Genomic DNA, 141926 nt, shown 5'->3' with positions numbered 1-141926 from the left:
ATATTTGGAATGTATCATCAAAGGACTACACATAGTTCTGGCTAAATTAACTTGAGCTTTGTGTTTAAACTTAAATGTCAGCTTGTATTTCTAACCATGTTTATGTCAGGGTTGCACCTTCCATGCTTGTTTGTTTACCATTCTTCTTCTTCCTTGTCTTATGGGAGTCAGGTGGCTGAGCGATTAGGGAGTCGGGCTAGTAATCTGAAGGTTACCGGTTCGATTCCCGGCTGTACCAAATGATGTTGTGTCCTTGGGCAAGGCACTTCATCCTGCTTGCCTCAGGGGGAATGTCCCTGTACTTACTGTAAGTCGCTCTGGATAAGAGCGTAATGTAAATGTCTTATGAGGCGGATTTGCCAGGATTTTTCTAGCGCTTCCGGGCTTCCACTGGTAACCCTGGTGTTTCACGTCACAACGCTGTGAATTGTAGGCAATTTCCCTCGGCAAGGTCTGCAAAAATGCGGACTTACGAAAAGGGTGCATAAAGCCCTCAAAATGGCTGCGAGAGAGTTGCCAAAACTTGACGATTTGACATGGTGTGACAGCCCTAAGCCCTCACAGACTTAGTGAGAACGCATCTCAAAGTCCATGAGTCTGTGATGGTGGACATTGAGATTGGGCCCGTGTCTCAGTCCCAGGTCCCAGTCACATGGTCATCTTTCGCAGGGACCAGTGGCACCGCCAAGGCACAATTGCTGGCCCCCCCTCCAAAGTCACATATTATTTTTGTTTTTTTGTATTACTCAAAATGTTAACTGTATCAGTACACAGTACATTAGATAGTTAGTAACATTAATTGTAAATATGAAGTATGTCAGTATGTGACTTAACTCTCAGATTGTCATAGTTTTCAACTAGCCTATACTACAACAGCATAATAGAAATCCTGAAATTCAGTCATGGCCAGGGGCGTTGCTAGATCCTTTTTACTGGGGCACAAAATCAACGCAGTTTAACCGAAAACACAAACTGATGCAAGTTCTTCTGTGCTTGCACACATAAGTCCAGGTCGGATTCTGCAAGCAAATTAGAATTGAAGTAGGCTAAGAAAACATCACAAAACTAAAGACAATTTCTCAGTAATTGGCCAACCGATCATCTTATTTTGACTCAAACATAATAACAACATGAGTCCACTGTTATATTAGTAGATATAACAGTGGACATACATGAAGCTCAAAAAACTGTATTTGAGCTCAAGTTATTGCGAAAAATATTGGCATGCGCTTGCATTAACTATTGATGTCCCTACCAAATCTGATAACAAACTTGCGTCCCTGAACTGTACGTATAATGAGTAGGGGCCTGTGCCCCAGTAGAGTTTTATGTCTAGCAACGCGCCTGGTTATGGCTTTTGATTTTGGTGTGCCACCCCAAGATTTTAAAATCGGCTTGTTGTTTAATCTACTCTAATTCTTAGCTTTGCCAATCATCTAGACACCCTACCATCATACAGACAAATTCTGATTATGGTTATGGCATCATGTTGGTTTTCAGTTTATTGGCATTGCTCCAGTACCTGAGTTGGTTGAAGTGATGGAATGAATGTAATCAAAATGTATTGTTAAATTATTTTCACATATTTACTTTCAGATAATTTTGTCATTGCAAAGTTTAACCCTAACATTTTGGACAGTTGTATGAAATGTATGACAGTGAAAGGAACCTTGTTTCACTGTATCTGGACCTGTAAACATGTTTAAGAATTTTGGAAGGGCATAATTGAGATAATTTCCTGCATCATTCAGAAATTAATTCCTGTATGCCCAGTAATCTGTATCCTTGGCCTTATTCCGGAAGCATTATCTCTTAGAACACATGAAAACAAATTGGTCAACCTCTGCCTACTACACGCAAAACGTCTTATTGCTAGACACTGGAAAAGTGTTTGTTGTCCATCTGTAACCCTATGGGTTAAAGGACTATCTGCATGTATAGCGATTGAACGGCTTACATATGCCATTAAACGCAAAAGCCATATTTTCCATAAAATATGGGATTCATTCATTACATTTTTGGAATCAAGACCTAGTAACCTATGTCCTTAAAGGTCACAATAACAAGTGAGACTGTACCCTCTTGTATGATTTTTTGTTGTTTGTGTTTTCTGTTTGTTTTAGTGTTGTCTCGTTACTTTTATTATAAACCAGTATTATTATTATTACTGTTATTGTTTTGTTTTTATTATTATTATAAACATTTTCATCAACAGATGGCTCAAAGTTTTTGGGTGGATTATTGGGACATGGGCCGGGCTGTGTTTCAAAGTCCCGGGCCGTTTTTCAGTCCCAGTCCAGACATGGCAAGAAGCATACCTTTTTTATGTACTTGAATACATTTGTTGAAAGAATGTTGGTTGTTTAAAATCAATAAAAAATAAGGATAGAAAAAAAAATAGGCAGTGAATTTTGTCATTGCAAATCATCATTTCAATACCTCCCTTATACCTGCATGCTAGACACACAAGAAATATCGGTGTAACAGACGTGGTCTTGCAAGCTCCGTCAGAGGTATCGGGCAAATCGTCCCGCACTGGGTTCGAATTTACCACCTCTGGCTTCCCAAGCGCCACCACTACCAACTACGCCAACGTAAAGCTAGCTATTCGTTGATGCGGGTGGCCTGTTACATACCTGAGGAGTGAGTTTCACCGATACACATTGGCTACATCGGCAAGACGGAAACACTGTTATTGTGGATGGAAGGAAGCAGGCAGTTAGTAACAGGGGCCAGGGGGCACTGAGGCAGGGAACAGTGACTCGTTTAGGGTGACAGTTACTGAACTTTCCCCCAAAGCTCTGCTATGGGGAGGCAAGAACAGATGCCAGAGTCATAGATGCTGTCCTGTGGAGTTATAATTTAAAGATGTTATTTGTTGCAGAATGTGTCTTGTCCCCCCCCCCCCACCCCACTACCAACTCCTAGCCCCCCATACCCCCACCCACCTACCCCAAACCCTCACCCCAGTTCCCAGCCCACTCTCTGTGTTCCTCTCCCAGCGGTTCTGCAGCAGTCCTGATTAAATAATTACGGCAGTGATGTGTTCTGCCTGCAGCATACACGCTCAACATGACACATTAAATTGCCTCTTGTTGACAGAGCCTGCAGAATAATAAATTGTGATGCTTTTGTCTCTGGGGCTACACTCTCTCTCTCTCCTCTCCTCTGTCCTAAGTTCACAGCACCTCCTCGTCTTCCAGTACCTGACAAGATATCCCCATTTTGCCTCTCCTCTCTCACAGTGGGCCTCATTTACTAACAATGGCGCAGTTTACGCTGCGTCTGTTTTTGCGAGTTTGGTTATAGCGCCCGCTATGCTTCCTCATTTTGCGTAGTATTTATCAAACCTGACACCCATCAGGCAATCAGCGCATACTCCCCCCTCAAGCGTAATTTGCGCGCCTCTAAAAGAACAATGGGCTCGGATATTTCTATCATGGATCTTCCTACGGGAAAAAGAAAGCGCAAGCTTAAATGTAGTGACGTGCATGAAGTAACAGCAAACCTGAACATATTACAGGGCAGAACATTTACATTTACATGTATTCATTTAGCAGAAGATTTTATCCAAAGCGACTTCCAAGAGAGAGCTTTACAAAAGTGCATAGGTCAATGATCATAAACAACGAGATAGCCCCAAAAACATTGCGGGTAACCAAAACATGAAGCATACGAACATGATGAACATCCACACCCTCGGAAAAAAATTGACCTATGTCTTCGACTTGCTCGGATCACTGCTGCCATTGAATAAGGTACGTACATTTGTACACACAGGAATATGCGCTCCTGGTTAAGACCTGCTTTTAAGAGGCGGAGAATTTCCCCCGCATAATAGAGGCGCACTCTTACTGGCAGTCTTTGTAAATTCCGCGGAATATATAATTAGGCGCACTTTACGCCTATCCTCCCACCTTTTTGGGTGGAACTCCCACTTTCCCCACGACCCTCCCACCTTCCCCATGACCCTCCCACGAACGCATGTTGAAAGCGCAACTTGCCTGTTCTCCCTCATGTGGCAGGCAATCTGCGATTTCACCCAAGTGCGCCCTGTTTGTAAATAGCCCGCATCGTTAAGTCAGTCTTTGCGAACAATTAACGCCTGGAAACAGGCGCAAACGGCTTCATAAATGAGGCCCAGAATGTCTCCTGTCTCTATTCCTCAAACTCCATTAGTTCCCAGTGACCGACCTATCATAGCTCCTAGTAACAGACCTGTCCTCCACTCTCTCTCTCCCTACATTTCCTGTCACTGTCACTGTATCTGTCCCATTAAAGCAGAAATGCCCTAATCATCATCTTTCCCCAAAAAAATTGTAAAACAAACTGACACTTTAATCCTCAACAAAAAATATGACAGTTTGAAACCCAGTTTTTCTACCCAGTATGTGACAGGTCAATTGGTGCCCATGTGTCTGTCAGTGCTGTTCTTCCAATATTGGGCTTGTCATTATCATTGTTATTATCATTGTCATATCATTGAAACAGCCCTTGCAGAGGAAAACGATATTCAAATTTCAGACATATCATTTAGCAACCATGACTGACAAGCATGGTATATAACAAAAACTAGTCAAACCAACACATCTAATTAATGGAGTTGTTAGGCAACATGATCACCTAAGTGTTTTTAAGCGGACAGCCATGGCAACAAATGTCACTTCTTATTCAACAAGATGTCTGCCTATGTTCCACTGTGAAACACATTGCCAGGATTAATAAAACCAATTTGCAAGGAGATGATTGTGTTTCCATCTTGCATTTGATAACAAGCCTGCACTGATGAGCATAGGCTTCCACTTATTAGGCGGTGTAAAGCACAATCTGGCAACCTCATTACACTGTCCACACGTCTATAATGAGAGTAGGTTACTCTGCATCCTGCCATAAGAACAGACAAGAAGTACAAACTTCATGGCTACAGTGTTGCTGTTTCAGTCTCTGTAGGAGCTGTCCTTCCTCTCTCTGCAGCTCGTTGCCTCGGGAAACGAGAGAGACAGAGGTGAGAGAGTGACTGAGAAAGACAAAGAGACAGGGAGACTGATAAGACAGAGAGAGAGAGAATGAGAAAGAGAGAATGAACTAGAGAGACTGATAAGAGAATGAGATAGACAGAGAATGAGACAGAAAAACAGTGTTCGACAAAGACAGGTAGAGAGAAGTGGGCGAGAGAGAGAGAGAGAGAGAGAGAGAGAGAGAGAGAGAGAGAGAGAGAGAGAGAGAGAGAGAGAGAGAGAGAGAGAGAGAGAGAGAGAGATAGAGAGACAGGTGAGGAGGTCAGAGGGGGTTGCCACTAGCTGGGTGTAAGTCTACTGTCTATTGACCAAGGTGGTGCATGTCCAGTGTTGGAGCCACATGTAAATATCAAGGCGACATTCCGGGTTGGTTGGCATCAGGATCAACCCCCACGGCGGAACCTGAAGCCAAACATCTCACCATGAACACCTTTCACACCACAATATATGTTAGGGGTCCTCAACATGCTGCAGCACTTCTATCCCCCTTCAAGACCCACCAGGAGAGAATGAGTAAATAATACATAACAAACCCTGGTGCTATTTATTCATGGCACAAGTATGAAATGTAAACGTTTTCTTCCCACGTCTTCTTTGTTAATTGTTTGCGCAAGAAAATAAACGTCCAGCATAAAGTTCATGTGTCCAGTGGCAGACAAGATTGTCCAATGGTCGATAGATTTGTTGCATTTTGAGCATCTAAGGATATTATTCCTTAGTTATTACAGGTCCAATCATTAGGTAGGTGGAAGGTATGGAAGAGAAGATGAACAGCTTCTTTCTTTCCTTCTCCCCCCTCTTTTCCTACCTAATGAAATCCAAGGTCTGTTGACCACAGCCTCAGGGGAATATAGGAGAGTTTAAGAGGAGAAAAGCACATTTTCACCAAGAGGAGAAACTCTAATATGTATTTGGCAACACGTCAAATGTTTGTACCTTATCTTGTGGCTGCCTGTCTGTTTAGACCTGTCACTTCCCCTTCCAGGTCTACCCCTTTTTACCCGCTCATAATGGACGGTAATAATATAACTGAAATTTGGGCTTTTCTCACGTCTACACTGTGAGCAGGGTCCTGCCTGCTATGGAGGTAAAATTAGGCTAATTTGCATTATGCTTTGAGGAGAAGTGAGAGTGCTTTCAAAGAGCTCCGTTTATATTGTCATTGGATTTAAAAGGAATAAATCACGTCTATATTTAACTCCATCATGATTCTTACTGTTTAATTTGCCTTCTCTTCCTCTCCCTCTCCCTCCATCTTTATATATTTCTCTATCTCTCGGTTAAAATAGTTTATGAGAGACAATAACCTGGAAAGTGAACATAAGGGATTCCTTTCTCTCTGTTGACTGTTGACTTTCTGTCATATTTGCTGAAAAACGTAACATCCTGATAGCAACTAATAAAACGTTTTGACAGCAAAATCCAATAAAAAAAAAATTCAGTCGACTATAATAAACATGACCATTGATGATCATGATCATTTATTTCGGACTGAACTTAATGATTTAACGGCATTCAGACCGAATGCAATGACTGGGCGGCTACTTGTCTGTCCAGGCAGCACGTTCATGTGTTTTGGAGGCGTGGCTTTGAAGCGAAGGGGTGGGATATTTTGGTTTGGATCCTTTCGCCTATTCTCTATTTACATTTGAATATGTTTGCATTCCTCAGCAACTCTAAGCCATGTCTGCATAGAATATCTATACTGATACTACACATTCCATCACAGCAGAGCACAGCACATCCCAATGTTCTCGGCTGAGTTAGGAATTGCAAGCAGCGGATGTCAAACAATGAGTTCTTCAGTAAACTACCAAAACAATAATTCCATGCTGGGGTAAAATAACATTAAGTCACTTTGGGCTGAATCTGGCAAACGGACTGAAATCGTCAGGCAAAAAAAAAACAGGTGTGGGATCGGAAACTAACAATACAAGGGAAGACAGGACTGACACAGGAGATTAGCAAAACAATCTGGTAACGAACAGAGGACCTGAGAGGATTTAAATAGATTAGAAACAGGTGATAACAATGAACAGTAGCGAGAGAGGGAGAGGGGGAAAGCAGTCCAGTCCCCAACACAGCACACTGAGCACAGCACTGCATGACAAACGTTGTTTAGCTTTGTACATGAGCTTAGCTACCTCTGAACATTCTCACAGCATGTCAGAAAACTATGCATCTTCTCGAAACTATTTAGTAAAACCTGGACAGTGTCTGTGTCTGGTTTTTCTACCTGCTGCCAGGGCAGTTCTCCTGCAGACTCAAAATGAGCCAGAGAAATATCCTGATAAGACAGTGGTCAGTGGTCAGCATCTAAATCGATACTCTCTGAAGAAGTGCATCAAAGACATGAGATAAACAAACATCATCCAGTCTTCACAGAGACTGATTTGTCTCAATGAGACAAATCAGTCTCATTGAGACAACGTCACTTTGTAATGTCTTTGTCTTTCATTTCCAACCCAGGTAACAACTGTTGTTTTGGACATATCTCATCTCTAGCATACATTAATGCAGTAGAAACAGCCAGCCCATTACTGCTCAGAAATATTTTTAAATATGATACATCAATATTACCGTTCAAGGCCAAGCCTGGCCTTGAAATAAAAATGTGAGCTAAGATGTTAAAAATTGAAGCCAGGTGATGGACTCGATGTGTGTATTACGTATATGAGTAAGGACCACAGACAAAAACAGAGACAGCGTGTGAGACAACCCTTGTTAAAATCTCCCAGTAACGCAGGGAATTCTCGTTAGCCTTTTCTCAAACCGCCTGGAAGCTATTTCCTCTTGGTAATCCACCTCTAATTAGGAATCATTGTAGTCAATTATCCACATCCACATTCATCCTTGTCAAGAGATAGGTAGCCAGCCAGGACCTAGCACTCTCTATGATGCTTATTATCATCCAGTCTGCTTGCTGCTCAAAGTCATTTTCTAGGTTTGAGACAAGCTTGTTCTCCAGTCAGACTACTGAGGGGAACTGGATGATTGGCCATGCAGTACAGATTATCAAAGCAGACCTGTCCTGGGCTGGGTTCAGAAGTAAGTATAGGATAGCCAGTGCTGTGAGTGTAAGTGAGCGCGTGTGCACACCTATGCACGAGCGTGTTTGCACACTGCGTGTGTGTGTGTAGGTCCCATCGACGAACACCAGTTACACAGTTTCCTCTCTTCCCCAGCACAGCTGTGCCGCTGCTGTGTGCTTCCCTGCAGCCGAGCCCAAACGTCAAATAACACAGCATCCAAAAATAAACCTGTGCCAGTGGGATTACAATCAAGATGTGCATCTTCCCAGGTCACATCACCGTAGTACAGGTCTCTTACCAGCTGCTCCATCACATATTACAAAACAAGATGCTCACACACTGTCTAGAGACACATACGATAGCTAACACTTCCGTGGCAGTCTGGTGAGTGTTATTTCCCATGTCGCCCCACTGGAGCAGTGATGACCTGAGTTAGGGGCTTGTGGTTATTGCATTAGCTCTGGCGGAGCTGTGAGGGGTTGGTGGCCTCCGTGACTGCGGATGTCACAGGAGTCCCAGTCATTATCCGTCAGAGTGTGCAGATTAATTGGCCCTGCTCGTTCGGCCACCGCGTAACGACAGGTCGCCCGGGTTGGCGGTAGCAAGGAGGGGACAGAGACCGGGAAAGGCATCAACTTCACTCACACACTGACATCTGCACTGCACAGCAGTGCAGATGTCAGGCCACAGCTGGAAGTCTTGCTCGGTTCAGAAATGCTGAACTAGCCTTCCTTCCTACCCGTGGACAAGGCCATGCTAGCGCTCCCCACCCAGCTTCAGAGGCTGCCAGCACACAGCACTCTCCTCCCAGAGACATAATATATATTTATGGAAGACAAATTAGGGAGGAGGCCAGCATAAAGGGCCGTGAGGTGATCTGTTATGTTGGCTGCCAGGTCCCTCCAATCCCATTACGCAAACAGTCCTCTGACTGGCTACCTGGTGGTATGTGTCTCAGTGGAGACAGCCCCCTGTACCCCCCCACCCCCCACCACCACCACCACCAACCCCCCGCTTCCAAATATCACACACATGAATGCCCATTTATTTCAGAAGGCTTGTGGTGCAAAGTTTTAATTACAGAAGGAAAGTCGAGTCGACAGAACGAGTGTGTGATAAATCCCTCCATGGTTATAACCTTACATGCCACAGGATATGTTAGCGCTACAGACTCCAGAGCCCTTCTGCTGTCAAAATATCTCAGTTGGATTATTGGGATTTTACTTTGGGAGAGAATAAAGCAGATAGCAGTGGATATACAGTTAGGTCCATAAATATTTGGACATTGACACAATTTTCATCATGGCTCTGTATACCACCACAATGGATTTGAAATGAAACAATCAAGATGTGCTTTAAGTGCAGACTTTCAGCTTTAATTTCAGGGTATTTACATCCAAATCAGGTGAACGGTGTAGGACTTACAACACATTTTATATGTGGCCCCCCCCCTTTTTAAGGGACCAAAAATAATTGGACAAACTAACATAATCATAAATCTAATTGTCACTTTTAATACTTGGTTGCAAATCCTTTGCAGTCAATGACAGCCTGAAGTCTAGAACCCATAGACATCACCAGACGCTGGGTTTCGTCCCTGGTGATGCTCTGCCAGGCCTCTACTGCAACTGTCTTCAGTTCCTGCTTGTTCTTGGGGCATTTTCCCTTCAGTTTTGTCTTTAGCAAGTGAAATGCATGCTCAATTGGATTTAGGTCAGGTGATTGACTTGGCCATTGCAGAACATTCCACTTCTTTGCCTTAAAAAACTCTTTGGTTGCTTTCGCAGTATGCTTCGGGTCATTGTCCATCTGCATTGTGAAGCGCCGTCCTATGAGTTCTGAAGCATTTGGCTGAATCTGAGCAGATAATATTGCCAGAAACACTTCAGAATTCATCCTACTGCTTTTGTCAGCAGTCACATCATCGATAAATACAAGGGAACCAGTTCCATTGGCAGCCATACATGCCCACGCCATAACACTACCTCCACCATGCTTCACTGATGAGGTGGTATGCTTTGGATCATGAGCAGTTCTTTCCCTTCTCCATACTCTTCTCTTCCCATCATTCTGGTACAAGTTGATCTCGGTCTCATCTGTCCATAGGATGTTGTTCCAGAACTGTACAGGGTCTTTTAGATGTTTTTTGGGAAACTCTAATCTGGTCTTCCTGTTTTTGAGACTCACCAATGGTTTACATCTTGTGGTGAACCCTCTGTATTTACTCTGGTGAAGTCTTCTCTTAATTTTTGACTTTGACACAGATACGCCTACCTCCTGGAGAGTGTTCTTGATCTGGCCAACTGTTGTGAAGGGGTTTTTCTTCACCAGGGAAAGAATTCTTCTGTCATCCACCACAGTTGTTTTCCGTGGTCTTCCGGGTCTTTTGGTGTTGCTGAGCTCACAAGTGCGTTCTTTCTTTTTAAGAATGTACCAAACAGTTGATTTGGCCACACCTAATGTTTTTGCTATCTCTCTGATAGGTTTGTTTTGATTTTTCAGCCTAACGATGGCTTGCTTCACTGATGGTGACAGCTCTTTGGACTTCATATTGAGAGTTGACAGCAACAGATTCCAAACACAAATACCATACTTGAAATGAACTCTAGACCTTTTATCTGCTCCTTGTCAATGAAATAACGAACTCCCATGAGGGAATAACATACACCTGGCCATGGAACAGCTGAGCAGCCAATTGTCCAATTACTTTTGGTCCCTTAAAAAGGGGGGGGCCACATATAAAATGTATTGTAATTCCTACACCGTTCACCTGATTTGGATGTAAATACCCTGAAATTAAAGCTGAAAGTCTGCACTTAAAGCACATCTTGATTGTTTCATTTCAAATCCATTGTGGTGGTATACAGAGCCAAAATGATGAAAATTGTGTCAATGTCCAAATATTTATGGACCTAACTGTAGCCGGAGAGAACATTTTCATCCAATAAAACTCCAACATGCCCATTAGAACTGTGAGTCCCCTAAAAGCACAAGCCTTTCATTCACATTTACATTTTACATTTACATTTATTCATTTAGCAGACGCTTTTATCCAAAGCGACTTCCAAGAGAGAGCTTTACAAAGTGCATAGGTCACTGATCATAACAACGAGATAGCCACAAAACATTGCGAGTAGCCAAAACATGAAGCACACATTGTGAACAACCAAAATAAGTGCCAAAGGGAAGAACCATAAGAGCATGTAGTTAAACAAGTTACAATTAAACAACATGAACTGCTATAAGTGCAAGTGTACCTGTGAAAAAAAAAAAAAAAGCAAGCAACAATAATAAAACAATATATCACAGCGAGTACAAAAATTTAAGTCAGTTACCACTAACCACAAGAGCAACAAGTCTCTAAGCAAGAGTCATTGTGATCCTTGAGGAAACTAACATCGGGTCAAGCGAACCATTCCTAAGTACCGTTGTACTCCCGGAACAAGTGCGTCTTGAGCCTTTTCTTGAAGGTGGAGAGACAGTCAGTGTCTCTGATGGAAGTGGGGAGTTGATTCCACCACTGGGGGGCCAGACAGGAGAAGAGCTTGTGTTGGGACCGGGCGGTCTTGAGCGGTGGGACCACCAGGCGGTTGTCTGAAGAAGACCGTAGGTGACGGGTGGGGGTGTAGGGCTGCAGGAGAGACTTGATGTAGACGGGTGCAGTCCCGTTCACTGCTCGGAAGGTCAATACCAGGGTCTTGAATCTGATACGGGCCATGATAGGTAGCCAGTGGAAAGAGATGAGGAGCGGGGTAACATGGGAGCGTCTGGGTAGATTGTAGACCAGGCGGGCCGCTGCGTTCTGAATCCTCTGAAGAGGGCGGGTTGCACATGCTGGGAGACCAGCGAGCAGCGAGTTGCAATAGTCCAACTTGGAGAGGACAAGTGCTTGGACTAGCAGCTGGGTGGAGTGCTCAGACAGGTATCTCCTGATCTTCCGGATTAGCCAGTGGAGAGAGATGAGGAGCGGGGTAACATGGGAGCGTCTGGGTAGATTGTAGACCAGGCGGGCCGCTGCGTTCTGAATCCTCTGAAGAGGGCGGGTTGCACATGCTGGGAGACCAGCGAGCAGCGAGTTGCAATAGTCCAACTTGGAGAGGACAAGTGCTTGGACTAGCAGCTGGGTGGAGTGCTCAGACAGGTATCTCCTGATCTTCCGGATGTTGTAGAGGGTGAATCTACACGACCGGGAGACCGCAGCAATGTGGGCCGTGAGGGAGAGCTCGTCGTCCATGGTAACCCCAAGGTTCCTGGCAGAGGATGAAGGGGTCACCGTCGCAGATCACAGGGTGATTGAGAGATCGTGGGAGATGGAGGGTTTAGCCGGGATGATGAGAAGTTCTGTTTTGGCGAGGTTCAGCTGGAGGTGGTGCTCGGTCATCCAGGCGGAGATGTCTGTGAGGCAGGCCTCAATCCTAGCTGAGATCCCCGGATCTGTCGGGGGGAACGACAGGTACAGCTGCGTGTCGTCAGCGTAGCAGTGGTAGGAGAAGCCATGGGAGGTGATGATTGGTCCAAGTGAGGTGGTGTACAGAGAGAAGAGGAGGGGTCCAAGGACGGAGCCCTGTGGGACACCAGTGGAGAGCTGGCGAGGGCCTGACAGTTTGCCTCCCCAGGAAACCTGGTAGGATCTTCCCGACAGGTAGGATGAGATCCACTGGAGTGCAGTGCCAGTGATGCCCATCTCAGAAAGTCTGGTGAGCAGGATCTGGTGGTTAACCGTATCAAACGCTGCAGAAAGGTCCAGCAGAATGATGACAGATGACCTGGAAGCCGCTCTGGCAGACTGGAGGGCAGTGGTGACTGAAAGGAGGGCAGTCTCTGTGGAGTGGCCAGTCTTGAAGCCCGATTGGTTGGGGTCAAGCAGGTTGTTCTGAGAGAGAAAGTTAGACAGTTGGTTAGATACAGCACGTTCAATTGTTTTTGAAAGGAAGGGTAACAGTGATACCGGTCTGTAGTTCTGGAGAACGGCAGGGTTAAGGGAGGGTTTTTTGAGTAGAGGGGTAACTCTAGCCTGTTTGAAGGCAGAGGGGAAGGTGCCAGAGGTAAGAGAGGAGTTTAGGACATGGAGAAGAAAAGTTATGATGGAGGGGGAGATGGTTTGAAAGAGAGGGGAGGGTATAGGATCAAGGGGACAGGAGGTGGGGCGATGAGAGAGAATGAGGTCAGAGATCTCTGCCTCAGACAGGGGAGAAAAAGAGTTTAGACATTTAGTCGGGTCAGTCATGGAGGGTGAGAGGGTAGGACAGGTGGGCTTAGGGAACCGACTGCTAATGTCGGCGACTTTTTTCTCAAAGAAGGAGGAGAAGTCGTCTGCTGTCAGGGTGGAGGGAGGGGGTGGGGGAGGTGGGTTAAGAAGCGTGGAGAAGGTAGAAAAAAGTTTGTGGGGGTTTGAAGCAGAGTTAATTTTGTTCAGAAAGTAGAGGGTTTTAGCACCAGTTATGTGAGAAGAGAAGGATTTGAGGAGGGAGTGATACTTATCAAGGTCCGGACCGCCTTTGGACTTGCGCCATCTCCTCTCAGCTGCCCGAAGGGTGGACCGTTCTTCACGGATAACATCCGTAAGCCACGGGCAGGAGGGAGAAGATCGTGCAGGCCTGGTTTACAGGGGACAGAGAGAGTCAAGTGATGCAGTTAAAGTGGTTAACAAGGTGTCAGTGGCAGTGTTAGTGGGGTGGGACGAGAACTCGTCAATGGGGGGGAGGGAGGATGTTACAATAGAGGAGAAATGGGAGGGGGATAGGGAGCGGAGGTTGGCCGGAAAGTTACAAGGGGAGGGGAGGTAGAAGGAGTTGGAGGGAGAGAGATAGAGAATTGGATAAAGTAGTGATCAGAAATATGCAGTGGGGTTACAGAGGTTAAGTCAGTGATACAGTTACGTGTCAGGATGAGGTCTAGCTGTTTGCCTGCTTTGTGGGTCGCCGGTGTGCTCAGCAACGTCAGGTCGAAGGAGGTCAGGAGAGACAAGAAGTCGACGGCCTGAGTTCCTTGGAGGTGGATGTTGAAGTCCCCAAGGACTATCAGGGGGGTTCCATCATCCGGGAGGACGCTGAGGAGCATGTCCAGCTCCTCCACAAAGTCGGCTAGCGGGCCTGGTGGGCGATAAAGAACAATTAAGCATGCTTTGATAGGATCAGTTAGCATCGCACAATGGTGTTCAAATGATTTGGCAGTAACAGGGAGTGGTGTGGATGTGTATTTAATATGTGGGGAAAGAAGCAACCCTGTCCCACCCCCCGCCCGGTTGAGCGGGGTGAGTGAGTGAAGGAGTGGTTGACGGAGAGAGCAGCTGGAGTTGCAGTGTTCTCAGGGCGGATCCATGTCTCTGTCAGCGCAAGGGCATGAAGAGAAGCATGAGATGCAAACGCTGGGATGAAGTCTGCCTTGTTCACAGCAGACTGGCAGTTCCAGAGCCCTATAGAAAGAGAGAGGGCAGGTGGAGAAGATCTGGATAGGTAGTGAAGGTTAGAAGTTTACCGTATATACTTTGTGATATATCTACGTCTACGGGTAGTGTAGTGAACGGGAATGCTGAAGAAACACATGCTAGCTATGAATATGTTCTAGGTGGATTAGAATACAAATAGGGTGATACTTGTCAGAAGAGGTGATCCACCACGTCGGCCATTCTCGGTGGACTCCCGCAGGTAGACTCCCTGTCTTTGTTCGACCGAGTCTTCGTGCGCCGAGGCTGCCAGACGAGGCTGCCTCTGCAGTGCTAATCGCCTAAATATGCTAAAGGCGCAGCTGACAATGGCCCTAATTATGTAAACAAAGCCAGGGTCTCACTCGGCGGCAAGTACCCTGAAACTCGATCTCTAGCTAGCTACCTATTGACCAATTTAGCTGCTATACCCTTACCCTCTGTCCTAGAGGCAACGTTTTAGCAAAAACACAAATGAATGAAACAAACTCTGGTTACTTACAGTCAGATGGCAGTCACGAAGTACACTCAGTAAGACACTATTAGCTCTGAGCTCTTAGATCTTCCACATTCACATCTCACACAGAGTGCTGAAGAGAGACATGGGCTCACACTAATCATCGCAGGTCACTCAAGTGATGGATAGTGGCAGTTAATTACAACTGCATTGACCCAAGGCCCACGGTCCTTAATAACCCTAAGAAAAGTCAATGCAATTGACCCAAGGTCTAGAGGCTTTCGTGAGTGGAGCCAGTGATGGAGAGCACAGCATCTTCCAACGGTACTTAACACACAGACATGGACCTGCAACACTTGACCTGGTGGAGGGGTGTTGTGGCAATGTGTGTGAATGTTTGTGTGTGGGTGTGTGTGTGGTGCAGGTAGAGACTGTCAGTGGCTCTCCAGATGAGTGCAGGGGTTGTGGTAGGATTGTGAGATCAGCAGATGCTGAAGTGCTCTGTGATTGAGCAATTCTTCATCCTAGTCAACACACCGGACCTTAGTGATGTGCATTTTTCCCAGAAGATCCTCAGAGACAAGACAGCCGAGCTTTTAGGAGGATGGGCAATTCCATGAACCCCCTCTTGTCATTATGCACAATGTTTGCCAAGGTGCAGGAGATGACAAGATTTGAATTCTGATTTGGTTATGTGCTCGGCTGGCCAGGGAAGCTACAAAGGCTGCTAGAAAAAATATTGGAACGTAATAGAGAGACATAAAAAGGGAGAGAGAGAGAGAGAGAGAGAACGAGAGAAAGAGAGCAAAAGACCAAAAGAGACAGGGACAGAAAAAATGAGGGGCGAGAGAGAAAGAGAGCGAGAGATGAGAGCGAGAGATGAGGAGAGAGATGGAGATGTGTAAAAAATGTTTGAGTTTCTGCACAGCTGACACGAGGCCGGCCATCCATCTGCATCCATCAGCCTTGGCCATCCATCATCCACTTAGCTGCTGCCAGTCAAGCAGCCTGAGCGTATGACCCTCACCCCTCCGACTGGACCCTCCCACTTACCTCGGTAATGGACTCCCCCTGTCTCCCCCTCCAGGAGCCATCAGCGCTGTTGGTGGGTGATCAGGTTGGAGGGGGAAAGGTGGGGTGAGTGGGGGAGGTTGTGTGTGTAGGTGTGTGTGTGTGGGTGGGGGGTGCATGTGTGGGTGTGTGTGGAGGGTGGGGATGTCTCTGTGTGTGTTTGTTTGTGTGTGTTTGTGTGTGGGGGTGTATGTGTAGGGTGTGGATGTGTGTGTGTGTGGGGGGGGGGTGTGTGGGTGGGAGGGAGGGTGAACGAGCGTGAGGTATTAGAGCCAGGATGAGGCCGATTAGCTGGACACAGCAAGCAGATAGGGTCAGTCCTGAGAGACATCCCTGCCTCTTGAGGAGAGGTATGATCTGGGACTTGATGGGTGAACATCGGGGTTGTGGCAGATGGCTGTCTTTTCTTGCTGAGCGTTTGTGGGTCAGTGTATCAGCACCATTGCTGACTACATGTTTGTTTGCTGTTTTGGAAGGCGATTTCGAGTATAATAACCAACATGGGTATATGTAGCTTCAACATCTGGATGGAATGCCAGTCAGAACACATACACTACTGAGGTCATAACATAAAATTGTACACAATTCGTAACACAAAACAATTATAGACATGACTCACAACAAAACAACCAAACAGAACAGAGCTCAGGGAGCAGGGTCTGTATGTGTTAACACCTTGACAAAATCCCATTCTCAATTATTTTTGTATTTTTTTTAAACAATTTAAACGTAGACAATACACGCCTGATCTTTAAGGAAACCCTTGCGTTCTCCAACATCATTCAGAAACCAGAGGGACGCTCTGATAGGCCGTCGTCTGGAAACTCTGGAAGTGTTCCTGACAGCTAAGGTGAATGAATAACTCTGCTGACACCATCCAGTCAGGCCGGGGCATGGCAGGAGCGACCGCGGCAGCCAGAGAAATGATGAGAGATTGAGTGATTGCTTTCACAAGCAGCCGGCTCAAATGTTGAGAGGATGGGCCTCAGTATTCACATATTAATAACCAGACCGTGGCAATATAAGCGCTGATAAGAAGTCAGGGTGGAAATAAGGATAGGGAGTTACGAGACGGCGAGTCAAAAGATGGAGAGAGAGAAAGCGCAAATATAGGAGGTGTGTTTCTTAGCCTGAATCTGGCTACTATAAGATATTTATAGGCATACAGAGTGTATTGGACCCAACATGTATTGGACGTAAATTGGATGTAAAGGTAGCAATGCCAAGCATATGATTAAGCCACATGCTCCAATCATTGCATAGCTCAAGACAGGCTCTCAACAGCAAGGTTCCAACACCCTGCTACACTGATGAGAAGACCTTATTCACATTCAGCCCTGCATTCAAAAATCAGTTGATTGGATTGTGTGCATTCAGCTAAAAGTACCTTTGAAAGGTGCATGGAAATTTTTCCAGTGCCATTCCGCATCTCTCCAACATGCTGGAGATTTTCATTGTGTCAGGTTGGGTTAGCTATGAAGAAAGAGAGAAAGTCAGGCAGTATATACACTGCAATGAAATGAGCGTAAGAGAAGCCCCCCTCTGGTATGCCAGTGGAAAACAAACTTGTCGCGAAGGGAAGGAGATGCTGGCTGTGAGAGAAAAAAAAGAGATGAATATTAAAAAGAGTTGACAGAGTAAAGTATGACTGTCTCCCCCTCTAGTCTCTTATTATGAACTGGAAAAGAATGATTGACACAATTAAACCAGATAGCAAAGACTGGTAAAGATGAATTAATATTTCCTTTCCTCAACTGAACGCTTCAATTAATTATTGGGGGCATAATGAGAGAAACAGAGCCTAATTATCAATATTTGTCTTTTAATTGTAGCGAAGCCCCACTTGCCACTGTCAAATTCGCATTCAGAAAATGTTTTGATAGACAACCATTCATTGAGATTCAAAGCAGGTCCAAGCATAAGTTTAAGCATATGTTTACATGAAGCTGTATTGGCAGAGATCACTATACCGCAATGCATCTTGTCAGTACAGTCAGGGGCTGTGTTTGCATTACTCTTTGGTAAATGGATCCCCTATTGATAGGTGAGGCAGTGTGGGGACTGCGGACAGACTTAACTGTAACGGAAATGCCTAATGGATTTCCATCTGTTTGGTCATGCTCCTGCCACCAGCTTAGACCACAGTCACACATCTGGAGGTAAAGGACTTCAACATATTCCTGTACGGTCCCTGCAAAGACTTTGATCCTCCACAGCTGGGTAATGTGCATGTCTCTCCAGAAACACACAGGGAATCGCACATAATCTCACAAACGTTTCTGCTAACATGTTGTTGAATTGTATTACGGGATTAATGGCATATGAAAGTCAACAAGTCATTGAGCCACAGAAAAATAATCTAATAAAATAACATAAAATAAAAAATTATTTTTATTTATTATATTTTTATAGCCCTTTTTACACACAAGCATGTCACAGAGGGCTTCACATATGCCCATAGAACTGCCCCTCAACTAACCTGAACCCTCAAGGAAGACAAGGAAAAACTCCTAGAAAAACTCACTAGAGGAGAAAAAATGGAAGAAACCTTGGGAGGAGCAATTCAGTGAGGGATCCCCTCCTCCAGAGACGGTCTAAAAAGAAAACTGCATGAATTATACATTGCACGTTGATTGGTCAAATCACTTTTGATAATTGGAGTAAAAAAGAGTAGGCTACTAGCTAAATTGAGACAACTTTCAAAGAGAGAGTTCTGTGAGGCACAGATAATATACATGTAGAATACAGGTATAACCCCCTTCAAAAGTCGTGTTTTATGTCTGAATAACCCCTTCTCTGTTTAGAAAGGTATTGGTAGACATGACTCATTTGTTGTTGTTTCCAAGCATGAAATCTCATGACAGATACCGATCCCATACTGTATTATACACAGCCTAATCTGATTGCAGAGCAATTCTGACCATTCTGGTTAGGAAAGCCAGTATGAGTAACCATGTTGGTTTAATCTATACCTGTCATTCAGAATCACCATTCCTGGATGACAAACAACCCCCTGGTTGACTTCTTCCTTGTGGCTGGCATGACACAGAACACACAGATTGTACACCATATTGCCACGATATAGCAAAGGCCACAAAGTCAAGAAGCAACCAAAGACCTTCAGTCAATTTTATTTCAATTTCTCCATACGCCATTACCACTATCTCTGTCACTTTCTGTCTCCCCCCTCCTCACTCCTTCATCTCCCCTGTGTAACCTTGTTTTTCTGCGGCCTTCTCCCATTTGAATTCTCCCAAAATGTCATGTCACAGCCAGTCTTCCCCATCAAGCAGCTCTAACAGATTTGCAGTGAGGATCCGGAGGGACGTGGCAGAGAGGCATACAGAGATGGTTACTCTCCCAATCTAAAGAACGCCTCTCTCAATTCAAATCCTTCTATATTTTGGCCTTTTAACACTGCCTCACAGGTAACTTTGCTTCATGGAAATAATTTCTATGAGAGAAAACTTCCAAACAATACTCATGTCCTGTTTGGATTAAACTCGAGAGAGAGAGAGAGAGAGAGAGAGAGAGAGAGAGAGAGAGAGAGAGAGAGAGAGAGAGAGAGAGAGAGAGAGAGAGAGAGAGAGAGAGAGAGAGAGAGAGAGAGAGAGAGAGAGAGAGAGAGAGAGAGAGAGAGAGAGAGAGAGAGAGAGAGAGAGAGAGAGAGAGAGAGAGAGAGAGAGAGAGAGAGAGAGAGAGAGAGAGAGAGAGAGAGAGAGAGAGAGAGAGAGAGAGAGAGAGAGAGAGAGAGAGACTAAAGCATATTTTTTTGTTGTGGCTGAGACACCAGCTCACAAATTCACCTGTTCCACCAAGTCTCCCTTTATGTATCTTTCTTTTCGCAACCTCCCTCTCGTCATTTCTCTCCCACAGACTTTCTAACAAAACCCTCTGAATCCTAGCAGCCCCCCCAAATAACAATGCCTGCCACAAAATCGACAAAACTGCCCTCCCTTGAGCCAACCCCATGTCTGCAGCCTGGAGCGAGTCTCTAAAATGGAGGTAGAGTATACGTTTTATACTTTGTCACAAGATTTATGCCTGATCAGGGGACAATAAACCAGATTAAATCAATATTTCAGAGTTCTGTAAATCATTTGTATTTATATATCCACCCTAAGGTTATTCTTAAGGTTATTGCACCCAAGTGTGAGATTGACTCACAGTATACTGTACTGTTTATCTAGGGGTAAACTGACATTAGGCTTCCTCTATCAACCATCCATGGCCAACAACACCCCCCTTACAGAATAATGAATAGTACCCCATAGATCAATGGCGTTTCGTGATCAGAAACATTTTTTTTTTACTTTGGGCATATAAGGATTTAGTAGTTTAACTGTTGCTGTTGTCTCTGTACTCTGGATGTCTTTGTACTCTGGATGTCTTTGTAAGTGGGGCCTGGCCATCCCAAAATTATACATGCTAATGTACTTAATGTAAATAATATAATTATACAGTTTGCACTGACCCCACACCAAACAATCCTCGCTCGTTCTAACATTGCAAACATTGATGATGTTTACAGTGTGGTCGATGGCTAACAGAACACAGGAGCAAAGAGATGGCGGACACAGATATATGGTTCGTGTAATAATCAATGGCTCTTTTTTTATCTCCTATCAAAGAACAACACCACAAATCAAAACAAGAGCGTGAATTCTAATATGCCAGTGGTCCTGTTGGAGATAAATGGCTCTGTTTGTAGCCCCTGATCTTTCTCATGTGACTGTGTGTGTGTGTGTGTGTGTGTGTGTGTGTGTGTGTGTGTCTGTGTTTTCTTTATGGATTCAATAACCATATTTCACTGAACAATTCTCCTGCTGATACGTTAGCTACATTATACATCACTACAGGGGAGGGGAAACTATTTTCATGGAAGCTCAAGAAAAAAGGCATGTTTAAATAGGCACATGCTATGGTGTAATAGGTAGGCCTATGAGATTGAAAGGAACTAGAGTAATGGAAGTAATGGAAGACAGAATTGTGTCAAACGGGGATGTGCTATCAGAGTCAACAAAGAGAGAGAATATCATAATTGTTCATATTGTTCTACCATTTTTTATTCAGGCTAATTGTGTTATGAATGATTCCTAATTAAATATGCTAAAAATCGCATAGGCCTATGGGACTACAGTACTTGTGTGCACTACTTCCATCTAGTGGAATCTAAAAATGGTACCGCTGTTTAACAGTTTTCCGCAAGCACTCTTCATTTTGAGAAGCAATTTGAGCACTATTACGGCGATCAGCCTGTGCCCATCGCGTTCCTGTCAACTTTTCTTGGTTAAGTAAAAAATTGGGTGTTGGTTTCAAACACAGCAAAATAAAATAATTCTGTACAAAAAAAGCTAATAGTTTGAGCCAGGTTTAAGGTTAAGAACAGAAAAAAAATATTTGGGAAGATAGTTATGGATATTTTTTACTAGAGTTAAAATAAAAACGAATCGGGTGCCAATTGCAAACCACAAAAAAATAAGACATAAAAACTTAACTAAGATTGTTAAGATTTTTTCCTCGCTGAAGAGTGATTTATTTCCTACAATGTAGGCCTAATTGTTTCCCTCGATGAAGGTATCTCTATTTCTTTTCATGGGGTCACATCGACGACGTCATGGCGTAATCGTTCCGTACGTAAACCGTTCGGCGCTACTTTTCAAAAGGTGAACAGGAAGAACAGCCCAACTTGATGAAAACAAGATATTTGAATTAGGGCAAGTGCGTTTACTATAAAACGTACTCTTCTACCAGTCTGGATTAAATTGCGGTAAGATAATCGTAAAACAAAAGTATACAGCTATTCTGAACTTGTTAAACTAGACTACTGTTGCTAGCACTGCAGAAACGTTGCTGACTGAGTGTGGTTAAGGACATGGTACTGTTCTAGCGCGTTAGCTAGTCTAGTTAGCTCTAGCTACTCTGCCATCCGCTGTTCACAAACATCACCTTGTTAGAGGCAATATCAGCTAGATGGCTAGTTTCATACTACTTTTCAGATTTTGTCACACAACTGTTACGTATAATGTTACTAGTTTTTAACAGTCCTGCAACAATAACTGTCCGTAAGTACCCTTTTTTTCCTACCCAGGCAGCAGTTGACACGCGGAATCTTTTGTTTACATCTAAACAAACTAGCAATAGGTTCCAATTGATAACCATGATGAACTTGCCTAAGTATATACTTTGGATTGGATAGGCTCGCTATGACAACGTTGTGCATACAATTAACATAGCCAACGGGCCACTCATAGCTCACTGAGCGAGCTATAGAGCTGCTAGTCTCAGCTAAAGGACAGCTGGATGGCCATTTTAATCATATGCGAAGTTGCTTGCTAACACCACGAACCTCACTCCACAGTCAAGATGAGCGCATCCTCCACACCCATCTCCCGGGTGCGTCAGTGGGCCTCCCCGTCGATGAAGCAAAAGGGCGCACCCCCTACATCCAGTGCCCCTCTCCTCGCATCCTTCCCCGGCAACGACGATGAATTAGAGCGGCGTCAGAGGCGCAGATCCCGCGTCATTGATCTGCAAGCCGCGAGTGACACCTCATTTAATGATTCTGCCTGTCATAGGTATAGGACATGTCCTCCTTCAAAGTAATCCCCTTTCCTACATGTTGACAGGTGATACATGTATTCAGACATTCGTAACCCCTGTGTTTAAATTCAGTGTCACAGGAACCCCTGCTGCAGTGCCCAAGATGTCCAATGCACAGATTTCTGAGCACTACTCCACCTGTATCAAACTCTCCACTGAAAATGTGAGTCAGCATGCAAATGCGTATTAAGCTCAAGTCTCACATTTCAACAAGCGTGGGTTAGTTTGTCATCCTTCTTTTGGGGGGGGATTTGTCATTTTAGCTCTGCTAGCTATTTGAACACCAACTCTTATATTCACTTTGTTTTGTTATTAGATCAGATGTAATTGTACTGATTTCCACGGGGATGTTTTTGTAGAAAATAACAACCAAGAATGCCTTTGGCCTGCATCTGATTGACTACATGGCAGAAATCCTCAAACAGAAGGATTCTGAGCTGACTAACTTCAAGGTATGTTTCCTTCCATTTCTTCTTTCACCACGCAAGACATGTTTATTTATTATAATTTCTAGGCCAACACATATACTTACTATTTACAAACTAGCTGGCTAGGGAATGTAAAAAATTGACCAGCCACTCATTAGATTACCATAGTTATTTTGGCTGGTGAATATAGAAAATCTACTAGCCTCTTGCATATTTTACCAGAGTTTGGGTGATGGATGCTGCTAATTTTGTGCATTGATTTCAAATGTGGTGTCCTTTCATTTATTCGTGTGACCAGCCCTTTAACCTGTCTGTGTTTGTGTGACCAGGTAGCAGCTGGTACTCTGGATGCCAGCACTAAGATTTATGCGGTCAGAGTTGATGCTGTCCACGCAGACGCTTACAAGGTGCTGGGAGGCTTGGGAGCCGAGACCAAGCCTGGAGAAGGTAAGAGGCTCTGGGGATAGGCTTCACACCGGTCCTCCTACACGTCTGTGTCCTGGTTCAGCTTCTGACGTGTGTGTGTGTGTGTGTGTGCGCGCGTAGAGCAAAGACCAGGGGCTGAGGGAGAGCTGGAGGAGGGGTCCGGAGCAGGAGAGCTGGCTGCCAAGCAGGCAGTGAAGAGAAAGAGGCCTCCTAAAAAGACCGTGGAGCAAAACCTGAGCAGCATCAACAGCTCAGAGTCTGAGAGGAAATGCGAGGTGAGACGGGGCTAAAATCTTGAGTTTCTCACAAAGGCTCTCCGCATGCTGTGGGATGCGCGTCGGTCTCCAGGAGAAGGTTCCTAGCCAGCTGGCTAACCCAGAGTCGTGTTTATCGTCAGGTGGACCCCATGTTCCAGCGAATGGCTTCTTCCTTCGACGAGAGCAGCACGTCGGGGGTGTTCCTGTCGGTGCTGTTCAGCGAGGACAGCCGCTGCGAGCTGCTGTTCCCCTCCCACATGACCCTGCTGCAGTCCCGCCCCCGTGCCCCCCCACCCACCGGCCAGCGTGTAGCGGCACAGCCCTTCCTGGGTAGGAGACGACAATACCCCCCCAACTGTCTGCACTGTAACTGTTGCTCTATGCACCCCCCCCCCCCCAACTGTCTGCACTGTAACTGTGTTGCTCTATATGACGTCTCGGTGACTGTGGCTCCCCAGGTGGTCTGCAGCACTCCCAGGAGAAGAACTCCATCTGCCCATCCCTCGAAGACTTCTCCTTCACCAGCTGGGACCCAGAACAGGTCGGCCTCCCACACAACCAGCACAGCTAAGGCCCGTTCACACAAAGGACCATAACGAGAAATGGAACAATAAAGATATCGGTCTAAAAATCTTTCTATATTTTAAAGAATAGCCACACCACAACGATATATAGCAATATATAGATATATAACTATATAGCGGAACAATATCGTTGGGGTCACTTTCAGAACTATGTATTTTTTCAGCTGATGAACGATTAATTACTGACAACCAAGCAGAATCCATTCAAATTGAAATCCTCGCACATTTAAAATGGCAGACAACATTGAGATGTTAATTGCTGAGGTTGGTGTGGGCGCAAATATCGTTACCGTCATAGTTCAAGTTCTCGTTATCGTCCTTGGTGTGAACGAGCCATAAGTCGTGGAATCCTGGCGCCTGATTGGCCCAGCTCCAGGAGAGGAGGTTTCCATAGGCACATGATGTATGATAATGACTCGCATTACGTAGAGAACATTAAAAGGGGTGCCTCTGTTTGTGTGACCGCGTGGCCCCTGTTTGCAGGCGACAAGCCAACTGCTCGAGAAGATGAGTCGGGGGGAGCATGTGTTTGACGTGAACGCGGAGGCGGAGCCAGAGGAGGAGTGTCAGGATTTTGGCGAGGACATCGATGCTGACTACGAGGGCCAGGAGGACTATGGGGAGGGCTCCAAGGAGCACAAAGATGGCTGCCAGGTCGCGGGGCCACACAGAGGACGGTGAGGCCTCACTGCCAGACTTGCCTGGAGGAAGAGACCAGATGGTTCACAGGCACTTTGCGGTGTCAGATCGAAACAAGCGATAACCTTTATCTTGAGGTCGCCGTTTCTCTGGGTTAAGATGCAGTGGGTTAAGAGTTGTCTACAAAGTCACAGTTCTAAGTCAGTCTCTCGGATTCGTCCAGTTCCATGTGATGAAAGAAGGGAAAGTGTTTCTCATTACAGTAAAGTCCCACTGCAGTTGATGACCTACTTTCAAGGGCTTACAAGCTTTTAAAAGTGTGTCACTTATCGCGCAAAAGTAATTGGATTCTATTGCAGTGGGTTAGCAGCTTATCTGGAAAAGCATGCAGGAAGTGGCAAAATCCAACCGATTCCTTAGCGCTTCAGGCTAAATAAGGGCTCACTGATGCTCATAACCGTTTCTGTTCAAACCGGCATTGTTAGGGATGTGATACCCATCGGAGAAGGGGACATAGCTACCATGTGCCTGCAGCTGTCGTCAGAGCCCAGGGAGTACTCCTACTTCAGCCCCAGGACCATGGCCACCTGGGCCGGCCCGGGCTACTGGCAGTTCAAACCCAAACACAAGCGTGAGTAGCGGGTGGTGCATGAGGACTGTGTCTACTTTGTGCATGTTCAGCATCTGATATTATCTCAGCACTGGAAGATCTATAGAGTGGCCACTGCCACCCCTGCAAAAAAGACAAGCCACCCCAATGTCCCCATGCTAAAATATATAATCTTTTAGATTATAGTACATTTCATTCAATGATATTAATATTGTTATTGCTGGCATTATTTAAGCTACGGTGTTATAGTAATTGATGGTGGCATCGAGCCACACCGTCCCTCCACGCCACCCTTGAACTACCTCCTACCCCCCCAGGTGAAGATGTCTAGATCTGCCCCTGGATATTAGAGTATGTATACTTGCTGTTGACGTTCGAGTTTGCTTTCCTTCTCTGTCCCCTCATCCGGTCTGCTCAGAGGACCACGTGCCCGAGAAGGAGGCTCGCAAGAGGAAGCCCAAGAAGGCTTTTGAAATTGACTTCAACGATGACGACGTGAACTTTGACACCTACTTTCGCACCACTAGAGTATGCTATCCTCTTTCCTAATACAGATATGACTGGTGGAAATTGTTATTTGCACTGCACCAAATGCTGTTTGCACATGCACTGTTTTTTTCCCCCCCAAACGGTTGCCATGGCGATGGCACACTAACTATGCAGTCGACTCAACCTTTTCAGTCTTCAGTCCCACAGCTGGGCCAACCACCTGGACAAACCTTTTGTTTGTTTTGTTACTACCAAGGAAATCCTGTGGGGTTGTTGTCAAATAAATACAGTAGTTACTCCAGTGAAGCGGCTGTGAGCGGCCATCATGATCACATCTCTCCTGTTCCATCCCTCCTCCCCAGGCGGCCACCACAAACACCAAGTCAGCCCTAAGCAGCAGCAACAAGAAGACCACTCTCCCAGCAGACTTCCAGTTCCCCCCAGAGACCCTGTCCCAGCTCAGCCTCAAGCCCTCCAGCACAGTGAGTCCTGACTCCTACGCAACATCAGCGCTGAGGGAGCATAGCGCCCCCTAGCTTTGGAGGCTAACTGTCTCTCTGTCTCTCTGCCAGTTGTGTCAGGAGGGCCAGAAGAGGCTGTCTGGAGAGCTTGGGGAAGGCATCGGGGACTACGACTACAACAACGCCAATGACACAACTAATTTCTGCCCTGGCCTGCAGGTCAGCTCCCATGTCCTCAGTGTGTGTACTTGACTGCTTCGGTCAAATGCAACTGAGGCTCGGTCAGCCGCGGCCTTCGCGAGCTGTCCCTAGAGCCTGCTCCTCTTCTTCCTTCACCCTCCTCATCCCTTAACCCTCGTCTCCCTGCTCTCCCCCTAACCCTCCTCTTCCTCCTCTCCCAGCATTACCGTCTTCTCCACCCTAACCCTCCTCTTCCTCCTCCTCGTCCCCTAAACCTGCTCTCCCCCTAACCACCCTCTCCCCCATATCCCTGCGTCTCATGGCTTGTCTCTGTCCAGGGTGGGGACAGTGACGAGGACGAGGATCCAGATGACATGCAGCCCTCCATGGACACCATGCCCCCCTCCTCACAGGAGCAGGACCACGACTTCACCTACGGGGAGGACCACCTGGTGCCAGAGCCACACAGGGTAGGGTAGGATGTGGATGTGGGTGTGTGTGCGTGTGCGTGCATGTAGAAGCCTGACTTGGTCTGTCCCCTCAGGTGAACAAGATCGAGATTAACTACGCCAAGACTGCCAAGAAGATGGACATGAAGCGACTGAAGACCACCATGTGGAATCTTCTAACCGACAGTCCAGATAAACATGCCACGGTTCGTTTCCAATAGCTCCCATTTCCCTCTCCAGTTAGTAACTGCTTCAGCTAGCAAGTAATAAGTCTTTGCTGCTATCACTTGTTAGGTCTTTTCTACTTTTGCCATTGTTTCCAGCAGGAGGTGGAGAATGCGGAGACATCAGAAGTGACCGGGGAGAAAGTCTTCAGCCAGACTACAAAGACCCTGCTTCAAAGGTAGCTACCAACAGCAGGCTCTTCGGAGCCTTCCTCTTGGACTGTCTGCTACTCTGTATGGGGGGATAGAACACAGCGATGGGGGAGAATGTTCTGGTTGAGCTCTTCATGAGCCCGAACAGACATGCATCTTTTAAAGCCCTGCTGTCAGCGGAGGAAATGTAAACCTGTCAGACGTTTACTCGCTTAAAGGCATGGTGGACACGACATGCCTGCAGATGAATAATGGAGCGTTAAACATGGCTGTTTGTCCCTGCTTGTGTCAATCACCTAGACTGCCCTCCACCATGGCCCAGAACCTGTCTGTGCCCCTCGCCTTTGTTGCTCTGCTACACCTGGCTAACGAGAAGGTGAGTTCTGGTGTTCCAGTGTTTCCACTGTTTCTCAAATGGGGTACGCCTATGGGGGTATGGAGAGGTACAGGTGGTATGTGAAAGAAAGTTGAAAATGGAAAAATATGAGGGTAAATCATGAAAATATGGGTAAAATACATGTTTATATAAAATAAATACGGGTATAGGGGGTACTTGGATTCAGAAATAAGGAAAAGGGGATAGAGAAGCCCAAAAGGTTTGAGAGCCACTGTTCTACACCAAGTGCCTTGTGATGATAGCCTCATTAGGATTGTGTTCCTATCTCTTTGTTTTTCCTCACAGAATTTGGAACTGGTAAAGGTGGATGACATGTCAGATATCGTCATCAAGCAGGGCCACTAAAAGGGAAAGCCATGACTGGACCTAAAAATGTGAAGATTCTCTTCAGACTTCTTCTCTTTGCCCTTTTTGTGTTTCCTAAATAGTTAATTCTATGCTGTCGTGTCACAAACGCACCCTTTTTCCTTTTTATATTTGGCCTCTTCAGTGTTTTACTGCAATGTGTCATTTCTATGAGTATGTGTAGATGCTTCACTCTCATTTCACAAAGAATGTGTACATATTAAAAATAAAATGTGCTGTCAATGTGTTTTCTACCAGTCTATTGTGCACCAGTTAATTTTGTAGTTAAATAGTTCTTGCTTTACCAACATGTACCGAATTCTAGTATCATGTGATCTGTAACCGGTTGGTTGGGGTTAGCAGTGTGCTGTGGGTGAGACTGCGTCAGCAGGGCTTAATTACCACAGGCGCTGAACGGCAGGGTGCAGTCAGTCACAGATGTTAACCCGTAGAAATTATGTTTGTTTTTTCACATAAGGAGTGTTGCTGGAACAGGTGTTTTCCTGGCTTGATTCCTCTCAGGTTTAGGTAACATGTTGTCCGGTAATGATGCACTGACTGATTTAGCACTAAGATTTCTAAAACTGTCAAATATTCCTCGTCAATCACAACAAACACGTAATTGGCTGTATCTTCAGATAAAACAGTGGCCCAGTTTCCCAGACATGGATTAAACATAGTCCTAAAGTAGGATTTTTTTTTTATGAAGATCTCCATTGAAAACGTTTTTTGTCTTGGACTAAGCTTAATCCATGTCTGGGAAACTGGGCCTAAAATGACTGATGTGATGGGGCTGAGTTGACACCTCTAGCCCTACAACCACATGAGGTCTCAGTGGGGATTTTTTTTATCTCGTTATTTAGCAACTTTAGATCATTCTTGCATTTCTTGTCAGGGACGGTTACCTGAGACAGGTGCATGTCCCAACGCCCTCGCCAGGAGGTTGTTGGAAGTGGACGGGGAGGGCCAAACCGGTGGAATGTACTTCGAGATAGAAAATGACCAGGAAGTTAACGTCAATGTAATCGACTGCTGAGCTAACATTAGCCTCGCGTAATCGATAAAGAAGTTCTAAAGACTGATTACTTAGCTCGTGGAGAAGTTTATAAGTCCAGGACGCATTAAGGAGACAGGTTGCTTACGGTCAAAATGGACTTTGATCCGGTACGTACTCTTGTTGTTCGGTCTTGTGCTGGCTTTTGTTTTGCAATGTGTGTTAGTCCATAAATCTATTTTTTTTCACTAAGTCAGATGCAACTTCGTCCAAGTTTTGACGTCGTGAAAAAAAAGATCTTATTGTGACAACTATTAGCTCGTTCAGAAGGACATTTTAGATGTTTTGCTCAACATGTACGTTCAGGAAGTCGCAACAATGGCGGAACAATGTAGCTTTCCTACTTATATAATTTAGTTTTTCAAATTTAGCCACCTGCATTCGCCTATAAAGTCAAATCCAGGCCTCACTAACCTGTACAGCCAGGTGGAACATCAACTGTTTCTGCCCTGCTTTTTCAACTGATAGTTAAGTAATTGACCCAATTCCAAAGTTTAAATGTTTATGGTAGAGGTTCTTTCTTCACTTTAGGTGTGCATAACCAACATTTGAACGGTATTGCACTATCAATGTCTAAATACTCTTTTTTTGGAATATAGAATATTAATGTAGAAAGTGTCATGCCGTGATCAAATGTACGTTGTCATAAATTGCTATAGGTCCACACAGGCAAATTGCGGCATTCCTGACTGCAATGTGATTCAGCCAGTTAACCCTCGTGCTGCCTTCGGGTCACATGACCCAAAGGTTCATAACGAACCATCGTTGTGTTTACCCAATTTTACCCAATACAAAAACAAATAAAAATAATTTTCTTTTAACCTTTGCAATGTGGGGGGTCTGAGACAGCCCAACGGTTAAAAGAAAATGCTTCACTTTGTTTTTGTATGCGGTAAATTTGTCGCAATACGACGGTGGGTCACAATGACTGATGGGTCAGAATGACCCGAAGATAACACAAGGGTTAAGATTGTTTTAGTCAAATGAGACATATCTTTCCTCTCTTTGGCTAGGCATACACAGCATGCTTCAGATTCAAACATCATAATCTTATTTAAAATGTCTATGTTGAACTCAACTATTTCACACTTATCTGTGTGTGTATATGTAGCATTTTCACAGATTATAGCTAGACTAGTAGGATCAAATTGAGTCCTGATTATTAAACCGAAGATTACTTTGAGGACTCAGTTTGCTTTTCAAGTATTCTAATCGGATACTATATGGTACTAATGTCGTTTGTTCCTCTTACATCCGTGAACTTGTTATTGTCCTGCACCGTTTCTCTATGTGTGAGTTGTCATCTGATAGCAGGGTACTGTTCAGCAGGCCCCAGCAGAGCCTGGTGCCAGCAGAGAAGCAGGCAGGGAAGGAGGAGACTCATGTTTAGAGAGGAAGAAACTAAGAATGGAAGAAAGAGAGATGGCGGGGGAAGGGAGGGAGGGGGTCAGTTGGTGACGCAGCAGTTGTCTGTTTCCTGGAGACGGCTGTTTTTTTTTTAAGCTCATGGGACTTGGAGGGGATGCTGCACACACACACACACACACACACACACACCAGTGCATGCATCTGTATCAACTAGAATATAGCATTTCAGGTAGCAATGTGTGAGACAGGGCCTTCTTCTCCCTTCCACACAGATAGTTGAATGGGTGTCAATCTCAAGACAGGAGAACACCGACACCAAAAACCATTTCTAACTTTCACTGCCTAATGTACCTCATCAGACCTTACTGGTCTGTAGATTCTAGACAGTGCTGACATGTAGGCCTGTGTCTAAATGCCTAAAAACCTGCACAGTTTAAAATGGCTGATCTAAATTCTCTCGCTCTCTCCATTCCTCTCTGTCCCCTTCTCTTTGCCTCCTACCCCTCTCTCTCCCTCCCCCCCTCTCCCTTTGTGTGTGTGTGTGCGCGAGCAGGAGAGGGGAGAGGAGCAGGTGCAGGAGGACAAGGTGAAGACGCTGCAGTCTCAGGTGGATGGGGTGAAGGACATCATGACACAGAATGTGGACCGTATCCTGGCCAGGGCTGAGAAGCTCGATGACCTCATGGGCAAGTCAGAGGACCTGCAAGCTGGGGTCAGTCTCGCAAGCACGCCTTTCCCCGCGTTCACACCTCTCTGTCTCGTCCTCGACGCAACGTTGTGTCCGCTAACCTGAATTGCTGCCTTTTCATCTTTCTGACGGCAAACAATGTCCCCGTGATATGAGTTCAATCCTGTATTTACTTGTTGGTCACTGAAGGTTGAACGAGTTTTGCCTGCTTATACTATAAATTGCACGGAGTTTGGAACCTGTTTAAGCTATATGGTCATTGTTCAGTGTGTCTGGTAATTCTCTCTCTCTCCTCCTTTTTCTATTTCTCTCTCCCTCTCTTTCTCTCTCCCTCTCTTCACCCCTTCCTTCCTTCCTCGTTCTCTTCTGCAGGCCCAAAACTTCAAGCAGACGTCCCAGAAGGTAGCCCGCAAATACTGGTGGAAGAATGTGAAGCTCATAGTTCTGATAGTGGTCATCGTTCTAATCATCATCCTCGTTATCATCCTCCTGGCCACTGGAGTCATCCCCACCGGCTCCCCTGTGAGACCTGTAGACCCAACCACCCCACCCACCAAGCCCTAACCACAGTCTCTCTTTGTCAAACACACACACACACACACAGAACCTCAAAATACACAGATATTCACATATACACAAATACTGTACATACATCAATCATAGTGGCACCATCAATATTTAGTTGGCGCAGGCTGTCTCGTTGAGAAAGTCAGCAGTCTAACTTGAATAGGTACTGTTGTCCACAGTTGCACTCTAAATCAAATGTGTTTTTACAATGAATTCTGCTCTTTGTGATGTGTGCTGGGTTTGATGAATAACCTACATTTGTGAATAACTTATTTGCACATTTGGCCTTATGCCCAAGAATGTATAACTGCCCCTACTCTTGTCCAGTTTGAAAATAGATTATATATTTTACCCCGTGCACCAACTCTTACTGATAATGGCCGGGTTTCCCAGATTTGTTAAGAAGCTCTTAACACCAAGAGCTTCTTAGGAGCGTTCTAAGAACGCTCTTAGAACGCTCCTAAGAAGCTCTTAGCGTTAAGAGCTTCTTAACAAATCTGGGAAACCCGGCCAATGACAGAAACACTGTTTCACTGAGTTACTAAACTATTTCATGAGTCTCATATAATTTCCCTGCCTCTGAGTCAAAACATAGATATGTGTGCAGCGTAAATATTGTCAAATTTCAAGCCCGTTCCTTTTGAAACCCCAATCAAATTTAATTGATGGTTGCATGCATGGGCTTCACAGGTCATTATATCAGTGAATGCAGAGGAAGTGATAAAACTGCGTTTCTTTTCTTTTTCTTCTTTTTTAGTCCACACTTTAAGCGAGAGGCACTGAGTAGGCCTACTTACATGGAGCTCTGTGAGAATTTGGAAGCAATTTGTGTATATTGTTTTCAGCGTTTGATGTAATTGGAGGTATTGTATGTATGTTGAGATGCAGGCTCTTCTGTGAAGGACACTCAGTCGAAGCCTCCAAAAGATGAAGGTACAGGAATGGAGGTTTGTGCTGTGCAAAAGTGGGTTAGACATGATCACTTGTCATATATTTTCTTATTTTTTCTTTTCTTTAGATAAGTGTTTTTATCATTTTGAATGATGTCAGGTACTGGGGACAGGGTGTGTAGGATACTAAAAGATCGTAGATACCTTTCAGCCTTCAATTCCTCCTGCCTTTTCACTGAGCTATGCCCTTCCCAAAATCAATGCCAAAGCACATCATCACTGCTAGAGACCATGTTTACAGAACTCGTAGGCTTTTAATCCATTTGGCAGAGTGAACAAGCCCTTCAGTGAGAATACTGTACATTTGAGATTAAGGGTTACATTTCTAGTTTTAGACTCTTTTACAAGCTTATAGCGCCCTCTGGTGGCCATGTTGCATGTTGCTCTCGCAACTGATTAAATAAAATATTGCTCATGAAAGTAGCTGTAACTGTCGGATCAATTAACCAGTATATGTACCTAAAGCCACTTTATGGCATATATTTCCATTCAAATCATATTTGCCTATGTAATTAAGTAAATGCAGTTTGTTAGGGAATTATATATCTATTGCCACTTTTACAAACATCTTTTGAGATATGTTATGTATATAGTTATAATTTACAATAGTTGAAGTTGACTCCTATTTACTAAATATAACAGCTGTAAACTCAACCCCCCCCCCCCCCTACCCACAAACGCATCATATAGATGAGCAGTTTTTAATCACATTACAAATGAAGGATTGTTTTTAGAACAAGCAATGAGTTATTCATTTGTTTCTTGATTGCTTTATATGTGATGCACTCATGTGTTACTTATTTGGCTCTGTTGTAATTTGCCTTGATCACCATTTGAATGGCCTGAAACAGTGATGAATTTGAGACAATTAAATAATAGATGCAGACTGCTTTTCATTCATTATTGCTGGTGGTTCAATTATTAAATAAAATGTATTGAGGATACTTTTGGTATTTCCCTTCCAAGTGTACTTTCTGTTTCTCTCATCAGAGGAAAAATTAACATTTAGAAATAAGGGAAAGGTTCTAATGGCCTTATGGAGAAAACTTTTTTTTTTTATGTTAATGGCTGGTATCATTCTGAAATGGGAAACTATTTGAGTATTTTACTGTTGATCTGAGATAAATTGTCCTCAGACACTTAAAGATTAATGGGTATACATGACTCAATCCTGACATGGGTTTTCAACAAAGCATGAATAAGAACGTGTTGTATTCAAGTAACACTATTCTCTCTGATGACCAAACCTTCAGTTTTCCTGTGACAACAGATTAATACTCTGGGTTTAGGGGCTGTTTCCACCAAACAGGAAGTCACAGGACATATTCATTTTGATATGAGTCATGTGGATGTGAATACAACATTCTGGACACTGCACTGTAGAGGGAGGGAGAGTTGGTGAACATGTCCTTTGTGTTTTTTGTGCTGCCTCCCAGAAGGGACCCATTGTAGCAGCAATCAGCCTGATGCATCATCACAAGATGGCTGGCATCTGCCTAACCGACACAGTCACACAGTTCAACTCGCTCTCAGCTGTCTATGAATATGGTAGAGTTAGGACTTTCATGCGCTCTAACAAAACCTGGCTAATTGGGTTAATCGTCAATTAAATGTTTACTTATGTTGATAGCATTCCTTGTTACTCAAGCAAGTGCTTCTGTTTTCTGAAAGGTTGGTTATCATATTGAAGGGAAGCTGGTTGCAATTGAAAAGGGTGTTGAAATTGTAGCAATAATATGAAACGTTTGAGTAACTGAGATAGGCCTATTCACAATAACCAACCCGTTTAAACGCAGACTGGCATAACTGCCATTTTTGAGAGACAGCATGCCCTCTATAAGCACCACACAAAAGACAAGGATACCTTTGTTTTAGATTTGGAGTCTGATGTTCCTTCTACTCGCATATGACGAGTGTTGGGAGGGTTACTTTTAAAATGTATTCCATTACAGATTACAGAATACATGCCCTAAAATGTGATTTGTAGATTACTCAAGGTGAGTAACGTATTCTATATACGTGGATTACTTTAAAATTGTATTAGCTAAATTACATTCAATGCATTTGATAGGCCAAAATGTTGAGCCCTGGACTATTATTTACCTACTATTCTCAATCATCTCAGTAATCAGCATAAAGGTGTATGAAAGATTGTGTAGTAACACAGCGAGGTGAAGTTAGTTTCATATTCGACATTCGTCTCACATTCGGAAAACGCTACTTTGGAGCGTCGAGTTAGGGACCGGGTGAAAATTACCCGTACAATTTTGAAAAATTATGACTTTTATAATGATTTTATGACTATAAAACCTCAAACAAACAGCAGAGTATTCCAACAATGTCTGGTATACTTCCACAGCCTTTAATTTTTCAATAATGTTTTTAAAAGAATGATAGAAAATTGCTAATCTCTGAAAATAGCATGAAATCCTTGCTAATCTCAATATCTTTTTCAAACTTGTGTCAAAAAATCTCAAATATACACCAGATTATTATAATAATGTCTGGCCTACTTCCACACCCTTTACTTTTTCATTAATTTTTTAAAAGAATGATAGAAAATCGCTAATCTCTGAAAATAGCATGAAATCCTTGCTAATCTCAATATCTTTTTCAAACTTGTGTCAAAAAATCTCAAATATACACCAGATTATTCTAATAATGTCTGGCCTACCTCCACACCCTTTACTTTTTCAATAAAACTTTTTTTTAAATGATAGAAAATCGCTAATCTCTGAAAATAGCATGAAATCCTTGCTAATCTCAATATCTTTTTCAAATTTGTATCAAAAAATCTCAAATATACACCAGATTATTCTAATAATGTCTGGCCTACTTCCACACCCTTTACTTTTTCAATAAAACTTTTTTTTAAATGATAGAAAATCGCTAATCTCTGAAAATAGCATGAAATCCTCGCTAATCTCAATATCTTTTTCAAACTTGTGTCAAAAAATCTCAAATATACACCAGATTATTCTAATAATGTCTGGCCTACTTCCACACCCTTTACTTTTTCATTAATGTTTTTAAAAGAATGATAGAAAATCGCTAATCTCTGAAAATAGCATGAAATCCTTGCTAATCTCAATATCTTTTTCAAACTTGTGTCAAAAAATCTCAAATATACACCAGATTATTATAATAATGTCTGGCCTACTTCCACACCCTTTACTTTTTCAATAAAACTTTTTTTTTTTATGATAGAAAATCGCTAATATCTGAAAATAGCATGAAATCCTTGCTAATCTCAATATCTTTTTCAAATTTGTATCAAAAAATCTCAAATATACACCAGATTATTCTAATAATGTCTGGCCTACTTCCACACCCTTTACTTTTTCAATAAAACTTTTTTTTAAATGATAGAAAATCGCTAATCTCTGAAAATAGCATGAAATCCTCGCTAATCTCAATATCTTTTTCAAACTTGTGTCAAAAAATCTCAAATATACACCAGATTATTCTAATAATGTCTGGCCTACTTCCACACCCTTTACTTTTTCAATAATGGTTTTAAAAGAATGATAGAAAATCGCTAATCTCTGAAAATAGCATGAAATCCTCGCTAATCTCAATATCTTTTTCAAACTTGTGTCAAAAAATCTAAAATATACACCAGATTATTCTAATAATGTCTGGCCTACTTCCACATCCTTACTTTTTCAATAAAACTTTTTAAAAAATTATAGAAAATCGCTAATCTATGAAAATAGCATGAAATCCTCGCTAATCTCAATATATTTTTCAAACTTGTTTCAAGAAATCTCAAATATACACCAGATTATTATAATAATGTCTGGCCTACTTCCACACCCTTTACTTTTTCAATAAAACTTTTTTTTAAATGATAGAAAATCGCTAATCTCTGAAAATAGCATGAAATCCTCGCTAATCTCAATATCTTTTTCAAACTTGTGTCAAAAAATCTCAAATATACACCAGATTATTCTAATAATGTCTGGCCTACTTCCACACCCTTACTTTTTCAATAAAACTTTAAAAAAAATGATAGAAAATCGCTAATCTATGAAAATAGCATGAAATCCTCGCTAATCTCAATATCTTTTTCAAACTTGTTTCAAGAAATCTCAAATATACACCAGATTATTCTAATAATGTCTAGCCTACTTCCACACCCTTTACTTTTTCAATAAAACTTTTTTTTAAATGATAGAAAATCGGTAATCTCTGAAAATAGCATGAAATCCTCGCTAATCTCAATATCTTTTTCAAACTTGTGTCAAAAAATCTCAAATATACACCAGATTATTCTAATAATGTCTGGCCTACTTCCACACCCTTACTTTTTCAATAAAGCTTTTCAAAAAATGATAGAAAACCGCTAATCTCTGAAAATAGCATGAAATCCGCGCTAATCTCATTATCTTTTTCAAATTTGTGTCAAAAAATCTCAAATATACACCAGATTATTCTAATAATGTCTGGCCTACTTCCACACCCTTTACCTTTCCAATAAAGTTTTGAATAAAATTCAAATTAATCGCTAATCTATGAAAATAGCATTAAATCTTCACTAATCTCAATATCTTTTTCAAATTTGTGTCAAAAAATCTCAAATATACACCATATTATTCTAATAATGTCTGGCCTACTTCCACACCCTTTCCTTTTTCAATAAAACTTTTTTTTAAATGATAGCAAATCGCTAATCTCTGAAAATAGCATGAAATCCTTGCTAATCTCAATATATTTTTCAAACTTGTGTCAAAAAATCTCAAATATACACCAGATTATTCTAATAATGTCTGGCCTACTTCCAAACCCTTTACCTTTTCAATAAAACTTTTTAAAAAATGATAGAAAATCACTAATCTCTGAAAATAGCATGAAATCCATGCTAAACATCATAACTCTAATCTTTATTACTGTGGTATTAGTCATTTATTAAAACAAAGACATTATTTTTAGTGCAGGACATTTTCAGGCACTCCGTCTGTTGCAGGCAAGGCATTTCCAGTCTGTTTCTGTTCTGGCGGCGTTGAACTCTCTGTGGGTCATGTCCAAGCACTCTGCATGATACCACCTCATGCATTCAGAGCATGCAATCTATATAATGTCAAGTAGAAGAGTTTTAATGAGAGTAGCAATTGTTGTTCATTCAGACGTCAAAGGATTATTCCAAACACTATTCACTGAATAAAAACTGTGTTTAAGATATAGCAAAACTGTTCATTACTATGGGATTAACATCATCCAATTTCAAAAGACTAGTTATACTTTCTCATTACAAGCTATGCAATTTGTAATACTGTAGTCTGACCTTCATGCCAGAGGGAGATATGTTGCCATTATCACTGTATGTTTAGCCTGGTCTTTATTGTTTTTAAAGTATGTAGAGACTCTCCAATCATCTGGTTGCTTTGTAGTTACACATTTCTAGACTAAACTGATAGTCATGCAGTTCCAGTGGAGACATACATTTAGTCATTTAGCAGACGCTCTTATCCAGAGTGACTTACAGTAAGTACAGGGACATTCTCCCCAAGGCCAGTAGGGTGAAGTGCCTTGCCCAAGGACACAACGTCATTTTGCACGGCCGGGAATCGAACCAGCAACATTCTGATTACTGGCCCGATTCCCTAACCGCTCAGCCACTTGACTCCCTTGACAATTTCTTCCACACTCTTCTTTCATTGGCTCCCTTGCATAGACCTGGTGCGCGCGTGTGTGTGTTTGCGTCATCAACCCTAGTTGAATCTCTGGTTCTGGTGTCGTAAAAACTCAACCATATAGGTGTCAAGCAAATGGTCCCCAGAGTTTGCGTCTCCATCTAGCCCTTGTCAAACAGTATCTCTTTAAAACAAACAAACCCCCCCCTTAGTCCTCAGCCCAAAGATAAGGGTCTTGTGTGTGTACCCAGAGTTCAGATTTGGGGGTAGGCCTTTCTTTGCACACAAGGAATGCTGAACACAGTATCATTTTATACAGAATAAAAAAGTTACATCTTCAATTTTTCTGACAGGCAGACACTCCATGTGATGGGGTGTGTCGAGGGGTTACATCAGAGTAATCTTACACATACCTCTCTCTCTCTCTCTCTCTCTCTCTCTCAGTATTGACTGGATTCAAAATATTCCTTACATATAAAGTGTTTTACCTAAGACTTGACAGCTGAGACTGTCAATGGAACTGTTGTGGTGGATGTGATCCTGTCTTCTTGTATGAAATGATTACTCGTCTTCTATTAGCGAGGATTTCATGCTATTTTCATAGATTAGCGATTTTCTATCATTTTTTAAAAAGTTTTATTGAAAAAGTAAAGGGTGTGGAAGTAGGCCAGACATTATTAGAATAATCTGGTGTATATTTGAGATTTTTGGACACAAGTTTGAAAAAGATATTGAAATTAGCGAGGATTTCATGCTATTTTCATAGATTAGCGATTTTCTATCATTTTTTAAAAAACATTATTGAAAATGTAAAGGGTGTGGAAGTAGGCCAGACATTATTAGAATAATCTGGTGTATATTTGAGATTTTTGAAACAAATTTGAAAAAGATATTGAGATTAGCAAGGATTTCATGCTATTTTCAGAGATTAGCGATTTTCTATCATTTAAAAAAAAGTTTTATTGAAAAAGTAAAGGGTGTGGAAGTAGGCCAGACATTATTAGAATAATCTGGTGTGTATTTGAGATTTTTTGAAACAAGTTTGAAAAAGATATTGAGATTAGCGAGGATTTCATGCTATTTTCATAGATTAGCGATTTTCTATCATTTTTTAAAAAGTTTTATTGAAAAAGTAAAGGGTGTGGAAGTAGGCCAGACATTATTAGAATAATCTGGTGTATATTTGAGATTTTTTGACACAAGTTTGAAAAAGATATTGAGATTAGCAAGGATTTCATGCTATTTTCAGAGATTAGCGATTTTCTATCATTTTTTTAAAGGTTTTATTGAAAAAGTAAAGGGTGTGGAAGTAGGCCAGACATTGTTGGAATACTCTGCTGTTTGTTTGAGGTTTTATAGTCATAAAATCATTATAAAAGTCATAATTTTTCAAAATGGTATGTGTAATTTTCACCCGGTCCCTAACTCGACGCTGCAAAGTAGCGTTTTCCGAATGTGAGACGAATGTCGAATGTCGAATATGAAACTAACTTCACCTCCATACACCTCGGTTAAAAAGACTAAGGGCGATACAGAATGTACATCAATAAAGGTCCGAGTGGGAATTTTGGGGACTGATTTACTGCAAGTAACTTACTGCAAGTAACAATAAGAATATGTAACACGTTTCTAATACTAAATGGAAGCATCTATTTTGTCACCATGCCGAAAGTTTAAGTAATGTGAGTTGTTTGGGGGTATGGGCATCAGGAGCGACGTCACCTCATTTGGGCCTTGGCCTGCCTTAGTAATGAAATCGTGACACCCGATCCGCAGACAGCAGAGCGAAAGTGTGAGTTGGGAGAAGGAAACCGAACCACAACGGGAACGATTGAGAACAGCGACTTAGAGAACAAATTTGAAGTGAAACCAAGATTAAAGCAAATGAATTAGGAGGAAGGTTACCCAACGACACACTTCCGAGTTCAAATGCATTTGATTTGGTGACTAACTTGAGAGTTAGTGACGTGCTTGAAATGGTAAGTACAAATTTTCATGACTACGAAATATGAATACCTTTACATCTTAAATCGGTAACGGGGATACCCGTACCTCTATACTATGTGCAATAAAGTATTATTTATTGTATTAGTAGTATTAACAGGTTTGTGTTTATGCACGTGTTTTTTTGTGTGTGTGTAAAATGTATATAGGGACATGGAACCATAACTAGTTGTGTATTGTATGCGGTTTGTGTGAATATAAATATCAAATGTAAAACAATTATTACAAATGATTGTTGGATAAAATAACTCAATCCTCGTGCTTTTCAATTGTGAGAGAATAGCAAAAATAAATCTCAAGATGTAAACAGGAACATTGTGCTAGGGGTAAAAAGTGTTTCTTCATACCTGTAAAAGTGATTAGCCTATTACATTTTATCTGGCAAGGCTATTGGCCCTCAGCTTTTGTCCATGGTTTTGGAATAGAGAAATAATACGTCAAATGAATAAAGGAGTTGTTTCCCCTCTAAAGCCAGGCACACTTATCTGGGCCACAGTGAGAGAGAGATGGGAGGAAGGAAGCAGGCAAGGAGGGGAGCATGAATGATCGCTGCTGGTTGAATTTAAACACAGACTATTGTTCAGCATTAGGACTTAAGTGGTGGGACAAATCGAAATTGTTTCCTTGACACAGGCCTAGTCTAACCTAATTTCAGCATAGTAGGCTAAGGCCTAATTTGTGCTATTCTATTCCAAACTCTACATGATAAATACAAAACTATGCGTCTTTAGAATTTAAGTGATAACTAATTTGTATATACTATACTTAATCATATATGAAGTGTGAGATCACTACCAGTGGTGAGATTGCACTTGTTGAGTTCACCCTCGTGGTTTCCTGTCAGGCTAAGGTACTCAGCATCTCAGCCTTGACTTCTCCAGGGCTGGCTTCCTCATCGGACACCGAGGCCAGAGATCACAGAACCTGTCAGGACACAAATCATACTTACTGGAACCTATTATTGCACTTCAAAATAGCTTGCTGACGTTTCATTTTTATCTGCAATGTGTTGTAGGTGCTGTGGCGTAAAAACGGATCTTTCTGTTGGGGCTGTTCTGTTCCTCACTTGTCTTCATTTCATTTGAGAGTGTGCTAAACTGCCTTCCCCAGAAATAGATTACAAGTTAATCAGTCATCTGACATCTGTAATCACACCTTGTGATAGCACACCTTGTTGAGTAGTACACATGCAGCTCACTGAAGCTAATGTTGACATGCTGCTGTGTTGACACACTGCACCTGGTGTGTGCTACACTTTGGTTGTGGAGAAGGTTCCCCGTTGTGAACAAGTGTGCAGAACCACAGATTATATATTACAGGAGATGTTACTGTTTGTGATTAATACAGCAGTGTCACAGAAATCATCAAATGTCAAAACCTTTGTTTTTAACATGTTTTCTGTTTGGACTTTCCCGGTGACTTCTCTTAGGAGAATGGCAGGAGCCGTCTGCAGCAGGCTCAGGAGGAGGTGGAGGAGGTGAAGGTCATTATGCTTGATAACCTCAACAAGGCTGATGAGAGGTCTGGGAAGCTGGGGGAGTTGGAGAACAGGGCTGACTCACTACTGGCAAAGGTGAATGGAAAACAGGAAATGAAATCAAATAAATCAAATAGCCACACTAGGGCTTTACTTTAACACAATAAAGGCCACAATACACTTGACACAATTCATTTAGATGTTGGCAATGGAAACTGCTAATGTGAAGCTACCATAGCCGGTAGTATTGCTCAAAGATGTCTGTCATGGCTGTAGGAGTCATTGAATCACAGCACATCTTTATATTTTAGGAGCAAAGGTAAGAAGGCACAGAAGCTCTTTATTAGTCTATCCTGGAAGTAATGCCCAGGGTCCATAGGAATCCAGGGAATAACCAGGAAATGTCATATTGGTATCTATAAATACACCCTAGGTGGAGTTGGAAAGGAAAGAATGCACATTTTACATCCTGATTGCAGTTTATGGGGATATTTTTATCTAGGCATTTCCTATTGTTGAGATGAATGATCGTCCACAGTAAACGAAGGACTTCCTGTTTGAGTGGGTCACTGGGATAAACAACATGGTTGTGAGAAAGCGGTATTTTAGAACTGCAGAATGTGAATCTTAATGTAAAAAACTCTGTATTAACAGCCTGCAATTATGTTTTCAGAGTAAGAATTTTGAAAAGACTACAACAAAAGTAAAGAACCAGGAGCGATGGGAGAACATGAAGTTGAAGGTGGTTATGGCAGTGGTAGGAGGGATTGTTGTTGTCGCTGTAATTGGAATTATTGCATATTGTTTGTCAGAAAAAAGTTAAAACAGCACCACAAGCGAAGACAGAAGTCCTCATGCGACCTTGGAGCCACATGACTAAATCGGGTCAAGCAAGCCCAGGTGGAACTCACAGGTGGTCTACATGGATGGAAGTCAGATTGCAACAATTGGACAAACCTTTTATTTTTTTAGGATTTCCTGCATGATATTGTTTGTGGCAAAAACATTTCAAACAACACGGTTTGTTATATACTTTTTGTTTAGAGGTGTTCTGAGCTGTATGCTTCCTGTGCACATCCTGACATGGTACCACCACTAGCTCGGCTGCTTTCTCTTGTTCAATGGTAGCGTCTTCTGCTGGCCCTAGTCAGTATTCGCTGGTCACAATTTCGAAAAGGTCCGCCAACACCACAGATATGGCTATTGCATAAACTCTCTGTGATCTGTTTCATAACTAAGTAATGAGAAATGATAAAGCTTCATATGGACTGTTAATGGTAATGAACAGTCATGACAACCACATATTTTTTTCTGCTTTTGTGGTTGGGTTACATTTACATTTAGTCATTTAGCAGACACTCTTATCCAGAGCGACTTACAGTAAATACAGGGACATTCCCCCCGAGCCAAGTGCCTTGCCCAAGAACAAGGCACGGCCGGGAATCGAACTGGCAACCTTCAGATTACTAGCCCGATTCCCTAACCGCTCAGCCACCTGACTCCCTGGGTTAACAACTTCACTCATTGGGCATAAGAAAATATAGATTAGTATTGATAAATTGTTATGCTAGCGGGTTTCTGTACTTATGCACTGTAGCCTATGTATTTATTTTTCAGTAAGTAAGTTAGCCATTGAGTCAAATATGAGTCGAAACGTGATTTAGTTTTTAATTAGGGTTAGTTAGGGATTTTTCATAGGGTGTCTTGTTCCTTTCTCATATTAGCCTAGCCTAGAAGGTTATGCTTATAAAATAGATTTGCCCATGGGTATAAGGTTTTTGCGCATAAAACATTCGATTAACTGCCACTTTACAAGTTTAATACCATTTGGTGCATTTATTCACGTCAATGCGATAAGCTGTATCAGAAGATGAATAATTGATTGTGTATTTTCAAACATTTCAGAATAAATGATAATAAAATTACAGTTTTTTCCCCCACAAACACGCTCACCCACACAAACATATACTATGTGAGATATACTTGAGCTACAGTTGAAAGAATGAAACTGAAACACCCCAATGATTAAATGATCAACATACTAGGGTTGAACTGAAAACAAACATTTATTTATTTATTATTATTTTTTTATTAGCAATTTCAACAAAGTCAAATACAATTGAATTTAAAAGATACACATTTGAGTAAATAAAATAAACAAACTTAAAATTAAGAGTATACATGTACCAATATAAATTAAATTTACCTAAATTAACGCTAGGGGAAATAAAAGTTTATATAAATATATTTAAGTGAGTACAGATTGTTACTGTTTTAATTGCCTTTTGTTTAAGATAATTTTTTATTGAAAGAATATACTGTCTGAGCTCTCCATTCAAAGCAATAGAGCATGGTGTCTTTCTAATGAATTTGCATTTGTGAATAGGATATTTGGCCATAATAATAATAAGATTAATTATATATACACATATGTTTTCCCTTGAACCGTCTGCTAGCCCAAACAGTACATCCTTCCAAAACAAACAAAGATCAACCTCAATATTCTCAGTAACAAATTTACAAAGATTTTGCCAAAATTCTTAAACAGTTGAACAATGCCAGAATAAATGCTGAAAACATTACTTTTACGTTAGAGCCGCTTGTTTACGCACTGTACAGCGTGAATTGTAATTGGTCCGAAGTATGGGACGTCTCGTATGATTTGGCATCGTCATACCCGGTAGAATGATGGAGAACTAGCCAGCTAACTATATGCTAACGTTATGTTGAAACAGATAAGGTGAGTCAACTTTTGTTATACTTTAGCTTAGGTTTGTTAATACAATCATAAATTCGTGTGCTATTTCAGGTATGTAATGTGTGTCGTATTTAGTGATATCAAATCAACAACATCGACAAATGCTTTAACTGAACTCTTAAAACAAATGAAAGCTAACGTTAGCCAACTTAGCAAGTTACTAGTAGCTAGATATGTATGTGGCGAGCTAGAGTAGGATGGCAGCTACTAGCAAGTAGCGAGCCAACTCGCTATTTTCTTCTGCCGGTGCAGCAATTCAAAATTTACCCATTTCTGAAAACAAGTGAGGATGGCTTCGTACTTTGAGGAACACGACTGTGAACCAACGAATCCTGAAGAACAGTATCGTCAGAATGCACTACTAGAACTGGCCAGGTGAGGGTTAGGGTATCTAACCGAAGTCAGACATGATTCTGAAGTTGCCATACATTTTTGAAAGATTCCATCGATTGTAATCGATCAGACATTAAGTAATTGTTCTTCTCTGAAAAGGTCCCTGATGCAGTCAATGTCCCTGATGGACATTGACTCCGGAGCATTTGACATATCAGATTGGGACGAGCGTCTTCCTCCCCCAGCTGCCAAAACAGCTGTTCAGACGCTACCGGCCGTTATCATCTCCCCAGAGCAAGCCGGTAAAACACCGTAATCAAGTAAAAAAGGGACTGTTTTACTTCTCGGATGGTTCAATATCGAGCTGTTTGATTCATGTGTATGATGTGACTACTGGGTTTGCATCTAAATCTCCATTCCCCAGACAAAGGACTGAAGTGCCCTGTGTGCCTGCTGGAGTTTGAGGAGCAGGAAACCGTGCGTGAGATGCCCTGCAAACACCTATTCCACTCAGGCTGCATACTGCCTTGGTTAGGCAAGGTAAACCTAAAAATATTAGCATTCTCTGTCTTTGGACCTTTCCTGAAGTTTCCTTATGTATTCCCATTCATGGCGGAACAAGACTGTGTATCAAACATAAGTCAATAGATGTTCTTAGCTTGGCCATGCTTTTACTTAATTAGATGAAATGGGAATGAATTGATGTACTGTATCCATTTGGTTGATGTGAATATACCATTGTTATGTGATGCCAGACAGTTAGCAGCTAAAAACAGGATTCGCTGCTTGTGATCTCCACAGACAAACTCGTGTCCACTCTGCCGCCTCGAGCTACCAACTGACAACCCAGAATACGAAGAGTTCAAGAAGGACAAGGTAGAAAAGCAGCTTATCAAAGTCTACGTGATGTCGTAACTTATTTATCGAGGCGGTGGAGATATGATGCATGGCCAACCCAAGCCAAGCCATCTACTAAACAGTAGGGTTGGGCGAACAATGCCTTGTGAAGTTTTGGTGGTTTCTTCCGGTGTTGTGCCATCAGATGCACGGCTGCCATGAAAAGGACCCCCTTGCGGGAGCTTGCGCGAACCACTCTTATCAAAAAGTGAAGGTTTTCGTCTTGATATCGCAACCAAACAGAGGGGAGACCTATATTTGGTACCTATATTTCTCAGTCTCACATTATACTTTTTTTGTTATATAATTTTTTGTTATGTCATATTAGTCCCCTCAGTGTACAGTAAGAATCATTTGATGCTGGGATATACATAACCGACAATAGAGGGGGGTGCATTTCATGGCAGGGTTGTTGTATTCCTTCTTGCCACAAAATGCACCCCCTGCTAACTCTGACTAGGAAAGTGTTACATGCCTGAAACTTACTGTGTTTACACGTACTAGCCACATCTTGTGTAATGCACACACTCACCAAACTCACTCATGTAGGTAATCCCCAAATAGAAAGGAACCCTTTGTTCCACAAAAGTATTATTTTTGATGTAAATAAACCAGCCTAACAATGATTTATGCCCAAACAATAATACATTAAATAACATTTTACATATTTAGTCATTTAGCAGACGCTCTTATCCAGAGCGACTTACAGTAAGTACAGGGACATTTCCCCCGAGGCAAGTATGGTGAAGTGCCTTGCCCAAGGACACAGCGTCAGTTGGCATGACCGGGAATCGAACTGGCAACCATCGGATTACTAGCCCGATTCTCTCACCGCTCAGCCACCTGACTCCCATTTTAAACAACATTTTTAGACGGAAGTCATAAGTAGTGACCTGCAAATAGTGTTATTAAACTTTGATAAATATTAAAACACATGAACTAATATATAACAATACAGACAAATTAATAAATGACTTGGTGCAAATGAGATACTGAGATAAAGGTGGCTTGTGCGTAGTGCAATAGGTGTCAGATGGACTTATAATAGGTAAATAAATGTCAGTGGGAGTCCTTGGCCTCGTTGAAGAGGCCAGTAGCAGATGGAAAGAAACTGTTCTCATGGCGTGAGGTTTTGGTCCTGATGGACCGCATCCTTCTGCCGGAGGGGAGTAGCTGGAACAGGGAGTGACCAGGGTGGGAGGGGTCGGCCACAATCTTCCTCGCACGCCTCAGGGTCCTCGAGGTGTGCAGGTCCTCAAGGGTAGGCAGATTGCAGCTGATCACCTTCTCAGCAGTGCAGATGATACGCTGCAGTCTGCTCTTGTCCTTGGCAGTGGCAGCAGCGTACCAGATGGTGATGGAAGAGGTGAGGATGGACTCAATGATGGCTGTGTAGAAGTGCACCATCATTGTCTTTGGCAGGTTGAATTTCTTCAGCTGCCGTAGGAAGTACAGCCTCTGTTCTGCTTTCTTTGTGAGGGAGCTGATGTTCAGTTCCCACTTGAGGTCCTGGGAGAGGATGGTGCCCAGGAAGCGGAAGGACTCCACAGTGTTGACTGGGGAGTCACACAGGGTGATGAGGGTGAGTGGGGCTGTATTCTTTCTGAAGTCCACAACCATCTCCACTGTCTTAAGAGTATTGAGCTCTAAGTTCTTCTGGCTGCACCAGGTCACCAGGTTGTCAGCTTCCCACCTGTAATCAGACTCGTCCCCGACAGAGATGAGCCCAATGGGTGGTGTCGGGTGGTGTCGTCCGCAAACTTCAGAAGTTTGACATACGGATGACTGGAGGTGCAGCTGTTGGTGTACAGGGAGAAGAGCAGAGGGGAAAGGATGCAGCCCTGAGGAGATCCGGTGCTGATGGACCGGGAGTCAGAGACTTGTTCCCAGCTTAACGCACTGCTTCCTGTCAGACAGGAAGTCTGTGATCCACCTGCAGGTGGAGTCAGGCACGTTCAGCTGGGAGAGCTTGTCCTGAAGCAGGGCGGGGATGATGGTGTTGAAGGCAGAGCTGAAATCCACAAACAGGATCCTGGCATAGGATGCTGGGGAGTCCAGGTGCTGTAGGGTGAAGTGGAGGGCCATGTTAACTGCATCATCCACAGATCTGTTGGCTCTGTAGGAAAACTGCAGGGGGTCCAGGAAAGGGTCTGTGGTGGATTTGAGGTGTGCCAGCACCAGACGCTCAAAAGACTTCATTACCACAGAGGTCAGGCTAAACTAGTGTCTTAGTTTAACTACATTTTGGGGCGTGACAAAGGTACAGACCAGATCCAAAAAAGGTTACAAATGTGGCTTTTTGGAAACCGACCGTTTTACAGCGGCAGTTTCAAATTGTGAGATTTGCATAGGAAAGAGGTGTCAATGGACTTTGAAATTCACTGTATGTCCATTTTACCCACAAACTGTCTTTATAGGGGTCAGATGGCTGAGCGGTTAGGGAGTTGGGCTATTAATCAGAAGGTTGTTCGATTCCTGGCCGTGCCAAATGACGTTGTGTCCTTGGGCAAGGCACTTCACCCTACTTGCCTCGGGGAGAATGTCCCTGTACTTACTGTAAGTCGCTCTGGATAAGAGTGTCTGCTAAATGTAAATGTATTCAACTATGACATAGGCATGTGAACCTTTGGTCTGTTTTCAGGACAGCTGATATTCTGGATCAGAAGGTTGTCGTTTTTGACCGGTCTGAGTAGCCAACCCTACGCGCAGGCTAACTGCATTAAAATGTCATGCCTTTGAACCTATACATTAGTATGAAGAGCCATGTGAAGTACTTTGAACCTGCTAAACATAATACATTTCCTTTGGTAATCATAGCTGGGGTATATTTCCTCAGAATGCATTGGTTCGCGTTCGTTACTATACGGTTTTAATGACGAGTTTTAAGGATTTTGTGTTGAGAAAAACATCTGTTATTTACACAGATAACCAACAATCTTCTCTTGAATTCTATATAAAAAAAGTATAATGTGAGACATGTCTCCCCTCCGTTTGGTTGCGATATCAAGACGAAATCCTTCACTTTTTGTTTTGAGTGGTTCGCGCGTGCTCCTGCGAGGGGGTGCCTTTCATGGCAGCCGTGCATCTGATGGCACAACACCGGATTGTGCCACCCAAAGAGCCGAACTATCGGCGCATTGAAAATGAACAGTGACATCTAGTGGTTAGCTCAAATTATAGCATCCGTAAACTGGCTGAATGAGGCGTAGTGGTCGTCTCCAACCAGGGGCGGGTCTAGAAAATTTTTCATGGGGGGCCAGGCTGGGGCACAGACTCCGAATGAGGTGGTCCATGTATTAAAATACATGTAAACAGTGAACCAGTATAAATAGTCCTACATTGGAGGTAATAATACTGTATATTATTGATAACAAAACATTATTCTGTGTGAAAAGGAATTCAAAATAAGTCATTTGAAATGTGATATGAAATAACTCAACAGTAGTAAAAGCACATGGCCTGTGGTAAATGCAATGCAAGCAAGAATCTTTTTCCATCATACATGTATGTAGTTGTAAACAAGATACAGCAACTTCATTGACAACAGCAGAAAGTGGCTTTTGAGCTCAGCAAGAAGCTGTAGCAGTGTTTATTCATATCATATGTATATTACATACACAGATTCAAAACATGGACCAATTATTTTTTCATTGAATGGCAGGCAGCTTTTAAAAATCGGCCATATTTGTATTACATTAAAGATGAACAGTATGGCAAACACATTGTTTAGAAGTTGTAAGGAACCAACGTTTAAGTGACATCAGAGTGCCAATAACTTTTTTTTATGTTGTCAGTCAATAAGTTTGATACCACAAATTTAACATCCACAGCAAGAAATTATAAAAGCTGGATACGCCTGTTACGGTGACGGAGGGCAAAGCGTCCAACAAAATCATCCATGTCCAATGATCTTGCTCTCCGTCTCCCCTCAATGCTCAGTACTCCCATATTGCTCAGCCTCTCATCACTTACTGTTGTGCACAAATTATTTTTAATAAAGCGCAGAGAGCAGAGAAACTGCGCTCACAACTGGCACTGCTAACGGGCAAGGCTACAGCTATTAGACACAAGCGGAAAAGCTGATGCAACACTTCTTTGTAGGGTTCGAGAAAAGTGGTAAACTCCACAACACTGGACCATTCCCACATTGTGCGTTTCTCTGAACAACCTTCCTTGCCTGATGCAGCTCATGTTTGAGATCCTCAAGATCACATTCATACAGGCTTGCCAAACCTAAAACCATTTCCTCTGACAAAAAGCTCTTACTTTTGGAGTTCAGTGCTTGTTCCCTGGTTTTGCTGAAACACCTCTTCATCTCTGCATTTAAGTGATCCAATAGGGTAAAATACACCCTTCCTAAATGTATCTTTGTCCCCTTCCTTGCACCTATAGTGGACTCGACAAGAAATCCACCAAGTCTTAAGCTCCCTCTTTACTTCAAACGTCTCTCAACAGCCTCAACTGCAATATTACACTGCTTTGCTATGTCCACAGTGTTGCCAAAGCTCATCAAAATAGGATTCCTCTCTGTATCCCTCTAAAGTGTCCTGTATTGCCTGGATCAGGTCCACGGCCCTTGCTAGATCAAGTGATGGCGCTTGAAGCATGTCAGAGAGTAACTTGGTGTCCCCAAGAAGCTTTCTAAATATGGCAAGTGTTCCAATAAATGTGAGGTCTATTTGAGTAAGTAGGCCTCGTGCCTCCACAGATCTTTCCGCACCGTTCTCCACTTCTATCTCATGAAGTACACGTAGTACAGCTGGTAGTCTGTCCATGAGGTTCTTACATGCCCGGTGACAAGATTTGATTTATAGTCAAGGCCATACTTGTCCAGGCACTGTATTATTTTTTGAGTGAGTCCCTCTGCATGTAATTGACTGTCTCTCTGGATATCTAAAAACTTTCATGAACTGCACCATTGTAATAGTACCTAAGTACTAATGAAAGTTGCTCATTTTTTAGGTCTTTTGTTTCATCAGCAATGACTGAGGAAAAACTCACTTTCCTTAACTTCCCTGATTTATATCTTCACGTACCATATCTGACAGGCATTCCAATATTTAATTTTGAATGGTGTTACTGGTATATTTTGCATTTCCTGTTGCTTTCCTTTTTTTCAATCAGTGGATTGTGTTTAGAATCAGTTCCATTATTTCTAAAAAGTTCCCTGTTTTGTGATGCATCTGTCTCAGTGTCCCCTTTGTGAAATATTTTGTATGGCTGTAAGAAACTAGCCTGGTCCTAACCAGACTCTCGTACATTTCATTTATACAGAGAGTCTGGCCTCGCTCCATTGACAAGCGTTGACTTCCTTGTAGGCGGGTACTCTGTTGAAGTTTAAAACTATTGGATCTGCCCAGAGCCACTCTGATCTGCCATAACCAATCGCTAGCGTTCGCCAATTCCTTCACCACTACTGTAACAGAGCTAGCTGCCGTAGCTGGAAAATCAAACTGTTCCCGAAACCCGTGGGGAGGAGGGCCACAACATCATGGCCACCAACAAAACTCAGCAAAACTTGTTCTTGCTCCGGCTTTAGTTTAACGGACCGAATGGCTTCGCTCGCATCTTTCTCCGCCGCCATTATGTAACTACAACACAAACTAGCACACAACATCAACGTCATCGTTCTCAGCCACTCCCTCTGTTCGCTGATTCGCCGGTAGAAAATCAACCGGAGACATCTGACTTACGTACCTCATGGCCAGACCTAGTACAGAAGCAAAATCAAAATTGAGCGGAAGTACATAGGAGGGCAGAGCCAGGCTAGTAAGAAGCAGCACTTCAGCAACAGTTTTAATATAGCTGCGGTTTTCTTCAACCTTTTTTTATATGCTAAGGCATATATGGCATGTCTAAGGCATCTTGCACAGACATTTCTCAGAATGTTCTTATGTTCACCCCAGGCGAACATGGCATTGACATGACCTTCAAATTTCTCATGCAACATAAACCCCCCCCATCCTTACACAGTGCCTTCTTCCAATTGGAGTATCCTCCTTGTGATGTGAGAGGAGGAGGAGAATTAGGGAAGGACAAGTGTCTACATGCAAAACAATATGCTGAGTCTGTACTTTGTGAATATTCAATCCATTTGTGCTGTGAACACCAACTCTCGTTGAAGGCCTTCCTGTCGCCCTGCGCAGTTCGAGGAAATGCCTTCATTTGTGGCTGTTTTGGCCCATCTGCCAGACACTTGGATATATCTGTGAGGGTAATAGAGATTCAGCTTTAAAAACTACCAGTACATGGATACATGGTTGTTAATTTATATTAATGCTCAATTCCTTATCAAAAAATGTTGCAACTACATCTGTGTCTCATATGGTCACACACTTGGTCATCATTAATGTTTGTTCAGGCTTTTGTTATCAACCTTCATGTAAGATTAAAGGTTAAAAACCTTGTGGTTGGGACGGTGTGGGGTGTGCTCAATAGAATAGAAAACACAATAGAATATTACATAATGGAATCAAAAAGTTTGATATTAGTTATATTATTGTTTTGTTTTTGTCTACATTTTTTAGAGGATGTAAATTCTACACCATTTTAAGTAGAAGTTGATTTTATTTTAGGGTTTTACCAAAATACTAGCTTCATTAAGTTAAATGTATTAAGCTGAAGATATCTTTTTACTTTTTTTACTTAGTTATTTTTGTCACCAAAAAAATGGTGTGCAGCTCTATTTAGGCAAATATCTATTTTGCTTGGTCTTATGTTTAAGCAAACATTATATATAAGTATTAGTTGCTTATGATTTAGCAATAACATGAACTAGATATACCTTTACTTGCTGAATGCTGAAGTGCAGATGATGGGGCCTCGTCCTCTCCAGGTTTGTCACCAGTAAAGTTCCTAGGAAAAGACAGGCGTTCAAAATGTCTTAATGCAGGTAAATATATAATTTAAGATATATATTTTAATACTTATCCAAAATGAATGATCAAGTTAATACACAAGTTATTCCTAGATATCAAAGAAAATGGTGGCATACATTGTGGTAATATATTCAGTATGGTTAAACCTCCTAGTATACTGTGTATTAGTTTCAACCTCCATCTGATCTCTGCCTGTAATACACATAGCTTGATTTGCAGAAAAGTCAGTGGACTGCTGCTCCTTCCTCCCATCCCTGTCATCACGCCTTTCTGCCTCTATATCTCCTTTTTTTTCCTTCCAAATGAAGACATTTTTCATTGGTCCTATTGCCTGTATCTGTCTGTCGATCCCTGAATAAGTAATAATGCATTTTTCTCAGTTAACGTTACTTAGTCAAGTCACAAAATAATGTATTTTCTAAAGCTGAAATGTTGTCTTTATGCCTATTATCTTGATATAGATAGTACATTTGGTTGTATAAACATATGTCCTTTGGCCACGGTTTATGTAATTCAGTGTTTCCCAACCTTTTTTGCCATGGCACAATTTTTAGTAAAAAATAGTAAAAGAATCCCACGGCACACCAGTATATAAAAATATAATAAAATTGCACAAACATGCATTGCTTCAAATGACATATAAATCTAGATATTAGGCTATATTAAAAATAGTACTCACATTTAACGTGAAACTTGAGCTAAAGTCAGGTAGGAACACAATAAGTATGATGTTTTTGGTGATGATAAAACAACACATTTACATATCGTCGTTGTCGGGGGGAAAACTAAACTAGACGCAAATCTTCAAATACAAAAACGTTATCCTTTATGGACAGTGTTTGAGTAAATAAAACACTGTAATTACGCAAACATCAGTTCTTTATTTTCCCTCGCATTACAAACAAGCAGAGATCTCTCCAAACTGTGCGCAGTACAATCTAAATGGAGACGGGAGGTATGGAGTTATGAGGTTTGACTGACAGTTTGAGGAGCCATAGGATAAGGATGACCAATGGCATACATTTTATAAAACAATGACAAAATATAGAGAGGTTCAATGTTTCGGCCCAACAGCGCAATGACATAGGACTATTCCTATTTGTAGCACTCATTTTTTAAGTAGGCCTATATTTAACGGACCTGGTAGTATTGACTTTTGAAAACTACACAGAAGAACTTTGGTTTCACTATCATACTGGCATGGCATGGTTGGTTTACTACAGCAAACGTGTCTTTGAAACATGGTTCTCACAGCCTAGCTGTCTTTAACTTCAGCTAGTCATCGTTAATGAGCATTCTAGACAGTAACAGAGTGGGGCTAGCTCAATCTTAACTTAGCATCCTAGCTTTACACATTTAACGCGACACATGCCAAACTTCAGTTAACTTTCCTATGTCATTGTTCTTCTTTTCTTTCAAAGTCTGAATAAAACTCCTTTCTCCAACCGTTTTTCCGCCTGCCTTTTCTTCTTGGCGACAAGTGCTAACCAACCACATCACAACGTCGCCGTCTGTTTTCGCGTACTATTTACTCAGATATGACAACACGTCACGGTATCACAGCAAACGGGGATGGGTGCAGTGGCCACTTGCATACATAAAATGAATTATAAATAAATCAAAGCACTGTAAAATATCAGTTTTGGTTCAGAAAACTGCTAGTAAAGAATGAATACTGACAAGTCCAACTACCTATTACATTCCGACTGATCGAGTGGGGGGGGCACTTGGGGTGGCCCGTGCCACCCCTGGCCACCCCTGTGACCCGCCCCTGTCTCCAACGGTTGATTACAGACGTTATTAAATTTTTTAATTAAGGCTACATGTGTTCATTTTGATCTGATTAGTGCTGACACATTAAAATGTTGTGATACATCTGTAGGCTGTTAAAATTGTATGATTTCTCACAGTAAATATTAAGGTTCCCCGCACTAGGATGCAAACTCGAGTCTTCAGGCTCACGTTACCAAGACGTTAGCGAACATCGCTTTAACCAACTACACCACCGAAATCCTTGTTGATGCGGTGGACGGTCTTTATACGATACGGCCTTTATATCAATTAAACTCGATTTATTTTTCTTAACATTTGTAATAAGTAAGCTTATTGTGAATTGGGGGGACTTTATTATTAGTAATTATTATTACTGTTGACAATGTTGACGAATCATTAACATTTGTTTTAGGGGCACTGTATAGAGTACCTTTGTCCTATCATGTTACGTTTCATTTCAATAAAATAACAAAACACTAAATATGATGATGTAATTATCATAAGTGAACGGATTTATAATGATTACAATACAGATTAGGCTAAATAATAATTACAAATTGAAGAAACTTGAGCGGTGCCTGGAGTCATGTTGGTTTGAGGTGTTACTAAATGTTAATGTTTGCTTATACTCACGTCACGTTACCACAATCATGTTTAAGTTATTGGGGGATAACATCACAATGTTCCCATACTCTTGACTGCTTCCTTCCTCCAGTAGTATCCATATTATCTCTGCTCTTTTGCTAATAACTGTCTGCTTCTCTGGCAATGTGTGATTTGTCTTCAACAAGAAGCGGTGGCTTCGTTCCCTCTATGGCTCTGGTTCAGAAGAGCAGCAAAACTTCGAACCAGTTCGTGACGTTTGAAGCATTGAACGTCACCAATCACGTGGTTACCGTAATTTGACACAAGCTCCAAAACACTTTTTCGAAACTGCGTATTGGTTTTGCCACACAAGCATCGATGTGTCAGTGCCATACGTCCCACCACTACTAAACAGTGTTTGCGTGTGTCTTCCAGGAAAGGAGGAAACAGCGAGAGCACAGACTGGAGGATCTACACGGAGCCATGTACACATGAGGACATGCACCAGAATGAGTCTGTCACATATCTATCACAGGGCCACATATAGGCCGAAAATAGATGAAGAATGTGTGCTGTGTGAGGTTTTTATGTCTGTAAATATGTGCTTTATATGCAGTCCATTGGAAAAGCATCTCTTTTGTCATAGCATTTTAAATTATGTATGGTCACTATCATAGTGAAGTAAGCTCTCAGCTGATATGAACTTGATTGTCTTTGCCTTAAATTGGCATGTTACCCCTTCCCCTCATGATGCAATATAATGACCAAAAACTATTATGAAAATGCTGTAGGTGAACCCTTGACTTCTTGCCCCATCCCTTACCTAAGACAGTAAGTAGCTGTGGCATTGATGGCTGCTTTGGTATATAAATCCTTTCTTGAGGTGGGTGAAGGAAAGTCAAATCCGTTTATCAAATGAGACCAAAGCACAGTTATTTTGAGTACTGTAAAAACGCATACCAGGAGTTTTATCAAAGCTTAAGACATTTAGCAAAAATTGAGTTTTCCATTTCTTCAAACATTAAAAAGAACGGTACGCAATGAGGCCTGTTGTATTTTCCAGGAAAGGGAAGGTAGAACAGGTGTGTTGTGCACAGCTTAGATGGGTTTAGAATGTACTGTATGAAGGGACTAGTTTGGGTTTCATGCCATTCTTAAGTCTGCTTTGCCGTCAGATTCCGAACGGCTGTGCTCATTTCATATGCCCATCTGCCTTGACCTGTCAGAAAGATTCACATTCAGTTCAAAGAACAATTCATTCGCTTATAGTTCATCAATTTTATTTCATATTTGAATATAAATCTCTGACAAAAGAAAATAACTAAATGATAGACAAATCATACATATTTACATACGGAATTTATAAAAGAAAACAAAAAATATTCTCTGCATTGCCTTTTACTGTATGGGAGTCATTGGCATACCCATTTGAGGAAATTGAGTAAAATACATATTTTACATTTGTCAAAGATTAAAAATTAGCACAACACCTTTCTAGACATTTTGTCTGCTTGCGTATTTCAATAATTCCAGACATTTTTCAGCATACAGGCTGTCCTCAGAAACTGGTATTCTCTCACTCTTGTGTATCCACACATACAGTAGCTACACAATTTGAAATAAGTGCCGGATTCTGGAACAAAAACACTTGGAAATGCCATCTTTTGCCTGTTGACCATGAGAACAGTAGTCTTAACCCCGTGTACATTTTTCATGGAAGCTGCCGGTTGAAGTCTCTAACCTTGATACTACATTACAGTAACGTGACATTGTTTTTATATGGTTCTTTGAGAGAGAAAAATAAAGAAAACATTGTCTGACCTATGATAGCAAAAGAAAAGAAAAAAACTCAAGGGAGCTATCTGACCCACATGGTTTTAGCATGTGAAACAACCCAAATACAGATTGCTTTTTCTCTTACGGCTTTTCTTTTGTATGGAAAGAGAAACCGTTTAAATTCTGAATCCGAGTGGATTCCAGTCTTTTTTTGGCAAAAGTCATCGGAAATTCCATTCCCACGTCTGCGCGGAACTACTTCAAATTCATTCAAACGTGGAGGTAGCTGACAAGACAAAACATGTTTTGGTGGCTTATAAACCATCCAGTGGTTGAACAGAATAAAAAGAATCAATAATGACATATGGTATAAAGCTGTGATGATGATTCTGCCATTAGGTACCTCTGAAGGTCACTGATCTAAGAGCTTACAGAAGAGAGCCAATGGGAGCACAGCGTTCAAGCAGCTCACCTGTGAATCCAACGACCAGCATTCACCTCTAAGTGGTACTACAGTTTAGTTATATTCTGTGACCTAGGGATATTTGGTAGTCAGTAACTTGCTTGTTGTGTTTTGAACCATACTGTTGTTTAGATATTTGGCAATGCAAAATACTTTTTCATTTATCATTCATTTGTTTACAGATCACACATCTTTGCAACAAATAGATTTCAACTGGTTCAGAACATCAGGTTAATTGCACAAGGTCTCCATGCATCCTCTTTAGTTTCACTCTTGATGCAAACATCAAGTGTCTCGCTAAAACACAGACAGACTGTACTGTAGGATTCTGTTGACGAGATAACATTGCCTGTGATGTTCTAATAAGGCTTCCAACGGACCAGCCTGGAATCAATACCACAGACCCCACCCCGCCTATCAATGACAGGAGGCCCATAGTGTCTCAACGGTTATAGTAAACAAAAGCCTGTGTTCCACGTCAGCATCAAAAAGCACTTTTCAAACACACCTTGGTAAGGCGCAGGCATAACTCCACCACTTTGGAGTGTATACTGCCCAAGAAATGGCAGCTATTGCACCAACAAAAACTTGGAACTAACCAAAAATTACCCAAACTGAAATGTAACCTGTGGCAGCAGATGGCACTGAAGGGAGCAACTTAATAAAGGTAGGAAATGGGAAATGCAGTGAGAGTGTTTGAAATGCAGAGATAACTACAATGTATAATATGTTCTCAAGAGTATAATGTATGTCATGGCTAAAATACAAAGATTATACTTTAAACACAAACTCGTATCACTTGCCCTCAAAAGGCAGTTATTCGGGCAGATATTTTGCACAAATAAACGTCAATTTTCTTGTAAATTAACAAGGATTTCCCAAATCAGGTCATTCATACTTGATTGATAAAGAAAAGGTGAGCGCACAAAAACTTTTCAGATACATAACAGTATACTTCTATCTATGGTATTACTTCTCAAACATTCAATAGTTTCTACTAACAATGCTTTAACATCGGCTGAGTACACACACAAACCAACTCAGACCAAGTCGCTTGAAAGAACGTATTCTCTCGATGGAGGCGTGGCGTGCAGACAGGTGCATCAAAACGGCATGAGAGGGTGGGCCACACCCAGCACCCAGTAGAGAAAGGTTGTGTAAAATGTGGCAGAAATCAAAACATTATTTGTGGTTTGACAAGAGACCCTTGTTCGTTCTTCCATATGCGTTAGAGAACACTGGTGGGCTCCCGTAGCCTCAGTGATGAGGCAAACATCTCCTATTTTCAGTATATAGAAGATTACCGAAGGCCATGTGTGCCAACAGCCGTCTTAAAAAACATTCGAAGCACCGATACTCCCCCTTCCGCACATTCAGCCTTCGTTAAAGTGTTCCTACGAGATACTGGAAGGACCGTAGTGGACTACCGGACGGCTTGCAACGACACAAAAACCAATATAGCAATACAGACACATAACCCTAGTGTGTCAACCTTAGATATCCACGTCTCGTCTCTCCCTGTGCCATCTTGACCCCCCCTTCCCCTCCCCCCCACAATGCCTGTTACTTAGTAACTCTGGAATGAGAGCTGCCGCTCTCTCTTGGTGGTTTCCCCTGGGAAGGAGCTACAACATGGCTATGCTCTCCGGGGTGCAGTTAAGATGGGTGGATGTGCTGCTGCCTCCAGGGGACTTGAGGCCTTTGGAACCCCCGCCTAGGGTCCCCGCCATGGACCCCGGGCCCATCATCACCCCCGAGCCGTGGTGGTGAAGCTGCTGCAGGCCCGCCATCATAGTGTCGTTGGTAACCGTGCCAAACTCATAGGTGAAGGTGCCGTAGAAGACCAGAATGTCCACGGTGAAGACCCACTCACAGATGGCTGCAGCATGCTGGAGCACAAAGCTCTCATGGATGAAGAAGATGCCACCTGAGAAGGCAGAGTTAAGGAGCACAGCGTGATGGAGCACCAGACTCCATGCTTTTACGGGCTGTATAGTCGATTGTGACAGATTGTGACAGGTTTTTACACATTTGAGGGGAGCACGCTTGATCGGTAATGTTCGGAATTGACGAGGCTTTGTCCGGCCAGGCTGAAATGAGAACATCTGTTTCTCCGGCCTCATTCCCTTCCAACTACAGGATCAGCCATATCTCCGAAGGGCTGACTACAAACAAACTCATCTTATTTATGATCCACTCAGACCAGTGTTCGTTTTGTCAACACCAGCTTTGACTCTGTTTCTCCGACAACCTTTTATTTCAAGACTAAATTATAACAACGTAAATTTTACGACGAGATTACGCTAATCTCTGAAGAGACCAGACGAAATAGCTGTTTCTGTTCAGGCAGTCAACCTAAATCTGAGTGTTTATGTTTTCCTTTTCAACCAATCATTTACATGCATAAATCTGCAAGTGCAAGTACAAATTCTCACTGCCTCCATGCATCTTTCTCATTTCTTCCCTGCTGGGTGCATGTTTGAGCAAATGCTGGCTTCCAGTATTACTAATGTGAATAAGTTAAGCCTTGTCAGAGCCTACTAATAAATCTAACTAGTTTAAACAGCAGTAGCTGAAACCATTAGCTGGCCAATAAAATAGTTGCATCTTCACCAGCAGCCTGTCAGCTGGAAAGAAATAAGAAACCGTCTGTGGACACATATTTCTCTTCTACTAAAACCGATGGAAAGACTTGAGTATTTGCAGCATGCCTTATCGATTCAAGATGGGCAGAAAAAACACTATGACTAAACACATGGTTCAGATTATACTAACTTCTAAAGAGAATTTGTACCGCCAGGAGAAATATCCTTCCGAAAAATCCATTACAGTATCATGAAAATTATGACTAAAACATTGCCTCACTGAGCACCACAGTTACAATTTTGACTTTAAAACTACAATAATGTGACTTTCAACCACTACAATTTTCAATAAGCGACTGAGACAAACTAAATCCTGAAACATTTCAATTAACACAGACCCCAAGAACCTTATTCTGACAGCCAGTCTCTACACCTCCCCTCATTTCTATGGTCTGCCCTTCCTTTATAGACCCCCCCCCCCCCCTTCCTGTATCTGTAGGAATTCTGCAACTCATTGCTATACTCCACCTGAAAGCAATTTCGCCTCCCCAGATGGGTGGCTGGGCATTCACAGCAGAGGAGGCAACACTCGACAAGTCTAGTTGTACTACACTCACAAAGCATGTCACATCAGTCCCCAACAGAAGCCATGATAACCTAGTGACTTGACCTAAGGGAGGGGGGGGGCTCTCCCTGTCCCCCCCCCCCCCCCCCCCTCAGGTCGTCGTGGTGAGGATACTGAGGACGAGGGAGACCAGCGCCCCGGCGGCCAGCGCCACGCGCACGTGGGCCATCCAGTAGTCGAGGGCGGTGACGGCCACACGGTAGGTGAGCACGCACTGCAGGCACACGAAGAGGAGCCCCGCGGGGAACGCCACGCCCGCTCCCACGTAGTGGAGGGACTTGGCATGGTCCACCTGCCCGGGAAGACAGACACGCAAAACCAGTACGTGCAGCATCAGGAGGAGCTGCCGCGGGAGACGGGAGTACCGGGGTGAATTTGAGAAGTATGCGAGCTGTAGCGATTGCTGCACCATGTGCACAGGGGCACACATGGCTTCGGGGCATATTTGGGCCTGACCCACATACAGGAGTAGGTGGCTGAAGAAGCAGAAAGTTACCTGGAAGTTTCCCACCATGACCAGTCCCACAGCGTTGGTGCAGCCAGACACTAGGGCACTGGTGTTTACCCAGCTGCCGTGGCTGTGCTCTATCACCTGGGCATAGCGCAGAAGGCACACCATCACCACTATAGATAGATAGAGAGAGAAAGAGAATGGGAGGGAGGGGTGGAGGATGGAGAATGAGAGGGAGAGACAGAGATAGAGACAGGATGGGAGCAGAGGGATGGAATGAAGACGACCAGAGTAGAAAAGGGGTGAAGAAGTGGGGATAAATAAGACAGACAGAAAAGGAGGAAGGTCGTAGGGGGAAGGGAGTGGAGGAAAGGCCACATTCATTATTGATAAGAAACCGAAGCGCAGGCTATTTAAAGCCCTTGTGGTACTTTACCCCACTCGTGGACCCAGTCTGCTGGCTAGTGGCTAGCTAAGCCCCACTACTTCAAAACAGTATCCTACATACAAACAGATTTGAGACTCTCTGGACTCCAGTAAATGAGAAGACCCAACTAGGAGATCTCAAGGATAAAGCCAAAACGTACTATATGTTGAGAAAGTTCAGGTGGTACCACCTGAACTTTCTCAATCACTCGACACAATTTCTCGGTTCATTGTCGAACAAACGAGCCAGTCGAAACCCTGTCAGGCCACCCCTCAGTGTCATCACTGAATGGCGGTGTGAGGAATGATGAAGGCCTTACCCATGAAGGCTCCGACGTTCCCAATCAAGCTGAACAGGCAGCTCTCTGGTGGGAAGGAGCCACACTTACTGCAGGGCAACACGAGAGAGAGAAGGACACAGGATCAAGGAGTGAAACAAGAAACCACAGGCATTTCCGTCATGACAACGACAGGTTTTGACATTGGCAGAGTAGATATAACCTGTTAATGACATTGAAAACACTATGCAGATGGGGTTTTTTATGCTCTCAGAATCTCTTGATGCATTTCTAAAGCTGCAATATTTGTCAAGACACCTACTCATTGTATGAATGACAGATGCTGTTGCATCTTACAATGCATACAGTAATACACAATAGCATTTTGCCCCCCCCCACCCTTGCAGGTTTTAACAATAGCAGTTCATGCAGCATGTGGGTTAACGATTCCAGTGACTCTGCAACATCAAGTGTTAATTCACTGTGGGACAATCACTCTGTGTTGCAGATGGGCAGACAGACGTTTGTGAAGACAGAGGTAGAGAGACAGGGAGGTGGAGTGGAAGGTGACCTGATAAGGGGGATATCCTGTATGGTGCAGCATGTCTTTGGGAAGCCTGGTCGAGATATCTCCTCTGTGCATGTCACATTGTAAGACCTGCACACAAAACATAAAATACATCAATTTAGGATCTAAAAAAATTGAAATAACTGAAAAACACAGTTGATTTATAGGTGGTTAGTTTCCGGCAAACTAAATACTCAATGAATATTTCTCATGAAATTGTTTATCTGACAGCCCTTACCAGTTCTCAACAGGACAAACATGATGGTTCATAACAGCCATGGCATAGCTGTGGAGTTCAAAAGAACATCAAAACATCAAGTCAATTCTCTGTCCCTTGACACCCCACTTCAGAACAGTCTGTAAGGTCCTGAAATCCTTTCTCAGTACCTCAATGGACATGCTGTTTAGACGACAGTTTGCATACTCACACTATCCATATTCCAGTGATGGAGAAGGCAGAGAGGCTGACAGGCAGGACAATCCAGGCAGTCATTGGGCTGGCAGTGTGCTGGCGTTATCCAAAGCATGAGGGAGAGGAGGGCTCCAGGCGGGAGAAGCAAGACAACAGGGGGGCTAGGTGGGGGACACTAACAGGCAGGGACACACACAAGGGGGGGGGCATGAGAGGAGGACGGGGAGGGTGGCGCAAGGCTTCAGCTGCAGCAAGCACCGCAAACTGGCAGCTTGGGTAGAGGAGATACCGAGCAGAGGGGTGAGGTGGAGACAGGACACAAGACAGAAAAGGGGAGAAAGTCATTAGTATGTTGTGTTCCGTTACCTGTTCAAAGTATTGACAGTCTGTAGGCTATATGTGGGCTTAGATACTTTTCATACCACAATAGCACTGAGGCGACATGAGCAGTATCATTTAGCAAAGTGTGCAGTTACATCTGACCTTCAGTCAAAGAGGTTACAGTGAACAGAGACTGACCTGTTAATGAAAAGAACACTGTAAGCTCCAATTAAAAGGTGCTCTTATTGTCCAGTGAGGCTTATTGTCCTATTGCACACGTTTGCACGTGCACTTTATGTAGAAATATGTCAAATGTGAGGGTCTTATTTAGTTCTGTGTAGTCTCATGTAGTTATGTGTTGTTTTATGTAGCTCCATGGTCCTGGAGGAACGTTTCACATATGATTGAAATTATTATAAAAGCCACTTGAACTTGACAAATAAGCAAAAGGCTAACCTAGTTTAACTAGCCAGGGAACATTACAGGGATATGTTTCCACTTTTCTAAGTGTTGTGACTATTTCCATGCAAAACGTGAGAAATAGAGAAGTGACAGTGATTTTGTGGAAATGACTTAGTCACTCTTAATACACCGCTAACCTTCCCTTGATGTAAATGTTTCAATGTGGAAAACATTACTTCAATACATGTCACTATATTGATTGACTGATTCGGTTTCAATAGATTTAAAGTAAAGTCTAAACAAACTCAGTGTATTATTCAGATGAATCATGTTGGCTACAGCACATTATGATATATGACAATGATCCATAAACCAAAGTACCAGCGAGACCATATACTGCCTTTACATTTACATTTAGTCATTTAGCAGACGCTCTTATCCAGAGCGACTTACAGTAAGTACAGGGACATTCCCCCGAGGCAAGTAGGGTGAAGTGTCTTTAGCCCGATTCCCTCACCGCTCAGCCACCTGACTCCCTTTACGCCACAGTAGTTAGCCTACCATCTATTTGTTTCAGTCATTCCCTACCTAGATAGTCTACCCATCTGTGGTGGCGACGGCCGAGTCAACACTCAGATTAACATTACTAAATAGCATTTTCCCCCTAACAGCAGTATTGCAAACACTAGGCTAACAGCAGTGGTCGTGGGGACTATCTGACTGACTCCATTCAAATTGAAATCCAGTCTGTCACAAACTGAGCCTTGTTTACATAGCTGCTGTGTTGGTCCCGCTGGCTTGTTAGGTATTTAGCAAGCTCTTATTTTCTTATAGCTAACTAGCTATAAGTAATGATAACGCTCTTGTCGAGTTAGATCATCATAAACCGTATGAAAACGCAGCCATATGCATCTAGCAAGCTAGCTAGCTGAACTACATTCAACGTGGGTACTGTAGCTAGCGCTGTAGACCATCTTAACTGCAGCAGTAAATGTGTTATTAGCTAACTAACGCTAAACTAGGCATAGCAGTTGTTTATACTTAGTATGGCTGCAGGCGGGCTACGTTAATGTGTTAAACTAGTTAAGAGCAAGGCTAGTTAGTCTCCCCTTTCAACAAGCTAATGTTAGCTAGCTAATTGAAGCAAACGAACAAAAGATATGGAAAGGCTTCCCATCTGTCTGGCTTTGACACCCAGCCGCATGACAAACTGTGGACACATTACATGCCAGTTAAACGTTTATATGAAACCTATATGAAACAAGACTTTCATTACTTTTTTACGTACCCCTAATCCTGATGCACCAGCCTCACGAACCTCAACAACCTTGATTTCCCTTTAAAACTAGCCTTTCCTTCAGGCCCCACACTCTTGCTAGCCACTCATGCGTTAGCACTGTACTTGTAGTTTATTTGTGGGAATACTAGCATTGCATCGATAGATTACGTTCTTACTAAATACTACATCACCCAGCCAGTCAAAGCTGGGTCCGAGCGACTGAATCCCAAACCGTCCAATGAAAAGTTTTTGTTCCAAGGCAGATGAAATAAAATATAATTTGACTAACTATACAACACTTTATAGCTACTGTACCTGTTTAGGTAGGCTACCATTTAAAATCATGTCAGGCTTGGCTTTCTTATGCTGGGTACACACATATGGAGGACCAAACCTGCCAAAATTAAAAATAAATGAATAAATAAATAAATGTATAAATAAATGTATTTATACATAAAAAAATGTAAATATATAAAAATAAATGTATGAAAACATCTTAATTACGTATTTATTTATTTACATGGCCATTTATTTCTGTATTTATTTATGTTGTGCCAAGGTAAGAATGTGGAAGTTCTTGGCCCATTTTCTGGCATCTAGTACATTTAACATTTCAGTATCTTAAAGTGCCGAGATTTTTTGATGCTAGCTAGACATGTAGAAGCCAGAACGTAGCAAAAACAATGTGCTACGAAGTGAGTGATGACCTGTTTATGTAATGATCAGTGTAGCTAGCTAATTTAGTGCACTAAATTAAGTCCCTGTACGACCGGTGCCAGAGTTTGGTCCGCATTGCCGGTAGTAAGTCGAACTTGTTCCCGGTGAGGGTTGGACTCCGCCAGGGCTGCCCTTTGTCACCGATTCTGTTCATAACTATGGACAGAATTTCTAGGCGCAGCCAGGGCGTTGAGGGGGTCCGGTTTGGGGACCTCAGGATCGGGTCGCTGCTTTTTGCGGATGATGTGGTCCTGTTGGCTTCATCGGGCCGTGACCTCCAGCTCTCACTGGAGCGGTTCGCAACCGAATGCGAAGCGGCTGGGATGGGAATCAGCACCTCCAAATCTGAGGCCATGGTTATCGACCGGAAAAAGGTGGAGTGCAATCTCCGGGTCGGGGAGGAGATCTTGTCCCAAGCGGAGGAGTTCAAGTATCTCGGGGTCTTGTTCACGAGTGAGGGAAGGATGGAGCGCGAGATCGACAGGCGGATCGGTGCGGCGTCCGCAGTGATGCGGGCTCTGCATCGGTCCGTTGTGGTGAAGAAGGAGCTGAGTCGAAAGGCGAAGCTCTCTATTTACCATTCGATCTACCTTCCTACCCTCACCTATGGTCACGAACTGTGGGTAGTGACCGAAAGAACGAGATCGCGAATACAAGCGGCCGAAATGAGTTTTCTCCGCAGGGTGTCCGGGCTCTCCCTTAGAGATAGGGTGAGAAGCTCGGTCATCCGGGAGGGGCTCAGAGTAGAACCGCTGCTCCTCCGCGTCGAGAGGGGCCAGTTGAGGTGGCTCGGGCATCTGATAAGGATGCCTCCTGGACGCCTCCCTGGTGAGGTGTTCTGGGCACGTCCCACTGGGAAGAGGCCCCGGGGAAGACCCAGGACACGCTGGAGGGACTATGTCTCTCGGCTGGCCTGGGAACGCCTCGGGGTCCCCCAGGAAGAGCTGGTGGAAGTGGCCGGGGAGAGGAAAGTCTGGGCCTCCCTGCTTAGGTTGCTGCCCCCGCGACCCGACCCCCGGACAAGCGGAAGATGATGGATGGATGGATGGATGGATGGATAAATATATTGCATACATAGAAATAATTTTACAATTAATTTACTATAGTCTTTTATTTTCTACGTAATTTATTTCTGTCTGTATTTATTTCTGTATTTATTTATTTCTGTGTACATTTATTTCTGTATTTCTTCATCCTTAAGCTAATTAGGGGGCGGGATTGGGGCGGGATCAGGGCGGGATCGGGGCAGGACGTTCAGACAAGCATTATGCCATAGCAATCCAGCCCAGATACATTAGAGAAGTAAAGTCACAGTAAACATGTCTAGACGGGTAAAAGGAGCTACTAAAGGCAGTTTATCAGACTATTGATATCTGGTCAGATGATGTTTTGAAGTGTAGCCTATATTTTGAAGTGTAGCCTACTTATCGCGTAGGCCTACGACAACCACAAATTCTGATCAATTTAGCAAACTCCAGCTAGCAGTGTGTCGACGAGTGTGTCAGACGGGTCAAACTAAGAAACTTGTGTAAATGAATTTAGACGTATCTCTAATCATTTTGATTTTAATCCAGTGTTGTAACATTACATAAGTAGCCGGGTAACTTCCCTAGCAGGTCACAAATACATGATGTAGATTGCATATCATTGAAATGGTGCGGTCTAGTTTATAAGCATGGTTATACTACTATACTCTGCAGTTAGACCGACACAGGTGAATCTCAGTAAATTAGAATATCATGGAAAAAGGTGAAATTCATATATTATACAGAGGCATTACACACAGAGTGAAACATTTGAAGTGTTTATTTCTTTTAATTTGGATGATTATGGCTTACAGCTAATGAAAACCCAAATTTCAGTATCCTAGAACATTTGACTGAAAAAGTTAAATATTGTAGACTCATGATGTCCTACTCTAATCAGCTGATTATCTCCTGTAACGGTTTCCTAAGCCTTTAAATGGTCTCTAAGTCTGGTTCAGTATGCTACACAGTCATGGGGAAGACTGCTGTCCTGAAGACAATCATTGACACCCTCCACAAGGAGGGTAAGCCACTAAAAGTCATTGCTAAAGACGCTGGCTGTTCCCAAAGTGCTGTATCCAAGCATATTAATAGAAAGTTGAGTGGAAGGGAAAATTGTGGTAGAAAAAGGTGCACAAGCAACAGGGATAACTGCAGCCTTGAGAGGATTGTGAAGCAACGGTCATTCAAGAATTTGGAGGAAATTCACAAGGAGTGGACTGAGGCTGGAGTCAGTGCATCAAAAGCCACCACGCACAGATGTATCCAGGACATGGGCTACAACTGTCGCATTCCTCGTGTCAAGCCACTCCTGAACCAGAGACAACATCAGAAGCGTCTTACCCAGGCGAAGGAGAAAAGGGAAAGGACTTGCTCAGTGGTCCAAGATCCTCTTTTCAGATTAAAGTAAATGTTGCATTTCACTTGGAAATAAAAGTCCCAGAGTCTGGAGGAAAAGTGGAGAGGCACATAATCCAAGTTGCTTGAAGTCCAGTTTGAAGTTTCCAAGTGATGATTTGCAGAGCCATGTAATCTGCTGGTAGGTCCACAGTTTTATCAAGTCCAAAGACAATGCAGCCGTCTACCAGGACATTTTAGAGCACTTCATGCTTCCTTCCATTGACAAGCTTTATGGAGATGCTGATTTCATTTTCCAGCACGACTTGGCACCTGCCCACACTGCCAGAAGTAACAGAACCTGGTTTAATGACCATGGTATCACTTGATTGGTCAGCAAACTTGCCTGACCTGAACCCATAGACTCTATGAGTATTGTCAAGAGGAAGATGAGAGACACCAGACCCAACAGTGCAGACGAGCTGAAGGCCGCTATCAAAGCAACCTGGGCTTCCATAACACATCAGCAGTGCCACAGGCTGATCGCCTCCATGCCATATTGATGCAATTATTCATGCAAAAGGAACCCAGACCAAGTATTGAATGCCTATATGAACATACTTTCCAGTCGGCTGACATTTCTGTATTAAAAATCCTTAGGTTTATTGGTCTTGTGTAATATTCTAATTTTCTGAGATACTGAATTTTGGGATTTCATTAGATGAAAGTCAGAATCATCAAAATTAAAATGAACGCTTGAAGTATTTCACTGTGTGTGTAATGCATCTGTATAATATATGAGTTTCAACTTTTGAATTTACTAATCAAAATAAACAAACTTTTCCACAATATTCTAATTTACTGAGGTACACCGATACTCATAGTTCAAGCAGTGCATTTGTAAGGGAGCGTGCTGCACATGTCATTATCAACAGGATTTGGAAAATCAACCGATGCAATAGGAGCTGTATTCCAATTTAAGAATGTCTTCAAGAATCTCTTTAAGAATCTCTTCATACCCTTCATGTGTTGTCATTAAATGTAACTTGGAAACAAGTAGTTTGTTCTGCATCTTTATTTAATCTTTCCCTACTATATAGTATCATTTTATGCATGTGTAGTGCACAATGATTAAACCTCAAGGACTTGGTTGTGAAAGGCTACAGTACAACTACATGATAGTCAACATGACTATTCAAATATGTACACGTTATTTTAGTCTCTGCTATGAAAAGAGTGTAAAGGGTGACACAATAAAGGTAACGCTTTTGTCTACACCGCGCTGTCTTGGTCTTGCACCTAGCATCTTGGATTTCATAATGGTTGGGTGTGATGCATGGGGATGTATTGCATGCTCCAAATAGGGAGTCGTGATGTAGGCTACGGCTTCCCAGCTGATAGTGAGAGGAGAAAGAGGTGGTTTGCTAAAGTCAACAGGAGCAAACTCAATATAACTCAATAACGACCACAATTAAAAGCATAGTAATGACAAAAATACTGTGGTTTAAATATAAGACAGCCCACTCCATCACATTTTCCCTCATCCAGAAATCTCTCATCCAGTGGTCTCCCATCCAGCGCTCCTTCAACTAGTGGTCTCCCATCCAGCGCTCCTTCGTCCAGTGGTCTGACATCCACCTCCAAGGCACTGGGCCTCCTTTTCAGCTCACATCAACATCAGTAGCAATGCCAGACTGCAAGGGCCATAGACACACACACATAAACAGACAGTAAGCTGTAATGATAATCACATGATGGACTGAATGTTACAATGGTCTCTAACTCATAGTTTGCTTAGTAAACATTCACTTTATGATTAGATTAACCATGTTGTACTATGTTCTTTGATGGTTCCTTGACACTGTATAATATCATCCAATTTCTTACTGTACCAACCCCCAGACTATGGTGCAAATAAGCGACCACAGTTACGGATTAATAATTAAATACAGCTTTCCTCTCACACAAACTTGTTTGTAGGCATTAGTTTCTCAATAAATATAAATAGTGCACTAAATTAGCTAGCTACACTGATCATTACATAAACAGGTCATCATTCACTTCGTAGCACATTGTTTTTGCTACGTTCTGGCTTCTACATGTCTAGCTAGCAGGGGCGGTGTGTTCATTAGGGCGATATGGGCGACGCACTGCCAAACGGGAAAAGGAAGGGATTTTTTTCTAATCAATTATATCACGGCAACAGTCGTTATCAGTGTTCTAATCTAGACGTCTGATCTGCCACTAAATGTCCAATCAGGCTAAAGTCGTGCTTCAAATGGCCCCGCCCCTTTTGGGGCGATTTCAGTCGGGTTGAAAATCGCCCCAGAAGTCTCTCATAGACTCTCATGTAAAATCTTTTTTTTTTCAAATATCAGAGCTTTCAATACAATCTCTATGGGTTCCGGGAGGGCTTGCACTTACGCGCTTTTGTCATACGTAACATAACCATGAACGTGACTAAGAAAAGAGCGGGTAGCAGCGTCAATCAATTCACATACTACTGTCAAGATGGCTAGCGTTCAGTGCAACTCGATTGTCTCTTTGAAAGAAGTTCCTTTTTGTCGGCGAACAAATCAAGATAAATTGGCAACGAAACAATTAGGACCTCCCAGACCAAATTTAATAATTCAACAGGTTTCTACTAAAGGGGGAAAGTCCTACACCCGAGGATTTTCCAAAAATTGGTATGAACGAAAAACCTGGCTAGCAGGCTGCGATGTAGCTAATGCAGTCTTCTGCTACCCCTGCTTACTCTTTCACCCTGAAGGCGGCACGGCAGACAGCACCGCTTGGACAGCGACTGGTGTAACGGACATGCACCATCTTTCAGAAAAGATTAAGAAACATGAGCTGTCAAAGACCCACATGGATAGCTGTTTGAGATTGTCTGCTTTGGGGAGAGTGAACATTGCCACTCAACTGGATGAGGGATACAGGCTAGCTGTCCGCCGCCACAACGATGAGGTTAGCAAGAACCGCCACGGTTTGGCTGCACTACCATTGAAATGTTGTAAATGTGGTAAAAGCTCTTGTTGATCCTGCAATCTGAACAAATACCAAGATGCTGTATTTTCAGCTGATATTTCATTTGTTTATGGAAATGCATATTGTTTATGCAGTGTTGAGGAATGTGAAAGAACACCCTTGATTATTTATACTGTGATAACTTATTTTGCTTTTGTAAGCCAACACTTTTGAGATCAGTCAATAAATGCTTCTGGTATTGACTTATATGCTGCCCCTGTCTTCATGTTATTGCTGGACATATCTTTTTTTAAATGTGTGTAGGTCACCTAAATCATCAGAAAAATTGCCCCCCCTGAGAATTTTTTCAGGAGCCGCCACTGCTAGCTACTTAGCATCAAAAAATCTCGCCACTTTAAGATACTGAAATGTTAAATGTACTAGATGCCATAAAATGGGCCAAGAACTTCCACATTCTTACCTTGGCACAACTCCATCATACAGTACAGTACAACTGTTCCTCAACGACGATGCTGCTGTGTTTGAAACTGATGCTAGCTCGCTCTAGTTCTAACTAGCCTACAGTACAGTACAGTACCATGAACGTAAAGGCAATTGACGCAACTCTTTCTCTTTATGACTCTGCAGGCAGCTAAATGGTACAAATTGGTATCCAGAGCCTCAACGCGAAAAAGTTAAACATCTTGACTAGCACTTTTTTTAGCAAGGTTAGCTAGCTAAAACTCTCATATCTCGCTATCTATTGCGTGTGTGCAGTCTTTTGTTTACTAAGGTAGTCATAGCAAACCCAGGCATGGAAAGTCCATCTTCGCACTCTGATACCGATCAACCAATGGAGTTAAGGTGACACCGTGACATACATTGATTGACAGCTTACCTCATTAGCTTAAGGACAAGGAAATACAGAAATAAATGTACACAGAAATAAATAAATACAAAAATAAATGTACACAGAAATAAATAAATACAAAAATAAATAAATACAGAAATAAATGGCCATGTAAATAAATAAATACGTAATTAAGATGTTTTCATACATTTATTTTTATATATTTACATTTTTTTATGTATAAATACATTTATTTATACATTTATTTATACATTTATTTATACATTTATTTATACATTTATTTATTCATTTATTTTTAATTTTGGCAGGTTTGGTCCTCCATACACACATGATAATCGGGCCGATTTCCCCCCTTCCGACAAAATGTCCCGATTATCTTGATGGTTCTACAGATTATTTTATCAGATTTTCCATTGGTGTGAGGTGCGTTGAGTGAACCTGCTCGGAAGAAAGTCGGAGCCGCCCCGATCGCGAATCGTAGCCTAAATATTCAATCATCCTGATGTGTGGGGGGAGCAAAACGGCTAAATCTAGGATTTTTTTGTCCTCACGTTTGTGGTCTCTCACATTTTGAAAATCTTATAAGATTTAAAAAATATTTTAGTGTGTACCCAGCATGTAAATATTCAACAAAAATTTGATAAAATAATCTGTAGAACCATCAAGATAATCGGGACATTACCTAGGATTGTCGGAAAGGGGTAAATCGGCCCGTTTATCCTGTGGTGTGTACCCAGCATAAGAAAGCCAAGCCATGCCTGATATGATTTTAAATGATAGCCTACCTAAACAGGTACAGTAGCTATAAAGTTTTGTATAGTTAGTCAAATTATATTTTATTTCATCTGCCTTACAAAAACTTTCAGCAAAGATATCCTATACGAGGAAAAGTAAAAAAGGATGATAGAGGAAGGGAAAACGTGTTTTTGGCGAACACTTTTGTATGGAATGCCTTGTTAGTCAAAATTAAATAAATAAATAGGTCAATAAATAGATAAATACACAAATAAATAAATATGGCTTTGAAATAAACCCTGAAATTACAAAAATATGGCAATAGATATATAAATATAGCATCATAATTATATAGCTGAGTCCATTTACCTACATCAATAAATACATTTGCTTATTTCAAAATGACGTTTTTGTAAAGATGACATTTATTTATTTCATGGAACTTTTATTTCCTAATAACACATTAATTTATTTTTTGAGACTTTTATTTCCTAACGCCACATATATTTCCGAACACCACATTTATTTCTGTGCTGTATTTAGTTCCAATCCAACATGCAAGCGAGAGGGGCGTGGTTATCTTCAGACCAAAGCAGCCGCACAAGATCGAAGGCAGACAGGGACACCTAGATTCGAGAGATGATGGAAGTCATAAGTAGTGTTCGAGATGGCATGCTGGCCATGCCTTAGTAGATCAAATTGATCAGCATGGCTTGTCAGGGGATATCATTTTGGCACACATTTAAGATTTTGTAGAGGTAGCCTACTTGGGCAGGTAAGTGCTCTACAGAACATATATATGGATCACAAAGTTTTAAATAGTTTGAGACTTATCGAGCACCGTGTTCGTGTGCAAGATGTACAGATAGTATGGGGGGTGATTAGTGCCAGGTAATGTTAGCTAACAAAGCTAGCAACCGTCACTACGCCTAACAAGGGAGACCTGAAGTGAAGCCAGACCATTCAAGACATTACCCATACCTTTGGATTTACTGCTTCAAATTGAAAAGTGAGGTGATCTTTCGATTGAAGTCAAGTTTCTTAAGACTTAAGAAACTTTAAGGCTTGTTAATATTGGCAATGAAAAGTTGCAACTAACCAAGATGTGTCCAGACCAAGACCCATTCAACACGGTACACAATACCCAAACCCAGATATTATAATTTATGTAATTCTTCAATATTAAATCAAACCACTACCACCCGACTCGTTAATGACCAGTCAGTGACAAAACGGGTTTGGCTGTTCAGTTCTCTGCCAATACGGCCCAACACTAGCTTGCTGAAATAGCCACACTGATTATGTCCTTTTATTATTTTTCCATTGATAGCTAGTCAGCCACTTATGAACCCATGAAATAAATAAATGTCATCTTTACAAAAACATAATTTTGAAATAAGTAAATGTATTTATTTATTGATGTAGGTAAATGGATTCAGCTATATAATTATATGAAGCTATATGTATATATTTATTGCCATCTTTTTTAATTTCAGGGTTTATTTCATAGCCATATTTATTTATTTGTGTAGGCCTATTTATATATTTACTTTTGACTAACACGGCATTCCATAGGTTTGAGACTTTGAGACAGAATTTGAGACTGTAATGTGGGACACCTAAACTCCAGAGCGTTTTCTTCCCTGCTATGACAATATCAAGTCCACAGAACTTGTTTAGCATGGATGTTATGTGACTGAAATCACAAAACGTGATTGGTGTGGTGTCACAGAAAGGGTCAGGGCACTAGTCAATCAGGAAGCTCCGATGAGAAAATGCATGCCCAAAAAATTCCAAATTACCCGAATTATGTGTAGGCTACCTGTAGGCCTACTCCATGGTTAGAATTTGCCTACTTTTTTGGGGTCTGTAACAATAATGGTCTGTGTACAAATAAATTATGCACAAATAAAATCACTTTCACAGTAAAACATATTTGCAGAGGTTGATGTGTTTTTCCGCTTGATGTTGTGAATCTCAAAAACGTAAGCTCTTTGTTGGTTGCATTGGATAAAAGCTTGCATAACTGGTTCACAACATCTCGTTCAAATGCATCTCTTTTTCGTGAGCCGGCTCGTTTGACTCAGCTCACTGAAAAGAGCCGGCTCTTTTGGCTCCCAAACGGCTCTTTAAAAAATTAATGTTTTAACGGTGACTTTGACAGGTGTGAAAGCAATTCTAATTAAATTATTCAATGAAATCATACTCTACCTTAACCCTCGTGCTGCCTTCGGGTCACATGACCCAAAGGTTCATAACGAACCATCGTTGTGTTTACCCAATTTTACCCAATACAAAAACAAATACAAATAATTTTCTTTTAACCATTCCAATGTGGGGGGTCTGAGACAGCCCGACAGTTAAAAGAAAATGCTTCACTTTGTTTTTGTATGAGGTAAATTTGTCGCAATACGACGGTGGGTCACAATGACTGATGGGTCAGAATGACCCGAAGATAACACAAGGGTTAACCACAATGTCTTTAAAAATGCAATGATTTGGTGAGTTGGCTCGGCCCTCCCTCATGCAGTATAATTGGTTGACACCGCGTGTATGATTGACAGGAACAGAATGTCCCATCACTAGATAGTATGAAGGTGAGTCTACAGCACAGGGGCGGTTTTAGGCACGGGCGGACCGGGCAGCCGCCCGGGGCGGCATTTTTTCATGTCACGTGGGGGGCGCACAAGCATAAAATAAATAAATAAAAATCTATTTTCTATCATTTCACTGTGTGGGGAATTGGCAAATTGGCGCCCCCTTCAGGCAGCTGCAGGCACCCCTGCTTGCTGAGAAGGTGCCGTGCACAGAAGCTGTGTGAAAAAAGGGGAGAGGGACAGACAGCTCATCTGACTGGGTCTCCCAAATGGAACGGACAATTCATAATATTATAAATATAGGCCTAAAGTTCCTGCACATTTTAGTTTTTTTTTAATTGTGTGAAATGGCGAATTGAAAAAAAATTGGTATAGGCTAACTCGTACGTTTGTTAGCCTTTTTGCTATGATGCTTGCTATGCAACAACAATATTTCGGTTTTAACTCAACAAACAGGAGATAAAATTTCACCATAATAGTGTGCTTTGCAACAAAACTGTTACAAGTTCAGTTATTATTTATTTTCATTATTTAGGTTAGGCCCTGTAATAAGCCAACGGAATTTTCAAATCTGTAGGTATTTCAAAGACGAACATTTGCTATTTGCTACAACTATATTTCGTGACAAAGTATAGTTTAACGTCATAACTAAAAGTGTTCCTCCCTAAAAGTTATATTAATATAGCATGTAATAACAGACATTTAGCGTGTAAGGGCATGTTTATGTAACCCTCCTATTATGTTTGGTGTCAATTTGACCCCAGGCTGTTTTAGCTGTATAGAACATAATCGGTCTTACCATAACAGCCTTTTGATTTCAATGGGGGGGGGGGGGGGGGGGCGAAGGGTGTCTCGCCCTGGGTGTAATTCAATGTAGAACCGCCACTGCTACAGCAGAATGTCTCAGCTCAAACTCGTCTGACGTCTGTGGAAGAACTACTCTTATGATTTACAGGTGAGCTAACTCTTGACACAAAAGTTAGTTAATGCCTTGAGGCATTCAAATATTCAAATATTTACATTTGGCCTAAGTATGTTTGGGAGAAATAGCCTATGTAGAAGCCATACAAAAACTGGGGATGCCAATGTGATTTTTTATTATTATTTTTATCGCTGTTACTTTCACTTCAGTTTGTCTTTGGCTTTATTAGTTACCGGACTTGTTAAACCATGGGTGTCCTGCATCGTGGACGGTTGTGGGTGCTCATAGTATTTCTGCTGCGGATCCAAGTCTACTCCGAGCGCTGCATCAGCACAGACAATGGAGCTCAACCTTTCCTCAGCTTCACCGAAACTCCAACTCAGCAAGTAGAGATGTCAGACCAAGGCCTTAGACCCTTGTATAAATTTGCCCATAGTTTCCTGGAGTCTGTACAGCCTAACCCTTTCCCAGAAGGTATGTAACAGTGTTTTGTTAACAATTTATATTATTCTCCCCATCAACAATCTATTAATACTTTAATGCCAATTCGTGTGCTTGTGTATCTGTGGCTCGATTATCTCGAACTGAGCAGGCACGGCAAGTTGAAATGTAGCAGGTGTGTTGCTCTGGACCAAAGGATGTGCGGTGCCGCGAGTTGTTTTGATTGATTTTTGCGTTAACAAAAAATAGGCCTAAATATGTCCGCTGTCATATGCGCATCACACTAAAGCGTGTAGCCATGGATCTCGGGAATCGAGATCACCAATTAGCCTATACTCCTTAGTCTTTTTTGAAAACTTGAGTTTTTTTCTGGCTTCATATGCTGGCTATAGACAGTGCCGCGTGTGGAGTTTTTTGGTTGAGCAGTTTGTGTTCTTCAAAATAAATAGCCTATACGCGCGTTCGCCCTTGTTGAGCTACACCAAGTAGTGGAGCTATGGATTTGGTGAGCCACAGTGGGCACTTCATCATTCGCTGTGAACGTGTGCCAACGCAAGAACTGCGCTAGCTGACTGGCATTGCACTATGGGGTCAATGCTGTAAAATATGGTTTAAAAGCGAACAATTACATACTCTTTATTTCAGACATTGTGTCTAAGATCTTGAAGAATGAACAACAGAACATTTCTCAGGTAAAAAAATAGTTCCCTGTGTTCTAACTCTTATCAAATACTAATTATTGCCCTTATGCTGATGCTGTTCAATTAAACTGTTGTAATGTAAAGTGCAATACAAATACAATTTATTATTATTATTATTATTAAACAGAATGAACAGACCTGAGTAATCAAGTTTCATTGTTGGACCTTTTCTCTTCCTTTAGATCTTTAACATTTTAAATTGGTGTTTAAAATGTAGGTTCCGTTTTAAATGTTTTTTTAATCATTGTCAGTGGTACATCTACATAATCTTTATAAAATATATATTTTGTATATTTTCCTTGAGTGATGATTTTCCATCTCTGGCTATCACTGGCAATACTCCAGAATAAGTTTTAGCTCCTGAGGCAGAATTGATTGAGCGATTTGCATGTCGCTTTGGATTCAAGTGTCTGCTGAAGTAATCAAATGTAAATGTAATGATTTGCAATGGAAGTTGTGAACAATCCCTTTTTTTCTTACCTTACAGTCCGTCTAATCTGGATACATTTGATTTTAAGTAGCCTAAGTCAAATAATCATTTCATCCAACAGCTGGTGCACTATGAGGCTGGGTACCTGGTGTGTTTGATCCTGGCAGTACTTTACCTGCTGCTCATGCCCATCGCTGGCGCTGTTCTAGCTTGGCGTCATTTCCATGGCAAGAAGGCAGAGACAAACACCCAGTCATCAAAGCTATCGTCCCGCTTTCATCAGGACATCGGTGTGGCTGTTTGCCTAAGTCTCACCACCCTCTTACTCCTGTGAGAAAGCGTTGCACTGTCCGACAGACAGACAGGCACACACAAACACTCGCACAAACACACAAATAGTTATTTTTAGTAGACAAATAGGGTTTACATTTGTATGTATGTGGGTGTTTGTGTTTGTACAGGGTAGCAGTCTTTCTGGCTTTCTCAGTAAACAGTAAAGTGCGTGGGAACATGAGCCCTAGCCTGACCCAGCTGGACACCAATCTGAGGAGTGTGGAGGAATCTCTGAAATCTATTCCTCGGGTTTGGCCCTTTATAACACCCTGTTAGCTACATGTATAGTACATGCTCAATACAAAAAAAGAAAACATTAATAAAAATTGAGGTGTTGGCAAAGTATTATTCTCTCCTGTTTGTAAATATAATGGCTTTCTTTTTCAGAAAATGCAAGTTGTCATGGAGCAATATTCTATTCCCAAGGCAGAAATCTCAACGGCAATCTACGGTACCCAATTTAAGGCTTGAATTTATAGCTCGAAGTTACTGTGGGTAAAATACTTTTATGCTGAATGAATGCTTTGCTTTCAGGTGCAAATGTCACCATCGGTGCAAACATCGTCTCATCTGTCATTTTTGAGGTTAACAAAGCACTCACTCAACTGTCTGTTTCGGTGGGAGGTATGTTCTTTGTCTGACTTGTCACACAGTGCAGATTGAGGTGCAGACATGAAAAACAAGATATGTGAATAACACATGACTACAATCATTGTTATGTTGACATGCTGGCTTGCTTCATGTTTTCCTTCAGTAACAGGGAGTGGCAAGACTTTGCTTGCTATGATCACACATGTGATCTACATGTTTTGTCCATCTTTAGTCGGTACTTGATGTTCCAACATTCTAATACTGCTGCTACAGTTTCAAATGTATAAAAGATGGATGTGAATCGGTGAATCTACTTTTCTACAGTACTCACTTTGTCCTTGTTCTCTGCTGCATGACATCCTTTTTGCTTATCGTACCCACAGAGGCTATCAGCAGCATTGAGAACCTGCAGACAGTGCGCACCACTAAGCTGAAATTGCAGGCAAGACAAAGAAATATGCAGAGGGACCTCCAGGGACTCCAGAGAAGATTGCAGTCTCTGAAGAGTTGCTCTAGCTGTGATATACCAGACCCCAGCAACCTGGAGACAGATGCTGACTACACGCTGGTAGGCTGCCACCTTGGTCCACAGGTTTAGTTTGTCTGTGGGAAACCAGTCAAATACAATCTATGTTCTTTGTCATGGTAGATCCCGAGAATAGAGGACATACTGTATAAAATGCCCCCCACATCTGACCTTGAAGGCCTGGTCAGAGAGGCAAGTAAAAACAAAGTTTTGAGTGCATGTGATAATTATGACAGGTTCAAAAGGAAGTACTATCCTGCCTCTGTGCTAACAGAACAAATGTTTTCCAGGGCAACTCCAGCTTCAATAGCATTCCCCAGCTCTGCTCAGACCAGATGGCCCCCACTATGACAGGTAAGAGTGGCCCCTATGGCACAGACATACAGTATCTACTTCATGTCTTCATCGTGGCGTTTTAAACACGCTCTATGAGTCATGCGCCAATAACCTACCTCCATGGTCTGTCTTTTGGCCTCTCACTGTCTGTTTCTTCTGCCTCAGCTCTCCTGTTGGAGCTCAACAGAAACCAGGAGTCTCTGAATAACAGCAGCCGTAGCTTCCCTTCCATGCAGTCTCTAACAGAAGGAGCTTCTGAGCTGAGGGCTGCTGTGAGACGTTACTCTGGATCTGTGGACTACTATGACTATGTCCGGTAACATCTCTGCGTAGAGTAGAGGGTTCATACTATCTTCCAGGACTTTTTTTTAATCTCTTGACTTGAGATAAATACTGATACCATTAGTGTTTGAAAACACTGATACCATTGTAGTGTGTGTGTGTGTGTGTGTGTGTGTGTGTGTGTGTTGTCTGTGTCTGTGTGTCTGTGTGTCTGTGTGTCTGTGTGTCTGTCTGTCTGTCTGTCTGTCTGTCTATAGAATATTACTTGGTTTTATTTAGAAGTTGCTTTGGCACATCACCCCAATTTAGATTATCTTCAGGATATCTAATAGGAAATATATTTGGATCTCTTCCTATCTCCTGCTATACTGTTTAGGTGGGTTTGTAATAGTAGAGTCATGTGGGTTGTCATTCTGTGGCTCCCCCTGCAGATGGGCAGTGGCAGTTACATTCTGCACTATAATGCTGGTCGTGGTGCTTCTGATGGTGGCTGCTGTTTGTCTGAGCCTGCCTGTGCTCTTCAACCCCACCATCTACGACACCCTCCCCCATGTCTGCCTGGAACACACTGCAATCAGCCTGTTCAGAGCGTAGGCATCACCTACCCACCTCACTACTTCTTCTCTGGTGGCTCTTCCCATCAACATCCTTCACACGGTAACCGATTAAGCTTTCCCGTATTTCTTTCATATATTTCTTTGAATGCTTCCTTCCACTTTCCCACAGTTCTGTGGTGTTGAGCTTGGCGTTCTCCTGGCTCTTTGTCATTCTGGTGTTTGTCATGCTGTTCTTTGGGGGTAACATTCATGCCCTAGGCTGTCGGAGCTGGACCAACGGACAGCTGTTTAAGGTGAAGGCCAAATCTGATTGTATGGGCCCACCATGCCCACTGTAACAGCACATTATAGAGCATGTATAGAAAGCGAGGCCATCTGTAATCAAACAAAGTGGTGGAGGCAGTTCTCAGCTATTATGTCCTGTGTCATCTACCAGACAATTAACATTAAACAAAGCACATTAAAGGGGGTTTGTCCAATAACTTTAATTTCATATAGTTCCTAGATCATGAGGATATTTTTAAAGGCTTCAATGACAGCATACTCTCTAATGCTACCCAGATCAACCCAAGCATCAGCAAGATCTACCAGTAAGCTGTCTAATTTCTCGAACAACAATTTACTCATATACTTATGAGATAAGATACAATCGTCCATTGTATCTTTGTAGTGTATCAACACATTGGGCCTTTTTATTCAAATGAAACTCAGTTTGTTGTTTTACTTCTCCTTGCTTCAGAGGATGTGAGAGGGGGGAGTCATTGTTCCACAGCATGGACATGAATCAGTTATTTGACCTTGAGGACTTCTTGAATTCCACCAAGGTGTCATTTGTCATCTTTAAGCCTACAGTTGCATTTGGACATAATCTTATTATTTACTCTTAAATCATTTGTGCTAAATGCCTCTTCCCACATTTGTTGTTGTTTATAGTATTTCACAGGATTCAGGAATGCTGCTCAGAACATGTCCATCAATGTGAATGACTTAAAGCTAATCCCTGACAAAGGGAAGCAAGGCCTAGTGACCTTCAGCAAGATTGGGTTAGAAGGCATCGACTACGACAACCTGCTACTGCTGGTATTAATCTGAAGAACTAAATGTTTCTATGCTCCATCGAGTATGGGCATGACATGTTAAACATCTGTGTACATCTCTATCGATTTTACAGCTGAGCCGACCAGTCGTTAAAAGAGATCTTGCTGCTTTGGCCAACGAACTTGACGAGAAGGCCGGACTTCCTGTATGTATCTGATAATTTTTGATGTTTAAATGAATGCAGTGAACCATGGATTGGCAGTTTCAATGTATCCAAAATGTGTATTGTCAGGCTAACACAAAGATAAAAGAAGATTTAAAATATGAGGCAGCAACGAGCAGAGGTCTGGACGGCACTGTTGGGCAACAGATGACAGATGCAGTGAGTTGTCCAAAAAAAAAGGAATGGTGAACTTAAGCTAAATTTGCCTTGTTTAAAACACTAATTCTTCTCTCACAGGGAAGCATGAGCACAAGTCTCAACGCCTTGAGGAACATCAGCAAAACCTACATGGTACACTTGAAGTATAGTTGTGTATGTGTGTGTGTGTGTGTGTGTGTGTGTGTGTGTGTGTGTGTGTGTGTGTGTGTGTGTGTGTGTGTGTGTGTGTGTGTGTGTGTGTGTGTGTGTGTGTGTGAGAGAGAGAGAGAGAGAGAGAGAGAGAGAGAGAGAGAGAGAGAGAGAGAGAGAGAGAGAGCAAGAACAACAGAGGTTTTATAATTCTGCATGTAATGTGTCTTCCCCTCACATAAGGTCAATGTGAACAAAACCTTGGAAAGCTTTAGCAAAGCTGAAGTTGCCCTGTATACCAATGTTCCTCTCATCGTATCGAACGTAAGACAGTAATTAACTACTTAACAACACAGCAATTATGAACAAATGTTATTGCTGTATAATGGTAACTTTAAATTATCTCTGAACTGCCACTAGTAGGTTAAGAACACAAAGCCTCAGCATTGGTATAATTCTTATCTGGATAAGGATCACATTTCCATGACAAGAAATAGCTTGCTGTGTCTTACACTGGCAGATGTCTAAGTGTATCTTGGAGAGAAGTGAACACTACCTGCTTCACTACCTGGGCTGGGCCCGTCAAGTGGTAAGTTCACAGTTAGAACAACAACTGAGCCAGATGGAATGCCTAGAATGTCACATGGAATGTACCTGTATACATCTTGCTTACATCTTGCTGGCTAAAAACACATACAGTAATCATAGCTGCTTTTCATCTCGGTTTAGTCTTTGTAACACAACACACACAAGAAGACAAACCCTCATATACAATTGTATAACTTATTTTTGTTCTGGTTATTTTGAACAGTTAGTATGTGTTCTAGTATGACGTGCTCTATCCTATACATAACAAGCAAATGCCAAATCTGTATACATGTCCCTTCCTAGATCTTGAATGAGGTCCTGAGTTGTCATTGGCTTGCTGTGTCATTGGACAATGTGTACATGGCAGTATGTGTGAATGTATTAGATCCATGGGTAAGTTACATGTCTGCAGATCAAGGGACCAGGTTTAAATCCCCATTGTACTTCACTTTGGGTATGCTAAACGCATATGCTAAATGAATTTGTTGTGAATCTCACACTTCAGACATGGGTTTGAAGTTCCCTTTCAACACAACTCTGTCTCGATTTCTTCAGAATGCATTTTGGCTGTGTTTGGGGTGGTGCTGTGCTTTTCTGGTCCCTGGAGTGATTTTCAGCCTCTATGTAGTCAGACGATTGAGGCCCACCCCACCATCTTGCACTGGGTAAGTCTACACTATCAGTGAGGTCAGGGTGAAATGACGGAGCCTTTCACTTAACTCTGTTAGGATAACAGCAACAATACACTATTGCAATTTATTTTGGCAAGCAACTTCATTGAACTAATTATTTGTTTTTGAGGGTTTCTCTCTGTTTTTGAAATTCAATTTCTGTGTATCGAAATTTACAGTAAGGACACATTCAACTTGCCAGCGAAGAGCACAGAGAAGACTAAATCCAACATTTATTTGACCCTCAAAAAAATCCATGACATGAACATCTGTGACAAGAAAATCTAAGTCAGTTGAAAACACTTAAATTAGTCATTCATTTGTGGAACTTTATGTACATTAACATGTGCATCTGTCCTGTGAATGTCTAATTAAACTTTTGAGCATTTATGAGTACGTCTATTTTTTGTTTCCAAAATTATTTTCAAAACCATCAGTAATTTTTTCATGCTCTTGAGACTTAAACTCCTCTAAGTTGAAATGTGTTTGCGTCGAGGCCCGGGTTTGATTATATGGGCGGTGCATATGTTTAAAGATGCTGTAAAGTGGAATTGAAAATTAGTTTTAAGTTCACCACACCACAGAAGAATGTGTTGTTAACTACCCATCCAAATTCGACTGAAATAAACAACGACTAGTATGATAAATTAGGCTTTGAAATTGTGAGAAAATCAGCAGTTTTCTCTGAGACTGGGGGGGCGTGTCGCCGAAGGAGCTGAAGCTCCGCCCCTCGAATTTATTGAATTTAGCAACAACAGCAACACTAGCTAAAGCAATTGCAGATATCAGAACCGACCTACCTGCAGTCTCTGAGTGTTTTATGTGTTAATTCTTTGCATCGTACCAGCTGAGTAACCGAATGCAACCGTCTGTGATCTGACGTAGATAGGTCGCTGTAGATCGGTCGCTGTGACGTTCACACGTTAGCCTACACAATAATTACATTACAGTTAAGTTCCAGTGAATCAAAATATCCACAAATAGGAGTGAAATGCTTTATATTTCTGCCGATCAGCTTGCAATTGAGAATATTTTAGAATTAAGCAACTGTGGATTCAGGGAGGATCCAGATGTGTCATAGATGTAAACATTTTATCAGATTATTCTCCAGCCAGGTAACTAGTGCTTTAAATGTACAATCCGGCAAATATACTGACGGCTTTAGGGATCAGATATTTTGCTACATACAGCAATGTAACAGCATACGTGGATAAACCTGGAAGCTAGGTACTAATTTGGTACATCCATCAGTGTGGCCGCTCGCATGTGATGCTCCCCTCTGATTTTCCGCCATCTTCAACTTCCCATTGTTCATCAGGGCAGGCAACCGAAACTAGCCGTTCAGCTAGCTAACGTGAATCACATTAGCTTGTCGGTGGCATTGTTGTCACCTTCGGCAGTTTCTTTCGTAGCCCACGTCGAAACAGATTGTTTAACATAGGTACAACGCAATACACACACAGGACTGAAAAATGATGATGGACGATGACCAGCCCAAGACCCTGTAAGTAAAAGCTAGAGCTATCGACATTAGCTAGATAGCTCGCGTGTGACTGTAGCATTGTACTCTACGTGTAGTATCAGGTCTTGCCATTTGCTAAAGATCGCCTGCTAGTTTTTTCAAAAGTTGTGTGTTCTTTATCTCTGCGGACTCCCGTTAATAATGTATTATTAATACTCAATGTATTGTTAATCACAGAAGCGTAGCTAGTTGGCTAACGATAACTAGCTGAATGGCCGCTAAAGTTTGCAGGCTAGTAAGGCTGTACTGTACACGGACGTTTTGGGTTAAGCCACACGTAGAATATACATTTTAAATAGCCTCCCAGTCATTTGGAATGGATTTTACAGATGGGATTTTCGACAACTAGACCTAGTTAGGCAGTTAGACTAATGCCTTTCATTTCTCATTGCTAGCTTGATTGCACGAACTGGGTTCGGTGAGTTTGTGAAATTGCGAGCAGGCTGGATTCCTATATCTGTAGTCTGTAGGCCCCGGCCGATGGGTGCATGCATTGCAAGCAGCCACGTCAACGTTCAGCTAGCGATCTCCACAGGACATTGTAGTTGGCAAAATAAGCGCCTATTAATATCTCCATAAGTATAAATAAACGGCTGTCCATGAGTGCGCTATAACAAGTTTCCAGCTAGCTTGATATTTTAGTCACCAAGCAATATGGATTGAAGTACCAATTGCAGAATGCAGTGCATATATGGGGCATAATATTTCGCTGAAAGGTTCAGGAGCCTTCAATTCTCCTCACATGTCTTCCTTTCTGCTCTAGGTATGTTGGGAACCTGTCTAGGGATGTTACTGAGCCTCTGATCCTCCAGGTTTTCACACAAATAGGACCTTGCAAGAGCTGTAAAATGATTGTTGACGTGAGTGTCCCTCTCCACTACATGTGCATTTGTTGTGTGTTTATACGTTTACAATGAGTTGACTGTTAATGTTTTATCAATACAATTCCCTACGTATTGTAACTGTTTGTTATGTGAGACTTTGTTGACCTGGCCATACTCATATTTACTCATTATATAATGTCTCAACAGACGGCTGGGAACGACCCGTACTGTTTTGTAGAATTCTACGAACACAGGCATGCGGCTGCGTCCCTAGCTGCCATGAATGGACGTAAAATAATGGGTAAGGTAAGCTATCGTATCTAAAGGGTGAGTGGGGACGGGCGGGCTGTGGGTGGTCAATCTGAAATGTCTGACCAGCAGAATGACTGTGACATCATTCAAAGTCAAGTGCAATAAGGTGTGCTGTCCTCTTATATGATGGTTCTTCCTATAGGTAAGTAGTTCCAATGTATGTATTTGCCCAGCTGCTTTATGCTTCATGAGGAATTCAGTGAATGCAATGAGATTAGGGCTACAGGAACAATTATGATACATTGCTTTTATCCTCAGAAGGTAATATAGAGCAGTCTGAGGAGTACATTTAGTCATTTAGCAGACGCTCTTAATAATAATAAGAGTAATGTTGGTGAACGGATCTTTAAGTCCCATGTTTTTTTGGACTGTCTATACTTATTTTGTCATGTCGCCTACTTGCTAGCAATGTTTTCCAAATTTACTAGCAAGTTATTTACTCATACCAGCTCTCTAAGCATGTCACAATGTTCACTGGCCCATTTCTCTAACACCTCACACTCTAAAATGTAGCAAGTGTCATCTGAATCGTATAAACATACTCCATCTGCTTTGCTCTCTCCTCATTCTATCCAGGAGGTGAAGGTCAACTGGGCCACCACACCAACCAGTCAGAAAAAAGACACAAGCAGTAAGAATCGCATATATGGCGGAGGGGGTGTAAAGGTTTCACTGATGGCGGCCTGTTTCACATGTTTAGTCATAGTCGTGTCTCTCCTTCCTCCAGATCATTTCCATGTGTTTGTCGGTGACCTTAGCCCGGAAATCACCACAGACGACGTCAAAGCAGCATTTGGCCCATTTGGAAGGATATCGTAAGTATACCTCCACTGACGTATCCTCGTTAAGGATCATGTGTTCTGAAATCCTTGGGGCTGTGTTGCAGACTGTCTGAGTGAATGCTGTATTTCCCCTCAGGGACGCTAGAGTGGTCAAAGACATGGCCACCGGGAAGTCTAAAGGCTATGGATTTGTGTCCTTCTTCAACAAGTGGGTAAGTACTGCCCTTATGTCGACCGCACATTTCAATAGTCCTTTTTTTTTAATGTGTGTTGTGCTCCTTGTGATGATGGATGATTATAGACAAGCGTGTGTCGTGATGACAGACGAGTGTGTGCGATTCTGCCCGCAGGATGCTGAGAACGCGATTCAGCAGATGGGAGGCCAGTGGCTGGGGGGGCGACAGATCAGGACAAACTGGGCCACCAGAAAACCCCCTGCTCCCAAAGCCACTTACGAAAGTGAGCACGCCTCATTACTCTAATATGATAATGGTGGGTGGGTATAGCTCAGTGGTAGAGCCATTTGCCTGCAGATCTACATATCCTGGGTTTGAGGCCTCCTCCGTATGTCGCTGTGGATACAATGGCTAATTGAATACACTATAACAGTGAAGTGTTGATTGAGCGGACGCTTTTATCCAAGGCTGCTTACGTTGGAGGGATTCAAACCTGCGACCTCATGATCGGCGGTCAAATGCTCTACCGTTGAGCTATAACTACCACCAGATGCTGCCCATCCATCAACAGATTGCAGAGCTGCAGGTTGATGGAGGGTGAGATGGATGGATTGATAGACTGATTTCCCTTATGTTTCTCCTTCTACCTAGACAACACGAAACACCTGTCCTTTGATGAAGTGGTGAACCAATCCAGTCCCAGTAACTGTACAGTGTACTGTGGCGGGGTCAGCTCTGGTCTGACTGGTCAGTAGTCCTACATCCTGAGACCTGGTACAGGTCTTGCTATGTGGATCGGAACAGCTCGACACGGCAGGTCCATGTCACAACCTATCCCCCCCTGCTTTCTCTTGCAGAGCAACTGATGAGACAGACCTTCTCTCCGTTCGGACAGATCATGGAAGTGCGGGTTTTCCCAGACAAGGGCTACTCGTTTGTGAGGTTCGTTTTGTTGACGCGCGAGGAGCACCCTCTGTAGTGTGGGTGCATGCTCGCCTGTTTACCGCCCTCTCCCTCCTTCTCTCCCTTCTCTCCTGTCCAGGTTCAACTCTCACGAAGGAGCAGCCCACGCCATCGTGTCTGTGAACGGGACCTCGATAGAGGGCCACATGGTCAAGTGCTACTGGGGCAAGGAGACCCCAGACATGATAAACCCCATGCAGCCACAGGTGCAGGTACCCCAGGTATGGAGCCCACCCGGACCCCTCACCCCCCACGCAGGGAGGCTGTTGAAATGTGAGCCACGTTCCCAGCTGTCCTGACGCTCCCCTCCCCTCTCCTCTCCCCTGCAGCAGAACAAAGTGGGTTTCGCGGCCGCCCAGCCCTACGGCCAGTGGGGCCAGTGGTACGGCAACGCCCAGCAGATCGGCCAGTACGTGCCCAATGGCTGGCAGGTGCCCACCTACGGCGTGTACGGCCAGGCCTGGAACCAGCAGGGTTTTAAGTAAGTATCCAGGTGTGCCAGCCCCCCTGTCCCCCCTCCCCCTGTCCCCCCCCAGCCCCCTCCTGCTCCATCGTCCAGGGCTGCAGCCAAGGGCCTCCACCATAGGGGGCTCTCCGCACAGACTGCCCCTAGCAACCTGCAGCTCTGGCCTGGGAGAGGAGCACAAGACACCCCTCTATCCTTCCAAATGGGAAGAAAAAGGCAAAACCTACAGAATTCATTTCGCTGGCCAATGGCATTTTTCTGGTGTCGTTTTCCCTCGACGGGTGTCCTCATAGGGAACACTCCCAGCCCTGGTCTTTCGGACTCACAGCTGAATGTGCTACCTGACCCTCTGAATCACTGGCTACCACTGGCGGTGATAGTGTGCCGTCCCTAACCGTTTATTTAATACCTGCATTGCATTGTTTTTGTCATTTCTTTGAGGCATTTAATTTTAATATTTGTTTGCCATGGGGACTTGAGATGCTGTGAGAATTTTTAAGTCTATACTTTGATATATCACCTGTTAATTGTATAAACGTTTTTTTTATCAGTTCTGTTTAACTACATGTAACCAAATCAAAGTTTATCATCTCAATAGATGCACCACGGCCAGAGTAATATTTCGTTCACACTTCATTCTGAATAAGCAAGCCAAGGACTCACTGTGATCATGTCAAATACAAGAGAGAATTGGCTGATTTAATGTTGCGGGACGGACTGGGAGTAAAAATAGGCCCTGGACTTTGATCTAGACCAGCCCACCAGAACCGGCCCCCGTATACGCCACTACAGCTGCCCTGCTAATGCATGCACATTCAGTGTTTGATATGACGCTAGTTCGGGAGTACGATACGCAATGCGAGCGCGCGTAGTTTTTGGCCTTTTTGAGCGCAAAATAGTTTTTTGAGCCTTATGTCATATAAACATAGCTGTTTTTCAATTGGTAAAACCTTGTCTAGTGAAGGTGAAGTCTTTTTGTCTCATTTTTCAGCCCCACCCTTACGTTTCTTAGCCTGGTTTTCCATCGTTATTCTTCTCCCGGTGCTCCCGATGGCCAGTCCGCTACTGCGGGGCTGTGCCGCGGTGGTGGATTTTCAAGTCATATCATTTTTAATTCTCGTGCTGTCGGGGTGTTGGGCAGCACCCCTAGTTCCCGCGGCCATGCTCTTATCTTTCTTCCTCTCCGTTTTCTCGGCAAGCCTAATTCAGTGCTCATCCCCCCCCTCATCACTTCACGTCCTCCCCTTGTTTCTCCACCTGATTTCATGTGCCATGTCTGTCCCCTGCACCCTCCCCTCCTCTAACCCCCTCCCCTCCTCTAACCCGCCGGCATGTTGTGTCTCTCCCCTTGTTTGCAGCCACTTACCAGCCAGTGCAGGCTGGACGGGGGTCAGTGCCATCAGTAACGGCGGGGTTATGGAGCCCACACAGGGACTGAATGGGAGCATGCTAGCGAACCAGCCTGGCATGGGAGCCACAGGATACCCCACACACTGATAGAGGGGGGGTAGCCTGGTCCAGCCTCCTGGCTGCTGCCTCACACAGACGTGTCGGATGCCCTCTCCATTCGTGGCAAACTTGAGACTCATTGGTACGTGGAATGAGGAGGCGAAATGGACTTCTGAAGCAGAGGACTAGAATAGGGGGGGAGAGGTGTGTTAAAGGGAGTTAGGGAGGTTGTGCTCACACAGGTATTACGCTCTTGTGGTAGACAGACTACATGGAAAGAGAGCTAGACCGTTTTAAGTTAAAGTGTAAATGAATATTAAACTGTAAAGTAGATACTTTTGGGGATTTGAGCCTTTTGTTTACAATGACTCAACTGCTATCATTTTCATTTATATATTGCCAATTGTCAATGCTGTTTTTCTTTCTTTTTTTTCTTTTTTTTTTTTTTTACACAAGAAAATTATTTCAGTTTGAAGCAATGAATTATGTGCAGTCATCAATCTTAACAGGTATTCGGTTTTTGTCCCTACCCTCTTCCAGTTTAGAATCCAAACCAGTTGCAGGGATTGATGCCACTGCTTTCCCCTCTAAGGGCAGATCGATATTGCACAGTTTTTCTCTTGTAATTTTACAAATTTGAGGGGGTCTTTTTGCATTCCACTGTTTTCCTGTCATATCACATTTTTCTCCCCTTGTGTAAATAACCATTTCAAAATGTATAAAGCAAAATGTCAACTGTGGGGGCTTGCTTTATTTTTTTAGTTATGTTTTGTTTTGATAGATGAGTAGCACCTTGTGAGTAGCAAATCAGCCCTGTCAAATGTTTCTCCATGATGGCACTGGCACAATGCCGTGTTTGTGATACTTCCATGCAGGGAATAGATGGCATTGCTCCACAGTGTAAAAAAAAAAAAAAAAAAGAAAGTTGTAAAATTAAGTAATACTGTGCATAAAATGGCATTTCTCATGTTTTTTTTTTAAACCAATATGAAAAACAAGACTTGATCAGAAATTCGCACTATCGTCCTTTTATGCCAGGGAAGTGGAGGCTTATTGCGTTGCCTTATAGAGCTAATTTGTTCAAACTGAAATGACAAGAGTAGGCAGTGCCTACATGGTAGACTTATGGTTTTAAGAGGTGTGACCCCTGGAGTTTGATCATGTTTCTGCTACTATAATCAATGTCTTCTTGCTTTGTCCAATAAAATTGCTGAAGCGCTTGAACTGACTGTTTTGACCATAAACATCCTGTTTGAAGTGGTATTTACATGTTTAAAGGAAGTATGCCCTGTGTACACATTTGCACTATAGTTCAGATTTTCTTTGGAATTGAATTTTGGAATCAAAAACATATCTTAAAAACTCGCATCATTGTGTTACACAAAAGGATTGTGACCATCCAGTGACCATAAACAACTTACAAAATGACTACAGCAATGTGAAGTCGAGTACAGATCCCACTACCATGAGTATTAATAGACTGTCATCTACCTATAATTATCCTAACCACTGTGTCTACCGTGGATGGTGACTATGCTGGGTTTGCCCCTGTGACTCCCATGTCAATTTTCAGGGAAGCACGCTCCTCATATTCCTCTGGAAGGCCAGCCACTGGACAAAAGTTCCCACCAAGCAATGTGATTGGGAGGCATTCCACTACTGACTGAATATATTTGGCACTCGTTCTGACTCACAGTGGTATTAATATTCTCTCGCTCACTCTCTCTCCTTCTCTATATATATGTATAATTATGCCCTTATGTACAAAGTGAAGTCTACAGATTCTTTTTAATGCCATCTGCAAGCTATGGTGTAATCAGCCAACAGCAGTGCCCAAACTCCCTAATGCTCTTGTGGCTGAATGGGCACTAAATCCCACAGACACACTCTAAAATCTCGTGGACAGCCTTCCCAGAAGGATGGAAGCATATTAAACCTTATAAAACCTAGTTTTGGAATGAGCTGATAAGAAACTCATATAGGTGGGATGATCAGGTGTCCCAATACTTTTGTCCATATAGTGTTCTATTTGTAGATTTTTGTACAGAAGGTGACCACTATGCGTCACCCTGGGACTCCAATTACCAGGTAAGTATTCTTTTTGGCTTTTATTAATGTCAATACAGGTGACCATAAGTATGAGAGGACGTGTAGGACATACTTACATTGTTTACTCCTATTGTTTACTCTCTTAACTACTATTGAAATTCTGATGCATACATACATTCAGGGGCGTTGCTAGACATAAAGCTCACAGGCCCTTACTCATATCCCATTTTTTCTTCCAGGCTTCTTGCATACAAGAAGTGTGCAACACAATGCACTATAAAAACTTGCCTTGCTTAAACCACTATATCTACAGTTCAGGGACGTAAGTTGGATATCAGCTTTGGCAGGTACATCAATAGACTTGTGTTGTTATTACTTGTGTTGAAATAAGAAGGTCGGTAGGCCTATTATTTAGTAACTTCACTTAAGAAAACATTGTTTTCTTAGTCTACTTCAATTCTCACTTGCGTGCCAACACCTGGACTTCTATTAGCTATTATAGCAAGCACAGAAGAGATTTTACAAGCGTTGATTGGGATACTGCGTTTCTTTTTTCTGTGATTATCAATCTAAATGAATGTACTGACTAATAATAAGTTAAATTAAAGTAAATTGTTAACTCAAACTTTAAAAATTTTTAATGGGGCACAGCGCAGATTTATTTAGATTTTTTTAAAGGGTCTAGTGACGCCCCTGCATTCTCTACATTCTACATTCTCTGTAAACTTATGCACGCTCATATGTGAACACTTACACATACTCATATGAAATCACTTCCACATATATGAGGCACACTCATACTTACATTTACCAGTCTCATACACATACATCTGAAAAAGATTGCATATATATTGTTGAAAAACATCCATCCATCCATCATCTTCCGCTTATCCGGGGGTCGGGTCGCGGGGGCAGCAACCCAAGCAGGGAGGCCCAGACTTCCCTCTCCCCGGCCACTTCCACCAGCTCTTCCTGGGGGACCCCGAGGCATTCCCAGGCCAGCCGAGAGACATAGTTCCTCCAGCGTGTCCTGGGTCTTCCCCGGGGCCTCTTCCCAGTGTTGAAAAACATATACATTCATAATTGAATATGTTGCATATGATAACAAATTAAAAAACATTTACTGGCAAAAGTAGCTGCATGCAACAGGCAGGCAGCTCCCCCAGCTAATGACATTGACATGCAAAACTATTGTCTTCGTTATGAAACAACTGCAACTTACAGTACATGGAAGAAATTAACCAAGACAAAGGTAAGTGGGTAACTACACAGTCCTAATGTGAAGAACCAACATGAAGTTCTCTATCGTGGAGCTCTGCCCCATAGAAGAGCTCTGCTAGTGGTTTACCCCTCTGTGTGCATGCAGCCAATATCTGCTCTAACGGGAATAAGAGACGTCCTCCACAACTGAGCTGTCTCCATTGGAGACCTCAGAAGGGCACCTCTTCTCAGAAAAACTCATCAGTTTTCACAGTTCCCCATTGGCGGCATCCTGCAATGGGCCCTGAGGAGGGCTTAATGTGATGGTGGCAAGATAGACATCTCAACAAGGAAGCAACTGGCAGGTGCTTTCAGTCAGACATCAGTACAACAACTTGTAGCTTCTCAGTTATTTTCAGATTTTGACCCATGCTGAAGTTTTTGGGAGAATGGGCAGGGGGCTGCCACCCTCCTACATATGGCACCTGGAGTGGAAACATTTAAGCATCAGTTGATTGGCTCCGTACATGCAGAGTGGTAAACAAATAGGAGCAGAGCTCCTCTCTGGGGTTTTGCTCCACTCATAGAACTGGAGTTATCTCTCTGTTATGACGATGAATGACTAAGCCCTTTGACTATGCAACATATATCTATATCTACATCCATATGTATGTATGTATACATACATACATACATACATACATACATACATACATACATACATACATACTTACATACATGATCACATGGCGATTTCTTACACCGGTCTCGCACAATTACAGACAGCCTAAAAATCTTCTAGACAGACATTCAAATATTGAACTGCATGTCTATGTCCAGGAGGGGCCTTAGTCATATGTCCTGATACTAAACCTGATTTGCACGTCGTGCAAACATACAGATGGTCCTCTGAATACCGATTAATTAGATCTTAATGTATGTGCGTGAAGATGGGTGGGTTTGGAGAACACTGATCCAGATATCTTCACCTGGGGTGGAAAAGGGGTGGCAGGGGATGGGTGTAGGATAGCATGGAGGCGTGGACGGATGGTGTGACCCGATGCCACCATAAATTACCATAACATTGTAGTTTAAATAATGCCAACAATAATAATATTAATATTATTGAATGAAATGTATTTTAATGTAAAATACTCTATAATTTAGCATGGGGAGATTGGGGCACGTGTTTTTTGGATTCTTTCATGGATCCGCCAGTGTACCTGTGGACAGATTCAGTGGATCTGTTGGTTCCCCCACATGAATATTGAAGTCTACCAGTACGTACGTCACTCAGTCAGCGGTTAAATCATCCAATTCCTGTAGGAATGAGTGGAGGGTGAGGCTTAATAAATATTCGATTTTTATCATTACTAATAGTTAGAGGTCAAAATGTTTTTGAATAGACAAACAGACTAACAAACACAAGGGAAGACACTGGGGACTATGGGTGACAAAAAGTATGCATGAAATGTGTCTAACTAGGTTTATCTTTGAATGCAGGAATTTATGTGTGTTTGTGTGTGCGTATAGTGTATCACTTGGTTATATTTCTATCTGTCTGTTGGTTATATGTATGTGTCTGTCTGTTTATCTTACGGCGCTGGGAACCGGGCACTGCATGAAGTTTTATTTATTTATTTTTTCACTGAATGAAGTTGAAATTCTCCAGGTGTATTCTTGTGACGTCTCTGCAAATGGTGGTATCGTGACATTGGCACGAGCCGGCTGATGCACTGACAACGGTGGAAGAAGAGGGACCGTGGTTGGAGCAGAGTTAACTGCATTATCAGTTCTGGTTTTAAGTGGTCCATAAAGTCCTATTGTTGTTTGTGTCTGATTCCAAATCAATACGTCACTGTTACCCCAACACTGACGCTGTCCTCACCGCTTCTTACGAGGACGACACCAATGCCTCGCTTCGAGATTTGAGCCGTGACCGTGAGCTGGGGAAAATATGACCATCAATTGTTATGGTGACATCAGCATGAGCTCTGCAGGCAGGCAGCATTATTGGAGAGGTGTTCCTGTATGACCAGAGAGAGAGAGGGAGGGAGAGAGAGAGAGAGAGGCTGGAAAGGAGGCGTTATTTCAACTGGAATTGCGAGGGTGTTTTTTTAGACCAGCCAGTCCCCGGCTTGATCTATCTTACCAGCGAACATCAGTGGTAGAGTACTGCAGAACGCGCCTTCATCACTTGCAACGGCATCAGAAGGAAAACAGCTCAGAATCTTCCTGAAGCCTACTGTATGTTCGCTCTCTTGCCGCGCCGTAGGCAGAGATCCTAGTGGAAATGCGGCAACTCTGAATTCCAGCATAAGCAGCAAAGACGTAGCGGGTGAAACCTGTAATTTAGACAGGAAATTGGAGATAAATTACAGCCCAAGAACAGTTCTCAGCGGCGGCCAGGGATTTACGAACGGGATCCGTTTTTAAGAGCTTGTTTAGATATTTTCAGTAAAAATGGGGTAAGTGCAGTATTTTTACAAATATTTGATTATGGGATTTTCGTTATTCCTTCTGTTAGAATACCAACAGCCTGAATGCTGCACGTCTGACTTCAGGTTGGGCAACTATCAGAATCAAACAGGAGATAGAGACGATGTACGACTGCTCATAATGTTCACGTATGATGGATTGTTAGTGTGTGTGTTTGTGTGTGTGTGTGTGTGTGTGTGTGTGTGTGAGCGAGAAAGAGAAAGAGACAAGGTACACTGGCTGTCTTGATCCTGCATGTGGGCCTGTGCTGTACATTATTATATTGTCATCACGCACGCGCACAGTTAAACACACACACATACTGTGACACACACACTGAACATTCTATACTGTAGGAGAACGTCCACCTATCAAACTGTAGAACATCCTTCTCTTACACTGTAGAACATCCACATCTCACACTGTGGTACAGTCATCTCTCACGATGTCGAACATACACCTCCCACATTGTAGGACATCCACCTCTCATACTGAAATGTGGAACACCCACCTGTCATTATGCAGAACATCCACCTCTCATACTTTCTCACCCACGCCTCACGTTCTTCCACTCACACCCACGATCTTCCTCTCTTTCTCCATCAATCTATCTTCTCTCCCCTTGTCTCTCTATCTTTTTTCTCTCCATCCGCTATCAAGCCCTCAGTCCCACTCTTCTCATCTCTCTCTCTTTCTCCATCAATCTCTTCCTCAGACCACCCCTCCCTCCCTCCCTCCCTCTCTCTCTCTCTCTCTCTCTCTCTCTCTCTCTCTCTCTCTCTCTCTCTCTCTCTTTCTCTCCCCATGTCATTTTTTTAACTAAATTCCTCAGCTGAGTTGGTCGGTAACAAGAAACTGTAATGTGTGAGTGTGTGCATCTGTTTGTGTGTAGGCTAGGTGTGAGTACGTGTGTGAGGGAGTGAGGGAGTATGTGTATATGTGCGAGGTCAGATTCCCAGTAGGAGCAGCAGAAAACTCAGTGCCTCCAACAGTCATGACATAGAGTGTAGTCATATTTCATAAGTATTCTTACAGTGCCCTCCCACCACCACCCCACACACTCTCTCTCTCTCACTCAACAGACGTGGCACACGGTCATCATATACTGTGAGGAGGGAAAAATGTATCTTTAACCAGGATGAGACTGTCAGGCACCTTTTTAGCCAATGTCTTAGGTTACAAAGCCTTTTTCAGGTGTTGCAGGCATGGTGATATCTAGCTAGGCTAGCTAGGTTATATCAGTAGCCCTACAAGAGCAATATTCTTCAGTGTATGAGGCGTTTTCATTGCTGCTCTTCATGGAGGGTCCCAGGTACATAAGAGAATGTCATGCCTCCTGAACTATGTAATTGGTCAGGCAAAGATGGCAAGGATGTACAAGACAAGGAATAGGGTCATTCGATGCAAAGGCAGTGGTGCTGGGGGCTTGTCATGGCAAGGTTGCACATTGGGTTTTCGTATTGTAAGCTGGTTGGTAAGATTGAAGAGTTTATTACTGTGTGGGCGGAGAGAGTTGCCTTGTGCATAGTAAATTGCGAGGGGCACTACTGTTTAATTTATAACCAGGGGTGTTCATTTTCGTTTTTTCTTACACTGCATGAGATCCTGCATCAATGTGATAAAGTAGGTTTTCTAATGTCCAGAGTGGTGTAACTGGTAGGTACCTGTCAGTTTTGACTGCCCCACAAAAACTAAAATCTCTCAACACTCGAATCAAACTTCTCTCTGTCTTTCTGTCTGTCAACCATGTACACACACTATCTCCTTATGGATGTCACAACAGGGCTGTGTTTTGTATGGTGTGTGTGCTTTCTATGTTAGCTGTAGTACAGGTGTGTTATAGTTCCCAGTTCTGTCTCTTTCTCTCTCCCTCTCTGAATTAAATAAGAGCAGCTCTCCCCTGGCTACATTCTTTTGAATTAATTAAAGCTCAGGAGAGAGAGGGATGAGTTCAAGGGAGAGATGATGTTCACCTAGATTAGATTAGAACTTTATCCCTGAGGGGAAATTGTCACAAAAACTCAAATGTCCCCAATAAAATGTACATCAAAAGTATCAATATAAAATAATGCTATATACACAGTATTCACAGTATTTCCAACAACAGTATATAAAACAAAGAGCATGGCATATATCCTTTTTCCGGTGTGCAATGCCTACAAGTCAGGTCAGAACTAAGTGTAAGTGTACCCACTACACTGGTTCAAGGGCAGACCAACTCATTGTACAGTCTCATGGTGGCTGGTAGTACCTGAGGAATTCTGTTGAACATTTTGGCAGAATACGGCTGTTACTGAAGTGCTTCTATTCTCAGTCAGAATGTAGTGTAGTGGGTGTGTGGTGTTATCCATGACGGTCAATAGTTTGGCCACCATTCTCCTCACCATTCACCTCTTTGACAGTCAGGGCTGGTCCATCGCAATCTACTGCTCTGATGCTGCTTTCCCAGCAGACTACTGCAGAGATATGTTTGGCATGGACCTGCTAACTTCAAAGGACCTGAGCCTCCTCAGAAAGTAGGTTCTGACCCTTCTTGTACACGTTCCGGATGTTACCAGGTCCATTCCAGTCTATTGTCAAGGTATTGAATACAATGTAGTCACTACATTGCAGAGTTAATCAGGTTAATTATTTCACACATCAATCACATACATCCTCAGGCTTTGTGTGTGTGTGCGTGTATGTGTGTGCTTGTGTTTATTCCCATCAATCCGTCCATCCATCCATTGTTATCAATAATGCCCTTGAGGGTGTGTGAGTTGTGAGACCATGTGCTGGAGCTCAGGTGGGGGTGCTGTGAGATGTGCAGTGTGATTGGATGATAGGACAGGACAGCGTATCCAGGACTCCTGGAGAGGACTAGACCAAAACCCATTTACATGTCCTGGCCTGTTTGCACCCCTCTCTCTTTCTCTCCTACTACCCCCCCCCCCCCCCCCCTCTTGTCTTTGTTTCTCTTAGCATTCATGATGCCTTACATAAAGCGTCACACTCTGCATTCGAATGTCTTCCCCCCTCCCTCCCTCCCTCCTCTCTTTCTTTGCTCTCTGTCTACCTCCTCGCCCTACCATGACACCCCTATGGGTAGGCTACACCTCTACGTATCCTCCAACCTTTCTGCTGAAAGCTATACAGTTAACTATGCTATGGATACAGGTTAGAATGTTAGCTATCTGCTATTGTAGCAGATGAAGATGCTATCTAGAAACGGTGCTATTTAGTAGATGAAGATACTAGCCAGATGATGGCTACTGCTGGTTTCTAAATTCCAGGATCAACCCCACTAATCTCAGCTCAACTCAATTCACTGAACACTGACACATTATCTAGATTATAGCCAGGGTTGGCAATTTTGGGTTCCTGGCTGGAGATTCTGATGCCATGGGCTTAATCACGCATTTGTGCATGATTAATCACATGTACATATTTGAACTACATTTTCCATCAGGGTTTTTTTTTTAAAGGTTTTCAGTTTATATGTGACATCCATCCAGGGAAATTCATATTACTAGTATTAGACATACATGTAAATCAAATACAGGGAACATTGGTTCATTCACTAATGAAAGTCAGACATCAAAACTGTTTTTTTTATTGAATGATCATAATTTTAAAAGGCAATAACAAGTGTTTAAAAAAGAGGAGAATCAGACTGGTAGCAAAGACCTGAAATTAACAAAAAGACACAAACGAACACAAGAACCTATCCTACTCCAGACACATAACCAAGACATACACACACATCCCTGTTACCCCCCAAATTACACTCCATATCTTAATAAATTCATCTGAAATAATAAGAGTGGACAACTTTCTTGAAAACGTAGCTAGCTAGCTAGAAGTTGACATAGCTTAAGCTTATTCAAAACACATTTTATAGTTAGTTCATTACAAACACCTTGGGTTTGTTTAATTATTTAATAAAGCATTTGATAGCCCAGTCCCAGATTCCCAGTCACTTACCTTGGTTCATGCCAGATTAGTTGGAATGGTGCTGGCTTGCGAGTTTACCAAATAAACCAGGTTTATCAGTTAGTCGGAATCATTTTCAGTTAAAGCTCAATGACTATGGAAACTTAGGCTACAAAACCAACCTGGTCCAGGGCAGGATACCTGTCAGGCTAAACCTGTGTTGTTGCTTAACCAGATGCTCCCATAACACTGACCAAACAGAAAAACAACGATTTACCACAAACTTTCTGTCGTGCTGCCATATTTTACTTTATTAACCACTATCAGTCAAAAAATGTACATTTATAGAAAATCAACTTAAAAATGAACTAAACTAAATAAATAATACATTTAATAAATTAATAGTAAATAAATAGTTAACAGTACAATTGCAAAAAAAAGTAAAGAAAATACAATTTTAAAAAGACCAGAAATATATTGACAAATCCAAATGCATCTTACCTCTATTTTCCCAATACAAAAAGTGTATTGGTTAAGAGTCTATATTTAAAACATGTCAAAAAAGTTATCTTAGATGTGTTTATTGGGTGTATGGTTAATTAGTGAAATCTACTTTTCTATAATTGGCAGACAGACAGTATGCCTGTCTACTTGTATTCTGTCTGTCTATCTATCGGTCTGCCTATCTGTCTGTCTGCCTGTCTGGCTGAGTTAACTGCGTGAGAAGCTGAGTACAGCTGTGTGTGAACAACAGCAGGAGACTGTAATGACCTCAGTCCTCTCCACTACACACACACACACACACCCATACGCACACCCATACGCACACACCCATACGCACACACATACATACACGCACACACAGACACCCATACGCACACACACACACACATTCATACACACATAGTCCTCTCCACTACACACACAGAGACACCCATATACACACACATATAGACACCCACATACGAACACACACATACATAGACACCCATAGTCCACTACACACACACACACACCCAGACAAGCATATACACACAGACACCCATACACACACACACACATACAGTACACACAAACACAGTCCTCTCCACTGCAGACAAGGTCTGTTGATGATTATTCAAATTCACCCAGCAGGCCTTTCTAAGTAGCTTTGTGTGATACAGCCCTCATCATCTCTGATTCTCTCCCTTTTTCTCCACCCAATGTTTCTACCCTTTCTTCCACTTCTCCTCCCCTCCCTCCCTCTTCCTCTCTCCACCCCCACCCTCACCCCCACCTCACCTCTTCCTCTCTCCACCCCCACCCTCACCCCCACCTCACCCCTCCCTCTTCCTCTCTCCACCCCCACCCTCACCCCCACCTCACCCCTCCCTCTTCCTCTCTCCACCCCCACCCTCACCCCCACCTCACCCCTCCCTCTGACTTAGTTAATCATACAGGAGAGTTCCTGCTGGTGGATTATAATATTCATTTATACAGAGAGGCTTTGATGTCTCCTGCCACCCCTCTCCACACTCTGCCCCCCCCCCCCCATCTTCAGTGCAGTGTAAGCATTTATACTGCTCCTCTATGCTTTCCACTAGCTTGCTACATCCCACCATGTCCTCCTATATCTCTGCGTGTATGTAGTGCAGAGCAGGGCATGTGACAGAGCATGTGTGTGTGTGTGTGTGTCAGAGATCTGGGTGTGTGTAGGAGGGGGGGGGGGCACTGACCTCACACACAGGTCTCAATGTTGTCACACTTGATGATTGTATTGATAAACAAACACACATGCTACACATGCATGCATGCACACACACCACGAACACATGCACACTCTTGCTGTGCTAGTTTTATTATATGATGTTAGTGAAGGACCACATTTAGTATTTAATCAGTAATGGTACATGCTGGATCTGTGTGTGTGTGTGGGGGGAGAGTTTAAGCCTTGGGGTTGTGTTTTAGCTTAGTGTGCCCTAATCTCTATATATAGCCTGTAGGACCCTCTCTCTCTCCTCCCTCACCCTCACCCTCTCCAACTATCACCCCACCCCACATTCCCACGGAGCTGCACTACCTTACACAGCTCTAATACAGTAGAGGAGAGGGGTAGCAGGCATGATCAGAGGGGACAGGAGAGAAACAGACTGAGAGAGAAATAAAAGTTTTTGAGAAAGCAGAGAGAGAGAGAGAGAGAGAGAGAGAGAGAGAGAGAGAGAGAGAGAGAGAGAGAGAGAGAGAGAGAGAGAGAGAGAGAGAGAGAGAGGGAATGACGTAGAGTTCAAGGCTTAGTATAAAGTGTATTTTTAGCATTGTCAAGTGTGTGTGTGCTGGGCAGGCATGTTGTGAGAGAGTATGTGGTTGTTTGTGTGGCTTTGTGCGTGTACAGTAAGTTCTAAGTTCATGGACACCAGCTGTGAGTTTATGGACAGTGGAAGTGAGCGTTAGGCCACGCCCTCTTTCCCCTAATCATGGATGGCGTTAGCAGCAAGCTGGTGATGAAGTTACCTGGGCGACCGCACTCTCTGGCCGCCGGCAATGGCGTGGTGGGGGGTTTTGGGGAGGCGGTGGTGCTCAGACACAAAGAGGTTCACCACTTCTTCCTGGTTCCCTTCAGGGAACAACCGATATTCAGCACGCGGGCGCACGTCTTCCAGATCGACCCGAGCACCAAAAGGAACTGGATGCCCTCCAGCAAGCACGCCGTCACCGTCTCCTACTTTTACGACAGCACCCGGAATGTCTACCGGATCATTAGCTTGGACGGCACCAAGGTACGCTACTGCCTCTTTTTTTTGCACTCCTGTCATGCTCCCTCCGCCCTGGGGAGAGACGAATCAAACTTACCTTATGAGATGCTTAACATCAGGCTGGACAGCACCAGTTCATCCATGTCTAGTGCTGCATGAGTTGGAACTGGTTTTGTTGAAGTAAATGCAATGGAACAGCTCTGAGACCAATCAAAATACGTTTAACGTGCTAACAGCACAGGACAGCCCTGGTCTGGACTGAGTTAGTCATAACGCAGAGGTGTGTGTGTGTGAGGAGGAAAGAGGAGAAGGATGAGGAGAAGAGAGCACTGGGGAGAGGGGGCCGTGATGGCCAGTGAAACCCAAGACCGACTTCTCTCTATCTCTCTCTCTCTAACACCCTCGCCCGCACACACGCCCACTCACACACGCCCACACACACCCACAACCACACAGTCACAGCCCAGACTAGGGTCGGTGTCGACCTGGGAAACTGAGGTGCAGTAGAATGAGGCCATCCCTGTTGCTGTGCTCTCATTGTCAGGGGAGACCATGCCATGGTGATCATACTCTCACTCATCAAATGCCTACTCATCAATACCATGACGTAACTACCACAGCACACACACATTCTCTGTTTCTCTCACACACACACGCACACAAACACACGCACATACACACTTTAACGCACGTACACACTTTAACACACGCTCTCACACACACACTGTCACACATACACTCATGCACACACACATGCTGTACACACATACCTCTTAGTGCCTTTGCCAACCTACTGTAATCACACTGTATTGATAAGGTTCAAAACCAGACCACAGTTCAGTGACAGTAACAATCAATGTATAGCCAATCATTTGTTTTTATATTACTGTTTTATGCAATTGATAACACATATTTTTGAAAGCAGGGCTCACAACTTACATTAGTGTAACACAATTCACAAAACCATACACCCAAAGTTCAAAACACCTCCAATATCCTGCAAAATGAAGCACTGCATTCAAAACTACTAAAACACAAGATGAAACTTTTGCACCAAATGGCACACACCATTCATATTGCCAGAAATGTGTTCGACCAACAACACACCTTTGGGCTTGATCAAAAGTACTATAAGTGAGCGTTGTCATAATAGTGGTTCTTATGCAGAGAATTCTGCCACGATAGATTGTTGCAGAATGTTTACAGAAATATGTGCAGAAACACTGTTGAAACAAAACCTTTTTATTTTTCCCCACAACAAATTACTGCAACATACTGTATGCACAGCACATTCAGTATACAGGACAGTTGTGTGAACCAAAAATATGTTCTATGACAAAGCTATGTTAAATCCGAGAAAAAACCCCCAGAGTAAAAACATATTTTTCTTTACAAGCTCCACTCTGTATACCTCTCACTCTTTCTCCCACTCTCACCCTCCCTCTACCTCTTCCTTTGGCTGCAATGTTGGCTTCCATTGTAGTGGTAAAAAAGTACTCACCTGTTGTCTTTTTATAGCGCTTACATTCTGATTTATGAGTCAACAATTTAGAAATTAGGTCAGATTCCTGTGTCTTATGTAGAGAACCGTGTGCAGTGTGTTGCAAAAAGTGCCGTGATGAATTGCAAATTGGGTGCAAAGCAGAACCTTTATTTACAGTTTTGCAGACTTGAGCTAAGGTTTTGCTCTCTGATAATTATGCTTTGTGTGTCATTTTAATGTGTTAGCAATTGAAAAAACTGTAAATGTGGTTGTGACTGTACACGCGGTATTCCAGTGTAATGAGTGTTTGTGTGTGTATGTACACTCAGTGATTCAGTATAATGTGTGTGTGTGTTTGTGTGGGTCTGTGCTCCTCTAGGCCATCATCAACAGTACCATCAGTCCCAACATGACGTTCACCAAGACCTCACAGAAGTTTGGTCAGTGGGCCGACAGCAGAGCCAACACAGTCTATGGGCTGGGCTTTTCTACTGAACACCACCTAGCTAAGGTACACCTCTCTTTCTGTATCTCTCTGTCTCTCTGTCTACATATCCATCCACCTATATGTCTGTCTGTCTATCCTCTCTATCTATACTCTCCTTTGTCCATCTTTATTTCTCCTTTTCTTGTTAGCCTAAGGCTAACAAGGCATTGTGTGTGTGTGTGTGGTGTATGTGTACACACACATATACACGCACACATACTCACACGATGAGAGATATGTGTGATAGAAGAGTCTAGAATGTTAATAATGGTCTGACACTTGCGTCTCCCACCAGACAGGAGGACAGGCAGATAGGTAAACAGGCAGACAGACAGGCAGACACAGATAGGCAGGTGGGCTGGCAAAGAGACAGACAATATCTCATTCACGAGTTCAGTCATCACACCATAGATTGCATAGATAGCTTTTATTGAAGCAGAGCTGGTAGCAGATCCAAGATCGATGGTGGAGAAGGCTGGTAGCAGAGCCGAGCCTGGAGCGGTTGGTGGAGGCCGGTATCAGAGCCGGGCCTGGTGTCCGGGCATGGACTCGGGGTGTGGCGGAGAGTCCTAATGGGTCACGGCCGATCAGCAGCTCAAGCAGATCCCCTGGGAAGCCTGGATAGATGACAGGGAGAAGCAGAGAAGAAAGGGAAGGGTGGGAGGATGACCACAACATGCTAGCACAGGGACCAGAGGAATGGAAGATACTTTATACAGAACTCTTAATTGACCAAGGGGAGTTTGGTCGCATTCTTCCGTGCTGGGTTGATGCGTATTAGTTTGATTGGAGAAGGAGGAGTCTTGGTGTGTCCACCTTCCTCCCGAACTTTAGTTAACCCTTTCAGGCCTAACTCCATCTATTGAAATAGCATGTGAGGACTGTATTGTATTCATGCTGCCTGCTCATAACAGCAGCCTTCTCCAGCCTACCACTGCTTATTACAACATGACACAAGTCACCATGCTGAGTGTGTGTGTGAGTTTGTGTGCGTGTGTTTGTGTGTTAAGTGTCTGGGAGAGAGTGTGTGTATGTATGTGTTGTTGTCACTCTCTGTGACCTATATAGCTCACATTACCACTGATGTATTATGGGATGGGACCCTCATTCCAGTGCCCTACCAGTCGCTGCCAGCAACCACCTTGCCTTAGCACTAACCAACTATGGCACACTGTGTGCCTACATATGTGTGTTTGTGTGTGCCTGTGTGTGTATGTGTGCATTTATTTGCAATAAAGAGACTACTTCACTCATAACAAACACAAAGGTAGTTGTGAAGCTGACATGTGACCTGACTTGACCCTTGACCTCTGTCCCTCTCCAGTTTGCAGAGAAGTTTGCAGAGTACAAGGAGGCTGCGCGCCTAGCGAAGGAGAAGAGCCTGGATGGAAAGATGGAGCTGGCGACATCGCCCTCCCAGGTATTTATCTGTCTGTCTGTCTGTCTCCCTGCCTGTCTGTCTGTCTTCCTGCCTGTCTGTCTGTCTGTCTGTCTGTCTGTCTGCTAGCCTGCTAGTTTGTCTGTTTGTCCTTTTGTTATTATGGTCTGGGTTGACGTCTTACATCTGTGTTACAACTTCCTGTCTACGTTTGGCCTCTAGGAGTCTCCTGTTGACCTTTCGTCACCGCTGACCCCTGTTACCCCACCTACCATGGAAAACATTAATGGCACAGATGACCTCTGTGAAATCACACTGCCCTCTGAGCCACGCCCAGAACCTGCACAAAATGCACTGGCGTTTGCACACAGGTAATACACACACGCACACACAGAAACACACACACACACACACACACTGAACCAACATGATTTAACGCTTCTGATTGTTTGAAATCGTAAGTTGTCTCTTTTAACCTAATGTTTGTGTGTGTATGTGTGTGTGTGCAAAAAGATGCATGTATTTGTCGACAAGGCCCTGTCTCCTTGTTTCCTCTCATCTCTCTTAATCCGACTCCTGTCTTCCTTCTCCTGTTTTTCTGCCCTCTCTCCTAACTCTGCTTCTCTCTTGGTTTTTGTTTTTGTAGGGGCCAGTGCAAGGCCTTTCAGCTGTGCTCTTTCTGACTGCGCTGCTCACCAACAGACACAGTTAGCACTGCTGCTCACCTGTCTGACCAGTCTAACACAGTTAGCACTGTAACATTCTCCACACTAAGCAGGGTCTGTTCCTCTGAAGTTGTTTAAAAGTCGCCTGTTTACTTTGTTGTGTTGACTGGAGTTGGGAGGAAGGACGTCACAGTGATGATGTTACAGTTTAATGACAGTTTAACGAGCTAGTATGATACAAGTATCATACTATGGATACAAGTATCATACTATATTATATTTCGTATATTTTGTATATCTATGTGTTAAGGTGTATGAGTGCATTACTCAGCATGGTTCATACAGGGTCTTTTTTTGTCCGGTTCTAGTGTGGCCTGTTAACGCATCTTAAACCATGTGAACTTTCTGCTTCATGGTGAGGAGTGTAGAATACCAATACCCAGACACACATTACCCTATCACTGATCTGTACCCAGACACACATTACCCTATCACTGACCTGTACCCAGACACACATTACCCTATCTCAGACCTGTACCCAGACACACATTACCCTATCACTGATCTGTACCCAGACAGACATTACCCTATCACTGACCTGTACCCAGACACACATTACCGTATCTCAGACCTGTACCCAGACACACATTACCCTATCACTGACCTGTACCCAGACACACATTACCCTATCTCAGACCTGTACCCAGACACACATTACCCTATCACTGACCTGTACCCAGACACACATTACCCTATCTCTGACCTGTACCCAGACTTTAGCCTATCACTGAACTGAATCCAGGCACACATTACCCTATCACTGACCTGGACAGACATTATCACTGACCTGTCCACGAACACACATGACCCTATCACATGTATTGTTCCTGGATGATGTTTGGTGTGTGCGCATGTGTTCTGAGCATGTGTTCGGCTCTGTGGCATGTTGTTAATGGTTTATACAAGCTGCAGTTATGTCCCTGCAGTTCTCACGTCAGTATTATGGAGCATAGTCACAGATGTTATACTGATACATGTATTATATTAAAAATGTGTGATTCAGCAGCAGATATCTTGAGTGTGTGACTGTTGTAGTCATTCTCCTCTGTGAGGCTGTGAGGTTTTGCCCCACAAGGTGTCGAGGAGGCATTTATATAACTCTTATACAACGCAGAAGAGTAGGAGGATGAGAGAGACCGAGAGAGGGAGGGAGAGTGTGGTAGTGAGAATGCGTGTGTTGGAGTCGGAGAGCAGAAGAGTGCGTTTGGGAGAGAGAAGGGGAGGAGAGAAAGGGAGAGAGAGAGTGTGTGTGTGTGTGTGAGAGAGAGAGAGAGAGAGAGAGAGAGAGAGAGAGAGAGAGAGAGAGAGAGAGAGAGAGAGAGAGAGAGAGGAAGAGGAAGAGAGTGTTACAGATGGAGAGGCGTAGTGAGAGGGAGGACTGTGGGCTGCAGTGTGTTAGCAAGCTATGAGTCACTGACACCTCCGAATGCAGATAAACAGCACCAGAGTACTGTTGTTGCCAGATTGTAGTAAGGTTGTGTATGTACACACTTCTTATGCTATCTCCAGAGAGCAATGACCATTCTCCTCATGTTTGCCTTTGTGTAGCTGTAACCTGCCCAGTAACACATTCCTCTAACTGTGGTGAACATCAATTAAACATGTTAATAATCTGTCCATGTATTATTGGTTGTTTTTTTTAGCACTTAGTTATGTTTTTTTGTTCTACGTAACCATGTTGGTACTCTGGTTTGACTTTAAGATATCTGCAGGTGTGTGTGGGTGTGTGTGTGGGTGTGTATGTCAGTGTGTGTGTGCAGTTTTGCTCACTTCTTTGGTGTAAATCTGCTGATGTAGGTAGAATCGATGCATATGTGGGAAAGCGACCTGACCCCCTCAACTCTGTCACACACACACATATACACTAGGAAACATACCTCCTTCCAGAGACACACATACACACACACAAACTCTCTCACTCACACACTCACACTCCCTATTATACACACACACACACACACACAGTGCCTTGTGAGCTGGCATCTTACTGGTCCTGTGTGTCTGTGGTGTGATACTGAGAGCGTCGCAACAGCCACCCCCACCCCTTACCCCCTACTCCCCCAAGAATGACAGACATGGAATTTCAGAAGCAGTCATGTTTTATTGACAACTTCCAGATTTAGATACACACATACTCTTTCACACACACACACACACACACGCACACACACAATAAAGGTGCGTTAAAACTCTTACACACTGGCCTTCACACTCAGTAGGTGGCAGTGTGGTTTATCCATCTTCTTGGCAGAGTGGTGGGGTTCCCTGCAGCTCCAGGAGTGTTTGGAAGATTTCTAGAAGGCTGTCTTGCATGAGCATGGTTACCTGGTTGCCTACATTGCTGATGTGTGTGGTACAACAGGCATGGTAGGCAGGGATGATGCCAGGGCTTGACGTGAAGGAAGGTGTAGTTGTGTGCTGGGGTGGATAAGCAAAGTCACCGATGATGTCATTCATAGATCCAGGACGTCATTGTCGAGTAGGTCTCTGTTGTCATGGTGATCACACACACTTTAGTGTACAACTCTGGGATGGTGTTGAGAGGCAGGAGCACACTCTCACACGTTTACATGGACAGACACCCACACACACACCGATATGCACACGAAGACTTATGAATGAGAACTTCAGTGAAGTAGCAAAGTTAACCCAGTGAATGGTCATCACAGTAGTGCTACAAGGACATGCTGTATCTTATGCTGGGGTCAACGGTCAGGAAAACAATCTGTCAGAGTTGTTCTTCCTGGAGTCTGAGAACCATCAGAGCAATCACCAGCTTCTCCCAACACTCCTGACACTACCAACACTCTCACAGACACACATACACACACACAAGAAACACACAACCCTAAACCTTCCGGTACTGGACCATCTATTACTGACATAGTTAACACACAACAAACAGTTATCCTCAAATGTACATAGTAAGCATGATTATATGAATCCCAACCTATTCCACATTGAGTGTAACTCACTCGCTAAATGCTCTAATTCTCAGAAAACAGCAGATTTGGTTGACAGAATACGTTTTTAGTCAAACAATAAATAGAAAACTGTTCACTTACCATTCTACCTCTCTCTCCTCTGTCTCTCCATCTCTCTCTCTGTGTGTGTGTGTGTGTGTGTGTCTCTCTCTATATCTCTCTGTCAAGCTTTATCCATTTATCTATCCTCTTTTCTCCGCCTTGCTCTCCTCTCTTCTCCATTTCATCATCTTGGTGGTTCTCTCTGTCTTGTCTCGGTGTGGGTATGTAAGGTTTTTACTCTGGTTTCGTGGTGACAGCCTTGCGGTGGGTGTGTGTGTAGGAAGATGTGTTGTCTCCTGTGACTGCGTCACTCACACACTCACACTTACATACAGGCTCACTGACATCCATGCAGGGGTTGGTTGGGTTGTGTAAGAGGCGACGTGGGAGTGAATTAGATCTCCTCGGTGTGTATGGAGTGGGCGTTAGCCCATGGTGGAGATGCCTTTGAGAGAGGCTGAGAGAACGTGTGTATTGTAACACTGACGCTGCAGAGCAATACCATTGTGTGTGTGTGTGTGTGTACGTGAGCGTATGTGGTTATGTGTGTGTGTGTGTTCACAATCGCTCATTCTCTTACCCTCTTTTTCTTTCAGTCTACCTCTTCCTTTATTTCTCACTCTCCCACACAGACCTTTATTTCCCTCTCTATACCTCCCTCTCTCTTCTCTGTGTGTGGCCGAGATTAGAGTGTCAGATTCAGTCAGTCAGACCTGGGCTATAATCTGAGATTAGGTCCAGAGTGCAGACAGATGCTCAGACTGCCGAGCTGCTCAGTGGTCTTCTCATGGTCTAATCTAAGCGTATTTGTGTTATTTCCTCTCTCCTCCTCTCCTCTCCTCTCCACCTCACCTCCCTCCATCTCTCTCTCTCTCCCTCCCCCCCTCTCCCTCTCCCCATCTCCCCCCCTCTCCTTTCCCCATCGCCCCTCATCCCCCTCAGCCCCACCATGACTAAGCACTGGGAGGCGGAGCTGGAGGCGTTGAAGGGAAACAACGCCAAGCTGACGGCAGCTCTGCTGGAGTCCACAGCCAACGTGAAGCAGTGGAAGCAGCAGCTGTCAGCCTACCAGGAAGAGGCTGAGAGACTGCACAAACGGGTAAGGTGTGGGGGGAGGAGGGGGGATGGGTGGGGGGTGGGTGGGTGGGGGGTGGGTGGGGGGGGCTAGGGAGAGGAAGAGAAAAGCTGTACAGCATGAGCACATTTACATTTAGCAGACGCTCTTATCCAGAGCGACTTACAGTAAGTACAGGGACATTCCCCCGAGGCAAGTAGGGTGAAGTGCCTTGCCCAAGGACACAACTTGGCATGACCGGGAATCGAACTGGCAAACTTTGGAGTACTAGCCCGATTCCCTCACCGCTCAGCCATCTGACTCCTGAGTAGGCGCAAGGAGAGATGAGCAGGGGTGAGGGTGAAGAGGAGCGAGGAGGGAAAGGAGGGGTTAAAGAGAGTTACGGAACGGTGAGGAGGGGTGAGCGTGAGGAGGGACGTTCCCAACCCAGGTTCTCTCTAACTGCAGGTGACTGAGCTAGAGTGCCAGAACATCCAGACTCCAGTCATCAAAGCCCAGAAAACAGAACTGAATGAAACCATTGAGGAGCTGGAGAATTCACTGAGGGACAAAGAGGAGGTTAGTGTCTGTGTTCATGTGTTGGTGTGTGTGCGTGTGTGTTTGTGTGTGCATGCTTGTGACCGTTTTGTTCTAATCGCTCGAACCCATCTTTCAGGAAATGGAACGGTTGAAAGAGGAGGTAGAGAATGTGAACGACCTGCTGGAACAGAAAGACTCCCTTATACAGAAACTGGAGGTGAGATTTCCCGTTTCACACCATCTGGACCAAACACCAATATTTGGCTATTTATTATTCACAATGGCCAATCAGCATGCTCTGATCTATTACATGCCAGTCAGCATGCTGTGATATGACATAACGTAGGTCTATCCATGACTGACAGCCACCACTGGCTGACATGTTCTTAACAAAATGTTATTGGTTAGAAGATGATCCAATCATCTGTTTTTGCAACTACCAATGAGAGTGCCCTTTGGCATTCCTTCAGATTCCAGACTCCAGAGAACAGAAATAAACCTGAGGATAACCAGACTTCCTCATCAGAGAAACCATGTGTTATCGGGCAGTCACACTGGTAGCGGTGCGTCAGGATGTTGAGTAACAATGTATTGTCTATAAAAACGTAGGGTTGGGCAAAGAACCAAGGGGCAGCAAAGAGCAGTGAGCGAGTTTTTTCTCTGTTGTGACTTGACCATGACGTATGCGGCTTTCTTTTTGGAGATCTCAGTGTTATGGTGTGTGTAGATATTGGTTCTGTGGAATGAGAGATCCGGTCTGGTTGTGGTGGATATGTGTAATGAATAGACATGGAGGATTGTCTTCTTTCTTTCCTGGAATGGAAGTTCTATGAGCCCTGTCGACAGATGGAGGGCAAGGAAAGGCCTCTGTAGCAAACGTTTCCTACAGGAATACCTCCATGAACTTTCTCAGGTGGGCCAGGTATGGGTGTTATTGCGGCTCAATCTATTTTCGAGATCTGAGAGCCTTGTTTTCCTTGGACAGTGCTATACAGGTGGACTCCAGGGCTAATAGTTTGGTCTCCACATTGTTTTTGATTTTTACACTTCTTGAATTGTTGGTTTGTACCAGTTGAGGTTGTTCGGTCAGTAGAGAATAGTCCTATATTTTAGGATTAGACATATATTTTGGTTTGCCCGTGATCCTAGTAGCCCATTCCATCATCTTGAATATTGTCATGGGTGAGCTCATCTGCAAGCTGCCTTTGTTTTTTAGACTTTAAGCATGCGTTTGCTTAGGTTAACTCTGGTGATAACGTGTAAGTCATCATCAGACATTCCACCTCTCCAGAATCTCACACATGTTGATAGTGGCCCCTTGATCCCCGGAAATTCCAGACAATATCCTGGAAATTGATTATTATTCAGAGCAAGACGGCAACTGACATGCGTAGCAAGAAAGTGACAAAGAGAGCATATTGATTGGTCTCTCTTTGTGCTAAGACACCTGTCGGTGCTACCACAGGGGATGCTACCTCCCTGTAATTCGTCTTTACTGTGTGGGGATGTCTGTATTATTCAATTTTAGACTTGATTAATACAGAGCTTTCCTGGTCTGGGAGTGGAACCAAAAGTCCGCTATGTAATACTTTTTCATGTGATTACCGAGACTTCATCCAAATCGCTATTCTGACTAATTTGAAAAAGACAACGCAAACTAGAACCCTGTTGGCTAACGAATGTAGCTCGTTAGCTGTCTTACAGCACATAACTTACAAGTTCATCAACACCCACACAGGGGGTTGAGCTCATGAGCAACAGAGCGTCGTAAAGCATTGAATGCCTCCTCCACCGCCTGTGGGATTGCCCCATTACACCAACATCTCACTCTCTAGCAAAATGTCCCCCGCTAACGATCCCTCCCTCTTCCAGGAGACAGAGCTGCGAGGGCGGGTATTGGAGGAGCAGCTGGTTGGAGCTGAACAGCGATTGGAGGAGAGTCAGGAGGATCAGGAGAGTTTCAGGAAGTCCCTGCGAACGCTGCTGGAGCTGCTCGATGGGAAGATCTTTGAGCTGACGGAGCTGAGAGACACCTTGGCCAGGCTGATAGAGGAGGGCAGCTAGAGACAGTGCCCCCTGTGGATCTGGAGGCCATAGTTTACGATATGACATACTCTACGCACATTACGGAGCCAAAACCCCTCCTCTCCCTGCTGCCCCCCAGCTTGGCAACCTAGTAAATCACACACTTGAGAGCCCTGGACTGGATCAAATACATACGTTTAGAATGTATTTGAGGTGTGTTTGATTTAGGTCAGATTTTGTCCTTATGGAACTATTCAATTGGTTTGGTTGTCTTGAAATGACCAAGTCAACTGCACCTCAGTCACAGAGCCACTATATAATCACACTGCCCTACCATGGTACTGCTCAGGTCCCCACAGAGGGCAGCTACACTGGAAAGTGGCTTCCAAATACGCCACTGTCCCCCCAGCCCCCTTAGCCTCCAGCCCAGCCCACACATCAGTTCATAAATGTCTAATCCCCTAAACGAGCCCTCTGATTGGCTGGCACTTTAACTGATCTCCTGGCCACAGACCAATAAGAGAGCTGGATGTAGTTTGTGCCTGCGATGGGTTTGGGCATCATCATCATCAGCCAGGGAACTATGCCTCTGCAGCACCACCTACTGTCAGAACACAGGAACTACACCACAGCTGGCATGAGGAGTAAACCACACACCACTGCTCTGCCCCTCTGAGCAGGAACAGGGGCAGTCATACGAAACGTAATTACCATCAAACTTGTAGAACACCAGCTGTCAAAGGCAGTGATGCCGGCAGAGTAGCGTGTAGGGAACAGGACTGGGTGGTCAAAAGCTACTACGCTAGCTCAGCCTAGTTTAGCACCATGCTATCTGAGCCTAGCTTTGGTGAGGCCAGCATCATGCTATCTTAGTCTATCTTTTGTGAGGCTAACAGCATGCTAGCTTAGCTTCGGTGAAGCCAGCAGCACGCTAGCTGAGCCTAGCTTCGGTAAGACTAGGAGCAAGCTGGTTCTGAAGCAGCCTTCCTGCTCTGAGACGCTGTATACACCTGGAGTGACCTAATCGTTGCTACGCACAGCATCACATCCCCACTCCGGCTTCTGGACAGAGAAAGGCTTCTAGGAGTTAAAGTTCTGTTTACAAAAATGAAACTAGAAAGGAACAAACATTTTTGTTCTCCTCTAGAGATGGATATGATGAGTTTGACAGTTGTAGGATCTTCCAGAAGTCTTTTAATCCCACCAGCGAATCCTACTCAGTAATATGAGGAGCTGCAGCAAACTCCCATTCTCCTCCTCATGGAGAGCACACACCCTGTCTTCCTGCCAAGCTCCAGGTGGTGTGTGTATGTGTTGAGTCTATGTGTATGGAGCTGAACTATTGAAGTGGCTGCATTGCTATACATCTTTCAATGAAGTTGATACTCTATGAGATGAGTTATTCTCCTAGTAGTGTGTGTGTGTGTGTGTGTGTGTATGGAAGCCTTCCACCGCGTGTGTGCACACACACACACACACTGACTGAGCAATACCAGATGTTTTCTAGAAGACATTTCAATCTAAATATCAGGTACTTCATTTCTCAGTAAACAGGAAGACTGCAGCTCTTGGGCCCTCGCTGTTCTCCTCGCCCCCCCCCCCCCCCCCCCCCCCCAGTGTGTGTGTGTGTAGTGTGTGTCTGGGCAGCGGACTTTTGCTCAGCTTAGGCTGCCCCTCCAGGAAACACACCCAGCCCAACACACAACACTGCTGGGTTCTAGACTTTTATACAGGTGTTGATATACTATGTAACGTAGGTACACCACTGTTCTCTGACTGTTCAGTTGGACTGAAAACACAACAGAGGATCCTTCCATGCTGTGAGGGGACACAGACAACTAGAAGGATATTCTACAACGTGGATGAGCTTGATCTTGTTAACCATGAGGTGATGTGAACAGATCTGTTTGTACAGAAGCAGACAATCTGTTCATTCACCTGTTTTTGTAACTTCTGGTATATAATGTAGTAATTGTTACTGTGTAAAGGTATGAGAAGACTGGCAATATTTTTGACTGTTTAAAGTAATTTTGAATTCATAATTATGCTATCAAAGAGGTATCTCAGGAGCAGGATGCTGGCTAGGTGTGGTGCAGTGTGTCTGACGACCAGACTCGACCATGACACCACAGGCTTAAGTTTATTAAAGTTAATTTAGAGAGTACATAGGTGGAGCTGAATGTGGGGTGAAAATTAAAACTTGAAAGATTACAAATATTTTCAAATATATTCAAATACAGTGGTGATGGATTAAAACAGTGTGGTGTTTTTGTTCACATAAAACCACATCCACTAACTCTGTCTTGTCAACAAAGCTTTGTTTATGTGTCATCAATGAGACTTATGTGGAATGTTCTCCAAAGGGTCATTCTATGGTTCCAGAAGATTCTATGGGGCAGCCATTGTTCCAGAGTGTTAGAACACCCAGCTGGCAGCCAGGACAACACTAGGTTACCAATTAGGCCTACTATTTACTAATGAATACCAACACCAGTGGTAAAGTGGTGTTTACCAACAGTTTACAAAGGGCATGCCAATGGTTTACTAACTGTATAATATCAAGAACAACATGAATGGATTTAAATGACACCACTTCACTCCTGTTCCTCAACTCTCAGAGGTTTATTAAATAGCAAGGAGGACATAAATAAACATCTTTAAATATTCTGGAGCTCCCTGACTAAACCAGTCTGCACCTCTGGGAGACTGAGGGGCAGAATAAATGAACACATCTGGTTTTTCAAGCAACTTAGGATGAGTTGTTTGTAAAATTGTGTGTTTTTTGCACTTCTACAAAATCATTGTTGCTCCTAATAAGCTATACATAATTACTTTCTATCAAGGATTATGCACTTCTTGGTTGACTGAAGGATCATAAAACTATTACAACATCATGTTTGTTGATAATGTAACATGGAAGAAGTTCTTGCTACAAATAAATCGAATATCGTTTTTACAAACAAATGTCAAATGCAAATAAGTGTTAAAAACAACATTTCACTAACATGGAGGTTGTTGATATGTCAGTGAGGTGTTGATAGGTCAGTGTGATAGATGACAGCCTCTCCACCCCCTACCTCTCAGACCTCAACAGTAGAGCCATTTCACACAGCACAAACCATTGCACATGACCCCAGGTGCCACTTCCATCCATTTTCACACTGCTTCCAGCAGGTCGCAGATACAGATCCCTGGCCTGGATACTGGCATGCTATGGCTGGAGTTTTGTTCCTGACGGCATAGCATCATTTAAACAAAACACCCAGTAAACAGCATATGGAAAGATGCTGTGTATATGAGCCAGGTAGTTATGTTGGTGTGTACTGTATCTACGTATTGTATGTATGTGTGTATATTATATCTATGTAATCTGTGTTTATGTGAGGCTCTGTACAGATGGTGGCAACATATTTCCTTGAAAAAGGACAATAAAGAATCTGTTTATCTATAGGTCAGTGTGGTGATGATAGGTCAAGTTGATAGATCAGTGTAGTGGTGTAGATTAGATCAATGTGGTGTTCATTTGGTGTTAAGAGATCATGGTGTAGGTCCATGGCATTGTGCAGTTGGGATTAAGTAGATATTAGTTTAAGGGTTAGGTAGGCTTGTATTTGGGTTCAGGTTAGAATTAGGGTCATGATGAGGTCAGGCCTAGGTTAAGGGTTATGTGTCACAATACTGCCTCTGCAAATTGCCACTCAGGGAAGAATTAGTGTATTGATTGATTGTAGAAATGTTTATAATAGAATAACAGTGCAGAGAGAGTAACATACAGTGGTCAAGGTCAAAACCACAATAACAGACTGGTCTTAGTGAGGTTATGCTTTGTGAGGTCTTCTAAACAACCCTTATCACACAACAGAGGAAGGTCAAGTCTTACAATGTTCCTCAACAAGTTTGGTTTAGGCTAACCCTAACCCTCACCTTCCCTTATGTGATTGTGTGTGTGTATGTCTTGTGAATTCCTAGAATGAAGTGCTGTACCCACACTGAACACTAAGGACTAGTTAAAAGGCGACTGTGGTCTTAGTCCAACAAGACTGTGTGTGTGTCTGTGTGCAAGACAATAATGCAATGATTATTGGACCTCCAACCGTGTGCTTCTATCTGCCGAGAAAGACGGCAGGAAAACATGGCAGAAAAAGAGAGAAGAGAAAAGTGTCATAGAGAGTGAGATAAGCTGAGGGAGGGATGTCGAGAGAGTGAGAAGGGAAGGATAGGGAGAGAGGGGGGGAGCAGAGAAATAATCCAACACCTCTTTTCTCTCCCCAGGCCACTAAATATGAGGGGGTGAAAAACATCCTCCTCTTTCCCTCCATCCTCCTCCATCCCATTGGAGTGGAAGGAGCTCTGAGTTCTGTGGTGATGACATAATCACTACCCACTCGATGTCAGCACTCAATTTACCCATCCCTCGCTCTCTCTCCCTTTCCCTCTCCCCCACCCCTCTCAGAAACACACACAAATGCTGTTACCGGGTTACTGATTCCCCCTCTCAGGCCACTAAATCCTCTGACTAACTGGTTGCCTGATGGTCTGTATGAAAGATTGACGAGCTGGCTGGCCAAACGTCTGACAGACTGATAGAATGACTGGAAAAACAACTGACTGACTGCCTGGCTGACAAACTGACAGGTTGGCTGACTGACTGTCTGGCTGACAGATTAACTGATTGGCTGGCCTGTGACTGGCTGGTTAACAAACTGACAGACTAACTGCCTGGCCAACTGGCTGGCTGGCTGGCTGGCAGGCTGACTGGCTAATAGATTCACTGACTGACTGGCTGGGTGGCTGGCAGGCTGACTGACTGGCTATTAGATTGACTGGCTGACTGGCTACCAGATTGACTGACTGGCTGGCTAACAGATTGACTGACTGGCTGGCTAACAGACTGAATGGCTGTCTGACTGGCTAACAGATTGACTAACTGGCTGGCTGGCTGGCTGCCATGCAACAGTATAATGTTGGCTGGCTCAGGTTCAGGAGATAAGCCCATTACCAGACTGTGTGTCAGCCTGCAGGCATACCTTATGCTGCAATCATACAATACTGATCCCCCTTCACACTGAACCGTGACAGAGGAATCGGGGGGAGAGGGATGCAGGGGATGGAGACAGAGGGACGGGGAAAGAAAGAGATAAAGGAAAAGAAAGGGACGTAGGGAAGGACGGGTTGGATAGAGAGAAAGGGACATGGAACAAGGGAGAGGGCTGGGGAGAGAAAGAGAGAGAGGGATAGAGATAAAGACATACACACACACTAGTCCAGCACAGGGCAATACTTTTGGTGTTGAATGCTACAAGTGTGTGTGCGTAGGTTGTGTGTGTAACCACCGTAATTATTAAAAGCTTGATTGTAACTTGAAATTGCTTGTAATTGCTTTGTGCCATAAGCAGAGAGACTAAAAAAGGTACACATCCCAGATTCACATTGACTGGCTGAGATTAGATATGTGTGTGAATTTACTGTACGTGAATGTGTGCCTATAGGATAGTTTTACAGCATGAGAGGGTCTGTGAGTGTGTGTATGTGTGCATGAGTGTGTGTGTATGAGTTTATGTGCCATCCCTAGCTCTCCCAGTCAGGACACAACAAGCCCTCGTCATCTGAGTCAGAGTCAGGTGAAGCGTCCTTGATGCGCTGCAGAGCCTGGTGAATGCTCCTGGTCAGGGGGTCCAAGGGCATGTCCTCCATCCGGCCCCGGGCCTCCCTGCTGGGCACACACCGCAGCTTCACCCCCCTCCGGATCTGGACCAGGATGTTGTCTGGGTCGTCTTCTGGGCCCGGGGCCGGGCCACGCTGGTCAACCCTGCGCAGCTGGAAGCTGCCCCTCTTCAGAGAGGCCAGCACCTCGTCCATGGGGGAGCTCACTGGCGGGGGAAGGGGGGGGATGCAGTTTTATTTCAAGTGAAACTTTTATATAACGAACATAGTTCATTTCAGTTTAGCTGTTGCCAGGTACGCTGGAAAGCTTTTTGTGTTGGGGGTGATGGGCTGAATCTCCGATTATGTTTGAGTTCGGTCACGTCACCCTTCATGACATGGTGCTTCGCCTTCAAGTAAAATAAAGTGTAATTTTTTTTAACGGTGGTTCAGTGCTTCAGCTTACATTAACTGTGTCGGACGCAGGTTGAGTTTGGCCAAAAACTTTGCGGCCCAAGGCGCACTATCATACGATCTTGTTTTACAATTGTCTCAAATGATTTCCTTCTTAATAAATATTAAAAATCTATCTATATTATCTCCACCAGACAGCCTAGACCTACAGTGGCGTTTGCATCAGCGTTGATAGACATCAAACTCTACTGGGGCACAGGCCCCTAATTCATATCCCTTTTTTTCTTTCTTTCTATTCATTAAAATGAGCAGATCTGCTTGTCTCATCATTTTATCATATATAGACTATCCTATCATATTACTCATTCATATATGTGTTCCTACTGTAACACATATTGTGTTATGTGTCCGTGTACAACAAACACCTGTTATTGTCTTTGTATGTATCTTTGCTATGTACCATCTTAGTTTTCCACTATTCAGTTCCATCCACTATTAAGTTCCGTCCTCAAAAAATATGACTGTCCACAACAAAATCGTATTGTTAACAATATGGACACATGATAACATGCGCTGTGGTGAATACATGGCGTAAGGGGTTGGAATGATGTGGAGGCTGGTGTTAGCTGGGTACCTTTCCTCCTGTGAGCCTCCAGGGGAGAGGTCTTCCTCAGCCTTTTCCTGGCATTCACCAGCTGGCTGCTGTCAAAGAAGCGAGGGAGGAAGGGCCCCAGGGGAGAGAGGGGAGGAGGACCGGTCTCCCCCTTCGCCTCCCCGGGACCCGGAGCCTGGCTGGCGGAGGAGAGGGGTGTCCCCTCCTGGGGGGGAGGCGGAGGAGGAGGGGGGGGCGGGAGAGGAGGAGGAGAGGCCGGGGAGGCGGGGAACTCTGGCGGAGAAGAAGGGGGTGAGTTGTCTGGTATGGGGAGCAGTGATGCTGGGAGGTTTAGGACTGGGCTGGGGTCTGTCTGCACACTGGTGCTCAGACTTCTGGTCTGGCCCTGGTTCTCCCCTCCTCTTCCTCCCTCTCCCCCTTTCTCCTCTCCTCTGGACTGGGACGCACGCAAACGAGTGGACTTCAGGATCACCTGACCGGGGTACCGCTACAAGAAGGATGGAGAGAAAGAGGGGGAGAGAGAGAGAGAGTCAGAGGAAGGAACCGTAGAAAGTCACACACTCACGAGGGCAGTGCTGTTGCTGTGTGTGTGTGTTTGTGTGTTTGTTCACCTGTTTGAAGTTGCGCAGCCTGTCCAGGGTCTTTTGTCTCTCCAGACTCACTCTGCTGTTCCTCCTCTCCTCATCCTCCTCTTCCTCCTGCTCGTGACAACACATGATGAACAGAGAGAAGGAGACGGATTGTACAATACAAGGTGAAAACCCCCAGCCCCCAGCCCCAGCCCCCAGCCCCAGCCCCCAGTCCCAGCCCCAGGTCAGTGTACCTGCTGTATGTCCTGCTGGCTGCGTGGGCATCTCTGCTGCTTGTCACCATGGTTACTCACACAAATCTCCTGCAGGATCACAAAGGACCTCCCAGTTATCCCTCAGTCCTACTGTGTGTGCATGCATGCATGCGCGCGTGTGTGTATGCATGTTTGCGTGCGCGCGTGGGTTCGCACCCTCTTGTGTTTGAGGTAGGTGCGTTTGGCAGTGATACGCCCCCTCCTGGCCTCCAGCTGCCTAGCGCTGAGCTGCAACCTCTTCAGCTCCTCTCTGTCTGTGTGCTCCTCCTCCACCACACCCTCCACACTCTCATAGGTATCATAGTACACCACCTGGTCCTGGCACTCTGCAACACACACACGCAGGTCCGAAAACACACACACACACACATACCACAGTTACATATGAATACACACACACACACATGCAGTCCGGAAAACACACACATACAACAGTTACACATGAATGCACACACACCATAGCAGATGGCAACATGACTGTCCAGGTCTGGCCTCCTACCTGCTGGCCAAGGTGCAGATAAAGCAGCTTTATTGGTTCTCAGAATCAGGGCAATATGAGCGTGTCTAGCAGAGCTGTGAGATTAGCACACACCCCTCCCCACTTCTGTGCCTGTGTGGCTGAATTGCCACAACACTGGAACCCCACAGGCTGGTGGAGTTTTCAAACATCTACCTACATCCTCCTTTAGACATGTACAGAAAGTGGAGACTCCCCCCAAAAAAGAAACCCTAATACAAAGAAAAATCATAAACACGCAAACTGAGTTTATCCGAGTTAACACACACACAAGCACACTCACCCACACAGACAAAGGTACACACACACACACACACCGGTCATCTGTCTGCGTATGCTGTCCAGCTGAGCGGTGAGCAGCATCTCCTCCCCCTGCAGGATGTCAGCCTGGATGTCATACAGCTGCAGCTGAAGGTCGTAGTATTTCCCCTCCATGAGGTCAAGGCGCTCCATCGCTCCATCGCCGCTCAGGCTCTGCATCTGGAACAGCACAGTCAGCCCCTCACTCAAGTCAGGCCTCGGGGGATTTTGTTGTTGTTTCAATCATATACGTGCTGCAGTACCCAATACTTCTCTCTTGGAAGTGGCTTTGGATAAAAGCGTCTGCTAAATGCATACATGTAAATGTTCCTCCATGACCATGGTGCTACGTGAAACAGCACAGAAATACATGGGACTACATGTGGTACTAAATAAGACCTACGAGTTGTACATGAAGTGCACGCGCAGACGAGTGCAACAGGACAAACAAGTGCAAAAAAAAGATCCTGTGAATGTGAACATAATATGCTATGACATAGTATTCATCAGATAAGCTTATCCCATATGGACATAAGAGTTATTGAGGTAGCAGCCGGGTAGGTGTGACATGATGTTGCACAAATTGGCAATTTTCTCAGTGTGTGTATCTGACAATTCCAGACTAGAACAGTGTACTGGTCTAGGCTGCACTGTCTCTTACTGTGCATGTTGTCCTTTTGCAAATGTTTGCACATGTACTTTATGTCGAAATATGTAGGTCTTATTTAGTTCTGTGTAGTCTCATGTAGTTCTGTGTTTTATGTTGTCTCAGCACCATGGTCCTGGAGGAACGTTGTTTGGTTTGACTGTGTACTGTACTAGCTGTATATGATTGAAATGATAATTAAAGCCACTTGTACTTGTGTATGGCCCCTCCTCTCCTCTCTGAGTGTGTGTGTGTGTGTGTGTGTGTGAGTGTGGGTGTGTGTGTGTCTACCTCCTCTCTGAGTGTGTGTGCGTGTGTCTACCTCCTTTTTGAGTGTGTGCTTCTGTTGCTCCAGACAGATCTCTCTGGCTCTCTGCAGCTGCAGTGTCTCCTTGGCGACGGAGTATTGCAGTCTCTCCATGCGCTCCACAGCAGCCGTCCATGCTGCCTTCCCCAGCTTACGCTGGTCCACCCTCATACGCTCATACACCGCTGCACATACACACACACACACAACATATACACAAATGCACATACACAACATGCACACGCACCACTCACACGCACATACAACACACACGTGCACACGTACACAACACAGTCAGGCGATGTAGTAGCATCCCATGGCTTCCAAACACAACATGAGTCATGTGTAGGAGAAGACAGAGTCAGAACACCCTCTGACAACATCACTGTCCCCTCCCTGGGAGTGTGCGTGCGTGTGTGTGGTGTGTTTGCGTGTGTGTGTGTGTGTGTGTGTGTGTGTGGAGTGTTGGCATCTGTATGCGTGTGTGCATGCATGTATGGTTGTGAGTAGGGATTGAAAGATGGAGTACACGTCTGTCTGCTGTGAGGCAGAACCACACGGACACCTGCTGGTCAGACTGGGATGTTGCAGTCTACAGATCCCCCCCCCCCCCACACACACACACACTCACTATCCACTGTTAAAATGGAGCCGGCTGCAAATCAATGTAACCTTACTTATTCAGCAGACAAACAGGTAGCCAACTAAGCAGATGATGTTTGAGGTGTGTGTTAGGGTAGGCTATAGTACCTTCCCTGCTCACAGCTGATCAATAAGAAATTCAGCTCATCGATCATTACTTAGACAGTGTGACTGTCTGCGCATGTTTCTGTGTGTGTGTATGTGAGTGTATCTGAACTTCTGTCTGCTTTAAGATGATGCCCTCCTCAACTCCTTCCACCAGGATAAAGGTGTAACAATCCCTCCTGTGGACACAACATACCTTTCTGAGCACGGGCAGTGATCTCAAAGTATCTGACAGTGAACTGCTGGATGTTTAGCACCGCCTCCTGTGCCTTCATCTGCCAATCACAGTCCTCCTTCTTCAGACTTTCAATACGCCTAGGGCCTAAGTAGTCATTCTCCATGGAGATCTGGACACACACACAAACACACAGTGCAACAGGATCAAGAATGCACACCTTTAGGGTTCCTATGACTAGGAGACACACTGGCAAAAATGAGTTAATGACACAAAAAAGCCCTCATCAACCTAACGTAGAAACAAGCGCAGCTCTGATAAACGTGTCGCTGAATACAATTGTCATTTAAATATAATCCATTATCTGTATATTCTCTGATTAGAGGCCTCTATGAACCGCCTGCTGGAGGTGCGCCGCCGTGGACGCGGCTTCCAGTACCTTGTAGACTGGGAGGGTTATGGTCCAGAGGAGCATGCGCGCAGATGGCACTGGGGACGGGGGGGATTCCCAGATTCCCAGTGACCCCGATCCGTCCCCACCACTCTCCCTACATAAGGCGACAAGCATCAGTTCATAACTGCACAGCTGATTAGGCGATGTTAGCGATGTTAGCTTGTATTAGCGTGTGTAACGCAATACACTTTGCTTAAATAAGCAAAGTGTATTATGCTTATTTAAAGTATTTTTGGAGCCGGCGTTTGTGCTTTTGGGCTTGGCGTCTTCCTGTTTGTCATGAAGATGACGTTAGTAGCCCCGTTCGTTTGGCTGGTTAAAATTGAAATGTTTGGCTCGCTCCCTTTCATTAACCTATTGGTTGCGATCAACCACGACACAAAAAAGGCTCAATGGCATTGCTGTGTGCCATATTCACCAAGACAGACTTGACAAACTGGACAGACAAGACAGACAGCCCAGCAATATCTTCAGGGAAATGAAAGGAGGAGAGATGTTTTTGGGACCTATTGAGTCTGCCTCTAGAGGTTAAATTTGTTTGGCTGCAGAGGGAATTCTTTTTTTTCGTTTTTTTTTAATACATTTTGTTTATTATTGGAAAAACAATTACAAAGAAAAGTCATACTTGCAGAGGGAATTCCGAATGTTTAATTTAAAGTGTACATTTCATTTCACATTTCATGCTATGAATGCTATACTTATTTTATTTATGTAAATCTATTGTGTTTATACTTTATACCGTTTCCATACACATTGTTAAATTTGTAATAATTTACATCCTGCTGAGATCAGCAAAATGTTTAAATAAAACATTTGCAGAGGGCATGAAGTTTTGGTGCGTGATTGACATACTAATGTTTATTGCAGCTTCATATACTGAAGCTGCAATAAACATTGCCAGTCTGACTGATACTGTATATATGTATATACATATATATAACATTACACAAAATAACTAGTTGAGTTGGAATCATTTGCTGACAGCTTGGTCCCCCCCAGTTCAAAAATCCCATCTGCACCCCTGCAGAGGAGCGGTGCTGGGTGCCCCGTTCCCGTATATTCGACCCCTCTCTCATCCGTCCGGGGAGTCTGTCCGGAGCGCCTCCTGGAGGCGCTCCGGACAGACTCTCCGTCTCCCCTCTCTCAGAGAGAGGGGAGACAGTACGCCTGGAGGCGACCGTACTGTCATGTCCCTGGGTTGGACCTGCCCTTTTCGTTCTCTACCTGTCTCCTGCATTCCTGTCCACACGCTCCGTGTGGACAGGAACTACGCACATCTGCGGATCATTACTCATCACCATCTGAATACTAACCCCGGTTCCACATCCACTCTTCGCCAGTTCAACGTCGTTATCGTCCACACCCGGTTCAAGTTTTCTTAGTCAGTCTTGCATCTTATACTGTTATTAACTCAGTTTCTTTGTCTGTTTCTAGACCCGGTTCATAACCCTGCCGCTCCAGACTTGTCACTCCAGCATTCCCCTTCGGATTCTCCGCTACTGCAGCCCTGCCTTTTCTCCGACTTAGTTTAAATAAATCTTTAATTTAATTCCTGGGTCTGAGTCTTGCATTTGGGTCTACATGCCAGCCAGCCACCGTGACATTTTCTCTGTGTGGCGGTGGAAGGTCTGTGACTGAAACCCATATACCAGGGTAAATCTCCTACAGGCAATATAATTGGCCTGTGGTGACATAGGTGTGGAGTGTTTTCAAGGCTGGATCCAACACACCAGAGGGTTTTTACCCCGTTTTTCTTTGTTCTTTGTTGACAGTAGTAAGTTGTGATGGTTACTGTAATATTTTCAAATCAAATGTACAGTATTTGTATAGCCCTTTTTACAAGCAATGTCACAGAGGGCTTCACATATGCCCATAGAACTGCCCCTCAGCCAACCTCAACCCTCAAGGAAGACAAGGAAAAACTCCCAGAAAAACTCACTGAGGAGAAAAAATTTAAGGAGTTTTGGGAGGAGCAATTCAGTGAGGGATCCCCCCCTCCAGAGACGGTTGGCGAAAGAGAGGTGCAGAACACAGGCTAAACATAGTCATACATCAGGAAAGTATCAATAGGTGTTGAAACACCAAAATCCAGTGTTTCAAAATCCTAAATCCAAATTGCTACATAAATGTATTTACTGTGTATACATAAACAAATTTGTCTTTACATGTAACTATATGCCCTGGATTCTGTGTTCTCCATTTTTTTGTGTTGTGTCTAATGATTGCTCCATAGTGTTTATATATTGATTTGCTGTGTTTATGATCTGACAGCATTGTTTGATTTTGAGCACAGGTTACATGGATTAGGGGTGAATGTTTGATTTTGGCAGAAGAGTCAGAGGTTTGGGATATTTAGTTTGAAGATTTGGTTTTGTGTTTACAATTTTAAGAAAAGGGGTGACTGTTTCAAGAAACGTGTTTTAACAATTGTGAAAAACTGTAACACACAGTTAGTGAAACCTGACATTCAAGGAGCAAAACAGCAGCCCAGATATGCACAACTATAAGCACATTCTCAGCCTCACACTATTTGCAAAATACTACACCCAGTGTTTTGCAAATCACTAAACACACTTTTCTACATTAGACACAGAAATGTAAGATTACCGTATTTTTTGGAAATAAAACCGCGGTTTATAACCCAGGGCTCTCAAGTGTCACGCACTCCCGCCACACATTGTATTTCTCACGCAGATAAACTATTTATTGGGTGTGCTCAAGCCTTTGGCTGCAGCTGGGTTACTCCTACGAACAAGGTTTCATAAGGTTTGATGAATGTAGTTTGAAGATTTGGTTTTGTGTTTAAAGTTTTGAGAAAATGGGTGGATTCACAAAATGTGTCTTAGCAGTTGTGAAAAACGGTATTAATGTATGAGTGACTGAAATGCTATGGTGTAATGGTAACACTGGACTGGGACTAGTTATCCAAGTTCAAATCTTTGTTAGACGTTACATTTTAGTCTAGGTCTAAATCAATATACTTTAGTTTGGAGAAAATGTTAGCACACAATACCAGCTGAAGATTTGGAGTGTAATTTCTCTTTTACAATGGTCTCTGGGTTTACGAGTACAGTGTGGAATGGGTGTGACAGAATGATGCGGATGATTATGAGGAGAGGAAACAAGGAGACAGGACCTTGTCGACAAATAGATGCACCTTGCGCACGCGCACATACACATTAAGTCCATTGAGACACCTTACAATTTCAAACAATCAGAAGCGTCAAATCGTGTTAGTTCAGTGTGTCTGTGTGTGTTACCTTGATCTGTTGCCTGCGCAGCATGGCCAGCTCCCTCATGTCTCTGAAGGGCTGCAGCAGGTACTGGTACAGCTGTGTTGCAGCCTCCAGCAGAGCGTCATAAGCCTGGTCCTCCTCCTTGTACACCTGCAGTAGCTCCACCATGCTCTCCAAACCCCGGTGCTGCTCCAGCAGCTGCACACATTTCAATTTACGTTTAGTCATTCAGCAGACGCTTTTATCCAAAGCGACTTACAAGAGAGAGTTTTACAAAAAGGGCACAGGTCAAGGATCATTGAGATAGCCCCAAAAACATTGCGGGTATCCAAAACATGAAGCATATATTGTGAAAAGCAAAGAAGTGCCAATGGGTAGAACCAGAAGAGCACACACACACATACACACAGACGTCATTGTGTCGCTCATCCTTAATGCTTTCTCCCTCATGTACCTACTCTGGGGATCAAACTAGGGTCTTCTGACTCACACACACACACAATGACCACCTTCCATAACCACCACTTGAACCAGATACACCACCAGAAAGCTAGCAATTCCATGGTGGGTAGTATTTTTTACTGAAGAGTGAGTTTAACCTGTCAGTATCGACCAATCAAACAATCAAACTTTATTAATACGTAAACATACATAGATCATACAACAAATGCAACTCCAAGTGCTAAACATGAAAAGTGGAAATAGAAAGCATCTATTATTGCGCTGTGTTACAGTTTTGCCGATTGCTTACACACTAAAAGGGAATGCTTAGACAAAAGCATCAAAACCTTATATTTTGTGACCATGTTTTAAACAAAGGCACCAAAAGTACAAACACATATTCTGCTTTGCACTTGCAATTATGCAAGACACTGTTTGCGAAACACTACACACTGTTTAATACATGACACACTTCGTTCAAGAATTAAACCTCTTGCAATACTTGAGAAAACACTTCTATTCAAAATGCAAAACATACCCGAAACTGGCAACACTCATACACACCATTCCTTGACTTGAACCGAAACACTAACTATACACTTCTCATCCTTGGTCTTCTGCTGTACAGTCATGGCCAAAAGTATTGGCAGTGACATACGTGTTTCTCAAAATTTGCTGCATCAGTTGTTGTGGTGTTGATTCACATTGTTTCTAGATTATTGTGCAGAGTGATCAGATGCATTTAAAATAAAAGCTTTATTGGCCCAAAGAATTTACTTAATCACAAAAAACCACGTCGCTATTTTTATACAAAATGACCAGCTCACATCATTTGACTAATCATATCATCACATTGGAAAGTGTGAATGAGTACTAGTCAGGTGAAATCATATCATTCTGATTGGATTATAAGAGCAGACTGATTGCTATAATAGGAGGGAATCTTTGCATATATTGAATGTTTTTGCCAATAAACGCCTTTAAAATGCACGAAATGCTTATCAATGTTTTCCAGTATACCATAGACATGTTAAAAAATACTCTAAAATCACAAATTTCTGTTACTGCCAATACCTTTGGCCATGACTGTGCTTTCTTTATGCACTATTTGTACGTTGCTTTGGGAAAAGGGAAGAATAAAATGCAATGTAAAATGTATCGCTTCCTCCCTCATTTGCCAACTCTGGTGTTCAAACTCGGGTTCTCTGACTTAATTACACAACCTTTCATAAACCCCACTTTGGCTTGCTACATCACTGAAAAGCTAGCAATTTGATGGTGCAGGTGGGCGGTTATTACACTGAGGATTGAGTTTCACCAATTGAACTTGGTTACATGCACACATACAGACACACACAAACATATGACACAAAATCACATGCAAATATGTACTTGTGCTGTGGTTAGACCGTATTTACATGCCACCATAAGGTGCTGTTATAGCCATATCTCGAAGATATGAGTCCTAACTGCTAAACAAAGTGTCAGGGAAGACCACTAAGGCAGCACTTCCTGTCCAGGAGAGACAGCACAGCAGTACTGAATCATGTCAGAGAATCTGCTCTTGGAAATGTCAGTGCTCCTTTGAGCTCCCTCAGCCAACAACAGAGGAAGACTGACAGCGACACACATGCCGAGATCTGTTTCTCTCCCATGCAGGCACACACACTTCTCCGGAACTACGGAGTGTTTGGTTTAAAGCCATACACATACTGTGAAGCTATAAATACCTCATTGCACAAAGTGTATTAGCTTTACAATTTGTTTTTACAGGTTTTATGTTGTAATTATTGGCTCTCTGAAATCCAAATCCAGTAATCAGCTTGGTAGGACCTGCATTTTGAATCTCAAATTAGCCTCTCTTGGCAATTCATTAGTAAAATAGATTTATTGTAAGGAGAACATTTTTTTTTTGTGTTTGTGAGAGAGGGTGAGGCATGTTAAAGGGGTCATTGATTGTGAAACCTATTTTACCTTGTCATAGTTGAATAACGACAGTTCGGTGGGTAAAATGGACATACAGTGAACCTCAAAGTTCATTGACACCTCTTTCCTATCTAAATCTCACAACTTGAAACTGCAGCTGTAAAACGATCAGTTTCGAAAAAGCGGAATTTGTGACGTCACAAATTCCGCATCACCTTTGTCACGCCCCAACATTTACATACAGACCAGCCCTCTGGTGTTCTGGCCCAGGATCTCAGACACTAATTCAGCTGCTCTGGGTACTTCCACGCGAACAACAAAGGAGAAAGTTTGAAAGTTTTTAAAGTATATTGAAAATGGACCATCGTAAATGCAGTGTTCCAGGCTGTACTGGGAATGCTGACACTTTTCATAATCTTCCCAAGGAACCAGACACTCGACGGGCATGGCTGATGTTTTTCGATGAGACAATCCCTGTGAAGTTCGACACTAATTTATTCATTTGTCGAACCATTTCACCAAAGAGAGTTTTGAATAAAAACCTTGGACAATTAAAAGAAGGATTTGTTAAGCCGCTGTTGCTGAAAAGAGGTGCTGTTCCAACCGTATGCTCATCACAAACGCAAGCTGTAAGTATGATTTTGTCGCTAACAGTTAGCCTATTAGCAATGCTAACATCTCCTGTATCTAGCATAGGTAGAATGCTAAATACGTTTCAAAACACATCAACGTACCTTACTTAGCAAATGACTCTAGCTAGACTAGCTGTAGTCGGCATTAGAAGGGAAGCTTCCAAAAAAATTGCCAGAAAACTAATAGCAGTCTAGCCTATTGCTAACACCTGTCTAGATTATCTATTTGAAAGAACTGGAGAAAGGCAGGTGCTAGATACAGGATACGTTAGCATTGCTAATAACTGTTACCGACAAAATCATACTACAGCTTGCGGTTGTGATGAACATAAGGTCTAGGTCTATAATTTAGGGTCGAACTGCACAGGGATCTTCTACGCTACGGTATAAACAAACATCAGCCATGCCTGTCAAGAATGTGTGATGATTTAGCCTAGTTTATTGGGGCTAACGCATTATTTCATGTTCCTGACTGTGTTTCACGATGCATGTTTGTCCAGATCTTTGTCAGGTTATTTTTCATTTTATTTTTCAGCAATATATCTAGCTAACTGAAGCTGAGTTGAATCACAATATAGTTTGGTTGCTAAACTGTAACGTTACCCACCTAAGTCTATCCTGTTTGCTTCGACAACAGAAGTGGAAAAAACTAGCGTTATCATTTCAAGTGATATCTCGTCAATATGTTGAAAACATAGACACAATAGATTTATTTGCACGTTTTTGTTTAAAGTCTCCACCTTCGATGTTTCAGTGTGGTGTTGTCCATGTTGCGTTTTTGCTCCGCAGCTTCTCTCGTTGAAAACCAACCAATCAGCGCGCAGCTCATCTACATATTCATGAGCATACCATAAAAGGAGAAAACGTTGCGTTTTTTCCCAGGACAATTTCACAGGAAGTAGGCATAGAACAGCACCCGGCCATTTTCAGCCCAACCAATGTTACATACCCTATTCGGAGACCTTAAGGAACAGTGTGAAATACCCCCAAACCCAGTCAATGACCCCTTTAATCAATTACGTCTGAAAACCCTGCTGCTCCTGTTGCCCCTTGTGTCAGCATGTAACAGGAGCAGAAAAACTGTCCTGTGTGTGTGTGTGTGTGTGTGTGTGTGTGTGTGTGTGTGTGTGTGTGTGTGTGTGTGTGAGTATGTGTTTGTGTCTGGTGAAGCACTAGTAGTATGTCTGGTCTGTTTGGTCTTTCATGTTACTAATTCACTCTCTAGTCCTAATCAATTGCGTTTCCCTGCCTCAGTATATTTCTCTCCACCTCTTTCTTGACCTTTGAACTGGGTGACCTCTCACCCTATCTGTGATGGGGGGGTCAGATGGCTGAGCGGTTAGGGAATCAGGCTATTAATCAGAAGGTTGGTCCTTGGCAGTGTTGGGGGTAACGCGTTATGTAATATAACGCGTATATTATTACTTAAGTGAGTAACAAAGTAATATAACGCGTTCGTTTTTGACATTGAGTAATAATATTACAGTAACTTATTTAAGTAACTTGTCCAAGTTACTGCATGAATTCAACAAAGGAGCCTGATACAGATTGTTGCCTAAACCTACTGTTTGCCTTTGATTCACGCTGCAGGCAGATAACAATAGCAATCATGGCCGCAGAACATGTTATGTTTTCGGGGTGGAAATATTCACACTATTTCGCTTTCATTGAAGATATAGGAAAACACATTAAAGCGAACTGCAAACTGCGCCCCAACAAAATACTACCTACTGCCAAAAGCAGCACTTTAAACTTTAAACGAAGCTGGAAGCTAGCGAAAAATCCACTAAACTTTAAGAGCGATGGCGACCCGTTTCCACAAGTGGATGCTAACATAGTATAACTTATTCACACAAATATATTATAATTTTTAAAATTTAAGCATTCTTGATGTTTAAGATTGTTTGAAATAAACGTTCTTCTTTAAAGAAACACTATTTTGCGTCTGTAGGCTAGCCTACTGTGTCTAAAATGCTCTTGCAATTGTTTTACAAAGTCAAAATCGCTATTATTAAAAGTAGGCTAATAGTAAAAGTAATATAATAATTAATAATATTACTTTGTACAGAAAGTAATAATGTAACTTAATCACACTACTCTTACTGAACAATAATAAGTAATAACTAATATAGGCTATTACTTTTTTGAGTAACTTCCCCCAACACTGGTCCTTGGGCAAGGCACTTCACCCTACTTGCCTAGGGGGGAATGTCCCTGTACTTACTGTAAGTCGCTCTGGATAAGAGCGTCTGCTAAATTGAAATTTATTTATTGTTTGGAGGATAACCCCTTGAGATGCAGCATCTCGTTTTCGAGGGGGTCCTCAAGACACAAGACAAAGACAAATACACCCCCAGACCTCACCCACCCCACCGACTCCCTATTGAATACATATCGTATTATTGAGAGGCATATATACACATATACATACATACATATATACATATATATGCACACATATACACAAACCTTCACCCATACACACGTACAGTATTTATTCATAAATAAAAAAAGAAAGAAAAAATAAAAAAAGAGTCCAGTCAAACATGAGCAAAACTCATGATGTTTGGTACAGTAAAGAAGGGGTATTCGGTGTGTCTCAGTCTGTAGATAGGTCTATATGGAATTAAATATTCCTTCAGGTAAGGAGGATAGTCAGAGTAGATACATTTGAATATAATCTGGTACCAGTGAAACTGTCTTCTGGCTTTTGGTGATAATAAATTCAGTGTGTTATACATAATACAATGGTGAGTAGTGAACGGACATCTCAACACAAATCTGCACATACTATTGAAAACAACATTTAGTGCTTTTAGATTGGATTCTGATGTGTTTTGATAGACAACATCTACATAGTCTAATATAGGAAATATTAGCTGTGTCATAATTCTTAACCTAATCAGTTGAGTGAAACAGTTAATAGAACGATACAATATTCGTAAATTACAATTTATTTTATTGACTACTGAATGAATATGACACCTAAAGGAGAGTTGTGAGTCAAGTACAAGGCCCAAATATTTGAGTTCATCAACTTTAACTAGCGGAGTATCATCTAAGAATTTAAGTAAGAGATTGTTGTCTTGATTCAGTGTAGCTGATCTGGTGGGAAACAGCATACTATATGATTTTTTCTTATTGAGTAGTAGGTGGTTGGAATGGAACCAAAGTTGACGCGTTAGATGCATAGATCACCGTGTCATCTGCATATAGATGAATAAGACAGTCTGAGCATATTTGAGGAAGATCATTGATAAATATAGAAAATAAAAGAGGCCCTAAGGAAGAGCCTTGAGGGACACCTTTTTCCATTATTAAGGATTCTGATAGATAACCCTGAAAAGAGACACGCTGACGTCTAGAATGGAGATAAGAGTTAAACCAAAGAAGAGATTGTTTAGAGAGGCCTATGGCATGTAGTTTGTCAAGAAGCATATAATGATCAACCATATCGAAGGCCTTAGTGAGATCTATAAATATTGCACCAGTCGACATGTTATTGCCTAAGGAGGATGAAACATCATTGGTAAATTTTAGAAGAGCAGTAGTTGTAGAAAACTTAGGTCTGAAACCAGATTGATTAGGTGACAGAATGGAGAAATCATTAATATATTTAAATAGTTGATTAAATATTAGTTTTTCAAACACTTTTGCTATACTACTTATGATGGAAATGGGTCTGTAGTTGTTAAGGTCAAGTGCATCGCCACCCTTGTGTATTGGTGTTACTCTGGCAGACTTCCACATTGATGGAACCACACAGGTGGATAACGATAAGTTAAATAAATCCGATAAAGGAAATGCCAGTACATGAGAGGCGAGCTTGATAAACTTGATCTCCAGACCATCAGGATCAGTACCATTACCTGCCTTTAGATCAGAGATTTCCAGTTGGACGTCAATAGGATTCATTGTAGCGAATGAGAAGGAGCTGCTTAACTCATCTATCGGATTAAAGTAAGAGAGGTTGAACGATTGTGAACTACAAATAGTGGAGAAGTGTTGGTTAAAAGCATTGGCAACCGCAGAAGGATCACTAATAATGTCATTGTGAACTTTGACTTGACGAGATGACTAAATGTAAATGACTAAATGTAAATGTACATTTACATTTAGTCATTTAGCAGACGCTCTTATCCAGAGCGACTTACAGCGACTAAATGATGGGGTGATTAACATTGCTTATTGTAGGAATCTGGCTTCCTCATTCATCAGAAAGAAAACAGAAAACAGAAAAGTGTTTTTTACCACAGTGGAAATCACGATATTTAGCATTTCTGTGATTTGTTTGCTTAGAATACGTTTTCTCTGTATTTTTAGGTCAAGTCTCCCGGCACGGCTCAGTCTGACGGCATGGAAAATGTCATGTTCTCAGTGTCAAAACAAGACAGTCCCTAAACAAGACAGCCAAAATTACGCAACATGCAACGTGCTGTGTCTCTCAGATGGCTGAGCGGTTAGGAAATCGGGCTATGAATCAGACGGTTGCCAGTTCGATTCCCGGCCATGCCATTAAAACGCAACTAAAATGTCTCTCCCACCCTCAAAGAAAAACACTCTATAGCCTACTCCATGACACACTGGGAGGCGTGAACGTTAAGCAAGCTCGATGCAATGTGGCTAGTGCTAGATGTGTTGTAGGCTATGCTGCTAAGACACCCCAGAAGATGGGTCAGGTATAGCATGATAATAAATTAAAAAAATGTATCAGATGTTTTCTTTTCTGCTGTAGCCAGGGGCGGATCTAGAGATTTTCATTCGGGGTGGCAATGGGGTGGCAGAAGGAAGTTGTTGGGTGGCCTCCTGGAGGCAAATCAAAATCCAAAGTAGGGGGGTACAGTACTCCCTATGGTAAATGATTAGGCTATAACATTGTAGTGTAAATTAAACAGTAACATTAATATTATTTATTGAAATGTTCTGTAATGTACAAATAATATTTTCCATGGGAAGATTGAGGTTCATGTTGTTTAATTATAACTTGTTTCACTACATGTTCTTATGGTTCTTCCCTTTGGGCTTTTTTTCACAATGTATGCTTCATGTTTTGGCTACCCGCAATGTTTGGAGCTATCTCGTTGTTATGATCAGTGACCTATGCACTTTTGTAAAGCTCTCTCTTGGAAGTCGCTTTGGATAAAAGTGTCTGCTAAATGCATAAAAAAAAACAACAACAAAAAAAGATTGGGGTGGCAGTATTTTTTATTGGGGTGGCAGCTGCCACCCCTTGCCACCCCTTAGATCCGCCACTGGCCGTAGCCCTATCCAAAACATGCCGAACCGTGACACCACTGTCGAACTCAACTGTGAATTTTGTGAACCGTTACACCCTTATTAGGCAACGTCCTCACCTTGTGCAGGTGAGTTTTTGCGCGCTGTAGCGCCTCTTCGTATCCACTCTGCCGCAACTCACTCAGACTCTCGTAGTACTTTTCCGGGTCGTCGCTTTCCGTGAACAGAACCTGTGACAATATCTTCCAGCCGCACGTATCCAGTGCGTGGCCCAGATACACCTGTAACCGGTAACACAAGTCGTCCATCTCGGTCTGGGTGACCTCCGCCGGTCCAAATAACACAGTCCACATCCCGGCCAGTTCCTCCGGGAAAGGCGGAAGGCACGGCTCTAGGTCTGAGTTCACGGAACAAAGCTGTAAGTGGATAATTCGGAGGTCCTGGAAGGAGAAAAGTCCGGCCCAGCTGCAGTCCTCTCTGAACAGGCAGTCAAACTCATCCAGGCCCAAGGTATCGTTGTCTTGCGTTGAAGGGAGAGCGTCTATGTCAGGTTTCAACACCTCGAAATCAGGGCTCCTTGCCGGGAATGCTGCGGTTTTACTGACCACGGGAGTTTTAGAGGGGCTTGATGTTTTCGCTGCCTTGGATGGCGACTTTGTTTTGGGAGTTGGCCCTTTACCAGCAGCGCAACTGACTTTGGCTTGGCTTTTGGGCGTTTTGTCCTTGACAGGACTTTTAAGAAATGTTGTATCCTCCTTAGCTCCGGCTGTCGCCGTATCAGTTAACGGATCCTTGCCTAATATAATGCTTTTTCTCTGAACCGTTCTATTGTGACAAGTGATAGCAAATCTTCCCTCGACTTCATTCCATGCTACAATGAAGACGAATTTGTGCTTTTCTTTTTCATCAAATGCATTGGGCCGTACGGCCACCCAGTCCGACTCCAAATTATCCTCCATTGCAAAGGACATTATTGTAACCAATAGCGTCCCGCGGCGACGAGACAAAATACCGAGACAAAATAAGCTTCAATGCGTGGAAACACCCACTTACAGAAAGCCTGGACAATGTTTATAGTTGGGGAATTGAACTAAATTGTTAAAAACGAGAGTCATGCTACAAAGTTACTCCCTAAACTTGAGATGGAGTGCTATCACACTAAAGCAATAATTGGACACAGACATATTTTTGCAGCATAACCACCCTACATCCTCCTTTATGGATTCGGTGATTTTGCCCAGCAACTCTCTCTCTCTTTTCTCTCTGTTTCCTACCTGCTCTTTGTCGCCTAACTGTCCTTAACCAGCCACCAACCTTTCTTTTCACACAATTGTTCAGACAGTGCGAAACAATCAAATCGCCGCAGACATCGTCTGTTTACATTTGCAAAACGGCGACCTGCCCTAACTGTTTCCCGTTATTCCTTATTCCCTCGGTCGCAGCCCTCATTCTATAAAGCAGCATCCGGTAGAATTTCGAATCCAAACGAAAACATTGTGAAGCAGCATCGCTACACGGCAGCACTGATTCATGCGTTTTATAATGCAGATGCGCTCCTCTACATCATCCGAACCATGTTTTTTATGTTTGTGTGCCGTACCCTACAGATACGGAAGAACACAGAGCATCTCTGAGCTTGAAAGGAACACGTAAGGACGTGCTGACGTTGCAAGATGGAGCAAGCTGGAGCAGTAGCCTTGGTAGCCCGAGTGTATATCCTGCAGCATCACATTAATGTAGCACTGGTCTATTGTCCACAGCTTCAAAGTTCTTTCTTTGTTGAATTTATGGTATCTGATTGTAAAGTATTGAAGTCTTTAATGTTCAAAAATCACATGCCCAGCATTGCCAATACTAGTTCAGAGCTATTCAGAGATGAAAACTCCTTACTGGGCACAATCTTTTATGTAGGTTAATATAAAATATTGCCTGGTCATAAAGCTCTTATCTTATCTCTTATCGCTAAGCCATAAACTGTTGATTGATAATTGTTGCATTTGCTGTCCTAACTGAGGCTTCATGAGACTGACACAGATGCATGCTTACAAGGAAAGAAAATCTTAAATTAAAAAAATCAAAATATCATCAATTAACGATTTTTCTAGATTAAACCCATCAAAGTCAACTTGCATTGATTTACTAGTGAACTCTTCTGGACTTATTTTGTATGAAGCTCAGACTGAGCAGTAGTAACCCATTTCCAAACTGCAGCCTCCTTGAAAGATACATCACCACCAGCCTAGCCTAACGAGAGGAGGATGCTCTTTTTCATGCCTACCTCAACGTCTGTCTGCAAGACTCCAAAAGGAATCCCTAACTCTCTACAAGTTAACTTGGGTCCTCTCTCCCTCGACCGCAATGACCATCAGATCAGCCATTCTTTCTTGCTATGTTGTGGTCTGTAGTTTGTTTTTGAGGAATTCAAGTGAGCAGAAGCATCTTTCTTTGCTGCGTGACGTGACTGGGAGCTTGCTGATTTTAGGATATGCTTCAAGAAGATTATTCTCAACCACAAACTGGTTATTAGCCATCATCTTCAATATGATCAGATGATGTGACCCCGACCCCCTGCTCTGCCTCCAGCACCCCCGCTCCGACCCCGACCCCTGCCCTCTAGCCCTGCTCTGTATACAGACTATCAGGTCTGGTTTGGACGCTGAACTGCTCTGCAGTCAAGACTGGACACTATACTAGAAACTTGAGGATTTGCGGCACCATACATACACCCAAAAACACACTTGTTGGAACCTTGAACCTTCGACTCACATCACTAACTACCACACATACACCTCTTATTTCTGTCCTGCTTGGATTTTGTTTATGCATAGGTTGTTCCTGTTTTCTTTGCTTTACTGTAAGTCCTTTTAGCTTTTTAGTTGTGAAGTGTCTAGATATTCATTGGAGACCAAAAACATGTTGTGTCCATTAGGTTGTCACAATGCAAGTGTGCCAATGTCTTTCTAATATTTTCTGAAATGTTGAAATGGTTTATCTCACTGTACACTGAATGTCATTACTTTTTAACAATATTGTTTGAAGTGCATTAGGACAGTAAATGTACAAAATTCACTGGAAAATTGAACAAAGTTTCGAAAACTTTACATTTAATCTTTAGTTTGTGAAAAATATTTTGTGTTCTTCAGAACAACAGCATCTGGGCTATACTATTTATGATCTAATTTACTATTTTTATGGTTACGGCCATGTATGTGACTGTGTGTTCGTCCCGTTGTGTGCTCTGTGTTTATTTTCCCTTCTGTTCTCCCCTCATTCCTCATTCAGATGTCCTGCTGCCATTGGTTCATTCTTCCCCTCCGCCAAGCGTAATTTCATCCGGACAATCATAGATAGGTCAGACATTTATAGGTCTGAGACCTATAAATCCCAATGTCTTCGTGTTCAGAAAACCATTCTATTTTTTTTTATTGAATGTCTTTGTTGACTTGTACTTGCAAAATTCTCAATTTGAGCTCCAATTGTTGTATTCACAGTTGTCCTTTATATTTGTTCATCCAGTTTAGCAATATCTTTTGGTTTAGTCCTATGCCACAGGGGCATGGAATATGGAATGGGTAACACCAATTGTTCTTTCTGGTTAGTTTAGAGTCCCTGTACTCAGTTTATTTTAGATTTTTAATCGCTAAATCGCTTTTAAATTTCTTAAATCGCTTTTTAGTCGCTAAATGAATAAATGTAAATGTATATGTACTGTACTCTCCACATTGTCTACGTAAAGGTTGCATTTTGTGGAGAAGATCAGAACATATTTCAAATCAAATACTGTAGGCTACATACTGTAAACACAGCAAATACATTTGTGGAGACAAAATAAATCATACAGCAAATTAAATACAGTACATTGTTTCAATCATGGACTGCAGTGAATGGGTAATAAAAAATACTGATGTAGTGCATAGTAGGCTACATTTTACTGTACTGTACTGTAGACGGTAGAGAAAAGTATTTTTCACCTGTGCTCTTGTTGAAATGTCCAAATTACTGTTGCAACAGTATATCTGCTGAGGTTGGGCTGAACTCTCTGTCCAGCTTCTCTCAATGTTGACCCATGGTTCACAACATGGTCAACCAATGTTGCTCGAATTTCATGACATAGATACTGTAAATTTGGCCATATTCTTCCACGGCCTCCAGGTCTACCTCTCCCTACCACTCTTCCTCCATGGGCTCCCCCTCTCATCCTCACTCCCCCTCTTCCTGCAACATTGCTTTACATATTTTATGAGGTCATGTACACTGACCTGTTGCCTTTTTATAGTGCTTACCTGATTGGTATATTTACAGTTAAGCACTTTGGTGCTTGTACACCTGACGTCCGTGTTTGATCCATTCGTGTGGCATTTTACAAGGCAGTGTCTAAAAAAGGCAATTACGTGAAGTTGCGTCATCGGAAAAGGAACAGTGTGTAGGCCTATTGGTAGATGCAGTTTCACGAATGCAGATTCAACACTTCACACGGAGAATCGCTGATTCACAATGACATTACAGTTTTTTTCAATTGCTTAAGCACAGGCCCAGTTTTTCAAACCCCTTCACACAATCAGCACAACACTACACCAAAGTAGCACAACACCTCAGATCATTTGCAAAATGTAACACTTTTGTCAAAACTATACAATGTCTTATAAAAACCGTATTTTGTTGTCATAATAAAAACCCAACCATCATATGGTCTGATTCTGTTTGAATCAGTTAAACACTCCTGTGCTCAGCCTAAAACACTTTTAGCATTTACACAGAAAAAGTGTAAAAATAAATTCACCAACACCACATGACACCAATTGTGTAGACTAATGAAAATATTTATTTTCATGTCCTCAGGTCAGTCAATACTGAACATTTCAACAAAACATTCATAACAAAACATTTCTGTTTTCATACAGTATTACTGAACGTACCATTGTACTGTAAGCTTACAGTAATACTGTTACAAATTACATATCCAGTTCAGTACCAAAAAGAAAAAAAACTAATCTCTCCGCCTAGCTGGATCTGGCCACAGGGCCTCGTCAACATCACAGGCTGTGTTTTTATTTGCCAGGCAACGTGGGAGGAATCTCTTAGAGTGACAAATCCACCCTTGTATGGATGCTGCTTCAATTTGATCACAAGCTTCATCCATAGCTTGAATGAGGGCCATCTGGACATAGGGTCGGAGATAAACCTTCCACCACCATGCTGAGAAGAACTCGATGGGGTTTAGGAAGGGGGAGTAGGGTGGAAGGTATTGAAAGGAACTTGACAAAAAAGGAACTGAAAATTGTGGGTGTTGATGAAACCAGTTTTGGACCCGAGCAGGACGATGGAAAGCTACAATGTCCCAGACGACAATGTATTGCATCTGGGCCCCGTTCGTCGTAAGGGTTTAAGCTAAGTTAATCAATTGTCCCTTTAGCCCGTTAACATTAGCGAGATGAGTGAGAACAGCAATCGGTTCGTCAACGGCTGATCCGCATCCAAATCATGTGGTTAATTTCAATCAGGCTAAACTTATCAGGGAAATTGCACGTGCACGTCCTACTTCAAAAGGCAGGAAAGGTCGATCACCAAAACCGTGATTTTCTAACGGTATGATGGCGGAAAAGACGAAAGAGAGAGCGGTGATAGGCTATTCTCGCCATCCGAGCAAACTATTATAATGAGTCTGTCTCTACGAAGACAATAAGCATATTATCATGGCTAAGTCAAACACTGCCGCTGCCAGAGCAAGACAAGCAGCTTGGCAAAAAATTGCCGATAAGCTATAAATGCGAAAGTTCTGGGGAAATGTATAGGCTCATCTTAAGTGCCTCATTACCCCAATCAGATCACATTTCTTTAAATGTGCCTGCTGGCAGTAGGCTTAATGGAAATTAATAATCGAATGAGATCTTGCAAGCGAAAATAATGATCTCAACTCTTTCAGAATAAGTAGGCTAGATAAAAACAAGGCCAAAGAGTATCTAATTGATACGAATTCATAGACACTTATGAGGATATATGTAGGCTACTGAGCTTATATCATGTACTATATATGTGTATATGCATGTAGGCCTATGTGTAAATCCCTCTTTGATTTCATTGACTGGGACATGGCCAGGGAATATGATGAATTGATTCATCAGCTGGTTAAGCGCCAAGTACACTTTTTTTACAGCAACGCATGCTGCGGCTTTGCCAATGTTTTCTGCATCGCCTATACTGTATACAAATTTAGCCTATACCTGACGCAAAAAAACTCAAGGCTATGCAGAGTCTGAAGCACAGTTAAAGTTTATTGTCAATTTCTTCACATGTCAAGACATAAAAAGGAATCGATGACTTTTCCCACTCTCCCACGGTGAAACATATAAAAAGCACAGGCACAACAGATAAGAAGACATTTCCTAAAACATAGCGTTACATATTCACATACAGCAGCATAAGCTCATAATAAAGCATAAGCTTGCTGCGGCGTGTGATATTTGCAATGTACGGCCCGAGAAGGTCTTGCAAATAAATGAGTCCTTGTCCGCTGAATCGATATCGCTCAAACAAGAACTCATCCGTGTGAAATAAAGGATCTTGGCAATCGCGAAGAACTCTATTGGTATGGAAAGCTAATCGAACTAAAATATAGCTCCTTGGTCAACTGGGTCTCTCAAAAAGGGAGCTGCCATGTTATTTTCCGGGGGTGTGGCAAGCTTATCCAGCTACACCTACGTTAGCCTGCTCTGGAGCAGGTTAGTGCTAATTGATATGTTACTATGGTGATTTATCGAAAGTTGCTTCCACGAACCAAAAAGAGGGGCGTTTTTTATCTTAGCCTGAAAATTAGCTCGCTAAACCGCTTAGCAAGCTACGACGAATACCCCCCTGGTCCCTTTGGTTTGCTGCTTTGATAATATTGTGTAATCTGTCTAAAAATGTAAGAATGAGGTCAGTGTTGTAAGGACCCAAGTTGGCATGGCGGTGGAGGACCCCATTCTGTGTAATGGCAGCACAAAGGGTAATGTTACTCCCATGTTGACCTGGTACATTGACAATAGCCCTGTGGCCAATGATGTTTCTTCCCCTTCTTCTCACTGTTGTCATGTTAAATCCAGCTTCATCAATTTAAATAAACTCATGCGGGACGTCCTCCGCATTCATTTGCAAAACTCTCTGAAATACAGCAAAAGATCACATTGTGTAGATCAATTTACTGTAGGTCTGCTATACAATAAAATTACATGTACAGTAAAAAGGTTATGTGTGCAGCA

General features: G+C 43.0%; 9 protein-coding genes across 16 annotated transcripts; 7 read left to right on the top strand and 2 right to left on the bottom strand.

Moving 5' to 3' along the window:
• Positions 1–21620: 21620 nt before the first annotated feature.
• ncaph (non-SMC condensin I complex, subunit H) lies at positions 21621–28504 on the top strand. 2 transcript variants are annotated; one of them, XM_062451323.1, is made up of 18 exons: positions 21621–21772; positions 22364–22580; positions 22678–22768; positions 22965–23057; positions 23363–23480; positions 23580–23734; positions 23857–24046; positions 24175–24257; positions 24784–24977; positions 25425–25570; positions 25968–26077; positions 26401–26520; positions 26611–26718; positions 27018–27149; positions 27224–27334; positions 27455–27531; positions 27806–27881; positions 28188–28504. In XM_062451323.1, exons 2-18 carry the CDS (start codon positions 22369–22371, stop codon positions 28245–28247), a joined length of 2076 nt encoding a protein of 691 aa, XP_062307307.1. In that variant the 5' UTR covers positions 21621–21772; positions 22364–22368; the 3' UTR covers positions 28248–28504. The 2 variants fall into 2 exon arrangements, with proteins under 2 accessions (XP_062307307.1, XP_062307305.1); XM_062451321.1 differs by having other exon boundaries at positions 27452–27531.
• Positions 28505–29198: 694 nt separating this feature from the next.
• vamp8 (vesicle-associated membrane protein 8 (endobrevin)) lies at positions 29199–33760 on the top strand. Its single transcript, XM_062451324.1, has 3 exons — positions 29199–29411; positions 31223–31381; positions 31730–33760. The coding sequence occupies exons 1-3, from the start codon at positions 29397–29399 to the stop codon at positions 31919–31921; spliced, it is 366 nt and encodes a 121-aa protein (XP_062307308.1). The 5' UTR covers positions 29199–29396; the 3' UTR covers positions 31922–33760.
• Positions 33761–40138: 6378 nt separating this feature from the next.
• On the top strand, positions 40139–43913 carry vamp5 (vesicle-associated membrane protein 5). The gene is made up of 3 exons (XM_062451696.1): positions 40139–40486; positions 41941–42084; positions 42662–43913. Exons 1-3 carry the CDS (start codon positions 40484–40486, stop codon positions 42809–42811), a joined length of 297 nt encoding a protein of 98 aa, XP_062307680.1. The 5' UTR covers positions 40139–40483; the 3' UTR covers positions 42812–43913.
• A 670-nt stretch (positions 43914–44583) lies between these two features.
• Positions 44584–56256, top strand: rnf181 (ring finger protein 181). Of its 2 annotated transcripts, none has more exons than XM_062451158.1 (6): positions 44584–44728; positions 44999–45121; positions 45239–45381; positions 45504–45619; positions 45881–45955; positions 55648–56256. In XM_062451158.1, the coding sequence occupies exons 2-6, from the start codon at positions 45036–45038 to the stop codon at positions 55705–55707; spliced, it is 480 nt and encodes a 159-aa protein (XP_062307142.1). In that variant the 5' UTR covers positions 44584–44728; positions 44999–45035; the 3' UTR covers positions 55708–56256. The 2 variants fall into 2 exon arrangements, with proteins under 2 accessions (XP_062307142.1, XP_062307141.1); XM_062451157.1 differs by having other exon boundaries at positions 44594–44728; positions 45031–45121.
• A 219-nt stretch (positions 56257–56475) lies between these two features.
• Positions 56476–64942, bottom strand: LOC134011739 (transmembrane protein 150A-like). Of its 2 annotated transcripts, none has more exons than XM_062451155.1 (8): positions 64808–64942; positions 62813–63067; positions 62623–62670; positions 62388–62474; positions 61859–61926; positions 61158–61285; positions 60776–60953; positions 56476–59378 (listed from the first exon to the last, which is right to left on the bottom strand). In XM_062451155.1, exons 2-8 carry the CDS (start codon positions 62875–62877, stop codon positions 59077–59079), a joined length of 876 nt encoding a protein of 291 aa, XP_062307139.1. In that variant the 5' UTR covers positions 62878–63067; positions 64808–64942; the 3' UTR covers positions 56476–59076. The 2 variants fall into 2 exon arrangements, with proteins under 2 accessions (XP_062307139.1, XP_062307140.1); XM_062451156.1 differs by lacking the exon at positions 64808–64942 and adding an exon at positions 63316–63912.
• A 10986-nt stretch (positions 64943–75928) lies between these two features.
• Positions 75929–83368, top strand: LOC134012261 (prominin-2-like). 3 transcript variants are annotated; one of them, XM_062452015.1, is made up of 24 exons: positions 75929–76003; positions 76200–76444; positions 77057–77103; positions 77664–77872; positions 78004–78124; positions 78263–78326; positions 78410–78499; positions 78850–79034; positions 79116–79184; positions 79283–79346; positions 79494–79644; positions 80042–80200; positions 80337–80460; positions 80666–80757; positions 80907–80991; positions 81101–81247; positions 81339–81410; positions 81498–81587; positions 81666–81719; positions 81960–82040; positions 82237–82305; positions 82608–82697; positions 82860–82969; positions 83155–83368. In XM_062452015.1, the coding sequence occupies exons 2-24, from the start codon at positions 76219–76221 to the stop codon at positions 83261–83263; spliced, it is 2508 nt and encodes an 835-aa protein (XP_062307999.1). In that variant the 5' UTR covers positions 75929–76003; positions 76200–76218; the 3' UTR covers positions 83264–83368. The 3 variants fall into 3 exon arrangements, with proteins under 3 accessions (XP_062307999.1, XP_062307998.1, XP_062308000.1); XM_062452014.1 differs by having other exon boundaries at positions 75936–76003; positions 76180–76444; XM_062452016.1 differs by lacking the exons at positions 82237–82305; positions 82608–82697; positions 82860–82969; positions 83155–83368 and adding an exon at positions 82137–82194 and having other exon boundaries at positions 75936–76003; positions 76180–76444.
• An 835-nt stretch (positions 83369–84203) lies between these two features.
• On the top strand, positions 84204–90446 carry LOC134011945 (cytotoxic granule associated RNA binding protein TIA1-like). 2 transcript variants are annotated; one of them, XM_062451499.1, is made up of 12 exons: positions 84204–84479; positions 85261–85357; positions 85529–85627; positions 86210–86264; positions 86361–86448; positions 86552–86627; positions 86766–86874; positions 87243–87338; positions 87449–87533; positions 87634–87775; positions 87887–88035; positions 89379–90446. In XM_062451499.1, exons 1-12 carry the CDS (start codon positions 84448–84450, stop codon positions 89515–89517), a joined length of 1167 nt encoding a protein of 388 aa, XP_062307483.1. In that variant the 5' UTR covers positions 84204–84447; the 3' UTR covers positions 89518–90446. The 2 variants fall into 2 exon arrangements, with proteins under 2 accessions (XP_062307483.1, XP_062307481.1); XM_062451497.1 differs by having other exon boundaries at positions 84213–84479; positions 87884–88035.
• A 4121-nt stretch (positions 90447–94567) lies between these two features.
• homer1b (homer scaffold protein 1b) lies at positions 94568–114605 on the top strand. Of its 2 annotated transcripts, XM_062451151.1 has the most exons (9): positions 94568–95186; positions 101708–101864; positions 103703–103834; positions 105135–105230; positions 105411–105559; positions 109882–110038; positions 110462–110572; positions 110670–110750; positions 112406–114605. In XM_062451151.1, exons 1-9 carry the CDS (start codon positions 95182–95184, stop codon positions 112595–112597), a joined length of 1080 nt encoding a protein of 359 aa, XP_062307135.1. In that variant the 5' UTR covers positions 94568–95181; the 3' UTR covers positions 112598–114605. The 2 variants fall into 2 exon arrangements, with proteins under 2 accessions (XP_062307135.1, XP_062307134.1); XM_062451150.1 differs by lacking the exon at positions 94568–95186 and having other exon boundaries at positions 101307–101864.
• An 87-nt stretch (positions 114606–114692) lies between these two features.
• Positions 114693–136314, bottom strand: LOC134011733 (junction-mediating and -regulatory protein-like). The gene is made up of 10 exons (XM_062451149.1): positions 134808–136314; positions 126479–126652; positions 122786–122936; positions 121858–122027; positions 120907–121069; positions 120229–120398; positions 120052–120120; positions 119840–119926; positions 119250–119715; positions 114693–118428 (listed from the first exon to the last, which is right to left on the bottom strand). The coding sequence occupies exons 1-10, from the start codon at positions 135657–135659 to the stop codon at positions 118127–118129; spliced, it is 2604 nt and encodes an 867-aa protein (XP_062307133.1). The 5' UTR covers positions 135660–136314; the 3' UTR covers positions 114693–118126.
• Between the last annotated feature and the right edge of the window lie 5612 nt (positions 136315–141926).

The sequence above is a fragment of the Osmerus eperlanus genome, chromosome 25 (assembly GCF_963692335.1).
Source record: "Osmerus eperlanus chromosome 25, fOsmEpe2.1, whole genome shotgun sequence".
Lineage (NCBI taxonomy): Eukaryota > Metazoa > Chordata > Actinopteri > Osmeriformes > Osmeridae > Osmerus > Osmerus eperlanus.
This window is presented reverse-complemented; position numbering and strand designations above follow the sequence as displayed.

What these genes read in the sequence shown, in the direction of transcription:
- vamp5 (XM_062451696.1), top strand. An exon ending in CTGACTCACTACTGGCAAAG is followed by an intron (nt 42,085 to 42,661) that starts GTGAATGGAAAA and finishes TTATGTTTTCAG; the next exon opens with AGTAAGAATTTTGAAAAGAC.
- homer1b (XM_062451150.1), top strand. Translation starts at nt 101,562, where the DNA reads ATGGATGGCGTTAGCAGCAAGCTGGTGATGAAGTTACCTGGGCGACCG. An exon ending in TGGCGACATCGCCCTCCCAG is followed by an intron (nt 105,231 to 105,410) that starts GTATTTATCTGT and finishes TTTGGCCTCTAG; the next exon opens with GAGTCTCCTGTTGACCTTTC. An exon ending in CCCTTATACAGAAACTGGAG is followed by an intron (nt 110,751 to 112,405) that starts GTGAGATTTCCC and finishes TCCCTCTTCCAG; the next exon opens with GAGACAGAGCTGCGAGGGCG.
- LOC134011739 (XM_062451155.1), bottom strand. Translation starts at nt 62,877, where the DNA reads ATGACTGCCTGGATTGTCCTGCCTGTCAGCCTCTCTGCCTTCTCCATC. An exon ending in TCATGGTGGGAAACTTCCAG is followed by an intron (nt 60,954 to 61,157) that starts GTAACTTTCTGC and finishes CTTCCCGGGCAG; the next exon opens with GTGGACCATGCCAAGTCCCT. An exon ending in GCTGGTCTCCCTCGTCCTCA is followed by an intron (nt 59,379 to 60,775) that starts GTATCCTCACCA and finishes CTGCCTTCTCAG; the next exon opens with GTGGCATCTTCTTCATCCAT.
- ncaph (XM_062451321.1), top strand. Translation starts at nt 22,369, where the DNA reads ATGAGCGCATCCTCCACACCCATCTCCCGGGTGCGTCAGTGGGCCTCC. An exon ending in CCAGCTGGGACCCAGAACAG is followed by an intron (nt 24,258 to 24,783) that starts GTCGGCCTCCCA and finishes CCCTGTTTGCAG; the next exon opens with GCGACAAGCCAACTGCTCGA. An exon ending in GCCTCAAGCCCTCCAGCACA is followed by an intron (nt 26,521 to 26,610) that starts GTGAGTCCTGAC and finishes TCTCTCTGCCAG; the next exon opens with TTGTGTCAGGAGGGCCAGAA.
- vamp8 (XM_062451324.1), top strand. An exon ending in CAGAGGACCTGCAAGCTGGG is followed by an intron (nt 31,382 to 31,729) that starts GTCAGTCTCGCA and finishes TCTCTTCTGCAG; the next exon opens with GCCCAAAACTTCAAGCAGAC.
- rnf181 (XM_062451158.1), top strand. Translation starts at nt 45,036, where the DNA reads ATGGCTTCGTACTTTGAGGAACACGACTGTGAACCAACGAATCCTGAA. An exon ending in CATCTCCCCAGAGCAAGCCG is followed by an intron (nt 45,382 to 45,503) that starts GTAAAACACCGT and finishes TCCATTCCCCAG; the next exon opens with ACAAAGGACTGAAGTGCCCT. An exon ending in AAGAGTTCAAGAAGGACAAG is followed by an intron (nt 45,956 to 55,647) that starts GTAGAAAAGCAG and finishes TGTGTCTTCCAG; the next exon opens with GAAAGGAGGAAACAGCGAGA.
- LOC134011733 (XM_062451149.1), bottom strand. Translation starts at nt 135,659, where the DNA reads ATGTCCTTTGCAATGGAGGATAATTTGGAGTCGGACTGGGTGGCCGTA. An exon ending in TGCGCAGGCAACAGATCAAG is followed by an intron (nt 122,937 to 126,478) that starts GTAACACACACA and finishes GTGTGTGTCCAG; the next exon opens with ATCTCCATGGAGAATGACTA. An exon ending in CCTACCTCAAACACAAGAGG is followed by an intron (nt 120,121 to 120,228) that starts GTGCGAACCCAC and finishes GTGATCCTGCAG; the next exon opens with GAGATTTGTGTGAGTAACCA.
- LOC134011945 (XM_062451497.1), top strand. Translation starts at nt 84,448, where the DNA reads ATGATGATGGACGATGACCAGCCCAAGACCCT. An exon ending in TCAGAAAAAAGACACAAGCA is followed by an intron (nt 86,265 to 86,360) that starts GTAAGAATCGCA and finishes TCCTTCCTCCAG; the next exon opens with ATCATTTCCATGTGTTTGTC. An exon ending in GGCCCATTTGGAAGGATATC is followed by an intron (nt 86,449 to 86,551) that starts GTAAGTATACCT and finishes ATTTCCCCTCAG; the next exon opens with GGACGCTAGAGTGGTCAAAG.
- LOC134012261 (XM_062452015.1), top strand. Translation starts at nt 76,219, where the DNA reads ATGGGTGTCCTGCATCGTGGACGGTTGTGGGTGCTCATAGTATTTCTG. An exon ending in GATGGCCCCCACTATGACAG is followed by an intron (nt 79,347 to 79,493) that starts GTAAGAGTGGCC and finishes CTTCTGCCTCAG; the next exon opens with CTCTCCTGTTGGAGCTCAAC. An exon ending in GACTACTATGACTATGTCCG is followed by an intron (nt 79,645 to 80,041) that starts GTAACATCTCTG and finishes CTCCCCCTGCAG; the next exon opens with ATGGGCAGTGGCAGTTACAT.